At 34.6% G+C, this 144,179-nt stretch overlaps 2 protein-coding genes across 3 annotated transcripts; one reads left to right on the top strand and one right to left on the bottom strand.

The window, feature by feature from the left end:
- The first annotated feature begins 12,771 nt into the window (after positions 1 to 12,771).
- Positions 12,772 to 48,591, top strand: LOC149798932 (uncharacterized). Its single transcript, XM_089957006.1, has 4 exons — positions 12,772 to 12,976; positions 36,259 to 36,350; positions 38,550 to 38,599; positions 46,692 to 48,591. Exons 1-4 carry the CDS (start codon positions 12,885 to 12,887, stop codon positions 46,866 to 46,868), a joined length of 411 nt encoding a protein of 136 aa, XP_089813132.1. The 5' UTR covers positions 12,772 to 12,884; the 3' UTR covers positions 46,869 to 48,591.
- Positions 48,592 to 66,445: 17,854 nt separating this feature from the next.
- Positions 66,446 to 143,681, bottom strand: LOC149798931 (uncharacterized). 2 transcript variants are annotated; one of them, XM_089957846.1, is made up of 9 exons: positions 135,984 to 143,681; positions 127,861 to 127,904; positions 120,878 to 121,010; positions 117,026 to 117,325; positions 106,446 to 106,665; positions 98,294 to 98,436; positions 84,233 to 84,406; positions 77,665 to 77,796; positions 66,446 to 76,504 (listed from the first exon to the last, which is right to left on the bottom strand). In XM_089957846.1, exons 2-9 carry the CDS (start codon positions 127,891 to 127,893, stop codon positions 75,306 to 75,308), a joined length of 2,334 nt encoding a protein of 777 aa, XP_089813972.1. In that variant the 5' UTR covers positions 127,894 to 127,904; positions 135,984 to 143,681; the 3' UTR covers positions 66,446 to 75,305. The 2 variants fall into 2 exon arrangements, with proteins under 2 accessions (XP_089813972.1, XP_089813971.1); XM_089957845.1 differs by lacking the exon at positions 127,861 to 127,904.
- Between the last annotated feature and the right edge of the window lie 498 nt (positions 143,682 to 144,179).

Genomic DNA, 144,179 nt, shown 5'->3' with positions numbered 1-144,179 from the left:
TCTGGCCTATCCAATATTTAATCCACATCTATCCGACATCAAATCGACATATATCCAATATCAAATCGACATCTATCGTACATCAAAGCCACATCTATCTGATATCAAATCGACACCTACCTATCATACATCAAATCCATATCCATCCGACATAAAATATACATATATACAATATCAGATCGACATCTATCATACATCGAATCGACATATATCGGATATAAAAATCCACATTTATCTGACGTCAAATCCACATCTATCCGACATCAAATCCACATCTATCCGACATCAAATCCACATCTATCCGATATCAAATCCACATCTATCCGATATCAAATCCACATTTATCCGAAATCAAATCCACATCTATCCGATATCAAATCCACATTTATCCGACATCAAATCTACATCTATCCGATATCAAATCGACACCTATCATACATCAAATCCACATCTATCCGACATCAAATATACATATATCCAATATCAAATCGACATCTATCATACATCGAATCGACATCTATCGGATATAAAAATCCACATTTATCTGACGTCAAATCCACATCTATCCGATATTAAATCCACATCTATCATACATCAAATCCACATCTATCCGACATCAAATCCACATCTATCCGATATCAAAGCAACATCTGTCCGATATCAAAGCAACATCTGTCGGACATCAAATCAAAATCTATCCAGCTATTGCGACTCTATGGTCTTAAAATAAGTAATAGAAAAGAGTGAGAACCAACAGGGTTTGCTAAATTCAACAAATAATTGATTTCCGTAGAATACAAAGTGAAAAATGAAAAAAATCTTCCATTATTGCGAAATAAATGCTAGAATTTCGAACACGAGTCCTAATGATTAAAGCTTAGAATAAACTTTAGTGATATCCCAAAATAAATAATCCAATGTTGGAAAGTGTTGATGTGCATTTAGTGGACAATATCGAGATTCTGTGCCAACAGTTTTTTGTTGAATCATATTATTACAATCCAAGAATATATCCTTATTTGAAATTTCACTATAAGTCTTTATTTCCAAGAATGTTATTTTTAGCATTTTCTATTTCGAGAGAAGAATAACTTAAATGTAATGATTTGAATAAATAAATTCCAGCCCATAATAAATACAACAGAACAACTGGTTCTGCTCAGATCTTACAGTACGAATGCACAATCTGCAGAAAAACAAAATAATCGGGTCATAATACATATTTTCTGAAAGAACTGTTACCTAATCGAAAATTTAATTCGGGGAGGTTCCAAATGTTTTCAAGATAAAATCTTATAATTATAAGTCAGTTACTGAAATGATAATAAAGGACATGATAAATACAATGTCGTTTGCACAGCCAAAGATAATAATCCTGATAGTTATCCCATACTCACAGAAAAGACTGTAACTATTTAAAGAATTTAAAAAAGTCAATGATTCAGGTCAGCTAGAAAATGAATTTGATCATGGACAAGATGAAGAAAAAATAGAATTATCCATAGCATATAATGAAATAAAAAATAAAATCCTACCAAGCGATGCAGTTAAATATACATAACACTACATCAAAATCAACATATATGCAACATCAAATCAACAATTCTCCTACATCAAATCAACATCTCTCCGATATCATATAAACATATATACTATATTTAAATCAACATCTATCTGACATCAAACCAAACTTCTATCTTACATCAAATCAACACCTATCTTACAACAAATTAAATGGCTCCAATATCAATTGAACATTTCTCCTACATCTAAACAACAGCTCTCCAACATGAAATTAAGATCTATTCTGCATCAAATTAAAATCTATCCTGCATCAAATCAACATTTATCTTATATAAAATCCACATCTGACCCACGTCAAATTCACATCTATCCCACATCAAATCCACATCTATCCGACATCAAATCAGCATCGATTGTACATCAAATCAATATCTATCCCACATCCAATCAACTTCTGTCCCGCGTAAAATTTACATCTATTCTACACCAAATCCACATCTATCCGACATCAAATCCACATAAATCCCAAACCAAATCAACTCATATCATACATCAAATCAACAGATGCATACATAAAATAAACATCTATCCCACATCAAATTAATATATATTCGATATCCAATCAAAATCTATCTTATGTCAAATCAACATCTCTCCGAGATCGAATCAGAATCTCTGCCACATTAAATCAGCATCTCCCCTACACCAAAAAGCACCTATCCGATATAAAATCAATGTCTATCTTCACCAAATCAACATCCATCATATATCGAATCAACATCTCTCCGACATCAAATTAAAATCCACTTTACATCAAATCGACATCTATCCTACATCAAATCCATATATATCCCACGTCCAATCCACCCCTATCTCACATCAAATCAACATCTATCTCTCATCATAACAACATCTATCCTATATACCATTCCACATCTATCCCACATCTTCCTGATGAAAGTAAGTGGATTGTGATCACAAAACACAATACTCGGAGTAGAAGCTGAATTAATATAGACTTCTAGTGCGCAAATTCTAACATCACCTGCATCAAGAGACATTTTAAATGATTGACTGAAATTTGGAGCTGAAAGAACTGGTGCACTCTTAAGTATGGCATTTAACTTATCAAAAGCCTCCTGACATTTTTTAGACCAATGAAACTTAGTTTTCTTACTCAATCAATTTGTAAGGGTTTCGGGAATTATGGAAAAATGGGGGGGGGGGGTTCCGATGGTATCCAGCCATACCCCAAAATCGCATTTTACTGTTAGGTACAAGGAATGGAGGAGATAGCCTTGACCTAAGCATCTAATAGGTTAAACTTCTTCATGTTCCACGATATGTCCTATAGATTTAACACTAGTATGCTAAACTTCACTCTTGGATAAATGAATTGTCAAAGTCGCATCAGTGAGTCAAAAAATTATCGAAATGTCTCTAAGTGATTTTTCTCGTCGTTGTAAATGATGTACGCATCACAATTATCTAGAGCAGATGTAATCATGTTCATTGATGTTCCTTGGCTCTCCACGCTACATTGTGCTCTAGACTAAACGAACTGGGACTACATTCATCATTACCTAAATGTAAACAGAAGCGAAAAAAGAAACGTTGTTTCAAAGCTGGCCGGCGTAGAACAGGAAGAAGAATCCCAGTTACCTCCCTTATTTCAGCTCAACAATTTAAAAAAATTTCGACCGTTAATTTAGATAACCTAATTAAATCCCTATTAATTCGTCAACCTTTGTGTCAACTATCCAAGAAATACCTCTACGCATTGCATTATTCAATGCCCAGTCAGTAGGATCACCGGAAAAGCGCACAGAAATCGTTAATCTTATCAACGACCAAAATGTTGACATATTTTTCCTGACAGAAACATGGCTAAAAACATCAGGCGATGAACCCAAGTGTGCAGATCTAACACCATCTGGTTACTCCATCAAGTCGTTCCCCCGTAATTCTCGCGAAGGTGGAATTGCTGTCATCACAAAGAACTCCAAGATAAAACGTCTTAACTACACCACAACATTCAATTTCGACCACACATCGTTTGACCTAGTCCAAACCACACTCACACTGGAGCAAAGGTCAGTCCATTTTTTCTGCCTATACCGCCCTCCTCTTAGTAGAAAAAACAAGCTGGATGACTCTCTCTTTTTGCAGCAGTTTCCGAATCTCCTGGACTATGGAAATTCGATAGGTGGCAACCTGATTATTCTTGGAGATTTCAACTTTCACTTTGACTGTCCCGGAAATTCAAATACATCAAAACTCATAGATTCCATTAATGTTTTCAACCTCAAACAGTCAGTTAACCAATCCATCCACAAACATGCTCATATTTTAGACTGGATTCTTCATAGACCTGATGATAACATTCTACGGTCCTCCCTGGTATTCCATGACCTTGCATCAGATCACCTCTGCATTATATGCCCTCTTGACGTATCAATCCCTAACCCTCTACCTTTATCTGCTACTAAGAGAAACCTCCGTATGATAAATATAACCAAACTAATGCAAGACATCCAAGCTTACCTAACAACTTGCTTACCTCCTACCGCAGAACTCGATAACTGTCTGCCTTCATTGCTTGACAAACATGCCCCAGCTACCAAGTGCAGAGTATCAATTCAAAAGTGTTCTCTATGGTATAACAGTGTTAGGGACCAGCTTCGCACTGCTAAAAGAGACCGCCGTAAAGCTGAGAGGCTCTGGCTTTCCACCAGACTCACTATTCATAAGCAAATCTAAGATGTCGCTAAGAAGAATGTCACAAATATAGTCCATGCAGCGAAATCAGTTCACTACACTACTAAGATCATTGAAAGTTCCAGCTGCAAAGAGCTCTTCGAGATTACTAACAAGCTAATGTCAAGGAACAAACCAACACCACTTCCAAATACTTTCTCTCCAATCGTCCTTCCGGACATGTTTGCAAATTTCTTCCGTGACAAAGTACAAACCATTAGAAATAAGTTTGACACCACAATTTCAATTGACTCGTCGTCACCATACAGTTGGGATACAGAATTTGAGCGGCAACCATTAGCAGCATTTGAACCTGTCTCTATGGATTTTGTACGTACATTCCTGATGATGAGTGCACCAAAGTCATGTGAACTTGATCCAATTCCAACATCACTGCTGCTTGAGTGCTTAGATCCAGTATTGCCTTCACTAACTGATGTTATTAATACCTCTCTCTCATCCGGGGAATTCCCATCATTTTTCAAAACTGCCATTATAAAGCCTCTGCTGAAGAAACCAACATACCAGGGCCCATCAATGTCGAATGAATGACCCACTGAACTTAGACACACAAAGACACAGTGATCGCGTTCAAGAGGGCTCTCAGAACTCACTAATTTCGACTGCAAGAACAAACTTAAAGATCTATTAATGTTTCCTACCTGAAATATTCTCAGCATGTTTTTTATGTTTTCTAATTTCATGGTGTTTGTTTTTGTAATCATATCATTATATATGTTTTTTATCTCATAGGTGTTGTCTAATGTTGTAAACCGCTTAGAGCTTCTAAAGATTAGGCGCTATACAAAGTCCTCATTATTATTATTATTATTATTATTATTATTATTATTATTATTATTAAATGTTGAAAAGTGCAAGGCGAACTTTTCATCCCAAATGTCATCACTTTATATTGAGAAAATCAATCTGGATTCGCGAATGCCGAAATTTCCTTTTCCTTTTCCGTGAGTGGAATTGCCAGAATCCCGTTAGAAAGTCTGATTTGGTGACATTTGTTGGCATTTTCAATTTTATCAATACCGTAATCGATTCTTTTCAATGGAAATGAATCTGTTTTAGTCACACTGTTAACCTTTCTATAGTCAGAGCACATGCGGAAAGCATTATCTGGTTTCGGTACAAGTATAAATGGTGAACTCCAGTCACTTTTATTCGGTTCTGTGAAGTCATTCCCATGCAAATATTAAATTTCTTTTCTTTCAAACATTCCTGTTTAAAAGGGTTCGTCCTGCACGGATGCTGTTTTGCAGGTGTGTAATCTGGAATTCCAACATCATGGTAGATATTCTTGTTCTTGAAGGAACAGCTGGAAGCTAGTGGTCATATTAAAGTAACATATATTTATTCATTCTTTTCTTGTTGTTGCAAATGTGAAAGTTTCTGGTCCAGATTATTCATATTTTTTTTATTCCGAAACTTTCTTTCTCCAAAGTCACAAGATTAGATCCTCCAAAGTGATTACAGTCCGATTGCATTCCATCGTTATATGGGACAGGTACAACTAAACTGAGTGAATAATTTACCTGGCTATCTCTAGCAACATGCTACTTTAACATAGTTATATGGCAGAGCTATGCTTTCTCCTCACATAAATATTGATGCAGTAATTTAAATTATTTGCTTTAAATTCAACTATAGCACTTAGCTTGAAGAGGACTGTGTGGTATAGGCAATTGAGCCAGAGTTCTATCACCAGGCTGAAAATCCTTTGCTTTGTATTTTTATCATACCTTAATTTCATTTTCAGCTGAGAAGAGTGCAGATTAATTCTTTTAACCTCACAATCATTTGACAACTTATATTTAAAATAGTAAACATAACCGAGATGATTAATTTCTGTATCTTCATTTGAAAGAAGTTTCTCTTCAACAACTTTAATGGTCCTCGGACAGTGTGTCTAAAAACGAACTCAAAGGCACTAAATCTTGAAGATTCCGTAACTGATTCCCTAACAGCAAACAACAGAAAATGAACACCTTCATCCCAGTGATATATAGTAATGGTGGTTCTGGCTCACTTTAATCACTGCGTGATAAAGTGATCGACAGAGCCCCCCATGGGTCTATATACTGCTTGGGTATTGGGATTCTGGATCACTTTTTTCTTAGGAGGTGCGTGGTGACTCCAGCTCAGAAAAATAGGGGTATTCATTTGTCAGAGCCACAGCGAGATCAGTTGTATTACTGGTTGAATAAGGTGAGTTCAGTTGGTAGGTCGTGTGAAATTTATAAAAATTTGAGTATGTGTTCAAGCGTATATTTGAGAAGATGGATATTCACGAGCATGCGGCGAAATGTTAGACGGTCTCCTGAAAGAGTTTGCGTGAGGAGTACGATAAGATTATTTCTAAGTGCTGTCGTAGAAAATGGTGTGTGTTTTTATAGTCATATACTCTCGAGTCAATGGCGTCAGCGATGCTGTGGGAATCCACGAGTTGAATTGTTCAGGATAACAGGACCATTCTTTGCCTTTGGTGGAGATGACTTTTCGACTCTGAAGAGGCTTTGGTTTTTTTTTTGTGGTTTTTTTGGTTTTTTAAAAATAAATGCTCGTAAAAAAAAACTGTATGGGCTCTCCCGAGGAATCGTTGAGAGTTTACGTAACCGGAATAGTTTTTGAAGGGTATCTACAACGAAAACATCTTCGGTCCAGTTAGGGGTACCCTGTTAGAAGATAGATTTTTGTCTGTTTATTCTGACGTGGTCTCATTCTTTTAATTTTGATTTAACAAATAAGGCGTCTGTGATCTGTTGTTTTTTGTCACCCGAAAAAGTTTCCGTATGTATCTTTTTGATGATTCGATTCCATGTGTGATTGTACTGGTCGACCATGTCTGGCAAAACATCTAAGTCTCGGTTGGTGTTATCGCTGATAAATCTCTTCCACGTGCGATTTTGGACAGTTCTGTTAAACCACTTTTCGATGGCCTCTTTGATTTGATTGTGTTTGTTGTACAACACAATATTATTTTTTAATCCAATAAGAGACTGTTTTGTAATAAAATTCACTACCTTGATCTGCCCATAATTTATGTGACTTTCCTGTTACCTACCATGTTATAAAATGCCTCAACGCTAGAATTTACGTTTTTGTTTTTCAAAGGCATTACCTATGCGCACTTTCTGAATACATCTATGACCGTCATGAGATATTTGAAATGATCGCTGTACGCGATGTAATCTCTCATTGCGACTAGATCTGCGACCGTATATCGTCTTCTGCGACCGATATGACTCTACGTCGAGGAAAATGTTTTTCGTGCTGCTTTATGCAGTTCTTCTGCGAGCCTCGAAAGTCTTCTATCACAGCTGACTTTTTCATTTTACCCGAAATCCCGCTGCCAAGCTTATGTTTGATGTCAAAGATCCCACGCACAAAAGCTGGATCTACACGTTATTTGACATTTTGGCTTGAGTGTTTTCAAGTTCCTAAGCATGATTCAATCGCATCCCGCTTTGTCGTCGAGATGATCTTTGTAACATATATCGTGTTGCATCACGATGGCATCGACGTCATTGTAAGCCTCTTGTCTGCGTAGCGGCTGATAGTTTTCATTGAGTTACTGTTCTAAGGGATTCCACGGTCAGGTATATATATGTCCAGGCAGCGTCCATCCGCCACGGGGTCTTGGAATTTTTCCAATCAGCGCATGGACGACCACGGTGCAACTGACAATGTGTCTGTCTCCGCAGCATTTGCAGTCTCCCACGTACAGATTACTTTCCACGTGAAGGTATTCGCAGCTCATGTCGATGACACTGTGCCTTCAATGGTACATTTTTATACAGAAACATGCCACTAAGTCGCACACAACTCTGTTGTCGGTATCATAGTTGCACATAGTCTATATTTAAGTGGTCTCCGCTGGTGACAATGATGCTGTCCGCGTCGCTTTACCAGTGTCGATGTGTGATGTAGAATAGACTTGCAAAGACTAAATTGTCGTTGAATGCAGGAGAAATGACAGGGAAAACGCACATCAAATTATTAAAGGAGAACTTTCCATAGCTTGAACTGAGTTTAGTCGACTCAGTTGTATAAGCATATAAATGAAGCCCATCATGGACTTAAACCACATCGACGAGAATTTGTCTGCGGAAGAGCGTCACAAGTTATGATCGTATTATCGCCAATACCATCAAAAAGCACCACTCAGGTGGCCAAGTGGCAAGAGAGTCCGCCTCGGATGCGGGAAGTCGTGGGTTGGATCCCCGGCCGAGGCATACCAAAGACTTACAAAAATGGCACTAACAGCTGCCTCGCTTGGCGCTCAGCATTAAGAGGTTAGTATTAGGAATGGTCGGCTTGGTGTCATGATAATGTGACTGGGTGGGACATCATGCTGCTGATTTTTTTTTTTTTTAAAAAACTACGTTAAAATCCAAATCACACACCTTCTATGATATATTTAAGCAATCAGTGAGGGTCCATCAAGAAATGCCTAAAAACAAACTCCAAGTAGTAAAATGTAGACTCAATATATTAACTTTTATAATTAGTTTTCTACAATAATCACGTAAACTCTCCATGACTGAATATGACCTGTTGATATATTTCACTCATGCATGTAATAGTCTACAAAAAGCGGTACACGTTTTTTTTTAAAAAAGAAACAAAAGCTTCTGATTAAATATAGTAATACCATTTTCAAGTTGTAATTTTAACTCTCATCACATGGATAAAGTGTACGTTGATTAATGATAGTTGCAAAGCGATATTAAGTCCAACTCGAAGATTGGATAGAGCGTCTGCTACCGCACTAGACTGCGTGCTAATATGGCCACACATATTTTGTACGTATTAATGTAGAATAAGAATAAATATAAGAACGAGGATCATTACAAATAAATTCACAATCACGAAAATAATTTGTTAAATATGTTACGTTCAGAAGTCTTTCAGGTACAATCCCTCTACTATTATCTAGTTGCTCCACCCAAACATCAATCAGGTACAATCCCTCTACTATTATCCAGTTGCTCCACCCAAACATCAATCAGGTACAGTCCCTCTACTATTATCTAGTTGCTCCACCCAAACATCAATCAGGTACAATCCCTCTACTGTTTTCTAGTTGCTCCACCCAAACATCAATCAGGTACAATCCCTCTACTATTTTCTAGTTGCTCCACCCAAACATCAATCAGGTACAATCCCTCTACTATTATCTAGTTGCTCCACCCAAACATCAATCAGGTACAATCCCTCTACTATTATCTAGTTGCTCCACCCAAACATCAATCAGGTACAATCCCTCTGCTATTATCTAGTTGCTCCACCCAAACATCAATCAGTGCCAAAAATATAATTGCCTTCATTTGTGTTAGAATGAAGTCATTATTTTGACAAAATACACAATTTGAATCAAAATATGTACAAACTAAATTTGCATGATATTGCTGTTAAACAATTAGAGTAAAATTTATGAACTTCAATGTATTAATGCTGCTGTTAGCACATTATGGAATGTTGTTGTTATTGTTTTTGTATGGTTTAACGCCATTTTTCAGCACACGATGGGCTATACATGGCAGCCAGTATTAATGGTGGAGGAAGAACCCTGGAAATCCCCGGAAAGAACCACCGACCCTCAAGAAGCTAATGGCAAGCTTTCTCACATACCCACATTGGCCGAGACCCTATCCTACGCAGACAGAGGTGAGATGGCAGTGATCCATAACGGAGAGCCCTTTAGACCACTAGGCCACTCGGGGCCCCTATTATGGAATGGAAAAAACCGATACAAATTGACTAATTTTTCCTTTAAAAGTATACTCTTCTGGCTTTGCCACTTTTGACACTACAATGGTTTCATGAGTTTGGAAAACGGGTCAGTGCTACACGTTGAATGAAACCGACAAATCTTAAGAAATTAAATCAAATATATTGATGTGTATTCGTTATGTATCCTTGGGTGTGTAAATGTGCAGCGTTTTTAAATGGCCAATCCGAAATTGTGACAGAACATATCAACATAGAACACATTCGCCGTTACGAAGGTTTGATCAAATGTCAAGTTCTTTCACCGACGAACTTTGTACCACCTGGTTTTGCCTCATTGTTGTCACGGAAACTGATTCGTCCGTGATATCGAATGTGCACAGAAACGTGTAATCAACAGCAACGTTGTCGTCACAATGCGAATAAAACTAGTTCCAAAAGTGCTTTTATTACGGACACTAGTCCTTTGATATAACACCGATAGTTGCATGGGCAACAATCGACCTGGAGGCTATTATACCCATTTCGAAGACCAACTTTTGCCGTCGTGGATCGACGAACAACGAACATCCTGAAGAGACTATTATGAGTTTTGCCAGTGGCGTATATAATAATTACGGCTACCAGTAACGAGACAAGAAAGGATATCTTCATATCAAACGTAAAGTGAAAGCACATACTCAAAACTATCGTTCGAGTCAAATTGTAGTCAAGGTTTTAAGGTCAGCCTAATTAATATCAAAACTTTGGCGTCCAAACGGTCGACCTTAACGAAATAGTACGTTTGTCACAGCGTTTAATCGTCAGCCAATCCTTGTAAAATGTGGATCAGATCGTCTTCCAGAAACAAATTCAGTTTCACGATCACAACATATACTAACAAACCAATCTATGAAGAGTACAGGTTTCCTGTAGTTTTTCCTGGCTATTGTCATTATGGCAGTCGATTTCTGACGTGAAAACTGAAATGACATAGATTTTGTATAGACCGTCACCTAAAGCTTTAGCAAGGGTAGAATTTGTCTTCCTGGGACAAGGAGATCCTGTACAGAGTTTCCTTTGTGATTTGTGTTATTCACATTTAATTTATAGTAAGTGCTTGACCTTTTTCCATGATTTGAAGATAGTCGTTTGTGTAACTGACTTTTGTTGTATTTATAAGTTACAAAGAAGTTGTTAACTTATATTTGAGTTCAAAGTCTAACCTTATTTACAAACTTGTTCTGGATGCGAACGTTTGATCCACATTCCAGTCACATTATTGTGTCTTAGGTTTGTATATTAGTTGTATTAGACAATAGTTTTCATTCCTATCTTAAGATCAGTCTGTGGAATTATTTTAAATTTTATTCAGATCTAATTTGAGAGGGATCTTTTATTTTTAAAAACTGGAATAATGAAGTACTCATTGAAATTTTGGACTAAACATTTTGGGATTATTGTTTATTCAGTCAAAGTCATTCTGGAGTATATCATTGTAATACATCATTACTGTCGGTACATAAACATTTTCGAGACTATTGTAACATCAGCATATTCAAAATTTGAATTCATTCGGAACACTATTGTTAGCGTTATTTTGGATTCAATTCACAATAATGTAATTTCCTCTTAAATTTTCACTGTAATTAAGATAAATAAATGTGTGTGCTGATTTTACTAAACTGGTTGGTTTTACCTCTTTCTGTTACTTAGTTTAAGATCACAGAGTCACAAGAGTTTGCTTATATAATTAATGATTCAATGAAAAGCATACGATGTGTTTCTTATAGGAAAGTCATCAAATGTTGATATGTCTCGAAAGGACGTCTGGCTCATACTTTTCGAATACTTGAAGATATCAGAGAGAAACAAAATATATATCTTCATCCGTGTTATTCTAAAGCCCTCTAGTAACATTCCAGTGTTTTCATGCAATAAAAAAGGATATTGTATTTGGACTCATTAATATAAAGGTCTACACAACATCTGGTTGGGTTAAGCTGTTGTATGAAGCAACTAAATGTAATTGAAATTGATTCACTAATATATGAAAATATACGTAAGTTGCAATATAAATAAGGGTTGGTGTCGCATTTTATGTGTTGTAATTTGGAATATCCATGTCGGTACTTTCGCTATAAAGCAAAAGATTTGTAAAAAATAATGTCAAAATTATTATATGCACCATTCTTTGAAATATACCTGGCTCCAAACAAACAGCTATACCGTTGATACGTTATTGAGTACATCAACTAACGTATCTGGTCAAATTAAAATGATATTATTAAGACACTTCAGCTTAAACGGCACTAACAACAACAATAACAGGCCGAGCGATTTCGGGAAGACGAAAGTAAAAAAAAATAGCTTGAATTATCATCTAAACCTGCAAATAACGCAACAAATAATACATGAATGAAACTACAGCCACCGTACGTAAATATTTTCAACAATCTGTAAACTGTATTTGACTACACCAAACATTACTTTTGTTATACCAATCTGCTACAGTATTTGCCTTTCATACTGCGATCAATGAAATAAAATTAAACATGAAATATAAATACGCTACTTCAATCAGAGAAAATGTGTGTTCAAATCAGATTCGCACCAAATATCCCATGCACTGATTCAGCCTCTGTGGCATATTTTGGTCACACAATGGTTGCCAATCTCGTTGCCTCCGGTACATAAATGGTTTTATCGATTCTCATCCCTGTAGAAACATTATGCTTTCATAGGCTAATATATCAGTCAGGTAGAAAGTAAGGTGCTATTGGAAAGCGTCGCATTGCTATTTATTGGAGAATCGTGCCAGCATTTACATTATCATCTTCAGACTTAGATCACAGACGGAAGAAACGGTATCATTGAACAATATGTCAGTTATGTTTGGCGCTACATCCAGAATGACAAAGAAAAGCTCGGATATAGCGAAACGAGACATGTCCATGAAGACAAAAGTAATAAGGTGTGTACTTAAACTAGATTTTTTGTTGTTTTCGGGATCTGTCTCCCTTACTACCTAACCAGTCGGGTACGCATGAATATTTTTATTCTTTTGATAATCTCTGAAAACAAAATGTTTTGTTTTTTTCTCTTCAAATTTGCAATTATGTCTGAAATAATAAGTTCGCATTCAAAAATTACATTACTTATCACTCATTTATATTCATTTATAATTATAAAAAAGTAAAGAATGCAAAGATTGGTCATAGTTGTTTATTTTTAATATTGGAAATCGTTCTTATAACAAGATGTAAAGAATAGCTGTTACATAATGACTTTAAGGTTTAATAACCATTCCCTGTAATAAATGTAGATCAACACAGTAAAATATTTTCAGCATCTTTTAGAAGGACCGTTGAAGACCGTTAGATTCATGAACAAGTTAGGTTGGACATCAGCAAGTTTTGCAAAATTGATGTACATCTCATGAAAGCTTCAATTATATTCAGTGTAACCTGCAGGAAAACGGCCACCTTCCTGGAACATAAATAGTAAAAATGAATCATAAGCCACCATAATGTAAATTATTTTCCCCACAAAACGTCGAAGACCACAGCATATGTTTTGCCTTCGAGATGGATCCATGGATCACCTGGAAATTTGATTTCTTGATATGGGAATATTTTGCAATTCCCACTATTTAAAAAACATTCTTGTGGGATTGACTCCGAGCCACGTAACTTATTAAACATCACTTGTTATTGAAGTGTTTGTACAGCATTTATAACGGCTTTTGACGCTGTATAAAGACAATACGGAACGCAGACGGTAGCGTGCGTCCTGCAAATAATTGGAACAGTACGAAGACGAGGCGATATGGTGATTAAGACCGTTTCGAGCGGTAGAAAATCTGTTTTGTGTCATCATTAACCTAGTGCTGGCTAAACATTAAAATATGAAGAATCAATTGTAACCCTCTCCACTTAATATAATTAAAAATATCAAATATGCATTGACAAGGATAGATGGTCATGATATGAAACGCTAATGAGTTCCACCATTTCACTCGTCTTCGCTCAGTTGCTAATCGGGTTCACAGTGGCTATATTTCACTAGGGGAAAATCAGGTAAAGTTATCTCGTATAGGTCTTTTAAGAAAAGTAATGAGGAATTACGTACTTCAATCAAAATATAACACTATCATCTCATCTTTTGGATATGAACATAATCAAAAACACGAAGCACCAGTGTTAATCTGAAATTAGGACTATATAAAAGCATTATGGCAAAAAGGATGCTTCCAAGAGATCATAGTAATTGTCATAAATCAATGAAGAATCAAGCGAGCTGTCACGTGAAGATGCGTCCCGCCATATCCACACTCTGCTGGTATATTTTGGTGAGTAGTACATTTGTCGTCACAAATGTGCATGATTTTGCTCCCTAATGACAAATAATACAGTAAAGAATCAAAGTAGACGAAAGATGCAAAACAAAAATAATAATTAAAGAAAAACCATGTCTTGAAAAAGGTCTTTTATCCGTAGGTTTTGATTCGCGTGCGAGGATGTCAAATATTTTCTTTAATGTGCATGATAACGTAGTAGTATATTCTGTCTTGATGGTTGTTGGTTTCAGTTTCTATAACCTTGTTTTAAGACTGGGATTACCTGGGCTAATTTCAGCTTAGTTGGTAAAACTTGTATTTATCATGCTGGCATTTGAAAGGGGTAACAACTTGAGTCAATAGTATTAGTATTTTTTATCGCGATTCCATCTAATCACAAGTATGGTATATACAAGCAATATATGACTGGTACGGAAATGGTATATTATCTGGCATTACGCATTTTCAAGGCCATCAATGATTTACCAAAACTTAAAATATATTCAGGAGCTGATCCAGAAATAATGTTTAGGGCAGGCGGAAACAAGTCGACGAGGTGTCTGTGGAGCGGAATCCCGTGAGGGGATTAGAGGGACAAGGAGCGAAGTTCCTGTAATTTAAGCATTTCTATGGCATATTTTTTTTAACCATCTCACTGTTTTAAAAAAAAAATTATTCTCGGAAAATGTCTGGCTGTTTTGCGTTCATTTGCTTGTTGTTGTTTTTGTTGTGTTTATTTTGTGGGGTTGGGGGATGGATTTTTTAGGCGGGAGGAGGTGGAGGTTGGGCGCGGGAGCGCCAACAGCATGACCCCGATCCGGTCCTGAAATTAGTACTAAATTTTTCACTTGCCTGCCAGCATCAACCCGCTAAACCACTGAACGAAGGTTCGCGTCCGTAAAAAAAATATGAAATTGTTGTCCGTAATAGACGCATTCATGCATGTACAGGTACACTCCAATGAGATTTTTATCGTGGACGATTTATTACTTGCTAAAGCAATTTCGTAACATGTTTTCTGGTTGTAAATCTGGTTCATAATATCGATTAGCTTTATAAATGCCTACTTAGCCACCTACACTTACCATATTTGGTACGACGTTCCTGCTGGTAGTCAGACACACACAGACATACAGATAGTATGTTTCTGCATTTGTTGAGTGCTAATTTCAGTTTTGATAGAGGCTAGATTCCCGCGTACCTTGAGCCCTTTCCTTCGACTTTGTTCCATCCTTATTTAGGGATGAGAACATGACCAAGTGGATTACAGGATTTGTGCACGAGAGCTAGTCTAATCGGTCCAATTACTGCATGACATTGGACAAATAATTAGTCTCTTAATTATTTCTTGATATGTGTGTGTGTGTGTGTGTATTACTTTTCTCACGGATGTAAAATCTACTACCTGCAGATTTATTTGTTATCTATGTACAGTTTAGCATTCTATAACATAAGTTGAGGCACGGGGGGGGGGGGGGGGGGCGGGTGCGGGAGGGTTGAGGTGCTCGACAGCCTAGTTAACATACTGAGGAAATATAGTACCACAGTCTTCCAGTGATACTCACAGTGCAAATTAGATTCCTTATCATGACTGCAATAATTTTAGAAGAAAAATTCAACGAAATTCATATCATATAAGACTCGTAACAACCGAAATTGAGATTGAATTAATATTATTCTACCGCGTCGGTTGGATTTAGACGTGTTAACAAAATGTTCTGACAAAATGATAAATGCAACGTCAATCAAACAGTAAAGTCCTTATATTCTGATTTTAAATAATTGTTCAAAATGTGTATACCTTTTCAACATGATGTGTTCTATCACCCCAGGTATTAATTTCAAATCTTATTTCGTTCATATAGAAAAATGATTTGCTCACTGGTTTTTCTTATATGATTAATACAATTCTGAAAAGGCTGCTGCTTGTATTAAAGTCTCATAACAAAGAATATTTATTACTTAATAATACTTTTCTATGCTTTGATTAAATAATTATTCGTTTCAATGGAGGTTGTTTTCTTTTAAAACAGAACTTTGGTAACAGTTTAAGTAGACTCAATGTTGTCATCTTACGAAAACCGGTCCCCATCTCGCATGTTAAAATAATAGATAAGGACCAAACAGTAACTATCATAAACACATCCAAGACACAAAAGAAATTAAAACCTCAGTAATTGATAAGTCAGCCTACAATCGCTAGTGTCAAGCATAAAAAATATTGAACATATACAAAAAATTAATTTCCATCAATTACGCTATAGAATCAAAGTTTGGAATTTTAGATCCGTATCTATCCTGAATATTTATCGTTATTTTTCCTACACGCAAAGCATAGTATCTGCATAATAGATAAACTCGTCATAATTTGCATAAATCAATGTATGGAGTAATTTCTTTCTAATGCATTTGCATTATTGTACTTGCAGTAGATGGCCTAATAACGTGACCCTAAGGTATAATTAATACAGGTTGTCTAATGTAGGAGGCCCTAGGTGGAACGCAATTCAGTATAAAGTATATTTTTTTAATGTCTGGCAGAGAGAGAGAGAGAGAGAGAGAGAGAGAGAGTACGTCTTAATAATGCCACATATAAAAAGTCCCATTATCTTGGTGTTCCCAGACATTTTACGAGACAAGAACCTTACATTATACTTTTAGCTTATTCTGATATCCAAGTGCTGGTACATGCTAGATTGGGTACATTATTTCTTTTTAGCTTATTCTGATATCCAAGTGCTGGTACGTGCTAGATAGGGTACATTATTTGTTTAGCTTATTCTGATATCCAAATGCTGGTATGTGCTAGAATTGGTACATTGGATCTTGGGCATCCTTTTAACATATTCTTATATCCAAGTGCTGGTACATGCTTGATTGGGTACATTATTTTTTTATTACCTTATTCTGATATCCAAATACTGGTACATGCTAGATTAGGTACATCATTTGTTTAGCTTATTCTGATATCCAAATGATGGTACATGCTAGATTGGGTACATTAAATATTGGGCATTCTTTTAGCTTATACATATAGCCTAATGCTGGTATATACTAGACTGGGTACATTGTTTGTTTTAGCTGATTATGATAGCCTACTGCTAGACGGGGTGAATTGGCATCTTGAGCTTTTCCTTTGTATATTTTGTATTCTTGTTTTTCGCACAATATTATCGAGCCACGTTTTTTAATTAAACAAGCAAAACATTATATACGATAAATCTCTAACAAGGCAAATGGTATATTGTTTAGAAAACACTAGGGTATGATAGCATCAAGCACGTTATTATATATTAATACATTAATTAAAAGTGTCACACCTCGGATGTCAAATAATGTATCAAGGCTTTTCAATTGATCATTTTTCAAGTTGCATTCTTTTGCATTCAATTTTTCTCGTGGAGAGGAAAACATTTTCAGTTGAACCAAATTCACTTCCTATTTGTAACATTTGCAAAAAAAGTATATAAACATCTCGACGAAGTACAGAACGGGGTTAACTAAATATTTTGTTTCCAATGGGCATGATTTGGGAACACGGTTTCTCAATCGAAAACATCGTAAATACAAATAGGTTTGTTCGTGCGTGGTCCGTCATCATATCGTTTCTCTGATATGCGTGAACCAATGTGCATGTGAAGTAAAGGCATATTCCACTGATGATACTTTTTTATATTCTTTGGTCTGTCCCTTCTTAAATAGGAAATACATTCACGGCAGCCATTGAATATCTTGACGAAAAATGCGATTTAATTTTTTTTTCATTCTTGATCCCTGCTGTAATTATGTCCTTGATCAGTTTCGTGACGCAGTGTCTTCAAACTTGTCAACTTAATGCTTTAAAAAAAATTGTATTGGTCATTCCTTGAATAGACTTCAAGCAGTAGACGGATAGAAACCCTCACTATTTTACTTTGCAAGTTTACACGAATCAATTAACTGTGCACTACCTGAAAATAATACTCTTATCTATCTTTGCATAAATATCTCCATCATTCTTGCATCCGTCAATCCTTCTGTTGGATCAAACCAGATTAGATCACTCTAAAATAAATTTGCGAAAGTCTGCTTTGGGCATGTATTTTCTGTTTTATTTGTTTGTCTTGTCCATGTTTTGTATTTGCCTTTGAAAAAGACCCATTAAAGACTCGAAATCGCTCCGGATAGCTAGATAACTAGTTTCGCATTGTTCGTTGTCAGTTTATAACAATAATTACATTATATATATATATATATATATATATATATATATATATATATATATATATATATATATATATATATATATATATATATATATATATAAAGGAACCCAAATCATGGGGCGAATAACAGACCTTTCAAGTGCACTGAATCCAGCAAGGGACCACGTGTGTTAGGGATTGATTAAGTTAATACAACACACTGACAATAACCAGTGCAAAACTAGTCTCTAAATAGCCTGAGAGCTCAAAACTCTTAAGAAGTCTTTTTCAAAGTCAAATACAAAACACAGACAAGGCAAACAATAAAGCAGAAAAACTGTTACGTTTGCAAAACTGTACGTGATTATTTCTACAGGAATTAAACCTTTAAATTTATTGTGTTTCGAAAAGCTTATTTCAACTTGTTGCGGATGCTGAAAAATATTGTATAACTTTATTCATTATATTTTATTATACATACATATATATATATATATATATATATATATATATATATATATATATATATATATATATATATATATATATATAGCACACACTGGTTCATGGATGTTTTAGTTTCCAAAATGAACATGCGTTCATGCCAACAGCATCCTTACTTGGCCCTTGGACCAGAATGAGTCACAAGGTAAGTATTGCGAAGGTGTAATGCTCGTATTATCCTCCAAGAATTTCCATACGAAGGATTTCTTATGTGCAGGAGCAATTACATTATTTTGGTACAACGGAAATATGTGTGTGATTGGCGTACGTTGTAGTTTACAATCATGTCATGTAAGACATGTAAGGCCGTGTGAGTGTAAACGGTTCATGAGACAGTGGTCTTTTGCTGTTTAGAAATCTGGCACATATAACATATCGTGCGGAAAGCCTTCCTAACAGTTTTCTTACTTTTTCGCAAGGTTTAATCCGCCTTTTGATGAACAGACTTAATTCTAGAGTTTAGACTTTGTTGCCAACTCAAGCAATGAGAGGCAAGATTTCATCGCCTGTTTATATGTTCCTTTTTCCGTTTTACTAAAATGTCCATGCTGTTTTGAAAGTTCTTAGAATTTTACATCCTAGTCCGTTTGCGTAACAGTCAAACTTCGAGACACCCGTCTGATACAAATATCTCTGCACCTTAGATATTTAACCAGTACACTAAAGACAAGCGATAACCACAACTTTAGACTTAAATCTAATGTATACAGTTATATTATGCAACATTTTGAAATTGGTCCAAATTATAAAAAATGAACACATAAAGGACGAGAAACGATTTAAGACAAACACGGAAATTTACAATTTACAACCAAAGGAAGGAACGAAAGACGGAAATCAATGATTGGCGGACTGAAAAAGTCTTGGGGTGAGAGATAAATACAATGTCCAGTCAATAATAGTCATTTTCAAGTACATGTTGTAAAAAAACTAAATGAAGACAGTAATCATTTATCAATGTATGCCAACCTGATGTTTCCACATTAAAACAGAATTTTTATGTTATACTATCACCAACGATGAAGACTTAAAAAAAATTAAAATACGTCATCTGTATATCCGATACTTAATACAAATTTTGTTTTGAAATAACTAAACCACCCTAGATTTCCTTCCGTTTACTAAAGACAGCATGCTTTACATACTAAATAACTTTAAAGATTATTACACGTATTAACTGCAGATACTATGTATTAATAAGTAGTTACAACTTTTAACCTTTACCTTAAAAAATAGTTTTTGTGGAGACATCTAATTTTAATTAATATAAAGGACTAATATTTTTTCAAAATCTTCCCTTATTCTTGTGTATGTACATTAATCCAGTTCTTAGACTAATAACAGTGATTCGTGTGAGAATAGCAAACATTATTGTGTTTAAAACCGGTTTATCATCCTGCAACAAAGACGCATAAATCAATCATGCGTGCAAATCACAAAGTTTCCTAATAATCGTCAATTATTCGACAGCAGGATCAAATTTTAAATAAGGGACATTCGCTGGCTCGAGGAAATGTATATTAAAAAAAATTAAATTAAATTATCGTATTGTAAGTTTCCAAGCAAAAGAATATTGATAAAACTACTGATGTTTTTCCCCTTTCTATTGATATGATAATATGTGTAAGACTGATTAATGCAAGTGTTGTTTATTAATAATGAACGGAATATTTAAAACAAGAAGGTAAGAGACATGTCATCGAACTACATGAAGTTTTTTCTCCAGAACACACAATATACAGATATGTTATCGCAGTATCGTTCTAAGATATGGATTGAAATCGACAAGCAGTTCAAAGGGGAAACTTAAGGTTAAATACTTGGTTAAATACGTAGTAATAATGACTTGAATTATAGTGATGACAGCGGTTTTATATTTCTGATTACTGAAGAGGCCACAGCCCTTACCCCACATGCAGTGGCGTCACTCGGGTTGGTGTCACCCAGTGCGGTAGCTCATGGTGTCACCCTCATGGTCCTCCTTCCGTAACAGACCATACAGAATCCTTAGTAATGTCATTTTGGTGTCACCCCCTCTGATGGTGTCACCCGGTGCAGGCCGCACCACCCCCCCCCCCCTCCGCATCCCCCTAGCCACGCCACTGCTGTGCCTGCTAGTCATGTATTTAACTATGATCGGTTATCCGCTTATGAAATCCGACTAGACCGAGCAGTGTGTGCTCTGTAAAATTTGAAATTTTTTATTTTGGTGTCACCCCTCTGAGATGGTGTCACCCGGTGTGGTCCGCACCCCCCGCACCCCCCTAGCGACGCCACTGCCCACATGCCTTTGTCCCCATAGAAGGCATACAGTATGAAATCACACGCGTATGCACGCAAACTTGTGGATTATAATGGGTGACAGTTACCAGCATACGCCCTTGCAAAAGAATAGTCATGTGACGTAAGAGACTATGACATATATCATTAACCAGCAAAAAGGTAATATTTTCACTCTACTTGTATATACATTTTTGAGACTGTAAATTGAAAAATATAATGCACGGTGCATGTTTCGGGTATTCGTAAACTGTTTTGTTTTAATAGGAAATTATAGACTTTTACTGTCCATAAATCCATTCCCCATCGGTACTCGCGGTTACCTGTAGTTTTCCCTTTCCAGCAACACAATCTGGAACTCGGCTATGCTAATTATCATCAATAGCCATCGAGTAGAGTTGATCTGATATATTTCATCGTAACCTTCGTGCGATTTAAGAAACACTTCAATCGTGTTTGGGCCGCTAGTGTCCTGGGCGCGATACAATATTGGTGGATCAGGTTGCCCATCACATCTAACAACAGTGTAACAAAATCTGAAATTTTACGTTTTCTTCAATTTGGACTGTGTGTGGTTGTTGGAGTCTTCCATTGGAACCTTTAAACGTTCAGTGTCCGCATGGATGATAGATGCTACTTTTCATTTTTCTTTTAACCCGCTTTAAAATTTAAACTGTTTTACCAGGATCTGGTATAATGGTACACTGCAGCTTTTTAATGATTCCACAGTAAAATTATTGATCGTTAAGCAACTGGTTTGTGCTTAAGATAGAATAATGTGCTGGTATGTGCTAGATTGGGTACATTGAATCTTGGGCATTATTTAAGTTTATACTTATAGCCTGGTGCTGATATATGCTAGACTGGGTACATTGAACCTTGGGCATTCTTTAAGTTTATACTTATAGCCTAGTGCTGGTATATGCTAGACTGGGTACATTGAATCTTGGGCATTCTTTAAATTTATACTTATAGCCTAGTGCTGGTACATGCTAGATTGGGTACACTGAATCTTGGGCATTCTTTAAGTTTATACTTATAGCCTAGTGCTGGTATATGCTAGACTGGTTACATTGAATCTTGAGCATTCTTTAAGTTTATACTTATAGCCTAGTGCTGGTATATACTAGACTGGTTACATTGTTTGTTTTAGCTGATTATGATAACCTAATGCTAGTACAAACTAGACGGGGAGAATTGGCATCTTAAGCTTTTCTTTTATATATTTTGTATTCTTGTTTTTCGCACAATATTATCCAGCCACGTTTTTTTTAAAACAAGCAAAACATTATATACGATAAAGCTCTAACAAGGCAAATGGTATATTGTTTAGAAAACACTAGGGTACGATAGCATCAAGCACGTTATTATATATTAATACATTAATTAAAAGTGTCACACCTCGGATGTCAAATAATTCATCAAGGCTTTTCAATTCATCATTCTTCAAGTTGCATTCTTTTGCATTCAATTTTTCTCGTGGAGAGGAAAACATTTTCAGTTGAACCAAATTCACTTCCTATTTGTAACATTTGCAAAAAACTGTATATAAACATCTCAACGAAGTACAGAACGAGGTGCACTAAAAAATTTGTTTGTAATGGGCATGATTTGGGAACACGGTTTCTCAATCGGAAACACTGTAAATACAAATAGGTTTGTTCGTGCGTGGTCCGTCATCATATAGTTTCTCTGATATGCGTGAACCAATGTGCATGTGAAGTAAAGGCATATTCCGTTGATGATACTTTTTTATATTCTTTGGTCTGTCCCTTCTTAAATAGGAAATACATTCACGGCAGCCATTGAGTATCTTGATGAAAAATGCGGTTTCATTATTTTTTCATTCTTTATCCTTGCTGTAATTATGTCCTTGAGCAGTTTCGTGACGTCAGTGTTTTCAAACTTGTCAACTTATTCTTTATTTTAAAAAAACTTAAATTGGTCATGCCTTGAATAGACTTCAAGCAGTAGACGGATAGAAACCTTCACTGTTTTGCTTTGCAAGGTTAGACGAATCAATTACCTGTGCACTACCTGACATCTGACACTCGTGAAATAATAACTAGCAAGGTAAGATACACTGGTTAAATATAAATACAATATTTATGACATTTGCTTTGGGTTTTTGTTCTGCCACTTGCTTAATTTTGATTTCAAAATCAATAAAATTTGCATAGTTTTGCATAAACTATATTGTGCTTCTGATACATAAAATGTACAAATATTTCTTCTCAATTATATAACGATACAAAATATTTCTTTTCGCACTTTTCAGAGAAACGGCTTCAAAGTTGAAACCAAGAAGACAGCCTTCACCAATGATTAAAGTCGATTAATATTGAATGTTCTTGATTGGTTCATTTCATTGGTGAAAGTAGAGTTTAACGCTTACGTATAAGATACCGACCCCGTCTTTATCGTACGGATGTACCAGCAATAATGGTCTTACTCGTACGGAGTACCTGGCCATACCGGCTTACTTACAATCGAGGTGTCTTGATAATTGAGAAAAAAAGGGTTATAAAATGTTTAAGTTGCAAAATTGTAAACACGGAGTCCCTATGGTAGTGTTGGTAGATTACAATCAGAAGCACGATATATTGGTTCTGTTGGTTTTAAATGGTGTTATCTGAATTAACATTTATTTACCAGAGTTGGATCGAGTATGCAAACATCCCAATTAGAATACGTTACGAATATTCGAATAGAAAATTGGCATTCGAATAATTCCTTACCATGTGAGTTTGGCAGCAAATGATTTTAAAAAGAAATAATCAAGTCAAACATGTAAACTATGTAGCGTTCAATCCATTAGTTTGTAAGGGAACAACCTACACCTGCTGAATCACCTGAAATTAAAATTGCGACTCGCTATGGTAATATTGACGTCCACAATTGTGAATATTTACGTCGCTCATTGCATCGCTATTTCTATTAATTATACTCTTGGAAAAAACGACGCATAAATACAACATGTTGAAAAGAACGTGCAGAATAGGACTCATACAAATGTCAACATGGTACAGAATAGGGGTCTTATCAATGTCAACATGGGATAGAATAGGGGTCTAATCAATGTCAACTTCGGAGAGAATAGGGGTCTCATAAATGTCGATATGGGTCGTATCAATAAGGGTCGTATCAATGTCAACATTGTACAGAATAGGCGTCTTATCAATGTCAACATAGTACAGAATAGTGGTCTTATCAATGTCACATAGCATAGAATTGGGGTCATATCAATGTCGACATGGTATAGAATAGGGGTCTTATCAAAACCGCCATCGTACAGAATAGAGGTTATATCAATGTCAACATTGTACAGGATAAGGGTCTTATCAATATCTACATAGCATAGAATAGGGATCTTATCAATGTCGACATGGTACATAATAGGGGTCTTATAAATGTCGACATGGTATAGAATAAGGGTCTTATCAATGTCAACATAGTAGGGAATAGGAGTCTTATCAACGTCGACATGGCATAGAATCGGGGTCTTATCAATGTCAACATAGTATAGAATCGGGGTCTTATCAATGTCGACATGGTACAGAATAGGGGTCTTATCAATGTCAACATGGTATATAATCGGGGTCTTATCAATGTCAACATAGTACAGAATCGGGGTCTTATCAATGTCAACATAGTATAGAATAGGGGTCTTATCAATGTCAACATAGTATAGAATAGGGGTCATATCAATGTCAACATAGTAAAGAATAGGGGTCTTATCAATGTCGACATGGTAAAGAAAAGAAGTCTTATCAATGTCGACATGGTATAATATAGGGGCCATATCAATGTCAATATTTTATAGAATAGGTGTCATATCAAGTCGACATGGTATAGAATAGGTGTCATATCAAGTCGACATGGTATAGAATAGGTGTCACATCAAGTCGACATGGTATAGAATAGGTGTCATATCAAAAGCAACAAAGTCAACCAGAACTAAAAAATAAATAATTGAATTGCCTTAGGACATTCGTTTTCAGAACTAACTTTTGTGACTCAAGCAAACCATTACCACCATCTCAGTCCCGATCATGTTATTATAAAAATGTTAACTCCAGTATAGCTCTGAAATGTACACGCACGGGAAATCCTCGTATCATGTGTCTATCAGATATATTGTGTATTCCCAATCAGTGTGGGTAGAGATTTTCCAGGCGCAACACTAATACAAAATCCTTATTTTATCTCACGCGTGACTTTTATCCCGACTAGGAGACAATGTTGACTTTTTACTGTCATCATAGTAAACAAATACATACCCATTTTCGTTATCACCTGAGTATTCATAATAACTTGAGCATTCTTTCGTAATAAACAAGATAAACATTTATTAAAACATTTACTTACTGAGACGACCAGCGGTTGAAGTCGTGTCCATTAAACATGTCCTCTCGCGCCGATTGACGTAGCTATATCTACAGTTTCATTTATAAAGCCTTTGTTTTAAATGTTTTATATTTTTATTTGTAAATTCGTTGTTACTTATTACGTTAGATCGAAGCTGAATCCAGGACTATATGAATTGTTTTGTCTGTCTCGATTGATATTACGGAAAAGAGTGATTTTAATACTTTTACCTCATGAAAGTTGTATCACTGCACAGGCTATCTGCAGTACACATTTCGGGAACTGTGATTTGACATTATCATATTCGTCTCAGGTATTGTTCATTGAATGATAAAACGCGTTTAAACGCCATTTAACGTTGACACGAATTTTTTTCCATTGTAAAACGAAGGGTTATGCTCTGTTAAGGGCTAATGAGAGTAATCTTGACAGTGTGTGTGTGTGTGTGTGTGTGTGTGTGTGTGGTCAGATATCACGTATAGTAACAAGCGAAAAGTTATAAATTATTACTCGTTAAAATGTTCAGGGACAATCAAGTTTGCTGATAATTTATTTATATGAACTGAAAAGGCAATTTTATTTTGCAATATTTGCGCAGCAGATCCCAGCATTGAAATAGGATTGACGCATTGCATTGTAATTAGTTTGTTGCATGAAAACTAAGCATGACACAACAAGCGTTAGATTTTTCATATACACTGGGCCTTGCGTACAATGCATGTGGCAAACATGACGATGCCTTGTAACTAGGGGCTATCATATTGGTCTTCTTTCAGTCAACTCGATCCCAAGACTGACAGTTGTATTACGCGACTACCTGTAAATCAATTACTATCAAAGTACAGTTGTGGTCGGTACTGATAAAAGCGAAGAGAACTTCAAAATATTCTTGAAATACATATTATAAAATGATTGATTTGCTTATTTAATGTTCCTTTCTTGAAATACATATTATAAAATGATTTATTTGTTCCTTTACATTTTCCTTTCCACACCTATTTCACTTCATGCAGTTCTGTAAATATTAATCCGTCCAAATTTATATCTTCGGGTATCTTTAGTCCTTCCTTCCTTAATACCCGTCAAAAGAAAAGGAAAAATAATTGCCATTAATTACTTGTCCTAAATGCATCTGATATGTATGCATAAATGGTAAGTATATTGAATTATAAGAAGTATTGTAGCTGTGGTACATGTTTCCACCAGTGCGAGAAGGCACTTCCTGGTAAGCGAGAACGTGGTTCAAAATAACATATTTTTTTAGAAACGTACAAACTAATCCGGTACGATATATGAACAGTTGCATACTTTAGAATAAGGCACTTCGTTCAATTCAATCAATTATGTTGATGCTTAGATTTGTTTGTTAAATTAAATATAGTGCAACATGCATAGCGACGGCAAATATGACATGTTTACATGTATATCCAAATGCATTCTCGACAGTGATTTCTACCGGGTCTCTAATGGACCACGTATATGGGAAGAGAAAACACTTTCTTGCATAATTAGGTGTGTACATGAAAATTTAATGGTGATTTAGTGACAAGGACATGTGAGCAAAGAATATGAAAATATTCCAGACTGTTCATTTTGGGGATCATCATAATGTGTGGGACTAAAAGTTGTATCATTATTATTATTGCCAAAATACATGTAGAATTGTGTCATTGTCTTCAGCATAGAATGCGGCTATGGCCAGTACAGGCCTCCCTCCCTTTTCTTAGGAATTACCTTTAGGCTTTTTCACGACTGACAATCATCAATTTTATTTTGCAAAATTATGTGGAGTAAATATCCAGCATGTTCAATTTATCCAAGTTTTATGAAAAATCTACTTATCTTTGCCACTGAATTGATTAATCATAAATGACATTGATACTTTTCACTAATGCAGACTTCATATGGCTGTACATTAAATCAAAGTCTGTGGACAAAAATATATTTATTGGTTAGTACAATTATTCTTCCACACAGTCATGTTGAAGGATACTTAACTGGAAGAAACGGGAAACCACTAATACAATAATGTTTAGACATTTCTTCAGAGTACCATCCACTATAATGAATTTTACACTACAAATAACTTTAACCTAATGAAATCTTTAATGATCGTTTTGCGTTTAAGGTATATCAGTATTTACAAAGAAGCTGTTGTGACCGAGACCCTAATTTTTCGTTCAGGTATATGAGAAAAATAATCTCTAAATAACCTGAGAGCTCAAAACTCTTAATGAGTCTTTTTCAAAGGTAAATGCAAAACATAGACAAGGCAAACAAATAAAGCAGAAAAACTGTTGCGTTTGCAACACTTAACGTGATTATTTCTACAGGAAGTAAACCTTTAAATGTATTTCAACTTGTTGCGGATGCTGGAAAATATTATATATTTTCCAGTAACCTTATTCATTATATTTTATAATAATATTAATAATATAAAATTATCTGTCTATATGTAGCACAGACTGGTTCATGGATGTTTTAGTTTCCAAAATGAACATGCGTTCATGCCAACAGCATCCTTACTTGGCCCTTGGACCAGAATGAGTCACAAGGTAAGTATTGCGAAGGTGTAATGCTCGTATTATCCTCCAAGAATTTCCATACGAAGGATTTCTTATGTGCAGGAGCGATTACATTATTTTGGTACAACGGAAATATGTGTGTGATCGGCGTACGTTGTAGTTTACAGTCATGTCCTGTAAGACCGTGTGTGTGTAAAAGGTTCATGAAACAGTGATCTTTTGATGTTTAGAAACCTGGCACATAGAACATATCGTGCGGAAAGCCTTCCTCGCAGTTTTATTACTTTTTCGCAAGGTTTAATCCGCCTTTTGATGAATTGACCTAACCCTAGAGTTCAGATTTTGTTGCCAACTCAAGCAATGAGAGGCAAGATTTCATCGCCTGTTTATATGTTCCTTTTTCCGTTTGACTAAAATGTCCATGCTGTTTTGAAAGTTCTTAGAATTTTACATCCTAGTCCGTTTGCGTAACAGTCAAACTTCGAGACACCCGTCTGATACAAATATCTCTGCACCTTAGATATTTAACCAGTACACTAAAGACAAGCGATACCCACCACTTTAGACTTAAATCTAATGTATACAGTTATATTATGCAACATTTTGAAATTATAATTTTTAACCTTTACCTTAAAAAATAGTTCTTGTGGAGACATCTAATTTTAATTAATATAAAGGACTAATATTTTTTTCAGAATCTTCCCTTATTCTTGTGTATGTACATTAATCCAGTTCTTAGACTAATAACAGTGATTCGTGTGAGAATAGCAAACATTATTGTGTTTAAAACCGGTTTATCATACTGCAACAAAGACGCATAAATCAATCATGCGTGCAAATCACAAAGTTTCCTGATAATCGTCAATTATTCGACAGCAGGATCAAATTTTAAATTAAGGACATTCGCTGGCTCGAGGAAATGTATAACAAAATAAATTAAATTATCGTATTGTAATTTTCCAAGCAAAAGAATATTGATAAAACTACTGATGTTTTTTCCCCTTTCTATTGATATGATAATATGTGTAAGACTGATTAATTCAAGTGTTGTTTATTAATAATGAACGGAATATTTAAAACAAGAAGGTAAGAGACATGTCATCGAACTACATGAAGCTTTTTCTCCAGAACACACAATATACAGATATGTTACCCCAGTATGGCTCTCTAAACGTTCTAAGATATGAATTGAAATCGACAAGCAATTCAAAGGGGGAACTTAAGGTTAAATACTTGGTTAAATACGTAGTAATAATGACTTGAATTATAGTGATGACAGCGGTTTTATATTTCTGATTACTGAAGAGGCCACAGCCCTTACCCCACATGCCTTTGTCCCCATAGAAGGCATACAGTATGAAATCACACGCGTATGCACGCAAACCCGAGGATTATAATCGGTGACAGTTATCAACATACGCCCTTGCAAAAGAATAGCCATGTGATGTAAGAGACTATGATCTATATCATTAACCAGCAAAAAAGTAATATTTTCACTCTACTTGTATATACATTTTTGAGATTGTAAATTGAAAAATATAATGCACGGTGCATGTTTCGGGTATTCGTAAACTGTTTTGTTTTAATAGGAAATGTATAGACTTTTACTGTCCATAAATCCACTCCCCATTTGTGTGCCTATAATAGTTGCTGAGATTGCTACTCCCACCACACCCAGATCAACGATTGTTGCCGCGGTGATTCCACAACTTGTATAGGCCGACCTAGGTCAGGTGAAATACGCACACCACAAGCTGGTGCTGATAAATCAGGGTGGTGCGAACGAATGGTTTCTATTTGGTAATTAACATGAATCTATTTGAGTGTATACATTTTGTAGCAGATATATGTCGACACGTTGATATCAACGTTGACATGATTGGACAGCTGATCAAACATCCGTTTCGGAAAATGCCACAACTTCATCACCGTGTTCATAATCCATCACTTATATGTAATGATACATCTAATATTAAATACAAACGCCAAACATGTTTAAAAGCTCGACTGGAAAGATGTTGATTCCGTTGAACTGAAAATCATCGACGAACAACAACACCGAAACAATGTATGTAAACGTTTTAGACCTTGCCGTTTGGGGGTTTACGTATCATTAATTCACCAGATTGGAGATTAATTTGTATTATTGCTATGCCACTCCACCCACCAGAAGAACGGGGATAGGATATATAAATATACGACCCAAACACGCACTCCTTTAGGATAAGACATTTATGTTCATCAAAACCATCTACGTGAGGTATGATAAGGCGACCGCTTGTTACGGTGGTGACAGCTATTTCCTCCTTTGTTTCGCTGGTTAAAATACCTGTGTCTCTTTCAAGTAAAGATACAACACGTGGTGGTGCGAACACGTCTGTGATCTATTCATCCACATATTATTTGGTTGTAGCATCAACATGATCAACATAGCATTTAATAAACTTATAAACATAATCGGTGTACCAGTCAGAGTCTCTGATTGCCCCGTTTTAATTTATGCCAGGTTATTTGTACAAGCACATCGTAACATTGTAATAATATATTCAATGTCCACATTAGATGTTTCTAATTTACCAACCCGATCTTCAAAAATCATAAGCTCACTTTGGTCAACGTCAGTGACAATCTGGTTGGTAAATTCGATGAAATCAGCTTTGGTGGTAAACCTGCTAAATTAAACATCAGCGCCGCATCTGGTTGTGTAGCGTTCGTAACGTTCAGTGTACTTTAATGTGAAATTATTGAACGTATATGGTATTGGTGAGCGCTCACGTGCACATAAAGCTTCAACAACAAGATGGCCGGATATTGGCCATTCCAACCGCTTTTGGAATGCTAGAGTCGGATAAAATAGTGGTCACGGGTTCAATAATGAACAACTTCAAGTGGTGGTACAAACCCGAACTAATCAAAATACAAGACATATTGAGGTGGTTTTATGTATGCAACCCAATGCGTAGCAGGTCCTGGTCTCAACTCCAAAGTGATGATGCCAGTTTTACTTGTGTGGGAGTCGTCAAACTACGCTAGTCTTGCATAAAGACACCTCGAAAATGCTTCACTCATTTTACCATCGCGAATAAATCAAAAGTGGATATCTGCGAAGACTTTTGCGAGTTGCTCCTGGGAATCAAAAACTTTTTCGTTTTGTTCTTTGTTTACAACAGGAGAAATCGTAGATGTTTCTACCAAGAGCCTTTTTCTAAAGCCATTCTGGATGCAATTCCGGCTGACGCTTTTGTAACTTCGGGAATCGCCTCAAGGGATGGAAATATTCAGCCCGTTTTTTGCAGTTGTATCGCCTCAGACCTGGATGATTTTAATGTCACGGAGGTGTTCTCTCTTTTGTCTGCATTAAGCTGAATAAGCTGTGTATGGATTAACGTTTTGGAATAATCCTCAATATGAGCCGGCAATCATTTCTAATTACGTCTTTTATTTACGTAAGCTAGTTTACATTAAAGCTAACTTTAAATTTGTGATAGGACGTTATTATTTGCAATCTTACTAGATCTATTTAGTCTGTCACATTTCCACAGGCGCGTCGAAGATCCTCTTTCGACCACCTACGCCCTCCGACAACAGACAACATTCTTGTCAGAGGATCCAAACATAACATTTGGCATTTTAAACAACTGCAAGTCCATTAACTTGTAAACTTGTTATAAGCATGGCAAAGAGTTAAGGAGATATCATAGCCAACTACACTGAATATGGCAAAGAGTTAAGGAGATATCATAGCCAACTACAATGAATATGGCAAAGAGTTAAGGAGATATCACAGCCAACTACACTGAATACGTTAATATACCATCTTAGTCATTAATATAATTTAGTTTTCCAATTTGCCCACCCGACATGCCGAAAGAATTGTTAGATTCACGTTTTTTATACAGCTTGTCAGTGAATTTTCGTTTATAATATATTCATATTGTATTTTTCCTTGATTCATGTAATTTGATATCTTTCTGGACAAAGCGTTTTCTGTAAACCTTTAGCAACTTCGTCTTTCCTCAGATTCTTCTTTGGCTTTCGCTTCTGTGAATTTATTCCTTTTCCCTTCATACCACAGGTGTTTCAATATGCTTCATAAACTCGCTCATCTATTCTTTATGAATTCATTCAAACAATGCCGAACTTTTGCACGTTACACTTTTTCTCCATGTTCCAACAATAGACAAAAATACAATATCCACTCTTATGAAGTGTACTTAATATGTTCAATTTTGTTTGCGTTCTATCCCATGCACTGATATTTCGTTTTCAGACAAGAACAATTACCTTTTAACCTTAATACGGTCACACTCTACAGTTTCGTATTTGGCAGAGGGTAAAATTTTCAAAGAGAGAGAATTTCCCTGAATTTCCTCACTGGTTATACTGGATACATAAATATTGTTCAAGGAACTATTAATTCCCTTTATTTTAGTGTTTGATTGGTGGGCGTTTGATTGACAGGTGTATTTTGAGTTATCGAGTATATGGCATGGTCTTGCTTCTTATGTGCACCTATCAAAACCTGCTTGCTCCAATTGGACATTTTTACTGCCTGGCCGACAGAGGTGAATTGTAAAAAAAAAGAGTAGATAACTTTTGTACATTTTATGTTTGGTAATTCATTCATTGCACTTTCAAAAACTGGTATTGTCTTGTATGGCATAATTAATTTTCCATAGTTTAATAAATACTGAACACAGAGTATTTTAGACCAATTCAGGCTGTTTATTTTTTTTTTAAATTTTAATACATGGAAACAGTCATTTTGGTCAGCTGTGTGCTTAGATCATATACTATTTCCATAAGTACAATATCGAATGAAATTTTAGCCACCGTATATGAAATTAACATGGAAGATAACATTCTCTCCATTGTGCATGTTACAAGTGCAAACAACATCACTTTACACCTGTCACTCTCTGAGAACTTCATAATAACTGTTGAGCGCTTCCCAAAATGACGTCACAACTGTTTTCAGTAATGTACACCGTCTAACCTATAATAACAATAATAATAATGAGGACTTTGTAAAGCTCCTAATCTTTAGAAGCTCTAAGCGCTTTATAACATTAGACAACACCTATAAGATAAAAAACATATAATAATATTATGACAAAAACAAACACCATGAAATTAGAAAAACATTGAAAAATAAATATTACAAAAAACAACATGCTGAGAATATTTCAGGTAGGAAACATTATTAGGTCTTTAAGTTTCTTCTTGCAGTAGAAATAAGTGAGTTTTGAGAGCCCTCTTGAATGTGATCACTGTGTCTTTGTGTCTAAGTTCAGTGGGCAATTCATTCCACGTTGCTGGGCCCTGGTATGAAAAAGAACGCTGTCCATATGACTTTGTTTTCATAGTGGGAATAATGAGTATACGATTGTCAGAAGAGGAGCGTAAGTATCTTGCTGGTGTGTACACATGGGTGAGGTCGGATAGGTATGTTGGACTAGAGTCCGACAGTGAAACGTAACACAGAGAACAAATTTTGTGTTTGATTCTGGATCGAATGGATAGCCAGTGCAGGGTACAGAGCAGCGGGGAGGTGTGCTCTGATCGTGGTACTCTAAGTATGATCCGAGCAGCTGTGTTTTCAACTTTTTGAAGTTTCTGGAGTAGATGTTGAGATGAACTAGACATAACTGAGTTACAATAGTCCAGTCTTGATAGTACTAAAGAACACACAAGTGTTTTAGTGGCATCAACTGAAAGATATTTGTGAACTGAGCTGATGCGTCTCAGCTCAAGATATGCAGCCTTGCATATGTTCATGACATGTTGGTGCAGTGTGAGAGTACTGTCCAGAGTAACACCTAGGTCTCGTACTGATTGTGTGAATTTAATGTTGGCGTTGCTGATATGCATTGTTTGAGGTAAAGGATGTGAATGAGAAAGTCTTTATATTGTGATCAGAATGGCCTCAGTTTTATCATCATTCATCTGCAACTTGTTACATGTCATTACATGATTTCACATCAGAAATGCACCTCTCTACACCTTGAATGGTAGCATCAACTTCAGTTCGGTGGCTAGATTTGTATATTTGGGTGTCATCAGCGTACAATTGGTGAGACACTGGATGATGATCTGTGACACTTGAGAGCGACTGAGTGTACAGAATGAAGAGAACAGGTCCAAAAACAGACCCCTATGAAACACCACAACATAGATCAACTGGGCTGGCGTGTATTCCATTTGCAGATGCAATTTGTGTCCAGTTGACCAAGTAGGACTTGATCCACAGTAAGGCTGTATCATGAATGCCAAATACATGCTGGAGACGGTGAAGTAATATATCATGGTCTATTGTGTCAAATGCTGCAGACAAATCAAGGAGGGTGAGGACTGTAGTCTTTCCGCTATCCAACAAAGAGAGAATGTCATTAACTACTTTTAGAAAAGTAATTTCAGTACTGTGACAAGGGCGATATGCAGATTGTTCATTGCTAAAAAGACTGTTTGAATTTAGATGAGATACAAGCTATACGGTGGAATCCTTTTGTTGCGACAATTTAATAATCTTATAATATATGCGGTACAGCGGTTCTCACTACTGCAATCTTGTAATATATATATATATATATATATATATATATATATATATATATATATATATATATATATATATATAATATCCACGAAAATCTTCTTTGACTAGTCATGCTTATTATTGCTTGCCGTTAGATGTCAGCACTGTTTCTTTCTACTCAACGATAATAAATCCACGATGTTGCTTAATCGAGTCTCTTAGTTTAGGCTTGTAGTCTTTACAATACTCAACATCAGAAATAATCTTCATGTTTTGTACCTCCAAATGTGATATCAAATTCCTGTATAATAGTTATATTCTATCTAAGCTGTATCCGTATTGGACTCATAAACTATCGCTTTCCTATCAACCCGGAAGTATGTGCGTTATGTTATGATATCATTGGCTAACGTGTCTGTTCCTATAATAGCCATTTAATGAACTAACCTAAATGTCTTATGGATATCTATATTTTGTGTTTCATTTTGTCCCTGATTGAAGTCTGTGGATGAACTTTTTGCATACCTGAATTTTATCATGATTGTTAGAAGTAAACAGGATGTTTACGATACAATGAGTTGAAGGCCTAACCATGTTATCAGTTAGTAGTGAAATTTTCCCGTCTGAAAACATTAGTTTACCAGAACATTCTTTTTCGTCATTGGTCAAGTGAAAACTGTATATATAGGGTTTGATAAACAAATAATTGATTCCTCTCTTAAGATTAGTCTGTAGAATCCATTTTTTATATCAGAATTTATACTTGTGTTAGAAAGAATTCTAAAACAAATATTTATTTAAATTATTCTTTGGAATTACTAAGTGCTCATTAACTGGATTAACACAATATTTTGGGATTTTTGTGAATTAATTCAAAGACATTCTAGATTGCATCATTGGTATATCAGGACATTCAAATCTATTGATACATCAGGACATTCAAGACTACTGGAATTCCTTCAGAACTTTTTATACTTTTGGACCTGTGATATGACATTTAGAATTATTTGGAATTTAATTCACAATACTATTTTTAAAAATAATTTTCACTTTATTTACAAGGGAAACAAATTGTTTGCCGATTTTACTAAACTTGTTGGTTTGGTTTCGCTTCGGTTTGTTACATAGTTTAAGACATAGAGTCGTAATAGCTATTTGGATTTCATCTTTAATGTACAAAATTTAATACAGGTGACTACGTGGCTCACCACTTCGTGGAGGCTTGGTCCATTTTTTTAGATAAAGTATACTGGCGTAAATGATGTAGACCTGGGGCCCTGTTTAAGCAAAAATCTCTACTCATAGATGCCTTTCCAAGAATCAAACCAAAACGGCTGAAGGCAGCAATATCTGTCGATCTCTTAATAGATCTTTAGTCTGCATTTTGAATAGTGTAATTGTCATTCTTGATGCAATTTCCGGTAATATGATTTTCATTCAATCTTGTTATAACTGAACCGTCCTACATACACCGGTAATGAAGCCAGTAGAATAATCAAAACATTCTTTTTTCTTTTGCAGGAAGGTCTGTGAACTTGGGGATGATGGCATACCAAAGTTAACAGCCTCATGGGTGATTGAGCTGAATGGAAAGGAAGTAAAAGTGACATTTTGTAAGCAATTGAAACTAATTCAGAATGCATAATTGATTCATATCACTAGGTTTTAAAGCTTCTTCATTGGACTAAGTGTGTACAGATGCTTCATACCACCAGGTGTTTCAAAATGCTTCATACCACCAGGTTTTCCAAATGCTTCATACCACCAGGTGTTTCAAAATGCTTCTTAGCACCAGGTGTTTCAAAATGCTTCATACTACAAGGTGTTTCAAAATGCTTCATACCACAGGTGTTTCAATATGCTTCATACCACCAGGTGTTTCAAAATGCTTCATACCACCAGGTGTTTCAAAATGCTTCATACCACCAGATGTTTCAAAATGCTTCATACCACCAGGTGTTTCAGAATGCTTCATACCACCAGGTGTTTCAAAATGCTTCATAACACCAGATGTTTCAAAATGCTTCATACCACCAGGTGTTTTAAAATGCTTCATACCACCAGGTGTTTCAAAATGCTTCTTACCACCAGGTCTTTCAAAATGCTTCATACCACCAGGTGTTTTAAAATGCTTCTTACCATCAGGTATTTCAAAATGCTTCTTAGCACCAGATGTTTCAAAATGCTTCTTACCACTAGGTCTTTCAAAATGCTTCATACCACCAGGTGTTTTAAAATGCTTCTTACCACCAGGAGTTTCAAAATGCTTCATACCACCAGATGTCTAAAGATGCACAAGACACAATATATATGATCCAGATCCTTTATTTGTTTTAGTATAATGCATGAGGAAAGGAAAAGGAAAAAATAAAGTATTTGTCTTTTGATTTGCAAGCAGTGTTCATGAAGCTCATAAGAACGTTGTTCTTTTATTTCAGATTTTAACTCTGTATCAGATTTGCTTTCATATTTTCGTACATTTATTTCATTATTAAAGCTTAAACACAGCTGGTTCTAATTTCTATCTTGCCTTAAGAAAACAAAAATATCTAAGACACACATTGTGGATGATATTTGTTAAATTAATTATTTGATAATGAAGGTTGGTTGTAATATTTTATTTCCTTCTTGTTATAATATGACACACATAATTTAACTATTTTTGTACATTTATTATATTATTAAATTTTAAAGCCCAATTTTCGTCATTCCTGAAGTCATTGTTGTTTTCTTTTTTAAAAATCGAAAAAAGACCTTAAACAGGATATTTGTCAAATTATTGCGTTCATGATGTTGTTTCAGCTATCATATTTCATTTCGATCATGATAACTGTGTAATTATAATTGTTCAAGCAATTTCGTTTTAATGTAGTATATATATATATATATATATATATATATATATATATATATATATATATATATATATATATATATATATATATATATATATATATATATATATATATATTCAAGTAAAGTGTTACCGAAAGTTTTCCAAAAAATGTTTACAAAATTTCTACCTGAAAATTTCTACCTTAAAATATCTCTTTCTAATATTAAAAAAAAGAGGCTGAAATAACATTCTGACAAATTTCATAAATGTATGGTCGGGTCTTATATTAAAAAACGGTACTCTTAAGAGAAAATTAGAAAATTGACGTATCCAGAAAGAGTAAATTTCATACTGAAATTTTCAAAGTTATTTTGAAATATTGTCCTGTCTTAATAGCATATATTATTTAACCAGATTTAATAAACATTAATAGCGAGATAGTCAAGTGGGTTGTTTCATAAAGTAAACATTAATACAGAGATGGTGACGTGGAGTGTTTATATACACTCGGTTTACATACCGTATATTACGACTAATATTTCACAATATTCCTCACTTGACAATCCTCACTCCTAAATTTCTTTGAAACCACCTAATCATATGACCTAACCCAACCAATGGGAAGTTATTGAATTCTTCTAAAAGCCGTTTAAACCCCATCGGCCAGTGAGAAATTAGTCCAAAGGCGACAGTAAGTCTTATTACTAAGATTATTATGAGTAATAACCAACACATACGTAACCATCCATTTATAGATCCTCTGTAATTTTACGTTCTTAACATACCCTTTGTCACGTATGCAACATCCAACTAAAAGATTATCTGTAGAATTTACAACCATGAATAGAATAAAATAATGTTCCTGGAGTTATATATATATATATATATATATATATATATATATATATATATATATATATATATATATATATATATATATATATATATATATATATATATATATTCTTTACTACAGCACGAGATAATCTTCATGTTTGGGTGAACGGCGTTGGTGTCAAAACAACGGTAAGTTGTTCTCAAATTTAAATTAAGCCAAGATTCAATATTTGATTAATTAAGATATACCAAAGGAACTCGAAATGTGTAAATTTTATGAAATATTCAGCTTTTAACGAAATACCTTCAGCAGTTATGATCAAGTGATTTTACAGCGTTTAACAAGAGTTGCACGTATCAAAAACGTTGAATGTGCTAGATATGCCACTTATCGTCAACTCCGTCCAGGAAACGGTGTTAAACAATCCGAAATAGCCCTGTTTTCACGAATTCACCTTACAGTCAGCTGGCTGAGACAAACTCGACACGGCGACGGATAGTAATAAAATTAGAATGATGAAATCTATTAGGATTTTATTTCGATCCATATGAATTATCGGCTATATAATTTTCCAATAGATTTTAAAACAAATTAGGGGTATGCACTAATGATCTTATTTATTAGTGTTTGTAGCACATACAGTTTGAACAGGAGTGTAGTCAACGATTACATAGCTGACCTCTATTTTTACAGGCTTCCAGCAGACATAGTTTATATTATCATACATAGAAAAAAATTCTGACTAAAGTAATTTTCCCCCTTCTGTAACTACATATATTTTTTTGCATTCAACTGTCTTCACAGTTAGGCTTTTAATTATATTTTCAATGTAATATGTAAGCATTACTATATGGCCAGTATTGTGCCGACATGCAGTGATACCACCTACCGAAGTATTTACCTATCATGCAACTGTGTCAGAGTATACAACACATAAAAGAGTCAAAGATAACTCATTTGATCTGTATAATGAGTTACTAAAAACCAGACGTTAATCTTGTTTTTCTATTATTAACTTTAAAAAGCATTCTTGTAAACGTCTGCTTGACAAGTTGTCATTCTCCAACCATTAAGGACATATTGAACTTGGTGAAATTCAGAGGCTTTGATTAACACTAACGTTACAGCCAAATATAGTCCATGCATCAATAATTCCATTGTCGAGGCACTGTTGATGAAAGCTCACATGGAACGCATTCAAATGCAGTGGACACTACTAATTCTTTTATTCGTCCATATAGTAGTATAAAAGTGGGGCTTTAGCTTTTGACGCCCTTTGTGGTCCTTCCACCCGTCCTTGCCTCTACCCTATGACATATATAGTCCATAAGTGACCGTTGCTTATTGATCTCTTTTAATTTTGCCCACGAGACCATCACCCATCACTGAAAATATTTTATTTACGGATGATGACCCAGTCACTGGTACCAACACTGACCAGCATTCGCAGATTATTATCACTTGCATTGTTCACTTGACCCAGTCATGGACCCAGTTCCATGAATGTTGTTAAATGGACTCAACTTAACTTTACTTGATCCAACAAAACACCTTTTGAGGATTCACCTGTTCACTGACCAGCTTTGACTTGACTTGACAAGAACAATTTTTTTTTTGTGGTGTGTTGTCCACTTTTCATTGTTCAAGTGACCCATTCACAGATCATTGTTGACTTCACCCATACACAGATCATTCATGAGGTCACTCCACTTTTGTTTGACATGGAACACCCATGGGATAGTTTTGTTTTGTCACTGACTGATTGAGTGATCATTTACGGATCATTCCAAATTTTTCTGACACAGACCGTTCATAAGCTCATTTAGCGAATGGATAAGTGCACAATCGTCCTTGGACACATTCATACGGGACAATTCCAGATTCATTGTTCACTTGATCCATCCACGGATCATTCAAATTTTGTTGGTCTACTTGACTCATTCACAGATCAATCCAATTTTGTTTGTTCACGTGACCAATTCACGAAATCATTGAACTTTTGTTGACACTGGCCCAGTCACGGAGTCATTAAGCTTTTTTGGTTTAATTGATTCATTCACGAATCATTCCACTTTTGCTTTTTATTTGAGCTATTCACAGGCCGATCCAGATGATCCACTTGACACATTCACGAATCATTTTACGGACCCATTTATTTTTGTTGATTCACTTGAATCATTTCACTTGACACAGTCACGAACCATTCACGGACCAATCTTTTTTTGCCGGTGGACTTGACCAAGCCACGGACCAATCCAATTTGTCAGTTCACTTGACCTAGTCATGGGCCCATCCACTTTTGCTGGTTCACTTGGTCCATTTACGGATAGTTTACTGACCAATCCAAGTTTTGTTGAGTTAGTTGACAGTCACGAATCACGGATCGTTTACATACCAATCCATTTTTGTTGGTTCACTTGGCCCAATCATTGGTCATTCAACTTTTGTTGGTTTTCTTGACCCATTCATAGATCATTCCGCTTTTGTTGGTTCATTTGACCCATTCGCTGATCAATCTATTTTTGTTGGTTCACTTGTCCCATTCGCTGATCAATCTATTTTTGTTGGTTCATTTGACCCATTCGCTGATCAATCTATTTTTGTTGGTTCATTTGACCCATTCGCTGATCAATCTATTTTTGTTGGTTCACTTGTCCCATTCGCTGATCAATCTATTTTTGTTGGTTCACTTGTCCCAGGAAGAAATCATTCACGAATCATTGCTCATTTGTTAGCCCACTTGATCCATTCACAGACCAATCCAATTTTGTTGGGTCACTTGACCCAGTCACGAACCATTCACGGATCATTTCAGTTTTGTTGCTTCACTTGACCCAGTCACTGACCAATCCACTTTTGACCCATTGTTTTTATTTTGTTTATTAACTCATGTTGATGAGTGACTGATCCGCAAATAATTATTTTGTATGATATTTTTAATCGCATCTTGTATTATTGTGCTGAAATGTAATCTCCAGAGATTATCTTGTAAATACAGTTCCTGATATTTCATCTCAACCCAGTAATACAAGATGCGATTAGAAAATGTCAAGAAAATAATTATTCATGGATCAGTCACACATCAACATGAGTTAATAAACAAAATAAAAACAAAAATTGGAATGGTCCGTTATATAAGCGGGAAATTTTTTTTTAGCACTCCCAGTTTCGGCACATCTATCTAGATTGCACCTAAGTTGTCCAACATAGTTTCTACAAACCAAGCACAAAATTAGGAAACACCGCCAGAAAATCCAACCACAACACCTTTAGATATCTTGTACTTTTTCCGATTTTCTAAGGATCCGAAATAATTTTTTCCATTTTGTGACTTTTTTTCCCCCTTAAATATACAAACGAAATAGTTTCCGCACACAAACACACACAAAAGCAAACCGAGAAAATGACTTCAATGTAGTTGCGGACATTGCCATTTGTAACGTCCCGAGCTATACTTCAGCACAAGGTCAGCTTTGAATAGATGTCAGCTTGGAATTTTAATTACAGGACAGAAAAATTATTTAAGTTTCAACAATTTAATAACCGCTAGTCAGAAACAAACTGAATTATAAAACACATGAAAAATGATACCACTCGAATGTGTTTCCCAATGCGTATAGTATGGGTCCAGAATGCGCTACTTCTCTGAAATAGAAATTTAGAATTGTTTTTCTTCTTTATAGCTAACTAAATTTCACGTCAATATAATATGCAGATAATGAATACTCCCTGTAGGAATATTACAACGAATGATCACTTTTATATATGTTGAGTTATTTAACGTAGTGATATTTGAATGCATATATCTATTTGAATTTCCGTACGCAATAGTATTCAACAGTAGAATAGACTATTGTTTTGTTATTTGCGTCAATATAGATATATGCAATCGGTTAAATAATGCTACTGTAGTATAGCAAGGTTAGTTATACGGGACACAGTCTCTTGATTCCGAGGTAAATGGAATGGTCGCCTGTGTGTGTGGAAGACGCGAAGCAACGGATAATTTTTCGCAAAATCGGCCCTTCAGATTCAGTAAGGATGCTTAAATGGTAATGGATGAAAGGTGTGGAGTGTCTTCTTTACAGTGGTGTACGTTATGAGTGACTGAATGCGCAGATAGTATCGGAAAACTAGATCGGAGTCATCGAGGGGTCAGATTATAACCGCCGAGAGTTAGTTACCTTTTGTTTATTGGAGAGTGTACACATGGCTAGTTTACCCGGGAATCAAGTGCCTGTGATACGGGAGCATCGATCTTCAACACTGAAGAATATATTGTAGGTTTATTTAATATCATTTGGAATATTAATATCGTATGTAATGCTTTATTTTGTTATATCATAATGCGATTTATATTCTTATGTTACGTGTTTAGGCTCGAACTAACAGTAACAAAAGAAAGAGTGAAAACAACAAGCTTTGAAAAATGTAGCAAATAATTTATTTTCCTGGAAAAATACTGTCAAAATAAAATAAATAATAAGAACTTACGGTTTTAAGAATCAAATCCAAAAATTAAAATGATGCAAGAATAATCCACGAATTAAATTTTAGAAGTTATATTTATGAAATGTTCTAATGAATTCAAGTTCTAGTCCCTACGAAGAATCCAAGATGAAAGACGATGACGTATACTGTATCCTTTGTAGTGTTGTAAGATCTACAGTTCTGTTTCATTCACAAACAACAATCCGGGGTTTGAATTTAAATAAAATTTAATGAAATATCTTTGTCCAAGAATTCTGTATGGTCACTTAAATATTTCCAGGAAAAAGAATTAATCCTTTTGAATCCATCTAATTCGAATAAACATTAAAATAACTCCAAACTGACACAACAAAAGAAACACCTTTACGTCACAGTGTTTAGAACCCGACTGAGAATATTTCTCAAAAACAATGGTTATACAGTAATTTTGATACGCAGAATAGGTACCCGTATGAGGGTCACGTGATCATGTTTACGTCACGTACTCTGAACATGGTCCTGACAAAAACCAATCATTTTACTTCAATAATAAAATAAAAAACGTTGTTTACTTCACTAACACTATTTACAAGTTTAGGGTCACGTATCCAATACAGCCTCGATATCACCGTTATTATTCCCACAATCAAAATAAATAAATAAAAGTTTGTTCACGTGGTTGTTACTAATTTTGAATTAAGGTCGGGAACTAGGTCAGCTTTAAGTGTTTAGAAATGAACAGTGAAGGTCAAACTATATTCTGGAAAAAAAATTCCAAATCATTTAAACAAGATCATAGCATGTAATAGAAGAAATTCTTTTTAAAAGCTGACAAACAAACAAGAAAATTACAATGAATTTAAATTAAATCAGATATACGTAACACTATTGCAAGCATCCCGCTGTCGTACTGGCTTTCTTATTTCACGTATACGGGGCCCCGAGTGGCCGAGTGGTCTAAAGCGCTCTTCGTTACGGATCACTGCCATCTCACCTCTGTCTGCGGCGGTTCGAGTCTAAGATTCAGCCAATGTGGGTATGTGAGAAAGCTTGCCAGTAGCTTCTCGTGGGTCGGTGGTTCTTTCCTGGGTTTTCCCAGGTTCTTCCTCCACCATTAATACTGGCCGCCATGTATAGCCAATCAAGTGCTGAAAAATGGCGTTAAACCCCACAACAACAACAACAATTTCACGTATACACTGTTCTACTAGTTCTCCTACTGCACATATATTGTCTCTGTCGGTCAGAATGAGTCAGCCAGTACACGGCACACAACTGTAGTTTATACGCTTGAGACCTATTGGTCTTGCGCAGAGATTGATGGGAAAAACCTTGGTCGTAAGGGCGTGAGGGAAACACACGAGTAGTTTGAATGATAACTTTACAACACTTTAGAAACGCTCCACGGTATGATGGGTGAATTGCGATTCGCACTTAGACAAGTAAATTGGCAGTGGAATTATTCAATATCTGGACGCTTGATGTGAAGATATTCACATAGAACTTATCTCTTTATCTCACAAAACGACTATACTACGCTAAATAGTGTAAGAGGACTTAAAGGAGGCCAAAACATAAGAAGTAAAAAGACCAAATTGGACTGACATTTACGATGGGAGACAAACCCGTACAAAGTAAGTGCTAATCACAATCCCCCAAATTAACAACATATTAATAATCTAAACTGACCAAACGTGATATTACAATTTTGTTTACAGTTATTTATTGTGCCTAGCAACCCAACAGGTCATTTAAATCTTCATGTATGTATTAAAATATATTCCATTTTGTTGACCACTTGCTACCATTACCAGTCCCTCTGTTTCTAGTTTGAATCGTCTCCAGGTGTCAACATCGGATTTGTGTTCTGTTTGCATTAAGATCTATCATGCACAACCTTTTCCTTCGATTCTTTTCTCCATTGCCTTGTGATATTCTCTATTCCTTCACATAAGCTTGTAATTCATAACCTTGCTTTACATATTTTCCTAACTCCTCTTTTCTGCCTAAACACAGGTTTCAACGCTTATCAGGCCTCTTTTTCGATTTTCCCGAGAGATTATAATAATATCTCACCTCTTGGATTCAGTTTACCATGCATAAATATCAGAACATTAGATTCCTACTCTTCCTATTCAAATCTTCAAACCTTTTGATCCTCCATGTTGGTTGGGTACCTGATGATGGAGACTGTATTCATTTAGTTATCATCCTACTACAATCCCGACCCTTTTGAAATAAACTATTCTTTCTGAATGTACCTTTCATTGTATCATTTTCTTTTTGAATGTACCTTTCATTGTATCATTTAATAATGTCTGCATCAGGAACTTGTATTCGTATTCTTCATTCTACTCTAGTTACTTTCTTCTCTACCGCTCCGGTGGCCTAGTGGTTAAAGCGTCCGCCTCGGATGCGGCAGGTTGTGGGTCCGATCCCTGGGCGAGTCATACCAAAGACTTATAAAAATGGTACTAACAGCTTCCTCGCTTGGCGCTCAGCATTAAGAGGTTAGTGTTAGGACTGGTCGGCCTGGTGTCTGGATAATGTGACTGGGTGTGACATGATGTTACGTGTCTGCGGCATGATGCCCTAGTGCTTGACATCACTATAAACTGCCACACTGCAGACATCGTAGCGATATGACTGAAAAATTGTTAAAGCTACGCTTAAAATCCAAATCACACACACACACACACACACACACACACACACGCACGCATACACACTTCGTTCTGTGGTTATCTGGAGGCTTAATTATTTTTCTCGTTTGCCAAACGTTATGCTTAGAGCCACGCACTTGTCAGCTGTAAAATTCATTTTGATGACAGTGGACACCATCATTATTGTATGGCACAAGGGTCTATTTCAAACTCACTTTGCCCATACATTTCATATCATCCATGAACAGTGGATGATCATTGCGGAGTTTTTCTTTTATTGGTCTCCTACTTTAAGCTCTCTAAGCGCTCTTTTGAGCTCAATTAGTTCAATCACGAACAACAGTTTTGATAGCGAGTGAAAAATACACATTTAGTATTTGATAGTCTTATGTATAACACCCCGAATTGTGAGTTGCATCTTGCTATTTACAATAACTCTTTGTATATTTCTGGCTATACCAACTAGCCCTTGACACTCCAGAATCCATGCAATGTGGTAATGGTATGTGTTCTTGCAATTCTTCTATGTCGTGTACCGGTTCTTTCTCCGCCCTCTGCAGTCCCAGAGCACCATCTTAGTGATTAGCATCTGTCCCATTGTGCCTATCGACTTTTATGTACAACCTTTATACTCTTCGTGAAGCAGTTCTTTATTATTTAGGTGGTCACATAACATATATGCAATTGTTCAGCCGAGTAACCTATGTATATATGTGTGTAAATTCATTTCGCAAGAATACTAGCACCTCATCTGAACGAGATTATGTATTGATAGGCTGTTTAGTTCCTACTTAGCAGAAATTATTTTAGTATGGAGTCTTCATTTTGTTCGTCGAAATTACCCAGTGTATCGCTAACATTTATCCCTAGAATGCGTGGTTTTCTTTTTATTGGTAATAGCTTTTACTTTTTTCTTACTTCCCCTTTCAGCTTTCGGTATATCCATTGTTGTTTGGACTTTAATTACTTTGTTTTGTTTGTACTTTTAGACTCTCTAACTAGGTCACTCTTGATCATTCCTGATATTGCCCTTCATTCTAATATATTTCTTTGTTAGTTGAACTGTGCTTTATTTCTTTCCCCCTTTTCGTTGGTTTTCATCCTGTTATTATTATTATTATTATTATTATTATTATTATTCTTTCAGGCTTTCATAACAGATAAAGGTTACGATGTGGATTTGTTTTTCGAATTTGACGACTATCGAGGTCAAATTTATAGTGACGTGGAGGGCAAAGAAATGATGAATTACCTTCTTCTCAACGATGAAATCGTGGCTCAGGAATATCAAAAGGATGGCAAGACCTATCCGGACATAAACTGAATACCGCGCAGGTTAAGAACAACATTTTTGAGTATTTGGGACACTTTTGCCCTCTTCCGTGAAAATTAGATGGAAATAGGAATGTTCCCATTGAGTTTGCGTGAGCTTCATGGCGAAGTTAGAAAACAAATCACGCGGAGAAGTGCTGCATAGTGTGTAGTTTAAACGTGTTTAAACTGTATACAGTTATTTAGAGTGCAATCAATAACTTTTCATGTTCTTCTTTTCTTGGTTTTGAACCTGCATTTTTAAATGGATTTCCTTACTTATATATGGCTGAAATTTATTCTTAATCACATAAGGCTGGATGATGTGTTACGTAATAGAACTAAAAAGGGATGGGGTAAAATACTCATTTTCGACTGCATTGCCTATAAAGCTATGTGTAAAACTTGCAACCCAATAAACAGTAATTTTCAGTGACTAACGTAAATGCAAAATATCTGCCAGAAAATATACTTTGTTGAAGTTTTAACTAACACTGGCTAGATGATATGCATTGTTGAAGTTCTAATTCACACTGGTACACACGATTTGTTTTCTCGAAGTCTTAATTCACACTGATACAGAAGATATGCTTTGTCGAAGTCTTAATTCAAATTGGTACAGAAGATATGCTTTGCTGATAACTTAATTCACACTGGTGATTGTTATACAATATCAGAGACTAATTAATGAGTTCGCACATCAAAACATAAAACAAACTCAAGTTTTTCCATCTCTTCTTTTACTGTGTAACGGAATTTATTCTAACAAAGTCCTAGATATGAAAAAAGTCTTCAAGTCAGATGAGATGTGCAATATAAATTCTCGGCTTTCATTGTGAAAGCAAACTGGAATTAGCTACTGCAAATGATGTGGCATATACAAAATTAAAATCTGTTACAATTATTGTATAGTGTGGATCGTGACGAATGATAGTAATACGAGCAGATATACAAGTCCAGACAACAAATTTCATAGTATTTTCAACATGAAAATTCAATGATAATGTTAAAACTCTATGGTCTTTAACTATGTAAAAAAATTAAAAAAGGCGAAACCAGCAAGCTTAATAAAGTCAACAATTTTTTGTCAAAGTTACAAAGTGAAATTTTAAGAGACACAGCATTGTTAAATAAATTCCCCAAAATCCTGAATGTTCTATCACAAATCCAAAAGTATAGAAAATTCCAAATGAATCAAATAGTCTTGAATGTCATGATGTGCCGCAATGATGCAATCCAGAATGGCTTTAAATGAGTTCTCAATAGTACCATATTAGTGTCTTAGTTCAAAAAGTCAATGAGCACTTCATAAGTACAATGAATATTTTACATAAATAAATCTTCTATAATTATATTTGAGCACAACTCCAAAATGTGCTCTAAGATTCCCAAAGACTGATATCAAACAGAAACTAATTGTTTACCAAGTCCCGTTTATATACATCCCCACTAAACCTACATCACAAAAGAATATTCTGGAAAACTGAATCATTTCTGTGGAAAATTCCAGTAACAGTTGAACTTAACATCTGGTGTATATCTTGTTTTTCCCACTAATAAACACAAGAAGTCAGGTATGCAAAACCTCTATCCACAACCCTCAATTACAATCATGAGGAAAGTCAGGTACACAGTAAAAATTAATTAACAATAATGCTTACCATGTTTAAACTTATTAGATTTTTTTTCTCTTTGTATTGTACACTTACTTGAAGCATTAAATTAGTATTCCCATATTATGTTCTTTAATCATCTTACCCACCCCCTTTTATAATACTGTTACTAAGGTCCAGATCAACGAAGTGACTTTTGCTCGTCTATATTCGCCTGTCAGCAATTCGGTTCCTGCTAGATAACCACTTGCAAATTCCAGTTTATAACGAAATTAGTTATACTTTTATATTGTCGAGACCTCGAATGAATTAAATTTCCAGCCTTCTTTGCTAGCTGTCCTCTTTCTTTCATTTCCACATCTTAACATTTTGTTGGAGCGTGGATTACTATCATACTTGTTGTGCAGCTCTGTAATGGATAGTCCTTGAGTTAGTTTGATATCCAGAGTTCCACAACATTAATTAGTAGAGAACAAATCCCTGATTTGCTACTCTCCTGACTTTGACTTGACCAAGATTGATTGAATTTCAACAATGTGGCATGCAACTTTATATCGAGGAGACCTTAAATTGCTTTGATGTTCACCGTTCGACGGCATTCTATACAGGAGGTATGCCCTCCACCCCCACCCCCCGACTGCACATTCTCATGACCTTGTTTTCGCCTTTATATTGATGAGATGGGGTCACGGAATTTGATTTCCATTCCATGACAAATGCTGGAGTTATTTATCTTGGTTACCCGCTATGCTCACGTTCGTTTCCTTAGCATAATTTTACCAAATACTATTTCATTTCAACCAAGTATGGTACATTACTTTCTTGAATATAAACTAACAAATTCAATTTTTAAAATTCCAAGACATTTAAAGATTACAGACTTACCCCCCCTCCTCCATATTGCCCATCATCCTAATCTTGTTCTCCACATCACTGCTTTACCATAAACTGTTGAATTTCAACCTAAATTGGCAACTCACTCAATAATGATGAGATCTTTAATTGGCTTCACTTCAGCATTCCATAACATGATTGAGATGTGTTATCAGCCCGACTTTCCATCCTCTATATTTTTGGTTTCTTTAGAGAATATATATATATATATATATATATATATATATATATATATATATATATATATATATATATATATATATATATATATATATATATATATATATATATATATATATATATATGTGTGTGTGTGTGTGTGTGTGTGTGTGTGTGTGTGTGCAATAAATTGGCAACGAACAGTACGAAACTCGTATCTAGCTAGCCTGGGCGCTTTCGAATCTTTCCTTAATGAGTCTTTTTCAAAGGCAAATACAAAACATAATAAAGTTGAAAGGCTGAATTCCTGTAGAAACAGCCATGTAAAGTTTCGCAAACATAACCGTTTTTCTGTTTTATTTGTTTGTCTTGTCTATGTTTTGTATTTGCCTTTGAAAAAAACTCATTAAAGAGTCGAAAGCGCTCAGGCTAGCTAGATAACTAGTTTCGCACTGTTCGTTGTCAGTTTATTGCATTTATCATTTATCTTAATCAATCCCTGACACACGTGATCCCTTGCTTGATCCAGTGCTCTTGAAAGGATTGCTATTCACCATATGTTTATATATATATATATATATATATATATATATATATATATATATATATATATATATATATATATATATATATATATATATATATATATGTGTGTGTGTGTGTGTGTGTGTGTGTGTGTGTGTGTGTGTTCTCCTTTATGTACAATATTGGAAAGACCTGGTAATAGTTTTGGTTTTACTTTATCTTTGCGAGATTTCATTCATATAAGTTATAGTCCTCTCTCTCTCTCTGTCCTTTAGATATTGGTTTCCAGAGATTCACCAAGGATTGGCGGATTTTAATAAAAATGTGCATACAGCTTTATACTGATGCAGGTTTCGAAATTGATGATAGTCCGCTATCCCGCGGTTAGTGATTTTGCAGACAGACCACTAAAACCCAGCCGTCACATATATGTTTGAGCATGAGAAGTACAGCTGGTTGCAATCATAATCGTTAACATGACTAACATATCTGCTCATTGTGTTAAATGAGGACCTAGCAACATCTTGCTCTGGAAGAGGTACTGTAAATGCCGACGCCGCAAATGGACAAGTATTAAACCACTTATCCACTCAAGTAAATTAGAGTTATTGTTACACATGACACTAGTCTGGTGTACTGCCCTCAAGCACTGATTTCATCTCTGATAATAACAGAAAGTATAGGGTTTCGGGCTAGTGTTGGCCAGTAGGTCAAGGTCATTTTCGCCGACTCAGTGAATGATCACGAATTATATCAAAAATGTTTTAATATTTACTTTGTTGTTGATAAACCTTAAATACATTGGCTTTGCGGTGACAATTGTACACATGTGGAAGTATTTGCAGTGTGTAGGTACCACCGAAACATCAGAAATTAGATGATGAAAAAAGAGTGCACAATCGCAAATAAGGTCGAGAGAAGAGACTTAGACAGTGCATAAAATGCTGTGAAAGTTGACACAAATAGCTCAAGTATGGCTCTGGGGAGGCTCTGATGCTATCAACTTTCTGCGCAGAGATTCGGAGAAATACGAAAGAGCGCGGGTTACTTCGTTCGCGAGTCTTGTTTGTGAAATATATTTGTTATTATTTTGAGTTAATAAATACAAAATGCTGACTTAGAAACTAAATTGACATTTGTATGATATTAGCAGGATCTGTAATGCAGGATCAGTACAAATTGTATTTTGCTGATCCCTCTTGGTTAGGGAATTTTTTAAAATAATTTTGAGCCGTGTTGACGAGTCTCAAAATATAATTTCTTGCGCACCGCACTATCATTTAGAAGAGTTATCATCCCTTATTGCCTGTCCTCCGACGTAAGAATAAATGATGGACATCTTTGTAGTAGAACACTCGACGTAAATTTACGTAGGATTCAACGGGACTATGACCTAGTTAACAGACTGTTCAGACTTATTTTTTGTTACTGTTACTAACTTTTGTCCATTTGAGCCATCCTGATTTTAAAATAATCTGCAAGGATATTTTAAATAACTGGTTTTCAAAACCAAACAAAACCCATGGATAGCCTAAAATAAACCTACTCCAACTTGTCTCCAGAGACACGGATGAAAGTATATTTAATGTAACTGACCTAACAAGACACAGATCGGATTATTTTGTTAACGTTTCGTTGCATTTCGAAAATGAATCAGTTACGCAAACAAATTAACAATTTATTTTAATCTAATTGCTTAGCAACATACCTTTAATGTCAAACAGGCACGTACGATTGAATGCAACACTCTTTTTAAACCAGTATGCAACTTTCTAATGCACTTAAAATCACTTTTAAGAGTGGCAAATATAACACACAAGCATTCTGTATTTGTTTCTGCAAGTTATTAGTTCTTTCTATTTATTTAAGGCAACAAAAAAGTTGTTACTTTTTACTGATGTCGTAAAACGTACAACAAATGGGTGATCTATTTCTAAGTGCACTTCCACTTTAATGTAAATCATGCAACAAAACGGTTATCTATTTCTGAGCACAATTCCACATTAATTTCAAAACTGCAAAAAAAGGTGATCTATTTCTGAGAACATTTCCACTTTAATTTAAAGCCTGCAAGAAAGGGGTGATCTATTTCAGAGTACACTTCCCTTTCATGTCGGCTTTCAACAAAGGGGTGAGCTATTTCTGAGTACACTTCCACTGTAAGTCTTATTAATGTAAAACTTCAAACTAAATTTGCTTTCAATCAATGCAGTCCTCCAACAGTGTTTGAGCCAAAGCAAAATTCCTGGCGGAAACGATATGGGATGGACAGATATGGGTAACACTATATGATCTCCATACAAGAAAACATCAAATAAGATGGGGATTTTTGTTTGTTATGTTTTTCTTTAGATGTTGTTTTCATTTGTTTATATTCGTTTCTTTTGTTATTATTATTATTATTATTATTGATTTGTTTCTTTTTATGAAATTTAATGGCATTTCAAACACATTACTTGCTGTATCACACCAAGGAAATGGGAGCTAAGTGCCTTACCCAGGGACAAAAGGAGACAGCTGACCTAGGTAGGCCTGAATGGAAATTTAATGGTTCCCAGCGGTTTGTTTTAACACTGGAGAAAATTTAGCGACGTAGTAGTCTTAGACCGAGGTTACAAAACAATCGTAACAAAAGTATTATCAGCTAATATAAATGCAGAAAAGTACTCTACTTTGTTTATGACCCAGAATGCTTTGTTAGTCAACATTCGTAGAATGTAAGGTAAAATTACAACATAAACTACAGATTGTTCGAAATAAATCTTTCCTCATTCTTGGCAGAACTCAAGTCTTGACAATGGTTCATAAACTGAACAACAAATAAATCGAAGTCATAGATACGTATAATAGAGTTCTAGAGACTCTTGTAACCTATCAAATTATATGGACAATATGAAAGACTATTCACGGCATGCTCCTCGACCTGTCATTTAGTAGTAACCAATCATACCCAACTATAGAGAGGGCCGGGATTTTTTTTATTTTCTTAGAATAAAGTCGACACAAGTGTATTATTATCATTTATGTTTCTTTAAATGGAACATAAATTATATGGTCTGACTGGTTGATTTGCTCCTCGTCATTTCTCGTTTGATGAGGGTTAAAAAAGACATTTGACCAGTGGTTCATATTGTTATTTAGTGGAGATTAATTTAGCATATTCTAGATTTAAAAAAAATATTGCTAGGAGTAGAAAATAAGGCTCTTTGTCTCTTTTAAAATAATCGCAAAATTGTCATGTCTGAAAAAAAACGAAAAAAAAAACGTAATATATTGTACATATAGACAAAAGAAAAGAATCCCTTATCAATCACACAAAACGGTAAAGATCCTGCAGAGCAGTTTGATATATCTATAAGATAATAAGATGGTATTTATACACACACTAAATTCAAAACAGGATGTACAATAAATACTTCATTCAGTTCCATTCTGATAAATCTAGGAGGTACAAAAGTTCAACTGTGAACCTGCAAAGAAAAAAGCAGAAGGGTCCCTCAAAGGGACTGACGTTCTTCTGTCTGAAAAGAATTTCTTTAAAGTGAAGACCATTTTTTTTCTTCTTCATTGTAAATGCCGTACGTTGAAACTATCTCTATTTTTGAGTGATATTACTGTCAAATTAGCCACTTTGGCAAATATATTGGATATAAGATATGCACCATTTTCATCTAGTACAAATGAGACACCATTTTCATCTAGTAAAAATGAGACAGAATTTTCATCTAGTACAATTGAGACACCATTTTTATCTAGTACAAATGAGACAGCATTTTCATCTAGTACAAATGAGGCACCATTTTCATGTAGCACAAATGAGACACCATTTTCATCTAGTACAAATGAGACACCATTTTCATCTAGTACAAATGAGACACCATTAAGGGGGCTCCGAGTGACCGAGTGGTCTAAAGCGCGCTCCGTTACGGATCACTGCCATCTCACCTCTGTCTGCGTGGGTTCGAGTCTCGGATTCGGCCAATCTGGGTATGCGAGAAAGCTTGCCAGTAGCTTCTCGAGGGTCGGTGGTTCTTTCTGGGGATTTCCCGGGTTCTTCCTCCACCATTAATACTGGCCGCCATGCATAGCCTATCGTGTGCTGAAAAATGGCGTTAAACCCTACAACAACAACAACAACAACAACAAAAAAGACACCATTAAGCGATTTTGTTTGGTTAAGGAAACTACTCGAGAATAAAAGTTGTTTTGCATAATCCATTTTTCTCTGAGCCGCAATCACTCTGACTTTTGACCTCCAAATAAATTGCATTTCCATAATTTAAATACAAACCCTCTACACACTTTGGTCAAAGTATGTAGTTTGAACTAACGTTACTGTGCAAGACATTTTTCTTCCGTCAGTCAATGACCATGAGGTATTGCCTTTTGACACACAACCCCCAAAAAAGAGCAATAAATTTTTCTTACCAAATTTACAAATTATTCATAAATTCTGGTGAAGGTACATGGTGGTAAACTTAAAATAATGTGCAGAAACAATCTTTTCTTCTTTTGGTTACAGTTTGTTCCAGATCTTTCATGTAAAACTAATGTTATTGTGCAGATGCCCTTTCTCTTCTTTCAGTTAGAGTGACCTTCACCTGTAACCTTTTGACTCTAAAATACTGCAGGTGCAATCTATGCGACACGTTTAATCCACATAGGTAATGCAGAACTAATGTTATTATGTCATCTTTCAGTCAGTGATCTTGACCTCTAACTTTTCAATCTAAAATCAATAGGCAACGTCTTTAACCAACTCCACAAAATTTGGTATTGGTCTGTGATCCTGAAATAATATTATTATCTGCAAACTATGTCCTTCTTGACCTTGACTTTAAAATTGTCAGGTTTCTTTCTTAAACCAAGTGCAAACTGTCCACAAGGTTTGGTTGATGCATATGATCTGAAACTTATATTATTGTGGGTGAACATTTTTCTTAATTCGCAGCGACCTTGAGCTTTGACCTTTTGATGCCATTATCGCTAGATTTTCTATTACCCATGTGCATGCTATCCACAAAGTCTGGCAAAGGTACATCTGTGTAGAAAATGTAATGGTAATTGACCAATCAACTGACATCAATTATAGCATAACCATGGCAAATGTATAAAAATTAGAAGTAGTCAAATTATGTCAAAAATAGAATTTGTATCCACAGACTTGATCTCAAATATATAAATATCTCACATAAACCCAATTATTTTTGAACACCCTGAAATTTAGCAGAACATCTAGTATGATTAAACTTGCAATTAACATTTATAAATTCAAGTTGAAACTTCATGACGAAATGTCACAAAAGAAACTTCTCTTTCAAATGAGAAAATGCAAGACCCTTGTTATATTTTTATGCACAAAAGATTCAAATGTTGCCTAGTTATTATGTAGCTACTGATAACATTAATATCAATTAATATAAAAGCTTAAAAAAAGTAAATTTTAAAACAAAAGAATGTACCAAGTATAATTTGAAAGTAAAGACTTGTTTAAATATTAAAATGCATCTAAATTCTAAATAAATGAAAACAATATAAAAAAATATTTTAAAAGATAAGGCATTTCTAACAATGAAAATAATTTCACAGAATGACAAAGATTGTAATGCTAGTCTTCTATAATGTAACAACTTGATAAAAATAATATACATGTCAATATCAATTCATTATGATTATCCACATGTATGAAAACAATTAATCTCATGAAAGTTTATATTTTAGGAAATTTAAATTTGATATACGATGTAAAATAAATACACTAAATACTGATGATACATCTAACTCAACTAATAAATGTTTTGCATTCTGTAACTGATATTTTTCTTCATAATTTAGCTGGTGGGTAGATAAATTGAAGACCTATCAAAAATGAAAATTACGAAACAAGTTTTATACCTTGAGCTGCTCACAGCTTGTCGTATAAAATATTATGGATTCATTCATTTTTGAAGATTTAAATTTGTGTACTTTTTAAATGACGTTTTTGTGGTTACTTTAATTTGTTGATGAACCCGGAGGTATCAGTTAACTTTGAAGATGGAATCAAACGACTCCACAAGAAGAAAACCAGTTCCTGCTAGCCCAGCCTGTGATTAAAGCATTGCTTAAAACCGTGAACAGAAGCCATAGCAAACTGTTGATGAAGATTTTGCCACTGTCACAGGCAGAAAAGTAACTGCTATGTTTTGCATTACACTAATATGACATGGGGTCAGAAATATTGGTACATTGTGAATAAATGTGATTTCATAGTATTGCATCAGTTTAATAAATTTCATAGTACATGAACATGAGCTTGAGATTTATTTATCACATCCTGTTGTGGTCTTCACTCTATGACAGTGGTTCTTAACCCATGGTCGTGATCCAATACTGGGTCACCATGCTTTTTTACGTGGGTTGCCTAAAGATCAACCATAATTTTAAACTTCTTACCCAAGATTTTTTAGCATATGACTGGTGTCGAGGCTAACACTTCAAAAACCTAATCTGGGTTGCCATAAAAAAAGGTTAAGAACTGCTGCTCCATGATGTTGCTTTGTGGCATTGTTGAATGTTATGTTACAGTATGGCAAATGATTTATTTTGACGTTATGGTGTTAATGATGGTGCTCTATATGTAACGAAAAGCTGCATTTTTTTTCACTGCCACTAATATGAAAAATATTAAATGAAATCTACAGATACAAATCAATTATGTGTTATCAGTATAAATGCTTTTAAAATCTGATAACAAATCTATTGTCAACACATCCAATCATCAATATCGGTAAAGTCTACAATAATTTTCACATTTTTTAATAATTACACAAAATGTGGCATACATGTAAAATATATCAAAGTTGCTGCACATGTTAAAATTTGTTGGGTTTTTTTCTCAATGTCACTGGGCTGGACTATGTTTTCATAATTTATCAAAAAGGTTCTCTCTCACACTAGTAGGAATACCACACCCACCTAAGTACAACAGACAGTACAAGGCATGTAATAATAAAAAATACCGCACAAAGACGAAGAAAAGATCAAAATACTCAAACAGTAGTTTAGAAACAATATGAAGAAAGAAAAGGGGGAAAAAGCTAGAATAAACTAAAGCACTCGCTAAATAAAAATATAAAAGACCAATCAAATCAAAGAGTTTCCTGAATGTAAATTTTGGTTTGTTTCATGACAAATCAATTGTGAGTAGAAGAATATCAAAGCTGCCATTGAAAAGTTCTAACATAGCTGATAGGAAGAACGAATCAAATAAATTAAAAAAATCTATATTGGTATTCGAGCAGTCAAAGAAAAAGTGAAGTTTCAAAGTGGTATCCACATGAATGAGAAGGGTTCTGTGTTAGGCTAACATGATAATTACTTGATTTTAGTGTATGTACAATTTGGTGATCTCAATTTATTGTAATTACATGATCCCAGTTGTATAATGGGCTTTGTTATGATAATGACAATTAAGGGAGGTATTGGTGGTGTGGCAGGCTAATGTGATGCAGAAATATAATTGTCTAGTAGTAAGCTAACACTTATTATAGGGTTATTGAAGATGTACCTTGAAATTGGGAGGTGGACGGGGTCTCATGCAAGATGGTATTGTTAGCTCTTTAACTTTCTGTCTTCGTGGGTTTGTTTGTGGATCACATGTGGTGGGCATGATTATAACCTTTCCTATTGGTTAGCATTGGCAACTGAATTCAAAAGAGCCAACCAAAGTAGATGGTGTATATTTAGTATCACATGATCATGGACAGTAGCATGTGATCAGTGGCATCTGGCTTTTCGAAGGTGCAGACACTGGGTTTTGGAGTCTCGTAATCCAACTATATCTTATGAATTTGTGATGGATTGGAGATTTATGGTTTTTCACATCGTTTAGACAACAACAATCTTATGCTTAACACGTTTTTAATCTCTTTAGTTTTCACTTGGCATTCCGGCCGTGACATTTTACCATCAGTGTTTCACATTTCGATGACATAAACAACATGGCTGACTGGATTTGGAGACCCTCTTGTTCGCTGAAAATCTACATCTACAGCCAGTTTCCATAAGTGTTTTACCTTTCACCGACGTAAAAAAAAAAAATGGCTGACCGAATTAGGTGTGGTCGCTATTAGCAATAATGTCGAATTGACACTCGTTCGCCTAGATTCACCATCTACACCCAGCTTATCTTTACTGGAGAATTGGTCTCATTCTAAAAAAGGCCTTGATTTCACCTTGGTTTTAATACACTTCATGATCAGGGATCTTCCCCACTGTTGATCCTCTGGGATCAGCTCATAACTAGAGTAAAGGGATTATCCTGGGATCACACAAGTCCAGATCTCAGGACCACGCCAGGTTATTTGAACATTAGAATAAGAGTTGTTGTAAGATTGGAATCGGCACATACCTTGGGATCATCTTACATCATTACAATGGAAGCAGCTCAGCTCTTTAAGTCGGGATTACACTGGGATCACCCCAGTATAGACCTTGGGATTAATCCAGGTCATTTCAGCTCTTAAGTAGAGATCATACTGGGATGACCCCAGTAAAGACCTCAGGATCACCCTCAGTCATTTCAGCTCATAAGTGGCGATTGTACTGGGATCACACCTGGTCAGTAGAATTTTATAATAAGGTGTATAGTAAAACTGGGATCAATCTGCCATGGGCCACTATTTGTTTTCTTCATGTGAGTAGCAATTCTGCATCAATGGTTCTGAGCTGTATCCAAGTGTAGTCGCAGCTGTGTTATTGGGGAATCAGTGAACAAAGAAATAATTTTGGTTAACTGACAATTCTGCAACAGTGGTCAAGAAACCGTGAATGACTGGCTACCATGTATATTTCATAGGTTAAAAAAGAATAACATTTAGAGTATTAAAGCCAGAGTTCCTATTACAAGATGCTGGCGTAGTTATGTTCCATGTGACAAGGGGGAGTGTAGTATTTGAGTCGGCGACAGCCGGGTGCTTTGGCAGGAGGTCATGATGCCAATGCTTCTTTCTTCATGGATTATAAAGTGTTTGTTTTTTAGTAAGGAGAGTTTTCTGTCTGACTTGAAGTTCCAATATTGCACTAATGGATTATGATGAACAAAACTTTGCTGGTGATTCTTTCTGCAAATAAGCTGCCACAACTGTACTGCAATTGGTATAGAGGGCTATTTGATTCAGCCCTTAGGACAATGGTTATCACTGTGTTACATGTGCTTGACCCTAATCAGTTCATTTGACTTAGGGACAGTTGTGGTCATACATTTAGCGCTATGTGCTTCTTTGGACACCATGCCTTCCAAATAGACTTTCACATCAAATCTGGTGTCCTCTTGGGACTTTTCATTTGATAAAATTTAATATCTTATTCCTTTTGGTTTTTCCCCAATACTCATTGCTATGCTAATAACATAAAAGGTCATGCATATGTAATACATTTCTCGTGCAGTTTTAAATAGGAAAAAAATCAACCCTTTTCTTCATGCTGGTATCAGCCTAACTCTATTCCATTAATCTGTAATCAACCCAAATTTCACTCTTGATTGGGGATATGTCTAGCATAAATTTACTTAGGATAGGATCATCCGAGAATACACTATTTATGTTGGGATCAGACTAGAATACACTCAAATGCTGGGATCAGCCTAGCATGGATTTTACTTAGCTGGGATCAGCCTTAGAATAAACTTTAATGCTGGGATCAGCCTAGCAGTCTCCTTAAGATGAGATCAGTCCAGAATACACCATAATGTTAGGATCAGCCTAGCAAGATTGGAAATCATCTGTCTTGTGTAGTGTTCCATTCTGATTCTAGTCAATGAGTAGCCCCAAATGACATCCAAATATTTGTTTTAAGGGTTTATGTTTTAAATTTATACATTCTAACTTGGTTGAATATTAGTAAACACTAGAGACTTGTTGAATGGAGAGAGAGTGCAACATACTCCTGTAACCTTTATTTTCTTATAATGCTTATATTAAACCTTTCCTCATAAAAAAAAAAAATTATGTGCACAAATTGATACCTTTACAGTACTACAATTGCATCTAAATTTGTTTTATATGATATGAAATTTTCTATGACCTAGAGGAAAATATTCAAGTGCATTTTCAATATCAAGTCAAATGGTTTTTAAAGACACAAAAAGATGGCGATTGCAGCATTCAAAAGCGATGGAATTCCAACATATAATTTGTCTTTCATATAAAGGACGTGAAGAGCTTCTGCCTCTATGGCAGAGATGTCATGTATGTCTATGACAAAAACAGTAATTTAATACTTCTCAAGGAAACGATGAAGAAATGATAACATTTTTGGCATTCAGGATTTTATAGAATGTACAATTCAGAACAATTCTTGATTTTAAAGTTTCCAATCCTGTGTAAAGTAGAAACCACTTTTATCAATATAGATGAGCAAGCATGTAACAATTATGAACACTTCCAGATTTTGAACCTTTCCAAATCTACAGTAGTCAAATCCAGATTATCCAATAATCTGCAAGCAACTTAAGACACCCATATTATGAATAACAAATACATGTTTCTTAGAGTTGGTTTTAATAAGGTATACATAACTTTCAAACATGGCTAATTGCGTGTTTTAGTACTGGTAAGATTTTTTATTTCAATCTATATGTACTGTACATTTACAATCACACGTTAGAGATATGACTGGTTGTAATCAACCAAATTTAGACATATGCCTTATTGGTTGTGGCAATCAATCACATTTACACTTATCCCAAATTGGTTGTGGCAATCAATCACATTAACACTTTATCTCTAATTGGTTGTGGCAATCAATCACATTTACACTTATCCCTAATTGGTTGTGGCAATCAATCACATTAACACTTATCCCTAATTGGTTGTGGCAATCAATCACATTTACTCTTATCCCTAATTAATTGTGGCAGTCAATCACATTTACACTCATCCCTAATTAGTTGTGGCAATAAATAAAGTTGACACTTATCCCTTATTGGCTGTGACAATCAATCACATTGACACTTATCCCTAATTGGTTTTGGCAATCACATTAACACTTATCCCTAATTGGTTGTGGCAATCAATCACATTTACACTTATCTCTAATTGGCCGAGACAATCAATCACATTTACACTAATCCCAAATTGGTTGTGGCAGTCCACCAAATTTACACTTGTGACTAATTGGTTCTGGCAAAACAATCAGCCAAAGTTAGACTTATGCCAAATTGATTTTGGTAGTCAACCAAATGTATACTGATGTAATTCATCATCAAGTTAAAAGATAAGTCATTATTACCAGATAATTCACTAGGAGAAGCTTGAATTCGACATTTTCCCAGGTGGGAACCAAATGTTTTGATATATGTAAAGTTACGTAATGCTTAATACGAGTTCTGTTACACATGCTTCACATACAGTACTGTATGTGGGAAGATAATTACCGTATATATTCACGTATAAGCCGAATAATTTAGGAAAATATAAAGGCCTGGAAGAAGGCGGTCGGCTTATCCACGGGCCAATGTCTAAACTTGACAGTTTTTAGGTTGTTTTTTTTTTTTATACTATTAGGCTGTAAATTTTTGGAAACGAAACACCAATTTTGTCCGTATCCTAAGACATACATATAAAAAAAAATAACTTTCGGTTACACGACAATTCTTATACTGTTATACAGTACTATTATTGATTTTTTTAAAAGTATTTTGCATGTGCATATTTTCTGATTTCTCCAACACGAAATTAAATAAAGGTAAATACAGACGGGCCGGTTGAGTTTACCCGGGAGACCAGGCTGAACTATAATGTACACAGTGCAAAGCATGCATAGCGTAACTTAAATCCTTAAACCGCTCCGGTGGCCTAGTGGTTAGAGCGTCCGCCTCGGATGCGGGAGGTCGTGGGTTCGATCCCCGGCCGAGTCATACCAGCGACTTAAAAAATGGTACTAACAGCTGCCTCGCTTGGCGTTCAGCATTAAGAGGTTAGTGTTAGGACTGGTTGACCTGGTGTCAGGATAATGTGACTGGGTGGGACATCATGCTACATGTCTGCGGCATGATGCCCCAGTGCTAGACATGACTATAAACTGCTACACTGCAAACAGCGTAGCGATAAGACTGAAAAATTGTTAAAGCTACGTTAAAAATCAAAATCACATTACTTAAATCCTTATTTATTTCTAAAAATATTAGATGCAGATTCTGCTTTATTCATTGTTTAGACCAAATTGCATTCTTGCAGATAACATTTCAGTTAGTCCTTAATAGCTGTTTCATTTACGTTGAATCACCCACTCACGAGTGATTCATTTTCAATGATATAAACGATCCTACAAATGGAGGTAATATTTTTAAAAAGGTACGCAGGTTTAATTGTATAAGGCATATAACAAGCATAATTTACATGTTCACGAAGAGTGGTAATGATAAAGGCTGAAATTCTCATATAGATCAACTAAGAGCAAGATCAATGAATTTTAGTTTTGAGTTTTGGCTGAACAAACATCATAACTCTCCACACAATGTAAAGCTTGATGTTTTGGTCTCCTATGTTGATAGTCGGCAAATTCGTCTTTCGTTCTGCGACAGCAGTACATGCCAGTTAATCATTAAAACCTTGAAACTGGCTTGTGTTAAGAGGGAATTCTGACCGGCAACTATATCAGTTCATTGATGTGTAATTGCCTTTTATTCCATAAAATTAACACGATTACCGTAGTTTTGTAAAACGGGGTGTAAGGAATACCTATGAACTTTTCAAAAGTCAAGTAGGGAGACAATAAAAAAAAAAGAGATTGGAACCTAAAATCGGGAGGTTTTTCGTGGCATTTTTAAAGCCTTGTTTTCACTAAATATTGATCGATCTTCCTGGTCCAATATGCTTGAAATTCGCAAAAGACTCGCCGTTTTTCCCTGTGACGTGCCCTATTTTCATATTCTGGTCAGTTGTGGTCAAACTGCACAATAGCTAAAGATTAGTCTTAGACAGACAAGCAAGAAAGCCAATCGCGACTAATTAAAAGTTAATCCTTATCGATGCAAATATTTTGTGAAAACGACTGGCCCTCCGTCGTAATTTAAAGAAACCACGTTCTACACTATTGTGTGCTATGCAAGCACCTGCAACTGATTGGCAAATACAGGATTCCCAATTTTGTTGAACTAAAGGTACCTAAGTAGGCAGTCTCATGGTATTTCCCCTCGTTGTATATCCGATCTTATCCCCTTATGGTCAACTCGTAAAGCATTTTAGTATTGTTTACTGTAAAACATGTATTCTCAATTAGTAATTTGAGGACACATTTGCTGCGTGGTATGTATTTTCATCCCTTCTTTTAATTTAACGATTGTAATTAACATTGGTATATACGGCATAAAAATGTCAGGTGTTCACTCGTGTAAATTTCTTTCGTGGGAATGGCGGTATAGCATATGGAGTTACAGCATTCTTAGTGATCATTCTAGGGATTGAAATTAATTGTGGATGATTTTATTGTTGTGGTTTATTTATTTTTGTTCTGGTTTATTTTTTTATTTTGTTTTGTGGTAGAGGTTTAAAAAAAAAATCATTAATTTACGTGAATAATGTTTAAACCTAATATTCTATTTAGTGAAGAAGCGAATTCTTTCTAGCAAAGTAATTATTTCGTCACAACAATAATTCACAGGTGTAGAACAGAACATGTAGAACTTTTCTTGTTTAGAAGAAATGAAAGTCGAAGACATAATGTAATAATAGGTAGTTCTCTGCAAAAATAGGAAGATATGAAATCAGGAGGTAAGCATAGAGCGCCCCCAAAATCCTCGGGAGTTCTTTTTTCTTATCCTGGCGTGAAAATTGACAGGTATAGTGTAAGGTCGCTTACATCAAAGCAAACTACAAATCAGCTTTCACGGTATTAACACAATTTTCGAAATATTATTTCTGAAACTTCATTATTGTATTTTGGTGATATCATTAAAGTTTAGCGCAATGGTGCCCATGATTCGACTCCAAGGAATGTACTTAATTCAGCGCGTAATCAAACCTACAAATGTACATACGGTGGCACCATTATGTAAATACGTTCAGTGGCCTAATTGCGAGCATTGAATCAAACTGCATTGTTGTTCGTTGTGCTGTCATACTGGGATCACATTTTAATGAGTTAGCTATTTACAATTTCAAAGCAAAGTAAAAACGTAATTACCGATACACTGATATAAAATGTCCATTGCAATAATGCATAACAAACAATCGAGTCAAAAGGAAGAGATAGTGTTACAGCAACTCGCGATTGCTAAATTCCTGTCATCCTTCGATCAAATTTTACAAAATTAGGCAGAAACGATAAGAAAACAGAAAATTAAATTACTTTTCAAACGCGTTTATACCATTTCTTTTTAATAATCAGGAAAGCCAAACTCTAAGATAAGTATACATGTATTTTATAAGCTTGTATAGATAATGTTTTTCATGGGTATGTCACACATACTCTACATACAGTATGTCAGAATATTTATATATAATATTTTTATGTAAAGTTAACATTTAAATGTAAAGTACAATTCATATCACATATTTCTTAGCTTTTGAAAATCCAAATTTGTACATATCCAAGAACTATGCCAGTCTGTGTATGTATCTCACTTCCTCTTGAACTCTATTTATTTATCTGTGCAGTATCCACTAAGAAATTTATGAATCTATTAGTAGAGAGCTTTGCCATTACAACTAAAGCTGTTCAATGCTTGTAGTTTACAGCTTTGCCATTACAACTAAAGCTGTCCAATGCTTGTAGTTTACAGCTTTGCCATTACTACTAAAGCTGTTCAATGCTTGTAGTTTACAGCTTTGCCATTACAACTAAAACTGTCCAATGCTTGTAGCTTACAGCTTTGCCATTACAACTAAAGCTGTTCAATGCTTGTAGTTTACAGCTTTGCCATTACAACTAAAGCTGTCCAATGCTTGTAGTTTACAGCTTTGCCATTACAACTAAAGCTAATGCTTGTAGTTTACAGCTTTGCCATTACAACTAAAGCTGTCCAATGCTTGTAGTTTACAGCTTTGCCATTACAACTAAATCTGTCCAATGCTTGTAGTTTACAGCTTTGCCATTACAACTAAAGCTGTCCAATGCTTGTAGTTTACAGCTTTGCCATTACAACTAAAGCTATCCAATGCTTGTAGTGTAGAGCTTTTCCATTACAACTAAAGCTATCCAATGCTTGTAGTGTATAGCTTTTCCATTACAACTAAAGCTATCCAATGCTTGTAGTGTATAGCTTTTCCATTACAACTAAAGCTATCCAATGCTTGTAGTGCATAGCTTTTCCATTACAACTAAAGCTGTCCAATGCTTGTAGTGCATAGATTTTCCATTACAACTAAAGCTGTAAAGGACAAGCATTGGATAGCTTTAGTTGTAATAGCAAAGCTTTAATTGTAATGGCAAAGCTTTAGTTGTGATGGCAAAGCTATACATGTATATGCATTTCTCAATCATGCAACAGAGAAATCGAGCTGTTTTGCTAACCTTATTTTTCTTATCTCAGTCTAGTCATTTCAGTCAAGGTGTCCATGTGTTCAGAACTACTTTTAGAAAAAGAAAACCTTGTTGTCTTCTGCTGTGCCTGATGTAGTTGTTCTAAAAGCAAACAAACAACAACAACAAATATATAACAAAATACATAGTAACTTAAGATCAATCCATCTTTGAGAACACACCATACAAAACATTTTGACACACACACACACACTATCGAGCAATTTGGTATTTTGCTAGTTAGTTTCACAAAGCATGGTCAATTTTATCTTATATGCAGGCCTAACTCAGTATATTTTCAGGTCATTGTCATTAAATATAGCCAATGCTACCTAACTAGTTTTAAATACTTCATGTGAAACAAATAATATACTGTTAGCTACATTTAATGATGCTGACCTGAAATCTGACTGTGATACAGATAGGATAATATTATCAATGCTGTGTGAAATGAACTATGAAAGAAAACACTGATCTGTGCACACAGACTATAGACCTATACACTTTATAGCCTCCCAACTCTCTTAACAACTACAGAAAACTTAGTAACAGCCAGAAATGTGTTACGTCAAACCTGCCTTATTCTAATTTTGTTAAGCATCTCTACTGTTTAATCAAGCCTCATGGGGATACAAATATGCAACCCCTTGACTGGGATTTCCTTGTCTTGGTCCAAACTACAACATAGATTCTATATAACTTTACGCAAGGACATATATTATACTCTGTAAGATTCATGTTGGGATAATTACAGAGATATTCACAATAATAAATACTGTAAATTCACTACGATATGTGGAGTTCAGTGTTACTTATTGTAGATTTCTTAGTTCCTACAAATTAAAGACATAAGTACCAAACAAACAATGATCCATCAATGAAGATAACAAGTACATGTATGTGTAGGGTTTAATAGTATATTACCAATATCATGGCCATAAAGTACTGAACAAAAGCTTGCTGGCAAAAATGTCAAAGTCAAACACCATCAAAAAATTACCAGGAAGACAAAGTCTTCCAACCAAAAAGTACACCATGAGATAACTGATAAAAAATATATATGTTAAAACTCTACAAAAAAGGTTAACACAAAAATTTGGCAAAAGCTCTACAAGAAAGGTATATACACATTTTTTGCAAAACTCTACAAGGTATATAAAATAAAGATCATGGCTAAACAGAGTACTGAGAAGAGCAGATTATTTTAATGTTTAATATAACTAGTAGAGCATATCTGACTCTGGAGATCATTGATCAATGACCTTGGCCTTTGGATAAAATATACAGTAGTCATCTAAAGTTACAATACAGAAACTATTATTTTCTGATAAGATATACCATGACTGTGCCAAATGACTCTAGATTCGGAAATCTAATGGCCACTTCATTACCCTAAGTGAAAGCTGCCATCCACAAAGTTGGGTCAAGGACCTTACTGTAAAATAACACTTACACTGAATGCAAGCTCTTCACAATCTCTGGTCAATTTATGTGGTATAAAACTAAAGTCATGCTAAAAACATTTTTCTTCTTCCAGTCAGTAACCTTGACCCCAAAATCAACAGGATTGTCTTCCTCTTCCAAGTTCAAGACCTCCACAAAGTTTATGGTAGGTCTGTCACACAGAAGTAATGTTGTTAGGCAGAACCATGTTTTGTCCTGAATTTAAAGTGATCTTAATCTTTTGAACCCAAAAAATAGGCATCTTTCAAAACATGAAACTCATTTAAAAACCTTGGCAAAGATGTATGGTCAGCAGCTAAATCTGTTGTTCAAAAACCTTTTCTTCTTTCAGTCACAATGACATGGACTTTTGACTTATTGACACTCAAATCAATAGGCTTCCTCCCAATCCCAAGTGCAAGCTACCCTCAATGTTTATCCAGGTCTTTGATGTAAAACTAATGTTTTTGAAAAAGACAATTCTGGCTTCTTTCAGTCAAAGTAACTTCGATTATGGACCTTTTGACCCTGAAATTAATCAGCTTTATCTCTTACCCCAACGTAAAAGCTATCTACAAGTTCATTACAAGTCTTCCTTCAATCAGTGGCCTTGACCTTTGACTCCAAAATAATAAACTTCTTCCTTAACCAAAGTGCAACATATCCACAAAGCGTAGTATAGGTATGTGATATAAAACTAATGTTATTGTGAGAAATTATTCTTTTTGCAGTCAGAGATTTTGACTTTGATTTTTGACCCCAAAATCAATAGGCTTCTTCCTTACCCCAACTGCAAGCTATCCACAGAGTTTGGTGAAGGTCCCTCTACTTGGTCTTAAGTTATCATGCAGAACATGGAGGATTTAAAAAAAGTGAAATATCTAAAATACAAACTCAACATTTATTTTTCTGTAAAAACTGGATCTTTTCAAATATATAAGACCTTATCAGTTGGAATTCAACCACAGCATGCTGCCCACAGCAAACAGGTTACCTCTTTTAGCTGTCTCTTAAGACATGCAAGAGGAATGCATCCAGTCTGTTTTACATCCCATAAGCCACAGCAGGGAGGATCTGCTTCTAATCAAAGACATGTCAAAATATTTAAGACTATAAAAGACATAATTCTATGCATAATTCTGTGCAACAAAGAAACTCATTTCTACATATAAGAGACACTCATAGAGACCAAAGCTCTTCCAGCTGAAAAGAATTTCCCAGAAATCTAAGATAAGACCTTTTGCATATTTGTGATGCAGAGTGTTGAAATCATCTCCAATATTCTTTATACCAAAATGGCAACTATATTAGATATAAGATTTGGAACTCTCTTCATTTAGGATCAACTAGAATCATAATTAGCCTTTTTCTTGAAATGACTTTCCATTCAGAAGGATATGTGAATAAGATTTTCAAGATGGCCATTATGGCAGCCATATTGAGTACAAGATTGGCACCATTTTCATTTATGATCAACTAGACATCATAAGAAGTCTTTCGGTGAAACTACCATGTTAATATGACTATCCAAACAGGAGTAGCAATAACAAGATTTTCAAGCTGGCCACCATGGTGGCCATACTTGATGTTAGATTGGCATTATTTTTATTTAGAACCAACTAAACAGAATACGAAGTATTCTGATGAAAATATCATGCTTATATAACTTTCCAATAAAGAGCAATAATTACAATACTATTTTAATGCTGGTTGTCATGGTAGTCATACTGGATGTCAGATTGGCAGCTTTCCATTCAGGACCTACTTACTATACGTCATAAGAAGTCTTTAAGTGAAGACTGTGTAGTGAACAGAAATAACAAGATTTTCAAACTGTTTGAGTGGTGCCATCTTCATTTAAGACCAACTAAACCCTGGGATGAATGTGCAAAGTTTTATGACAATCTTCAGTGAAATTTAAGAGGAGTAGCAACAACAAACTTGTGCAAATAAATGGATAAAAGACAAGAAGCCATCTAATAAGTTCTTCTAGTCCATGACCAAACAGAGCCAAAAATGAACTCAAACTATTCACAGAGGTGTTATGCTATGCAATAAATGACAAGCATGGCATTGCATATAGATGCACAAAATGATGTATATTTACAAAGATGCATGTCCTATCAAGAAATAATTAACAAAAACAACAGCTGTGGATACAGAAGGACACAAGTAACAATAATGCCAATATAATAAAATGGCTATAAAAAGAAAATATATATTATATTCACTACAGATATACCTAAAATGTAATGTATGTATATCTATTATTGAGCAATTAATTCATAAGCAAAGGACTGATTGATTGATTGATTATATTTTCATAGCTCACCAGCATTGTTAGGCTACACAAGCAAAGGAAAATAATTGCATACTTCACATTGTGAGAAAATAAATGTACACTTGATAGTAATTATGAAAAAATGCCAACTGCAATTAGGCCATGATTAGAAAGATTTTTAAAGATTCCACAATAGGCCCAAGAGGGCATGAAACAGATCACTGCTTGCCTGTGCAAAATCTAATAAATGGCCAATTGCAAGAGTGGTTTGTAAATAACAGTCAGTCTGGCTTCGAGTTAGCAGGATGCTTTGTCAATCTACCATAAAGTCTGTTTAGAGTTTATCAGAAAAGTTATTAATAAATTTCTCAATTTGTGATGACCATGAAGAACATACATGTTATTTATCCTATATATACAGGAATGTCATGGATTTTCAGTCTCCCTCCTTCACTGGAGACAATATCTTGCACACTGTTAAACACTGAAAACTAAAAGAAACTTTCATAGCCAAATACTACATCAATAAATGAAATCTAAAAGGAACTTTCATAGCCAAATACTACATTAATAAATGAAAACTAAAAGGAACTTTCATAGCCAAATACTAAATTAATAAATGAAAACTAAAGGAAACTTTCATAGCCAAATACTAAATTAATAAATGAAAACTAAAAGAAACTTTCATAGCCAAATACTAAATTAATAAATGAAAACTAAAGGAAACTTTCATAGCCAAATACTAAATTAATAAATGAAAACTAAAAGGAACTTTCATAGCCAAATACTAAATTAATAAATGAAAACTAAAGGAAACTTTCATAGCCAAATACTAAATTAATAAATGAAAACTAAAAGGAACTTTCATAGCCAAATACTACATTAATAAATGAAATCTAAAAGGAACTTTCATAGCCAAATACTACGTTAATAAATGAAAACTAAAAGGAACTTTCATAGCCAATTACTACATTAATAAATGAAAACTAAAAGAAACTTTCATAGCCAAATACTAAATTAATAAATGAAAACTAAAAGAAACTTTCATAGCCAAATACTACAATAATAAATCAAAAGAATCATGAAAAATATGAGTATAAACATACAAATTTATAAACCAGTCTTTAATTTTGTGTGGCACAAATAATGCAGATTGCTAATGAGTATAAATATACAGGAAGACAAAGTTATAACCAGTCTTTAACTTAGTGTGATACTGCTTGTAATAACTACAAAACTGATTCATAACAAAAATAATAATGCCTACATCTGAAAACAAAATACTTAAAATATTATCTAAATCTGGAATATTACACTGTGATCAAGATGTTTTATAAGTCAGAAAATTATTGGCAGATGATTGCAGAAAGTGCAACATTTTATTATATTATTATGAGATTTTGCTTCATATTGATTATCTTTTAATTATTAAATATGTCTAAAATGTACTGCTCTACTTTCTTTGCTATTTCTCTTCTAAAAAATAGTAACTTACAAAATATGGAACAAAATCAGATGCAAGAAAAATCTTCAGCATTCTGATGGGAGGACTCATAACATGTGTTGTGGAATATTTGATAACAGAATGGCATCATTTGTAAAAATTTCAATGAGTTTATGCCAGAATGCATTGTGTCAAATTTTGTCAACTTCAGTAAAGTGGTTGGGAGAAAAAGTCATTTAAAGCTTTTACTAGTGTTCGCAATAGAAGATGCTAGATAGACATCCTTTGTACAACTTAAAAAGACTTCATATCAGAAACCCATTGCTTTTAGTTTTGGTGCAATCCTGTTCATACAATTATAAGAAAAATTAAATTACAAGTTCTTATATTTCATGTAATTGTAGCCAAATTAAATGATATAGTCTTTTCCTTTAAGTAACATTGAAAATCCTTGATAACTTGATGCTTTGAATTAAATTGGGTTGTATTCTGTACATCATTTTTGAGAAGTTTTAATCTGTTCTTGTCTTTGAAGTAAAGGGCACAATATCTGACAATAAAGTCACATCATACGTAGAAACTTTAAGGAAAGCATCCTGACTTCAAGGAATTCCCTAAAAGTATAAACTGAATCTGGTCCACTGGCTTTTCTGAGATGTCAACAAGAGCAATTTTTGATGAAAAGAGCAAAGTTCTATGAAAATGCGAAGTACAATGAATGTCACACAATACTATAAGATCACATGGTCTAATATTCAGGTGTGCCAGAAATCATCAAAATATTAAAATCTCAAACAGTATTTGCCATCTTGGCCTATGATGAACTTGCTAATCTTTATAAAATGACCTGGAACAATCCGAGCCATTAACTCATTAACCCCTGGATACTTTTGTCACTTATGCCTGAGATGGGAGTAGGAAACATATTTGGGGGCTACTTCTGAATACATCCAAATAAATCTGCTTCCAAAACATTATTATTTATTCATTTTTGGTTATTGGATCCATCATTTTCAATAGGCATTTAACATCTTTATAAACAATTTATTTAATGAGTGAACCTGCACTGGAGTTGTGTAAAAATCAGAGCTGCACGACACAATCAAGGATATATACATATATACTCACAAAAATGTAATGGAGACAATAGAAGTCAAAATTTTTGTCTGACAGATGTATTACCAAGTACAATATTGTACATGAAAAAATCTAAAAGTCACAAAATAAGTCTTTCCAGCTGAGCACAGTACAACCCTTATTATTTGCATAACCTCAAGTTTACAGAAGAGATTAGCATAAATATTTAAGTTGTCAGAAATCCTTTCTTTCAATGATACTGCCAGTCATGCAAGATAATTGAAAGGCAAACATATTATAGTAATGGAATTTCTGTATAGTACCCATGCTAGACAACTAAAAGGTAAACAGATTACAATAATGGTAATACTGTATATTAGCCATGCTAGACAACTAAAAGGTAAACAGATTACAGTTATGGCAATATTGTATATTACCAATGCTAGACAACTAAAAGGCAAACATAGTACAGTAATGGCAATACAGTATAGTACCAATGCTAGACAATTAAAAGGCAAACATATTATAGTAATGGAATTCCTGTATAGTACCCATGCTAGACAACTAAAAGGCAAACAGATTACAATAATGGTAATACTGTATATTAGCCATGCTAGACAACTAAAAGGCAAACAGATTACATTTATGGCAATATTGTATATTACCAATGCTAGACAACTAAAAGGCAAACATAGTACAGTAATAGCAATACAGTATATTACCAATGCTAGACAACTAAAAGGCAAAGATATTACAGTAATGGCAACACTGTATATTACCCATGCTAGACAACTAAAAGGCAAAGATATTACAGTAATGGCAACACTGTATATTACCAACGCTAGACAACTAAAAGGCAAACAGATTACAGTAACGGCAATACTGTATATTACCAATGCTAGACATCTAAAAGGCAAACATAGTACAGTAATGGCAATACTGTATATTACCCATGCTAGACAACTAAAAGGCAAACAGATTACAGTAATGGCAATCATGTATATTAACCATGCTAGTCAACTAACAGGCAAACAGAGTACAGTTATGGCAATATTATATACTACCAATGCTAGGCAACTAAACAACAAACATATTACAGAAATGGCAATACTGTATATTACCCATGCTAGACAACTAAAAGGCAAACATATTACAGTAATGGCAATATTGTATATTACCAATGCTAGACAACTAAAAGGCAAACAGATTACAGTTATGGCAATATTGTATATTACCCATGCTAGACAACTAAACAGCAAACAGATTACAGTTTTGGCAATATTGTATATTACCAATGCTTGATAACTAAAAGGCAAACATATTACAGTAATGGCAATATTGTATATTACCAATGCTAGACAACTAAAATGCAAAGATATTACAGTAATGGCAATACAGTATATTACCAATGCTAGACAGCTAAAAGGCAAACAGATTACAGTAATGGCAATATTGTATTTTACCCATTCTAGACAACTAAAAGGCAAACAGATTACTGTAATGGCAATCCTGTATATTACCCATGCTAGACAACTAAAAGGCAAACAGATTACAGTTATGGCAATATTGTATATTACCAATGCTAGATAACTAAAAGGCAAACATATTACAGTAATGGCAATATTGAATTTTACCCATTCTAGACAACTAAAAGGCAAAGATATTACAGTAATGGCAATACAGTATATTACCAATGCTAGACATCTAAAAGGCAAACAGATTACAGTTATGGCAATATTGTATATTACCCATGCTAGACAACTAAAAGGCAAACAGATTACTGTAATGGCAATCCTGTATATTACCCATGCTAGACAACTAAAAGGCAAACAGATTACAGTTATGGCAATATTGTATATTACCAATGCTAGATAACTAAAAGGCAAACATATTACAGTAATGGCAATATTGAATTTTACCCATTCTAGACAACTAAAAGGCAAAGATATTACAGTAATGGCAATACAGTATATTACCAATGCTAGACATCTAAAAGGCAAACAGATTACAGTTATGGCAATATTGTATATTACCCATGCTAGACAACTAAAAGGCAAACAGATTACTGTAATGGCAATCCTGTATATTACCCATTCTAAAGAAATGAAGGGCAGATAGATCAAAGTAATGGCAATCCTGTATTTTTTTGGCTTGCTTCTCACCTCATTATCAGCAATGCACATGTTATTTCATTACACACATAATGAGTAACATAAATGGCCTTCTAAATTTCACAGTTAACTGAAACAAGTAAAAATTTACATTGCAACTAACATAAAATTTGACTGATTGCTAAATTATTAAACAATTTCCTTCCTTGCTGAACTTGCACCACCTCTTTTCATGCATACAAATCATTAAATTGCAACGTTGGAAGGCACAGGCCGAGAGTGCAAAAAAATGAATAGATGGTATGACCACATTGCCAATTAAAAACTGCAGAAATATTTCTCTGAATATCTGAAGAAAAGTAAGAGATTTCAAGAAACTGTCCTGTAAATTCTATAAATTGGATTTGGTAATTTCACATTAAAAGCACACAAGTTAACATTTGCTCCTTCAACATGATGTCACACTTTTTCATTAAAATTTCTTAAATAATAGTGTCTGCACCATTAGAAACCTGACTTGCTACATCTGTAATTGGTTAGAAACCTGACTTGCTACATTTGTAATTGGTTACAAACCTAACTTGCTACATCTTAACTGATTATAAACCTGATGTGCTACATCTGTAATTGGTTAGAAACCCGATGTGGTGGTGCTCTACAGTTTTGTATTTTGCATAGGGTTAGCATTTTAAAGAAAAAGAAAAAGAATTTCCCTGGCTTTCCTTACTGGTTATACTGGCTATTTAAAAAAGACCTTGTGTATCTTAGGTATAATTCAAAGAACCTTTAATTCCCTTTATTTTCGTGTATGATTGATGGGTGCAGTATGGGTTATAAAGTATACAGCTTGGCCTTACTCCAGATTTTATATATCTGGTAATTCATTCACTGCACTTTCAGAAGCTGGTATTGTCTAGTCTGGCAAAATTCATTTTCCCTATTTTAATAGCTGCTATAGATATTGTACTTTAAACTAATTCAGGCTGATTTTTTAGCACAAGGGAGCAGTCATTTTAGTTAGCAGTGTGTTTAAATCATGTACAATTTCCAAAAGTACAATATCCAAAGAAATATCATCCACATTACATTAACGTAGCATAGAGGTATGCCAATATTCTCTCCACTGTGCATGTTTTAAATGCAAACAACTTCACCTTACAAACATCACTCTCTCAAAAGTACATAATAACTGGTGAGCTCCCCCTGTGCTACACCTGTAATTGGTTAGAAATCCGATGTGCTACATCTGTAAATGGTTAGAAACCCGATGCGCTACATCTGTAATTGGTTAGAAACCCAATGAGCTACATCTGTAAATGGTTAGAAACCTGATGCGCTACATCTGTAATTGGTTAGAAACCTGATGCGCTACATAAATAATGTGTATTTCCTTCACATACTATGCCTCAAGCTCTTCAGATTGATGCACACTGGAAATACCTTTATTTATGCTGTCATACTCTGCATTATGAGGATTACTAGATAGGCTGCTTGCATATCCACTCTCATGTGAAGACTGTGACAAAAGATATTTGCTCCCTCGTGATGAATTTTCATCTGATGATTGTGATAAAGGTAGTCTGCTCTCTCTTGATGACTGCTCAGTCTGCTGCCTATTACTGCTCAACTGCTTACCCAAATCTTCCTTGTAATTTTCCTGCTCAACTGAATTTTCCAATGACTTTGAACCTGATGCTTCCATTGAGCCATATCCACTAGTTGCTGGTGACTCACCATATGCCCCTGCTCTGTACTCTGCTCTAGCAGTAGGATTTTGTCCAGGTTGTTGATCCTCCACAGAATTCTGAGAGTCATGTAAATTGGGATTGGCAAGGTCATCTTCATGATGAGCGATGTGAGAAACATCATCAGTGTCTGCTGCAGTTGGTATCTTTGGATGACCATCAACATGAACCTCAGCCAATAAATCTTCATTCACTCTGTCTCGACCAGCATATTTAGTAAGATTCTCTGGATTTTGATCAGGATTGTTTACCTCCTCCTCCTCACCAAAGAACACACGGTCAGACCCTGGACTCCTGACAGAAGGTGGGGAGATTTCCACAGTAGCAGAGCTGCCTCTATTTTGAGAAAGAAGTGGTTTCTGTGATCCAACTGACAAATTACGTGCTGATTTCCTTCCTGGTTTCATTCTTTTCTCCATCTGAACCTGGAATTTAAGTTTTGGAAGCTTGTTCTGAATTTGACACAAAATTTTATTCTCATGCTTCTTGTTCCATTTAATAGTTGAAACACCTTTCCAAAAGTCAGTCTGGAGGAGTCCCAAATTCTCTTCTGGTTGAACTCTGTTTTCTTCTTCCTCACCTTCAACTTCAATTTCTACACCATGGGCTCCATTTTTGACCTCATTATTCTGCCCTTGAACTTTCTTTCTGTCTTTGGCAGATTTGAACCATTCTGTGAAAGTCTTTTTTATTTTATTATTGATCTCAATCACCAGTATCTTTTTGTTCTTCTTGACTTCAATGATGACCTCAAAAATGACATTGGCCATTCGATCATTACGAAGATTATCTGTGTATAGGAACATCACCAATGCTGACTTTTCACAGTACTTTAAACTTTCCATCAAGATTCCTGGAAAGAGAGAAACAGCAGAAAGATACAGTGTCACTGTAACTTTAATCAACATATTTGTTTTCCACATTTATAGTACACTAGGGATGTGTATTGTTACTGATGTCTTGACAAATAAATATCATCAAAATTCAAAGAATCTAAAATATTTATAATATTTAGCAGACACTAGAACTAAGACTTTCCCAGACCTACCAACCCAAACTAGACCAGTCCTTCACTGTAAGCAATTTTTCTGAAAGACCATTTTTCTATAAGACTTAATGAAATATCATGTGCTGCTGTTGTTGACATGGAAAACATGCATTTGAAAAGTTCAGAAGTGTGATCTGATGCAGCAAAGGCAACATTATGTTCATCTAAAAGTTTTAAGATAAATTAGGACCAAAATATCTCCAGTACAATTTCAGAAACTGCAGATCTCTCAACTTTACCTAATTATTTTCTTTTTAATTTTACATGGCAACAGCAATTATCTCTCCCACAATGAGACAAACTCAAATCAACATGACATGAAATCCAAGAAATTTGATTGTTGCCTTTTCTTCTTCTTTTCCCCAAAAATCCAAATATTCCCTTTGATGCTACTGAGTTGCTTGAACTTTTCAAGAGACCAGTTGTTTCCTTTTACCCTGAATTGTTTTCATGTGTTGTACATTTCAAGAAAATGCAATAAGCAATAGCTTCACGCAGGTGTTTGGCATGAAAAACATGGGCAGATTAAAGTGGTTGATGTATACCTGTAAAGCTAGCATGGTTCCCTAAATAACTCCACTGAATCTATTATGAAACATGGATTCAGATTAAACTTGGACAAGTCAATATAAGCACTGGACCACAATTATATTTTTGGCTATTCTTCCTTCAGTCTATAATTTACAGGTCATTTCAGTGAGACTTAATGGTAAAATTGGCAGATTTGCTATACTGTCAATAAGAACACTTTTCTGATGTCCCTGAATGTTCCTATTAATTACGTTTATTAATTATGTTTTACTATTAATTACATTTTACTATTAATTATGTTTTGCTATAGATGAAAAGGGTTTACAAACCATTACTTGAACAAACTTGGAATGAAGCATACGACTTTTCTTTGCTTAAGGTCAATGGTAACACTTCTGGAAAAAGTATATAATTTGTATAATTTGCATGCTTACTTTTTGATCCCAATATATCTGCCGAAATCTTTATTTTCCATCCATGTTTCTCCAGCTCTTCTTTGATTTTTTCTGCTTTCTCTGTGTCTTCTTCTGCATGATACAAAACGGCATTGTACTTATACTTTTCATCTGAAAGAAAGAAAAATTGAAAGAACTTTAAAACAATGATTGGGCAGTGGACACCTGAGTGTGGATTCATAGTTGACACTCCACATATGGGACACCTGAATTGCTAGTGAAAGCTACCATAGTGGACACTCTGCATACAATACACATAACTGGTCAATAAAAGCTATGACAGTGGACACTCCACATATAGGATACCTGATCATTAAAAATTAATGACCCCATTTCTTGTTTTATTCCTACGATTTGTATCCTCATGATGCACATTAAAAAGCATCAGGATATTATCAAACACTTTGTCATTATGTGTCCATTTAATTATCTGTTCATTACAACTCCTAATAAACCACTGGGTGGAATTTCACAAAGCTGTGTAGTTATGTTGCCACTGCGGTAAACATCTACAAGATGTGTCATCCTTGGCTCCCACCCCTGAAGCCACTGTGGAGTTCAGCGGTCACATATACAAAAATTAAAATTACATTTTCAAATATTTTATAACCAAATTTTATACATGCAATTGTATCAAGAAAATACATGATATAGCTGACAGATTTTGCACTATGACTCCTGGATTACAACTGGAGAATGTGTTTGGGGATGAACAGTGGGGAGATGGGCTAGATGGTGTTTTAGAATATGCCATGGAAAGCATGGGGATTTATGGTGGCAATTACTCTAGTTGTTCCTATGTAAAACAGTGACATTGAAAGGACAACATTTAGAAATCCTTTATGTGTCTTTTACAGGCTTGTTTTATAGAATATCTAATATTGTGCATCCTTTATTGGCTTGTTCCAGATTGTCTAATATTGTGCATCCTTTATTGACTTGTTCCAGATTGTCTAATATTGTGCGTCCTTTATTGACTTGTTCCAGATTGTCTAATATTGTGCATCCTTTATTGACTTGTTCCAGATTGTCTAAAATTGTGCATCCTTTATTGACTTGTTCCAGATTGTCTAATATTGTGCATCCTTTATTGACTTGTTCCAGATTGTCTAATATTGTGCATCCTTTATTGACTTGTTCCAGATTGTCTAATATTGTACATCCTTTATTGACTTGTTCCAGATTGTTTAATATTGTGCATCCTTTATTGACTTGTTCCAGATTGTCTAATATTGTGCGTCCTTTATTGACTTGTTCCAGATTGTCTAATATTGTGCGTCCTTAAGTATTGACTTGTTCCAGATTGTCTAATATTGTGTGTCCTTTATTGATTTGTTCCAGATTGTCTAATATTGTGTCCTTTATTGACTTGTTCCAGATTGTCTAATATTGTGTCCTTTATTGACTTGTTCCAGATTGTCTAATATTGCGCGTCCTTTATCGACTTGTTCCAGACTGTCTAATATTGTGCGTCCTTTATTGACTTGTTCCAGATTGTCTAATATTGTGCGTCCTTTATTGACTTGTTCCAGATTGTCTAATATTGTGCATCCTTTATTGACTTGTTCCAGATTGTCTAATATTGTGCGTCCTTTATTGACTTGTTCCAGATTGTCTAATATTGTGCGTCCTTTATTGACTTGTTCCAGATTGTCTAATATTGTGTCCTTTATTGACTTGTTCCAGATTGTCTAATATTGTGCATCTTTTATTGACTTGTTCCAGATTGTCTAATATTGTGTGTCCTTTATTGACTTGTTCCAGATTGTCTAATATTGTGTGTCCTTTACTGACTTGTTCCAGATTGTCTAATATTGTGTGTCCTTTATTGACTTGTTCCAGATTGTCTAATATTGTGCGTCCTTTATTGACTTGTTCTAGATTGTCTAATATTGTGCATCCTTTATTGACTTGTTCCAGATTGTCTAATATTGTGCATCCTTTATTGACTTGTTCCAGATTGTCTAATTTTGTGCATCCTTTACTGACTTGTTCCAGATTGTCTAATATTGTGTGTCCTTTATAGTCTGGTTTCACATTATGCATAATTTTATGTAGTGTTTACAAACTTATCAGGGCCCCAAGTGGCCGAGTGGTCTAAAGCACTCTCCGTTACGGATCACTGCCATCTCACCTCTGTCTGCGTGGGTTTGAGTCTCGGATTCGGCCAATGTGGGTATGTGAGAAAGCTTGCCAGTAGCTTCTCGTGGGTTGGTGGTCCTTTCCGGGGTTTTCCCGGGTTCTTCCTCCACCATTAATACTGGCCGCCATGTATGGACTATCATGTGCTGAAAAATGGCGTTAAAACCCTGCAACAACAACAACAACAACAAACTTATCACTTAATGTCTAATTTTTTGTATCATTTACAAAGTTAAAACTTAATGTCTAATTTTATGTATCATTTTCAAAGTTATCACTTAATGTCAAATTTTATGTATCATTTATAAAGTTATCACTTAATGTCTAATTGTATGTATTGTTTACAAAGTTATCACTTAATGTTTAATTTTATGCATCGTTTCCAAACTTATCACTTAATGTTTAATTTTATGTATCATTTACAAAGTTATCACTTAATGTCATAATTTATGTATCATTTACAAAATTATTACTTAATGTCTAATTTTATGTATCATTTACAAAGTTATCACTTAATGTCTAATTTTATGTATCATTTACAAAGATATCACTTAATGTCTAATTTTATGTATCATTTACAAACTTATCACTTAATGTCTACTTTTATGTAAATTTACAAACTTATCACTTAATATCTAATTGTATGTATCATTTACAAACTTATCACTTAATATCTAATTTCATGTATCATTTACAAACTTATCACTTAATATCTAATTTCATGTATCATTTACAAACTTATCACTTAATGTCTAATTTTATGTATTTGATTGTCTAATTACACAGTATACTTAATTTTGTGTATCCTTTATAGACTTGTTACAGGATGTCTCAATTTATCTGTCCTTCATAGCCTAGTTGTACAGTATGTCTAATTTAGTTTGTCCATTATAGTCGAGTTGTACAGTATGTCTAATTTAGTTTGTCTATTATTGTTTAGTTGTAAAGTATGCTTAATTGTGTTTGTGTTCATTATAGTCTAGTTGTACAGTATTTTTAACTGTGTGTGTCCCTTTATAATTCAGTTAAATAGTATGTATAATTTTGTGTCCTACAGTATGTCTAATTTAGTGCGTCCATTGCAGTCTAGTTCCACATTATGTCCAACTGTGTTCCTTAAAGACTTGTTTCACATTATGTCTAATTAGCAGAAAGCAGTGTCAATTTCAACTCTATGTATCCTAAAATAGACCCTGATTAAGACAGGTTATGCTTTGTGTATCCTAGAATACACCCTGATTAAGACAGTGTATGCTTTGTTTATCCTAGAAAAGTCCCTGATTTATAGACCTGCCAACCCTGACAAGTCTGTCTCAGTAAGGCAGTTGATTTTTTTCCAAAAGATTGACCAGTTATCAATAAGGTGTAACAAAATATCAATAACTGCTATTGTAAAGCTGGAAAATGTAATTAAAAGTTTGACACATCAACAATAAACATTATGTTCAACTGATAAGTTTGTAAAGTACACGCAGACTTTATTTACCACAAGTATAGTTGCACAAACTCTAGTTCCAAACCGTATGCAGCTCAATGGCTTGTTGCTATCTCACAACTTGAAATAATTCTTGGAAATTCTTTTCCATTTCACACAATGAAGGCAGTCATATCTCCCGCCATGAGACATACTCAAATTGGCACATGATGTCCTATAAACGTACTTGTGTCCTTTCCAGCTTTTATTCACAAGAATCTGAATACTCCTTTATATTCTTCTGTGTCAATTATTAGTACTTTTCAAGAGACTTACTTTTCCTTTCGTCTTAAACATGCATCTCTTTCTGGATGCCATTTTAAAAAATTCTATAATCAACAGTTTGATCATGCAGACACTTCACATGAACAAATAGGTGCAGTTTAAAGCGTCTTGAGTGCTACTGTACAGTCAGTCTGGTTCTCTGGCTAATTTCACTAATTCTCATATGAAACACGGATCCAAATAAAACAAGGATGAACCAATTATCCAGATTTTCTGACAACGATCATTTTTCTGTAGTTTTTCCTAGTATGCCGTTAAGTTTATATTTTAAGGGCAATTTTCGTAAGACTTACGACAAAATCGTAAGAGTTGGCAGGTCTGCGATTAAGATAGTGTATGCTTGTGAATCCTAGAATAGACCCTGATTAAGATAGTGTATGCTTTGTATATCTTAGAATAGACCCAGATTAAGATGGTGTTGCTTTGTGTATCCTAGAACAGACCCAGATTAAGATAGTGTATGCTTTGTGTATCCTAGAACAGACCCCAATTAAGATAGTGTATGCTTTGTGTATCCTAGAACAGAGCCTGATTAAGGCAGTGCATGTTTTGTGTAGCGGACTGAAAAGGCATCAACAACTCTCTCCAGGTTGTCGCAGAGAGAGTGGAACAACATCATGCTGACAATGAACACTAAGATCTCCATGTACCATGCCTGCGTGCTAAGCACTCTCTTGAATGCCCATGAAACCTGGACTCTGTATGCCTCACAAGAGAAAAGACTGATCACCTTTCACATGTGATGCCTTCAACGCATATTCAGGATCACCTGGATTGATCGAGTAACTTACAAAGAGGTGCTTGAACATGCCAAGATTCCCAGCATGATCACACTCCTCTACCAATGTTGCATCAGATGGCTGGGCCAAGTATGTCAGATGGATGATGGACAGATCCCCAAAGACATTCTTTATTCAAAACTTGCCTCTGGCAAAAGGTCAATTTGATGACCACATCTCTGTTTCAAGGATGTCTGCAAGTGCGACATGAAAGCCCTTGACATCGATGTCAACACCTGGGAAGAGCTTACTCTAGACAGGTCCAGCTGGCAACATGCTCTGATCACTGGTCTGAAAACCGGCAAGGACAAGTTACGCTTGCTAGATGATGAAAAGCGATCGCAGAGGAAGAAGCAGCAGCTTCAACCCACACCAGACTCAACCTTTAAGGGCAGCAAGGACTGCCACTTCCAGGTTGGGCTACATAGCCACAGTAGATGTTGCACAACCACCAACTGGAATATCTTTCATGGGGCACTTCCATCATCTCTCAAGACCAATGGATGCCAACCTGATCTAATGCTTTGTGTACCCTAGAACAGACCCTGATTACGACAGTGTATGCTTTGTGTATCCTAGAATAGACCCTGCTTAAGATAGTGTATGCTTTGTGTATCCTAGAACAGACCCTCATTAAGATAGTGTATGCTTTGTGTGTCCTAGAATAGACCCTGCTTAAGATAGTGTATGCTTTGTATACCCTAGAACAGACCCTGCTTAAGACAGTGTATGCTTTGTGTATCCTAGAACAGACCCTCATTAAGATAGTGTATGCTTTGTGTATCCAAGAACAGACCCCAATTAAGATAGTGTATGCTTTGTGTACCCTAGAACAGACCCTGCATAAGACAGTGTATGCTTTGTGTATCCTAGAACAGACCCTCATTAAGATAGTGTATGCTTTGTGTATCCTAGAACAGACCCTCTTTAAGATAGTGTATGCTTTGTGTATCCTAGAACAGACCTTTATTAAAATAGTGTATGCTTTGTGTATCCTAGAATAGACCCTGCTTAAGACAGTGTATGCTTTGTGTATCCGAGAACAGACCCCAATTAAGATAGTGTATGCTTTGTGTACCCTAGAACAGACCCTGATTAAGACAGTGTATGCTTTGTGTATCCTAGAACAGACCCTCATTAAGATAGTGTATGCTTTGTGTATCCTAGAACAGACCCTGCTTAAGACAGTGTATGCTTTGTGTACCCTAGAACAGACCCTCATTAAGACTGTGTATGCTTTGTGTATCCGAGAACAGACCCCAATTAAGATAGTGTATGCTTTGTGTATCCTAGAATACACCCTGATTAAGACAGTGTGTGCTTTGTGTATCATAGAATAGACCCTGATTAAGACAGTGTATGCTTTGTGTATCATAGAATAGACCCTGATTAAGACAGTGTGTGCTTTGTGTATCATAGAATAGACCCTGATTAAGACAGTGTATGCTTTGTGCATCATAGAATAGACCCTGATTAAGACAGTGTATGCTTTGTGTATCCTAGAATACACCCTGATTAAGACAGTGTATGCTTTGTGTATCCTAGAATACACCCTGATTAAGACAGTGTGTGCTTTGTGTATCCTAGAATACACCCTGATTAAGACAGTGTATGCTTTGTGGATAATCACATTACATTAAGTAGTTATAACCAGCTAAGAATGAAAATAAACAAAATGTCATGGCAATTTCAAAAACAAAATAATCTGATAAATAAACTTTACTCTTGATATGGAAATTCTGTGAGTCAGATAAAAACACAGCCATCTGATCAGCAGGAGTAATTTTGAGTACGAATCCAAGTAAAGATGAGTTTAACTCCAGTGGCCGTATACAGTATGCATAGAAAATCACACAAAAAATCTTACCATCTAAACTTTTTGGGCCAATGAATCCATCTGGAAGTGCTTGTCGAATGCGTAACTTGATTTGTGGTCCACAATAATACCAGACTATCCATATGATAAGACCAATAAGTATGACACTCCCTAAAGCAGCACCTACACAAATCCCAATCAACGTCCACTTATCCATTGGGGGATCTGAAATAATAATAATAATAATAATAATAATAATAACAATAATAATAATAGTAATGGCAGCAGTAGGAGTAGCTGTAATAGAAGTAGTATTAGTAGTACACATTGTAATAACAATACTGTGACCTGGCCAGACAACTTAGAAATGTCTTGAAAATACAGAGATCATACCAATTGTGGTGGAACACAAAGAGCAGTACCACAAACAAGGAGACAGCCTAAAGAAGCAAACTTGGAACAGCACTAAAGGCAGGCCTACTACATAAAACAGTATTAACTCAGGACAGCAAGGATATTGTGGAAAGGCCTCGAAACTGAAGGACACAGGAAGTGTCCGACTCTCAAGTGAAACAGACCATCAAAAACAAAATTGTGAGAGGAAGAGATGAAAGTACATGCTGACCTCAGACAACTCCTGGTGTTCCAATGAAATGTAATAAATTGTGTACAACAGTTTTAAAGTAAACACCTGTCAACTGTGAAAGCCACCAGAAAACAATAACCATCCATACTTCACATTTTGACTCCAATTTGCTGCCATACATCTGATTGCTTGGTTCTTGACAACTACGGTAATCATGTGATCTGACTCAGCATGACATTACTGGCCGTTATCAGATGACAAACTGGTTAGCTGATTTGTTACAGTGCTAGCAATTTTAAGAACATATTGATTCTGTTGAAGAACATGGGGTATGGTGATTATTAGGAAACAGTGATATTCAAGTGTGAACTTTTTAAATAGACTGTACTCATCAGCAATCCTGACATTTTCCCCAAACTCAACTGGTGATTCAGAACTGGTAACGTATGGTCATGTAGTGTATATAAGATAAGTAGACAATAGGTGGCCCTATGCAGAAAAAGCCAAATACCATAATACTATAGAACCCACAATATCATATGAACCTACCATACATCCAATTATGGCCTAACATCATAAAATTAAAGAGTTCCAAGGATGATTTATGATCGATTTTTATATGAATAAGAAATATACCTGGGAGTCATACCAACCATCATTTGGTATTGGATAACTGTAGGTATTAATGAATAAATTAGTATTGGCTGTACATGTTGACAATACTGACCCACCTAGCTATGATGTTGTGGCCTCGTCTAAAAAGTAGGGATACAGATATCAGTATTACCACCCACCCCACCTTACCACTGACAGTGACAGCTTTATGATTAATGAACTTAATATGAAACTATACAAAAATCAGACTAGATTTCCTGCCCATCAATACATACATACACACACACACACACACATACATATATATATATATATATATATATATATATATATATATATATATATATATATATATATATATATATATATATATATATATATATATATATATATATATATTGTCATGTTTAGGGGCTTAAACTATATTATAAGACAAGGTAAAACTCAACAAGCATTAAAATTGCCAAAATATAAAATTATTTTCCTAAAATATAAAATCAAACAGTAAAAGAATTAAAACTAACTTACAATGTATGAATTCCTGGAACATCCTAAAATTGTACAATCAATTTCACATAAATTCGGAAATTTTCCAAAGGTATTCCAAATTAAAGTTCTAAAGTGTTTATGTGCGAAAGTGCTCACTGGCAATTCACATTTTTAAATCCACGTTTTTAGTTTAAGGTAATCCTCTGAAAGTAGAATATCCCTGAAATCCTTGAAAGTATCACAATATCCAGTACAATTACTGAAATTTTCAAGTGCTTGAATAAATTCACATAGTCCAATAGGTACTGACTGTTTAAATTAAATGTTCTCAACTCTGCTATTCCAATGAATAATTATAAATAAATCATGATTTCCTCTCTTAAACAGTTAGCATAAACTGTATAAAAATATACATGGTGCTTGTATTCTCTTATATTCTCTTATACACTCTCTATATGCACACCAAATCAACAACATCTTGTTGTTGGAGGGTTTAATGCCATTTTTCAGCACATGATAGGCTATACATGGCAGCCAGTATTAATGGTGGAGGATGAACCCTGGAAAACCCCGGAAAGAACCACCGACCCACGAGAAGCTACTGGCAAGCTTTCTCACATACCTGCATTGGCTGAATCTGAGACTCAAATCCACACAGAGGTGAGATGGCAGTGATCCGTAACGGAGTGCGCTTTAGACCACTCGGCCACTCGGGGCCCCTGACCAAAATCTGAATCACCAAAAGGACTCTTGAGCATATAAATCATTAGATTGTGAAATAATTTAACAGTCATGTTCTTACCTTTTCAAATTATTAAACCAATCAACAATTAGGGCATGCATGATACTTCTACAGGACAAATGCACTCCTAGTATCATGTGAGGTTTTCATAAACTCCATTCCAACTTTATGGTACTTGACCCAAATAGTCCTTGACTTTACCTAGGCAATCAGCCTTGATTTATAAGAAAGAATCATACACATACATGTACTTTTACTATAATACAACTGAATTATAGAATTAAAATACAGTGTGACCCCACTATAGCGCGCTCCGTTATAACACAAATTCTAATATAATAACATGGTTGTGGTGTGGCTCCCGAAATTTCATATACATGTATTTTTCTTGTACACAAAAAAAAATAATTCTTTCTTAAAAGTATGGGGGAAAAAACGTAAAAAGTTTAATATCATTTTGGGGATGAGATCGCGTATGAATAATACAAGACGATTGTGGCATGGCTCCTGAAACTTTATATGTATTTTTCTCGTACACGAAAAAGTAGTTTCTCTTCTAACAAGTACGAAAAATAACACAAAAAGTTTATTCTGGGATTGCATATGTCTTCGACAATGTTGCAAATTTGGATTGTTTTTCCTTATTGGCTGCAAAACATACCATGTGGCGATTTTTTTTATTGGCGACATTGTTGGCTGTTTGAACTTTTATATACAACCATTGGTTTGGAGTGCAGAAATTCAGAGGCCCCATGAAAGGAAGCCGCAAACTGGATATAAAATACACTGAAATTTATCTATTGTTAAATAAACAAATTCTTTGTCCATATTGACAAACCATCTAAACAGTGCATTGTTATACCATAATCCGCTTATCTTGACATCTAGCACGAGTACTGTATGTTGTGAAATATCCGCTTTTTTGTTGTTGACATTTCTGGTAACGGAGATCAACCGGACCGGGCATTATCTCGTAATCTATCTTTCATCGGATTTTCAGCCGCTCGCTAGTATAATATATTTGCAAAGACTGACATTTGCATGTGGATGGTAAGTAAAATTCCTCTTCTTTTCACTCAGAATTAAATCCTTCAGAACACTCACATTTTCTGTAATAATCCCTGTCATCAGACTAGAACACCTTTGTCTCTATCGTCTGTTGACCCTTTGTTAATTTTCAGATGCATGTGTGGAAGGCAGCATCAAGCTGCTACCACAAATGTAAAACAATATTTTAAAAAATCATAAAAAAATTACATCTTACTTATTGGTTTATTAATAGGCATGGAGGGACAGTACCTAGAATAGTCCAAACAACAGCCAATTCTTTTTTTAAAATGTACCCATATAAAACTGTTTGCTGACATTTCAGAGGAAACAGAATACCTTTGAAGCACTGATTGTTATGAAAACGTACTCAGCATATGGAGAAAAAGATCAGTCTCAATCATGCAATACAATTATTTGATGTCGCCGCCACAATAAGAAATGGGCATTTGTTTGGTTCTCCAAAGCTGTCCTTTAGCGGTGACTTCAATAATGCATGCACCCTTTATCAAAGAAAGCTGACTACAATCTTTCAATAAAAACAATAACTTTTCTTCAAAGGAAGTCAGTACCAAACTTAAATAAAAGTGATGGAAACTGATGGATTTTTGCATTTTCCAGCGTGACTGGAACATGTTAACTCTGCTGTGAAAGTTTCCTTTTTGTAGGGAAATGTTTTTGCTTATGAATGCTACCAACGGCGGTTTAAAACGCAAACTAACTTTTCCCAACTTGGGACGTACTGAAAACTAAATGTGCTTTGTCATTCATTATGTGGTTGTGCTATGTTTCTCCACTGAATTCAGATCAATATGACCTGTGACAAAATTATTGAATATTTTAAAGCTGTGTATGCATATTTTCGCTGGAATCACTTGTATTGTGGATTCAATGTATATGATGAGGTTCACGGTTGAGTACACGTTGTTGATACTCTATTCATGCTATACATTAGTCATGTATATATATATAAACAGTATTCACGTATATGTACCAATTTGTGGTTCTCTAAATAAAGTAAACTATTATATATGTCTTCTCTGTTTTCACTAAAGATGTATTTCTCGTTTAATATGCATCAATTTAAGATGATAAATGTGCCGATGAAGCACGTATTTTAGCGCCCACATTTATTAACTACACATACCCCTCTCAATTTTTTTGGAGTACATGCACCATTTTCTTCAGCTAACTGACCTGGTTGCTTATAACACGGCTCGTTCTATAACGTGGTCAGGTTCTATGGCTCCCAACTACCATGTTATGGGGGGGGTCACAGTACAAACCCGCTATAACGTGCCCCATGCGAATTCGGATTTAACGCAGTCGTGGCGTGGCTCCCGAAATTTCACACATGAAAAAATATTTTTTGTTCAAAGTACATGAAATAGTGTATAAAAAATGTATTATCATTATGGGGATAAGATTAAAATGATTGTGGCGTGGTTCCTGAACTTTTAAATACATGTATGTGTATAGTTCTTGTACTGGGAATTTTTTTTTTTTTAAGTACAAGAAATAGTGTGTAAAACGTTTATTATCATTTTGGGGAAGAGTTCACATATGAATTTTAATATCATACGATCATAGCGTAGCTTCTGAAATTTAACAATATCACCAGGTTCTTGAAGTGTTACGCCAAAATAAACATTTATCAGAAATGTTACTTATTACTGGTCCTTGAGTAAAGTCAGTAAGTTGTCTTTGTGATTGTCTTCAATTAATTCTGTATAAAATCGTTGCTCAAGCAATAGCCAACATGTGTTTCTTCTTTAACTGCATACACAACCAAGCATCAGTCAATGCGGTGGTTGATAAAAGATTCTCACAATTTAATAAACATCAAAAAACAAAAGCCGCCAACATGTTTGCTGTGTTTGGCGGTGTTATTAGATGCAATCAGTTGACCAGTAAATAATGTCTGCTTTATTAACTGGAAATTGAAATGGTATGAAATGGTACATGCGTTCAGCTTGAAATTTTTTTTTTTATAAAAGTGATTCATGACCATTGCAGGCCTACTGTGCTTAGTTCTCAGGTTTTACATGTGTATGGGGTTTACTTATGAACTCGTTATTAATTTCCTATTTTTTAAAAAAATATTTTACCATTATGGAAAAGCAAGTTCACAAACACAAGTCATTCTCTGCACTTTGCGCAATGATTAGTACAGTAGTGTTCACATGTTTCTTTCGATATTCACAAAATCTGAAGTAAAAGTTATATGCATGCTGAAAGCATGTGTTGATTGGTAATTATTCTTGTTGTAGTCGTTCAAACAAATAGGCATACAAGCGTTAATTATTTGGAAATTTGCAATGGATAAATGTACACGGAAACGCATATGAGAAAATTTTAGCAGTATGACATTTTTACAAACACCATTCATAGACCCTGGAACATAATGAACTGTACACGTGCTTCGTCTTTCTTAACCTAATTTTGCTGTTAATTTTTCCCACTGAATTCAGACACATAATGATGTGTGACAAAATTATTGAATAGTTTAAATATGTATGCAATTTTTGCAATGGAATTACATATTATATGGATTAATTTCAAGCCCCGACGGTATGATATCAGACGAGAAGTAAACAGTGTTGATACTCTTGTCCATGCTATATATTAGACATTGAATTCAGACACAATGATCTGGGGAAAAAATATTGAATATTGTAAATCTGTGTGCAAGTTTTCAATGGAATTACATGCATTATAGATAAACTGAATGCCACGATGGCACAGTAGTAAATGGTGTTGATACCCTATTCATCATATACATTAGACATGAATACACATATATGTGCCAAAGAGTTGTTCTCTGAAAAAAGTAAAATACTGTAAAAACCCCGCATTAACGCGACCCCGATATTAATGCGATCCAATGTTTGGACCCCAATTATCGCGTTGTAGTGGGGTTCCACTGTATATATATGTGGACATAATAAAAAATTTAAAACTTAATGTTAGCCAGTTAAATGTGAAATGTGGGTCACAGATACTTGCTTTGTTTGTTTTAAGTGTATGTTACTCATCAAGAGGCATACAAACTTCAAGTTTCATAACTCTGGCATGAAAAATGTGACACACTGAATCCAAAACAGAAAAAAGTCATGAAATATCTGTCACAGTGGTCTACTTTAGTTATGAAGAAGTAGTACCCATTAAGATGCATACCTTCACCAAGTTACATAAATACAGGTTACATAATAATATGTATTTAGGATGCAAAGGTCTATCTAGTCATGAACTAAAAACATAGCCTAAGCTAGCAGAATGTGAAATGTGGGTAACTGACCTTCTTCTATTGTAAGGGTGTGGTACTAACATAACCTAAGCCAGCAGAATGTGAAATGCGGGTAACTGACCTTCTTCTATTGTAAGGGTGTGGTACTAACATAACCTAAGCCAGCAGAATGTGAAATGCAGGTAACTGACCTTCTTCTATTGTAAGGGTGTGGTACTAACATAACCTAAGCCAGCAGAATGTGAAATGTGGGTAACTGACCTTCTTCTATTGCAAGGGTGTGGTACTAACATAACCTAAGCCAGCAGAATGTGAAATGCGGGTAACTGACCTTCTTCTATTGTAAGGGTGTGGTACTAACATAACCTAAGCCAGCAGAATGTGAAATGCAGGTAACTGACCTTCTTCTATTGTAAGGGTGTGGTACTAACATAACCTAAGCCAGCAGAATGTGAAATGTGGGTAACTGACCTTCTTCTATTGTAAGGGTGTGGTACTAACATAACCTAAGCCAGCAGAATGTGAAATGCGGGTGACTGACCTTCTTCTATTGTAAGGGTGTGGTACTAACAGAGAGGCATACAAACATCTAGTATGATGATTCTGGTATTAGGAGTGTTTGAGTACAAACCCAAGTCGGTGAAACAATAAGGGTGTAGTACTGATCAGGATGCATCCCCTCACCAAATTTCATCATTGATAATTATAGTAGTACTAGATTAACTGCCCATCCTAGGATGGGGAAAATAGTACCTAATAAATAATAATAACTGGATGAACATGTTTAAAAGAAAGTTTAAACATAAAAATAAAAACATAAAACTGAAACAATTTAGGATACCGCCATGAGTTTCAAACTCGTGACTGCCTGTTTGGTAGCTGGGACACACAGAAAAAATTCAAATGTGGGTGTTTATATATAAGAATAGTTTAACTGCCTATCCTAAGATGGGTATAAAAAAGTAAAAACATATATATATAAAAACTAGAATGAGTAAGTTAATATAAAAATACAAAAATAGTATTTAAAAAAATGTGGGATGCTGCTGCGATTTTCAAACTCGTGACCTCTTTTTTGGCAAGTGGGACACAGACAAATGTGGGTGATATATATATATATATATATATATATATATATATATATATATATATATATATATATATATATATATATATATATATATATAATGTGTACCTGGTGCAAGATACATATTTGGTCAGAAGTTAAACACAAATTTAAAAAAAAAACCAAGTCAGTCCAATGTGAAAAGTAAGCCGCAGTGACCTTCTTTATAGTATGGATGTGTTTTTAATGGAGATGCTTACAATCATGTAGTATTTTGATTCTAATATGAAAATGTTCTCATAAAATATAATTTTCAAACACAAAATTTAATGGAGCTGAAGCTCAAAATATGGGTCACACTGACCTATATTTGTGATAAGGTCATTGTACTCATCATGATGCTTTTACTCACTAATAGTGTATATGCTGAGTGCATCAAACCCATTTGGTCATATTTTTAGACCATTCAAAAGCAACATATTCCAGGAAAATGTGACCTTGAATTGTAAGGGCGTGGTGCTAATGCACAATGGATAGTTTAATTTGACATTACAACCCAAGCTGCTCACAAAACTACACATTAATCCATCCATTTTGTAATAAGACATCATGGTGATCCATGATAACAGTCACATGAGTAGATGTTCATTACCCGACAGTCACATGACATATCCAAAGCTTCTCCAGTAACAAGGACAAGGACTAAAAAAGCTGCAACAGTTACATGAAAAAAATAACAAAGTAAATGTTCTATCACAAATCCAAAATTTTACAAATGAATTGCAATAATCTTGAATGTGTTGATGTTCCAATATTCTTTTGAGAACTGATGTACCAAGTCTTTACATATCACAATGATGTAATCCAGAATGCATTGGAATGAATTCACATTAATCCCAAAGTGTTAACATGATAACAATATACCTTTCCCTAACATGAACTTGACATCTTTTGATGCTAACTCTTGCCAATATTTATAATAGTCACTGCCTTGATTTTTGTCGAATGTCAGCTGAAGTCAAGTATTTATTAGGAACAGAACATTTAATTTTCAAAGGGGGGGGGGAGGGAAGTTAAATGCTTGGAAGCAAATGCCTTGCCCTGATCTGTAGTATAAAAAAAGACATAACTCCATTCCTTATTTTACCTGAAATAAATATATAACTTGTGATGAAAAAAAATTATGCTCCAGTTGGAAAGTATATTCTAAACCCAAAACTTAAATTGTCAGTCCCATACAATTAAAGATGTCAAACTTTTAGCAAAAGTCAACCGGGTACCCATCATTTCTAATGATCGGTTAACCAGGTACCCAAACAAAGGGAAATTATATCAAAAGCAAACTTGAAATGGCTTGTTGTAAGTTCATACATGTCATCCCCACAAGGGGTATGATCATAATTAATACTCGTATGAGTGGCAACAATATGCAATCTAAAGTCAAGAAACCCTTCTGTTTTCTTGAAAACATGTTAAGTACAGTTACTATAAAAAGATAAGGAATCTGTTCAACATACATAGCCAAATGGTTGCACACGTTGTAAATATAAGATTGGTAGATGGAGGCTTATGATCGATACATGCACAGCAGCCAATAGTCACTTGACACAACCATTGAACTGTACTCATTATTCTGTGTCTCACTCACTTCTAATGTCGTTAGATATAATCTTCGATCTGAACTTGGAAACATGTTTTGTTTTGATTTTTACATTAACTAAACAGATACCCTATAGCTAATTTTATTACACAGGTAATTATGAACAGGCGGGTATCCAAGTATGTGGGTATTGATTGACACTTTTACTTAAAATACACTAGTTTAAAGTTGTGTACATTCAGTCTTGTGACCGCCATTACTGCTTAAGGACTAAGCATGAGGTGTACATTTCAGGGTAAATTCAGTGTTTGGCTTTGTTTGGTTTTGTTTTTAAACAAAAATAGTTGTCACTTGGAATTAATTGCATGTATTACAGAGGATTACTTTTCCATTGTAACTGTAAGAAAAATTTATGCTGTTTAAGAGAAGCTCAAGAAGAGATGCCTCTTGTAAAGTTATGCACAAGTTTGTTCTGCTTTCTTTAAACAATGTAAAACTAAAATTATTGTAAAAGAAACCGATCAACTAGTTCTAAATATACATGTACTGAATATACAAACCCTCTGAAAATTATTCTTTTACTGTCCAACTATATGATTGAAATGAAGATGACAGATTCTTCAAATGGTGGAGATTTATAGGTATTTATCACTCCACCATGGAGCAAAAGTGGAGTGAATTAAATCCCCCACCAAAGAGTGTGGGAAATCCAAAAATGATTTGAACTGTACTGTATTTAAAGTCTTCTTGTGAAAACCCCATTGTAGTTATTTTCTTTTGGTTCAAGAGGTGTAGCAATAATGTGATTCTGAATGTGGCCACTATTGTGGTCAATTACATGTAACAGATCAGCATTGGACATCACAAGAAGTCTTTTAGTGAAAACCCTATAGTAGCATTAACAAGATTTTCAAGACAGCCACTGCAGCAGCCATACTGGACATCACAATGGCATTATTTTCATCACTTATGACCAAGTAGACATCAGAAAAAGTCATTTAGTAAAGAACCCATGTTGAAAGGAGGAGTAGCAATAACAAGATACTGAAGATGGCCACCATGGCAGCCATACTGGACATCAAATTGGCACTATCTTCACTAAGAACCAACAAGACATCATAAGAAGTCTTTTAATGAAAACCCCATGATGTGATCATCCATTCAGGAAGACTAGTGACAACAAGATTTTCATGATGGGCATATTGGGCATTGGATATGCTACATTTCATTAAAAAGTCCTCTCGTGAAAACCCTATATCAATATGACTTTCCATTTAGAAGGAGTAAAAATAACAAGATTTGCATGATGGTTGCTATGGTTGCACACCAAATAAAGATCATAAGAAGACTTTTAATAAAAACCTCATGTTGATACAACTATCCATTATGACAAGATTGTCAGGATAGCCACTGTGGCAACCATTCTTGATGTTTGATTGGCACAGTTTTAATATAGGACCAACATGAAGATGGAATAAAAGTGCGTGTCAAGTGTCCAAGTAGTTAACGAATTGCAATAACAAATTTGTGTTATAGACATAGGAACCATGGACAAAACAACAACAGGTCATCCCATAAACATAAAAAACATCAAGAAAAATGTAGTCTTTTTGGAGTGACTCATAGTTGCCTGTTCAAACTATATTATTCCCTCATCCAAATAATACTGGGTGGCCAGATTTGAAAAGAACAAGATCCCTGTCAGATTCCTGCATCAAAACCAACATACACAATGCTGTCCTTTTCTGACTTGGACCTAGAGTACAGGACATCAGGACATAGTGGCAGATGGGAATTTTAAGCAATACATAAATAAAAATTACTTAAGCCCACCAAAACATACACACAACCTTTTAATAGCAGTAATATAGTACCTGCTAATGTTGCGTTGCTGAATTTACCAGTTTGGAGTGAAACTGATGACTTGGTATAATTACCTATAATATGCACAGTGATGGTATTTGCTGCTATAGACTGGTAGATGGCTGGGACACTTGTTGTACCATCACTTTTAGGCCAAATGATAAGTTTCATTCACTCTGAAGTACCAAAATCAAAAGTAAAAGAAGGTAGTGTGAAACTGCTAGAAGATGATTCTTATAACATCATCCAAAGATGAGTGATTTAAATTTGCCAAAGATTAAGCAACGGCCCTATCTTCATGGACTTTAATGATGGTCCCTCTCAGGGACTGATAGCATAGTAAAGGATAATCCACTCAGAAATAGTGGATGCTGAAATGTTAAGAAACATTATTAGGTAACAAAAGATGCATTTCAGGTTTGGTTTTTCCTTCAGAAGAAGCCAAACAGAACTTTAAAGGCCTAACTGGGTCAAGGAGCATATCCTTCAGAAGAAGCCAAACAGAACCTTAAAGGTCTAATTGGTAACTGGGCCAAGGAGCATATCCTTCAGAAGAAGCCAAACAGAACCTTAAAGGCCTAACTGGGCCAAGGAGCATATCCTGATGAACCTCAGCAAAGATGCAACTGCGGCTGGTGATCTCAGTAGGGAGTAAAGTTAATGAAGGTAGCTGATTCTTAGCCAGAAACCCAGGCTGGTAAAGAAGACCACCAAATGGTAATTATCATTACAAAATAAACAACTATTTTATACTGTGACAAAGCTTGCTCCTTTTCTTTACTGTGGCTAAGGTAAATCATCTTAAGGGCAAGGTTTTTGAAGGCAGCTTATCTCAACAGCTCATATATTAAGGGTTTTGACAATGCCCAAAGGGCACATGAAACATTCCATCTAGGCAGATTTTGAATGTATGTTTTAAAACTTTTTAATTTAATTAAAATAAATTACAATCTTTCTCATGCAGTAAAGTTATAATCCCTTCACCAAACATTAATTTTAAGATGTCAGCTCTTTATTAAACAAAGTTATTTTCAAATGGATATTTGTAAAACATAATAACTTGTTTGCTCAATAATACACAAAAATGAGAAACTATTCAGCATCATCTTTCTCAAATCTGCATAATTTAACACAATATTTTGCAGAAGCAGGAGCTTTGCATAAAGAGGTCAGATCCACAAAATGCATAAAGGGGTCAGATACAAAAAACTGAGCTATAGATTCTAGCCAACAAAGGAAACCAGAACTGTGTCCCAACAGCAGTTTCCGTAGCTAATATGGTCATGGATTCTGATAACTGATGTATCAGTGTACTGCATGCCAGACTTCCAATCTAGGACAGTCAGAAGCCTACCAGTGGACAGCCAGAAGCCTACCAATCTAGGACAGCCAGAAGCCTACCAGTGGACAGCCAGAGGACTTATAAAATAAAATCCATTTTCAATGCTAATTATTTCAGCCATAGAGATAGTTAAATTGAGCCAATTAACTTACTTACAATAAAGAAAACAACTAATACATTATTCTCTGCCTAGTCACCATTACCACTTGAACCTTGTATGGGTAAGGATATTTCCAGGACTGGTCCAAGTCATTTAGGCATAAAGCTCAGAAAATTGTCGTCTGCAGAATTTGCTTTTACTTTCATCCCATCTCCAGGATACTTAACTCAAATTTCAAGGCAACAAGGTAAAAAAAAAAAAAAAAATCAAAGTTGAGTTAGTCTTTTTGATATTCAAGGCCTTCTAAATTATGATTTAATCCATAAAAATTAGTCAAAAGAAACTGAAGAAACTGAGTGGTAGTGATGGGAAAATGGTCAGAATTTCATAAGTGAAAATCAGTTCAACTTAACCAACCGATAATCGGTTACTAAGAGCAACTTTTGTTTGTCACAGTTTTATATTTGCTCAAGAGTTCAAAATGGTAATACATGTACAGGAGTTATATCTTTAAATCTCTTTTTACCTTAACTTCATAAAAATATTAATTTTTTTACTATTTTGTTGGGTTATTTTTGTTCTACAACTGTGTTAAATGAAAGCAACTTTTTATGGCTGATCAGTCTCATGTAACTGAAATACTGTTGCAATCCCCTAAAATCTTGTCTAATGTGACGTTTCTATCATGTAAAGTATAGAAGGACATGGTATTCTTCTTAGTCATTATTTACAAATAGTACAATGAATTTTACATAATTAAAACTATTTTAAAAAATCCAATCACACACACACACTTAAATTGAAAAAATCATCAAAATGTATTTAAATTTATTAACTCGATAATTTAAGGGCTTAATCATGTAATCATGACTATATGTTCCTAATTATTAAAGTCTGCACCTATAGAATATGGAATGGTTTTATATTTATAAGTTGTGAAGGGAATAAATAGTTCAGATCAACTTTAGTGGAATGGAGGCCCTATTTAGCTTACCATTTATGCAGGAGTTTTACTAACCTTTGGATTTTGCATGCAACTAAAGAAGTAGTCTCCCTTTACACACAATCGATTATGGAGTTTCACAATTGAATATCTTATTGGCTTGCTCAACCAACTGATGACTGATTATAATCAATAATCAGAACAACACTACTCAGTAGATACAAAATTTTACTGGGTATGTACTTACAAAAGAACAAACTTGAATAATACTTTAAGTCAAGTCCACAGAATATGATAGGGGAATAAAACTGAATTTTTACTTGAAACTGGTTCCATGTTCTATTTTAAGCAGACTATGGGATAATATTGTGGAATGCCACATGAAAATGAAAATTTTGAATTTTACTCAGCATTGTAAAGTTTTGATATCTCAGCATCCTGTAACTTTGGTCAGCAATTATTAGATTCCAACCTTTTTTATTGATCTGCACTATAAAACTGGTTGATGACTGATATATCTCTGGACTCGCCATTGTACAGCGATATTTACTGCCAAGGTCTTGTGGCTCCACACTATGAACTGTCAAGCTGACTCCCATAATGCTCTCACTATATCTGAATATTACAAGAAAGAATAATACAGTAATATTAATAATTTTAAATGCAATGTTTAATCTGCAAAAAGTGCTTGACATTAGTCATTTCAGCTGAATTGAAACATGAAATGTTCCTGGCAGGCTCACTGGCAGCCTGAAATGTTTAAATATATTCCTAGTATTAAACTAAAATAGGGCAATTTCACCTACTATTATTAAGTGGGCAATACACCCATTTACATTAAAATGGCACTACACTCATTTACATTAAGATGGCCATGCACTTATTTACATTAAGATAGTACTACACTCATTTACATTAAGATGGCCATGCACTTATTTACATTAAGATAGTACTACACTCATTTACATTAAGATGGCCATGCACTTATTTACATTAAGATGGCCATGCACTCATTTACATTAAGATGGTACTACACTCATTTACATTAAGATGGTACTACACTCATTTACATTAAGATGGCCATGCATTCATTTACATTAAGATGGTACTACACTCATTTACATTAAAAAGGCAGTACACTCATTTACATTAAGATGGCGGTATACATTAGGATGGCACTACATACATTTACATTAAGATGGCAGTATACATTACGATGGCAGTACACTCATTTACATTAAGATGGCAGTACACTCATTTACATTAAGATGGCAGTGCACTCATTAACATTATGATGGTACAACACTCATTTATGTTAAGAAGGCAGTACACTCATTTACATTATGATGGCAGTATACATTAAAATGGCAGTACACTCATTTATCTTAAAATGGCAGTACACATTAAGATGGTACTACACCCATTTATATTAAGATGGCAGTATAAATTAAGATGGCAGTACACTCATTTACATTGGCAGTGCACTCATTTACATTAAGATGTTACTACACTCATTTATGTTAAGATGGCAGTACACTCATTTACATTAAGTTGGCAGTATACATTAATATCGTACTACACTCATTTACATGATGATGGCAGTATACATTAAGATGGCAGTACACTCATTTACATTAAAATGGCAGTATACATTATGATGGTACTACACTTATTTACATTAAGATGGCTGTACACTCATTTACATTAAGATGGCAGTATACATTAAGATGGTATTACACTCGTTCACATTAAGATGGCAGTACACTCATTTACCTTAAAATGGCTGTATACATTAAGATTGTACTACACTTATTTACATTAAGATGGCAGTACACTCATTTACCTTAAAATGGCTGTATACATAATATGGTATTACACTCATTCACATTAAGATGGCAGTACACTCATTTACCTTAAAATGGCTGTATACATAATATGGTACTACACTTATTTACATTAAGATGGCAGTACACTCATTTACATTAAGATGGCAGTACACTCAATTACATTAAGATGGCAGTATACATTAAGATGGCAGTACACTCATTTACATTAAAATGGCAGTATACATTAAGATGGTACTACACTCGTTTACATTAAGATGGCAGTGCACTCATTTACATTAAGATGGTAATAAACTCATTTACATTAAGATGGTAATAAACTCTTTTACATTAAAATGGTAATAAACTCATCTGCATTAAGATGGTACTATACTCATTTACATTAAGATGGTAATAAACTCATTTGCATTAAGATGGTACTACACTCATTTGCATTAAGATGGTACTACACTCATTTACATTAATATGGTAATAAACTCATTTACATTAAGATGGTAATAAACTCATTTACATTAAAATGGTAATAAATTCATTTACATTAAAATGGCAGTATATATTAAGATGGTACTACACTCATTTACATTAAAATGACAGTACACTCTTTTACATTAAAATGGTAATAAACTCATCTGCATTAAGATGGTACTATACTCATTTGCATTAAGATGGTACTACACTCATTTACATTAATATGGTAATAAACTCATTTACATTAAGATGGTAGTACAGTCATTTGCTTTAAGATTCAGTATACTCATTTAAATTAAGATGGTAAGTTAAGATGGCAGTACACTTGCACTTGTTTATATTAGGATAGTAGTACACTCATTTACATTAATATGGTACTAAACTCATTCATGTTAACAATGTAGTACCAGGGTTTCAGGACCTGAGCTTATTTGTCAGATTCACACGAAATTCAACCCCATGCTGATTTTCCACTGTGTTACCCCTTTATATATTTTTTTTTCAGTCATGGCCAACCTGTGGAACAGGTAATGGATAGACTTAAACAGGCATGAAGTCAGTGTGAGTAACTAACAGTTAATCTTTGTCAGTTGTAATTAAAAAGAAACTGATGTTTGAGTCTGTATACAAAGCACAGGAGATTGGTTGGCAAATAAACAATGCCTTTTTTGTTTTAATAATAGTGTCTAATTTGATGCCAATGTATTTATAAATTCATGAATGTAATCAAAGGTTTCTCAGAGTTTTTCAAGAAACAGATGAGATGAAAGTGAGTAATGCTAATAAGGGTTAAAAAGAGAACACCAACTTGGAATGTATAATTAATGCTCACTACATCTCAACTAAGGTGGAGACTGACACAAATGGTGGTAGATCCAAAAACATGAGAACTTGAATGCCTGAGTGGGAGAAACAGTTCTCATGATTGAAGAGAATGGAATCAAGTCTTCTGGAACTAATCAGAATAATGGAGGAACATATTGTACCTGAAGACTTTAATATCCAGAATGCAATATTTACATCTGCCAAGTCAAAAAACAGGAGAAAGTAAAGAAACCAATTTTTTTCTGTTAAAACACGATTCTTGGATAATATTTATTTAATCATAATACTTAGGGAGGAGAACTACTACTCCCTCACAAAACCAACCCTCCCTTATTAAACCTTTTCAGATATAAAGCTAAAAGTTATCTGCCCACCTAGGTGGCAGTTAGATTGAGTGATCCCCCCCTTGATATTGGGATTGGGACTAAATCCCATGAATTCATCAGTTACTCCTGTGGCGGAAGGCATGATCTCTGTATGGAATGTAACTGCTGGGAGGGTGTACATGTATTATGATCAGTTAAGTATTATCAATGAAAACATATTGTACTCAAAAAAATTGGTTTCTCCTTCAAATATGTTGCCCAATCATAATACCTTAGGTGAATAGGTAAGAGGTGGAGGGAGATACATTCTCTTACCCCAGAAAGAACAACTCTGGTCCCATAAGGTATGTGAGACAGCTGAGACATAAACTGACTGGAAAATAGACTCCATGTCGGGGAGTGGCATTGAAAGGGTAAAGTTGTCCCTCCTGCAAATCCAGCAAAAGTTTTGAAGCCTCATACTTATGAGGCAGTCAAACGACCTGGAAATGTAACCTTCTGTGTCCTGGAAATAGGTCCTACCATATAAAGTTCAGTGTTTTAGGATAAAAGATCTCTGAAATAAAAACTCCGGAAAGGTGACAATATGTTGATTGTGAAAGATGGTCCAATAGTCAAAGGTTCACTCTCCATTTGGACCAAAGAATCACTGAAATGGGAGCCCAAGAAGGCAATCCAGGATTAAGACAACCACTGCCACATTGAGCAAACCCAAAAGGCAAATGAATCCTCTAGTTGGTGGATTTTTCCACATAGTCAAGGAATCCACCATTGTGCTAATCAATTCTTGTTCCTGGGGAGACATACTCTATGTACTTGAATGTTGAAGTTCCAGACATAGATGACCAAAATCTTGAAACAGTATGAGGTCAGACATGTCCTTGTTGCCAAGGAGACTAAGAATGAGATAGATGGTAACAAGTGATATCACATCTTGCTCCAAGATATAACTAGCCTGCTCTTTCGAAGCCTGTTGCTCTTGTAGGCAAATCAAAGGACTTCTGGAAGCCCATGTGAGTGGGGATGAAAAGTCACGCCTCTTGCATGTTCACACTAATTGCATAGTCTAACAAATGGACAGCATTTAGAAGAAATTCTTGCATTATGCCATGAACAAAGAACATAAAAGAGCTGACTGAATGCACTTAGGTCAATGATCAAGTGCAGAGTGCCACGCTTGCAGCTGAAGGAACTCTGGGTAAAGGAGATGTGCTGCATGTGATGCTGAGTCCACCAAAAACCACTTGTCAGAATGTCATCATCCAAATGAAAGCCCAGGCAAATGTACATCTTTCTTCCAAATGAAAACCCAGGCAAATGTACAAATTTGTTCCAAACAAAAACCCAGGCAAATGTAGATATTTCTTCCCAATGAAAGCCTATGCAAATGTACATCTTTCTTCCAAATGAAAGCCCAGGCAAATGTACATCTTTCATCCAAATGAAAGCCCAGGCAAATGTACAAATTTGTTCCAAACAAAAACCCAGGCAAATGTACATCTTTCTTCCCAATGAAAGGCTATGCAAATGTACATCTTTCTTCCAAATGAAAGCCCAGGCAAATGTACATCTTTCATCCAAATGAAAGCCCAGGCAAATGTATAAATTTGTTCCAAACAAAAACCCAGGCAAATGTAGATATTTCTTCCCAATGAAAGCCTATGCAAATGTACATCTTTCATCCAAATGAAAGCCCAGGCAAATGTACAAATTTGTTCCAAACAAAAACCCAGGCAAATGTAGATATTTCTTCCCAATGAAAGCCTATGCAAATGTACATCTATTTGCCAAATGAAAGCCAGGTAAATGTACATCTTTCATCCAAATGAAAGCCCAGGCAAATGTACATCTTTCATCCAAATGAAAGCCCAGGCAAATGTACATCTTTCATCCAAATGAAAGCCCAGGCAAATGTACAAATTTGTTCCAAACAAAAACCCAGGCAAATGTAGATATTTCTTCCCAATGAAAGCCTATGCAAATGTACATCTATTTTCCAAATGAAAGCCAGGCAAATGTACATCTTTCATCCAAATGAAAACCCAGGCAAATTTACATCTTTCTTCCAAATGAAAACCCAGGCAAATGTACATCTTTCATCCAAATGAAAGCCCAGGCAAATGTACATCTTTCATCCAATGAAAACCCAGGCAAATGTACATCTTTCATCCAAATGAAAGCCCAGGCAAATGTACATCTTTCATCCAAATGAAAGCCCAGGCAAATGTACATCTTTCTTCCAAATGAAAGCCCAGGCAAATGTACAAATTTCTTCCAAACAAAAACCCAGGCAAATGTAGATATTTCTTCCCAATGAAAGCCTATGCAAATGTACATCTATTTTCCAAATGAAAGCCAGGCAAATGTACATCTTTCATCCAAATGAAAGCCCAGGCAAATGTACATCTTTCTTCCAAATGAAAGCCCAGGCAAATGTACAAATTTCTTCCAAACAAAAACCCAGGCAAATGTAGATATTTCTTCCCAATGAAAGCCTATGCAAATGTACATCTATTTTCCAAATGAAAGCCAGGCAAATGTACATCTTTCATCCAAATGAAAACCCAGGCAAATTTACATCTTTCTTCCAAATGAAAACCCAGGCAAATGTACATTTTTCATCCAAATGAAAGCCCGAGCAAATGTACATCTTTCTTCCAAATGAAAACCCAGGCAAATGTACATCTTTCTTTTAATGAAAGTCCTGGCAAATGTACATCTTTCATCCAAATGAAAGCCCAGGCAAATGTACATCTTTCATCCAATGAAAACCCAGGCAAATGTACATCTTTCATCCAAATGAAAGCCCAGGCAAATGTACATCTTTCTTCCAAATGAAAGCCCAGGCAAATGTACATCTTTCTTCCAAATGAAAGCCCAGGCAAATGTACAAATTTCTTCCAAACAAAAACCCAGGCAAATGTAGATATTTCTTCCCAATGAAAGCCTATGCAAATGTACATCTATTTTCCAAATGAAAGCCAGGCAAATGTACATCTTTCATCCAAATGAAAACCCAGGCAAATTTACATCTTTCTTCCAAATGAAAACCCAGGCAAATGTACATTTTTCATCCAAATGAAAGCCCGAGCAAATGTACATCTTTCTTCCAAATGAAAACCCAGGCAAATGTACATCTTTCTTTTAATGAAAGTCCTGGCAAATGTACATCTTTCATCCAAATGAAAGCCCAGGCAAATGTACATCTTTCATCCAATGAAAACCCAGGCAAATGTACATCTTACATCCAAATGAAAGCCCAGGCAAATGTACATCTTTCATCCAAATGAAAGCCCAGGCAAATGTACATCTTTCTTCCAAATGAAAGCCCAGGCAAATGTACAAATTTCTTCCAAACAAAAACCCAGGCAAATGTAGATATTTCTTCCCAATGAAAGCCTATGCAAATGTACATCTATTTTCCAAATGAAAGCCAGGCAAATGTACATCTTTCATCCAAATGAAAACCCAGGCAAATTTACATCTTTCTTCCAAATGAAAACCCAGGCAAATGTACATTTTTCATCAAAATGAAAGCCCGAGCAAATGTACATCTTTCTTCCAAATGAAAACCCAGGAAAATGTACATCTATTTTCCAAATGAAAGCCAGGCAAATGTAAATCTTTCTTCCAAATGAAAACCCAGGCAAATGTACATCTTTCTTTTAATGAAAGTCCTGGCAAATGTACATCTTTCTTTTAATGAAAGTCCTGGCAAATGTACATCTTTCATCCAAATGAAAGCCCAGGCAAATGTACATCTTTCATCCAAATGAAAGCCCAGGCAAATGTACATCTTTCATCCAATGAAAACCCAGGCAAATGTACATCTTTCATCCAAATGAAAACCCAGGCAAATGTACATCTTTCATCCAAATGAAAGCCCAGGCTAATGTACATCTTTCTTCCAAATGAAAACCCAGGCAAATGTACATCCTTCTTCCAAATGAAAGCCCAGGCAAATGTACATCTTTCTTCCAAATGAAAGCCCAGGCAAATGTACATCTTTCTTCCAAATGAAAGCCCAGGCAAATGTACATCTTTCTTCCAAATGAAAGCCCAGGCAAATGTACATCTTTCTTCCAAATGAAAACCCAGGCAAATGTACATCCTTCTTCCAAATGAAAACCCAGGCAAATGTACATCTTTCATCCAAATGAAAGCCCAAGCAAATGTACATCTTTCTTCCAAATGAAAACCCAGGCAAATGTACATCTTTCATCCAAATGAAAGCCCAGGCAAATGTACATTTTTCATCCAAATGAAAGCCCGGGCAAATGTACATCTTTCTTCCAAATGAAAACCCAGGCAAATGTACATCTATTTTCCAATTGAAAGCCAGGCAAATGTACATCTTTCTTCCAAATGAAAACCCAGGCAAATGTACATCTTTCTTCCAAATGAAAGCCCAGGCAAATGTACATCTTTCATCCAAATGTAAGCCCAGGCAAATGAACATCTTTCTTCCAAATGAAAACCCAGGCAAATGTACATCTTTCATCCAAATGAAAGCCCAGGCAAATGTACATCTTTCATCCAAATGAAAACCCAGGCAAATGTAGCACTTTCTTACAAATGAAGGCATAGGCACTTGTAGATCTTATTTCCAAATGAATGCTTTGTTTACTTGACACATCAGCTTATATCTTTTTGCTTGAATCTAATAATGAGAGTTTCTCCTAATACAATCCAAAATGTCCTTGTCTCTCACACTGAAATACCTAACTGTTTTGGTTAGCATTCTGAAAGTAAACTAGTGACCTGTTATTTACTTCCTTGACTGTCTAGTTCATGAACTGGGCACTGTTGTTTCCTTTCATATTTAACAATACTAGTACTTTTCATATTTAACAATACTAGTACTTTCCATATTTAACAATACTAGTACTTTTCATATTTAACAATACTAGTACTTTGAATACCTAAACTGTACACAACTGTCTAAGGAGTTGTTAAAAAAATTCTCACCCATGTTGCAACAGCTCAGAAATATATCAAAAGTTCTTATTTGATTTGTACTGAGACATGACTTGCAACACAGATCTGTTGTATAGAAATATGTTGTAGTATCAATCTGATGTAAAGAAATATATTGTAGTATAAATCTAAACTACACAATACTAACATTACTAGCTGATGTTATATCATCATATGAACTTACCTGCTATATTCCTGTAGGATTAATTTTGTCCCATTAGACTGAATCTCGCTCCAGTTCCCAGAATTGGAATCCTGGATAAACCATCCTATATAGTACTCTTTAAAGATGTCACAACCAAAGTATCCTTCACAGTGAAAGGTAACATCCCCTCCAAAAGTGAAGATATCTTGATCAACAGGCTGCACTGTGGCAATAGGACCACGTGCCAATTCATCACATCCTGTGAAAATGTGGAAGAAATACTGGTGTACAATAATAATAATAATAATAATAATAATAATAACTCTCTATATTGCTGTTAATAAAAGCCATAACAATGGCCATGCTATAAGTAAAGGAAACCTAACAAAAAGGAATGTACTAATATGCCCTGATTATGCCATAAAACACAAAAACTGTTTGTGTTAAATTACATTATAATAAGAATAATAATAATGAGGACTTTATATAGCGCCTAATCTTTATAAGCTCTAAGCACTTTACAACATTAGACAACACCTATAAGATAAAAAACATATAATAATATTATTACAAAAACAAACACCATGAAATTAGAAAAACATTAAAAAGTAAAAATACATGCTGAGAATATTTCAGGTAGGAAACATTATTAGGTCTTTAAGTTTGTTCTTGCAGTCGAAATAAGTGAGTTTTGAGAGCCCTCTTGAATGTGATCACTGTGTCTTTGTGTCTAAGTTCAGTGGGCAATTCATTCCACGTTGCTGAGCCCTGGTATGCAAAAGAATGCTGTCCATATGACTTTGTTTTCATACTTGGAATAATGAGTATATGATTGTCAGAAGAGGAGCGTAAGTATCTTGCTGGTGTGTACATATGGGTGAGGTCGGATAGGTATGTTGGACTAGAGTCCGACAGTGAAACGCAGCACTGAGAACAAATTTTGTGTTTGATTTTGGATCGAATGGATAGCCAGGGTAGGGTACAGAGCAGTGGGGAGGTGTGCTCTGATCATTATACAGTACTCTCTCATCGTGATGCTGTCCATGGCAGCCAGAAAGCAGGGCTGGCCTTAGGCTGATTTGAATCGGGCCATAAGCTCACTGAGGCCATGCACGAAAGTAATTTTGAAAAATACATCTATAAAAAGAAAGTAATTTTAAAGTGATGGAAGAAAATTTTAAGTTCAATATCATATAAAACCTGTTTAAAAGTTTATTTCCAAATTCCGTGCTCACAGAGGGCCCTAAGTGTAAATCCTGGGGCCCAGCCAAAATGATCCAAATTGGGCCATGAATTTGCTAGGCCATTACTGCCTGAAAGTATGCCACCTTTAAGTGAATCTGCCTTGTATTTAAGTAGGCAATACATACAATTTTACTACCACTTAATGGAATGGGATCTATGACCATACTTTCCTTATAGCAGGAACATTTTAATGAAAGGCATTATAGTAAAAGAGTATTGTATTTGGCTTTCATGAACCAAGGAATAATATAAAGTTGAAGAAATGAACTAGCAATTCTGAACAAAATTTAATCAATTTGATGTTATCTATGACCATGTCCATGTTTTAAAAAGGGCCGCAGTAAGGGGCATTATAGCAAGGAACCAATTTAGTGTGATCCATGACAAATGCCTATGTTGCAAAAAGGACTGCAGTATTGTGAGGGGCTGTATAGTGAGGAGCCAATTTAGTGTGATCGATAACCAATGCCTATGTTGTAAAAAGAGCTGCAGTATTGTGAGGAATCAATTTAGTGTGATAGATGACCAATGCCTATGTTGCAAAAAGAGCTGCAGTATTGTGAGGGGTTGTATAGTGAGGAACCAATTTAGTGTGATCCATGACCAATGTCTATATTGTAAAAAAAGCTGAGTATTGTGAGGGGCCAATTTAGTATGATTCATGTGTTACAACTCTATGGTCCTAAACTAAATAACAAAAAAGGCAAAACCAACAAATTTTGTGAAATTCAACAATTCATTTATTTCAACAAATAACTTAATACTCTAAGTTAAAATGTAAAAATTTAAGAGGAACTTAGTTTCATTAATAAAATCCCAAATAATCCTAAAAAATTCTATAACAAATCCAAAAGTATAGTGTTCAAAATAATTATATAACAAATCCAAAAGTATAGTGTTCAAAATGATTCTGTAACAAATCCAAAAGTATAGTGTTCAAAATGAGTTCTAGTACTGAATGTGCTAATCAGTTGTTGTTGTGTGGTTTAATGCCATTTTTCAGCACACAATAGGCTGTACATGGCGGCCAGTATTAATCGTGGAGGAAGAACCCGGGAAATCCCCAGAAAGAACCACCGACCCTCAAGAAGCTACTGGCAAGCTTTCTCACATACCCAGATTGGCCGAATCCGGGACTTGAACCCACGCAGACAGAGGTGAGATGGCAGTGATCCATAACGGAGAGCGCTTTAGACCACTCGGCCACTCAGGGCTCCGTGCTAATCAGTAATGTGCCAACAGTTCTTGATGTATTACAATGATATAATCCACGATTGCCCATGAATGAATTCACAATAATCCCCAAATAGTGATTTAGAGAATAATGTCACTAAGTACACTGTAATTCCAATGAATAATTTTTAAACAAACAATTCCTCAAAAATTATATCTGAACACTACTAATATAAGTGATTCCACAAAGACTAATAACAAAATAGGAATGAAGAACTTTGCTCATTTCAGAACCGTATATAAAAACTTAAGACACAATAACATGACCAGAATGGGTCATTTTCCCAACAAATTCATAACAAGTTCATTTGTGGAACATTCTAAAGCTAGACAATGAACTCAAATCTCAGTAAAGAATTTATTTATAACTTATAAACAAGACTAAAGCACGTATACCTTCTAGCACCTTCTACATCATCTTAAAAGTAAAATCTACAACCATAGACAAAGTGAAACACAATACAGATATATAGAACATTGGACAAATGTTACACAAACAACACATACATACACAACACATGACTGTGAAAAGGGCCGCAGTCTATTGTGAGAAATCATAGTAAAGGTTCAATTGTGTATAGTCAGGGCCACATTCACATTACATATACTGCAGTAAAGTGACTGGCTTTATAATCAGACCAATTTACTGTGATCCATGTATTACAACTCTATCGTCTTAAAATAAGTAACAGAAAAGAGAGAAAACCAACAAAGTTTGTCAAATTCAACAAATAATTATTCCACTAGAAAATACAATGTGAAAATTAAAAAAAAAACTTACAGTATTGTGAATTAAATCCTATATAGTCCTAAAACTCAAGACCAAAAGTACAAAGCTCCAACTGAATTCCAGTGGTGTTCCAAATAATTTCCAATATTGAATGTGTTGATGTGCCTGTAGTCTCAAAGGTAATAATGTGCTAATGACCTGGAATGTGGTGATGTGTTAGGAGTCTTTTAATGTATCACAATAATATAATCCAAAATGTCCTTGTTTGAATTCACAAAAATTCCAAATTGATGTTTTAGCCAAAATATATTACTGAGCACTTTGTAATTCTGGTGAATAATAATTTGAATAAATAAATCCAACCAAATTAAAGCTGAACACAACAATAAGACGGATTCCACTTAAAATAACCATGGCAAGAATGAATAATCTTATTGCAAACAACTTTACATACCCCTCCACTGACCTAGGTTGCAATTACCATTTTCTGGAAATACTCTGTCAAAGTTGAGTTATATAATGGGAAATGTCCTTTCTGGAACTTCCTAAGGTTAGAATCAAGACTGTACCTTTAACTCATACTGATATAAACATATCCACAATTATTAATGATCTGAATATTTAATACATAATCATAGAGAAATATTAGCAAAGTATTATGTTGTTTAAAAAATAAATGTTGCTGGTCATGTACACCATTAACTTGCTTTTAGACAAAGGTCAAGTACAGAGTACAGATATACATAACATATAATCACTGAAAAAAGCAAACAAACAATAGATTCAAATTAAATATACATAATACATAACCATGTTATAAAAAGGGTTGCATTATAGTTAGGGATTTATGGTGACCAATCAACTGAGCATGACACATGATTTTTTTCATCTTATAAAATGGTCTACAATATAGTGATGGACTTACATCAAGGAACAAATTTTGTGTGATCCATGACAATGTTTTAAGGGCTACAATATGGGGGGGGGGGGGCTTTATAATGAGCAACAACTGTAATAATAAAGGCAAGGGAAATATAATATCTATCCCTTGCATGAATGAATATGCACGTGAACACATAAAATGCTAGATAGACACTTGAACTCGGGATCTCCCTAATACTAGACCAACTTTTATGCCACCTGAGCTATCTGAAACAAATTCTTGAGCTATCTGAAACAAAATGTGACACACAGTTAAAATGTCTGCTGCATGTCACAAAATGTGACACACAGTTAAAATGTCTGCTGCATGTCACAAAATGTGACACAGTTAAAACGTCTGCTGCATGTCACAAAATGTGACACACAATTAAAATGTCTGATGCATGTCACAAAATGGTACTCACAGCAGTTACAACATTGTCTATTATCAAATCCATCTGATCAGAAAGCACAAAAGTTTCTTTTAAGGAGCTACATCATAATCAGACTTGGCTCATCACTACAACTGGGTGAAAGAATCAAAGTTAGAAGTTAAAGACCAAAAAAATCAAAAGATAAAAGTCACAAGGGGTGATCATTTTCATTTCAAGCAGGAGGTCAATGGTGTGAGGTTTTGGATCTGCTGGTATCTATTGCTTACATGGATAATTTGTTGTCAGGCACTGAAAAGCTTTTAACCATGACATATAAAATATCTCTAACGATATGGAGATAAAAAAATGTCAAAGGTCAAGGTAACTGTGGTCAGTTGGTTCTAGTTCTTTTGAAGGAAAAAAAGAGGTCCAAGTGTGTCTGAGATTGTTCACCCAGCTGAAACCTCACATAAACCCAAATGCAGCAGCAGTTTTCTGAGAAATCTGGGTCAGTAATAGACCTGGTGTTATGATGCAATGGTCTTAAACTAAGTAACTGAAAAAGCAAAATAAAAACTAATTTTGTACAATTCAACAAATAGTTTAATTCTCTAAAATACAAAGTATAAAATAAAAAGAAACTTACAGTATTGCGAATTAAATCCCAAATAATCCTAAATGTTATATCACAAGTCCAAATGTATAGAATGTTTTGAACAAATTCCAATCTTTAATGCATTGATGTGCCAATAGCCTTGAATGTGTTGGTGTACCATTAGTCTTGCTGTATCACAATGACATCATCAGGAATGTTATTCAATGAATTCATAACAATCCCAAAATAATGTTTTAATCCAAAATTTCAATAAACACCATTCAATAATTTAAATAAAATAATTCCCCTAAAATTATGTCTAAATACAACTAAAAGTGATTCCTGACTGCTCCAGTGGCCTAACTGGTTAGTGCATTTGCCTCAGATACAGGAGATCATTGGTTTGAACCCTGGCCAAGTCATACCAAAGACTTATAAAACTGGTACTTGCAGCTGCCTCGCTTGGCACTCAGCACTAAGAGGTTAGTGTTAGGACTGGTCAGCCTGGTGCCCGGATAATGTGACTGGGTGGGTGTACGACAGTTTGAATTAAATCAATTTAGTGTGCTCCCTCATAATGTGACACTTCATTCTTGATCTTATGGAAATATGTATGACAATTTGAATTAAATAAATTTAGTGTGCTCCCTCATAATGTGACACTTCATTCTTGATCTTATGGAAATATGTATGACAATTTGAATTAAATAAATTTAGTGTGCTCCCTCATAATGTGACACTTCATTCTTGATCTTATGGAAATATGTATGACAATTTGAATTAAATAAATTTAATGTGCTCCCTCATAATGTGACACTTCATTCTTGGAAATATGTATGACAATTTGAATTAAATCAATTTAGTGTGCTCCCTCATAATGTGACACTTCATTCTTGGAAATATGTATGACAATTTGAATTAAATCATTTTAGTGTGCTCCCTCACAATGACACTTCACACGAATGCTATTCCCATATTTACACACCTGTACCCACCCAGAAGATCATCAAAAATAAATGATAATATGTACTACAGCTGAATGCCATGAAACATTCTGTACCGTGATATTTCTAAATATACCATGATATACCACAATTATATTAGGGACCAGCAATTTAATGTTCTGGGGCATGACATTTTGTTAAAAACAAATTTCCATCTGTCGATATATGAAAAAATATCTTGCTCTGAATTATAGCAAACTAACAACATCGTATGTCCATTACATTATCTGAAATAAACTAACAACATCATATGTCCATTACATTATCTGAAATAAACATCTTATGTCCATTACATTATCTGAAATAAACATCTTATGTCCATTACATTATCTGAAATAAACTAACAACCTCTTATGTCCATTACATTATCTGAAATAAACATCTTATGTCCATTACATTATCTGAAATAAACTAACAACATCTTATGTCCATTACATTATCTGAAATAAACTAACAACATCATATGTCCATTACATTATCTGAAATAAACATCTTATGTCCATTACATTATCTGAAATAAACATCTTATGTCCATTACATTATCTGAAATAAACTAACAACCTCTTATGTCCATTACATTATCTGAAATAAACATCTTATGTCCATTACATTATCTGAAATAAACTAACAACATCTTATGTCTATTACATTATCTGAAATAAACATCTTATGTCCATTACATTATCTGAAATAAACATCTTATGTCCATTACATTATCTGAAATAAACTAACAACATCTTATGTCCATTACATTATCTGAAATAAACATCTTATGTCCATTACATTATCTGAAATAAACTAACAACATCGTATGTCCATTACATTATCTGAAATAAACTAACAACATCTTATGTCCATTACATTATCTGAAATAAACTAACAACATCTTATGTCCATTACATTATCTGAAATAAACTAACAACATCGTATGTCCATTACATTATCTGAAATAAACATCTTATGTCCATTACATTATCTGAAATAAACTAACAACCTCTTATGTCCATTACATTATCTGAAATAAACTAACATCTTATATCCATCACATTATCTGAAATAAACTAACAACATCTTATGTCCATTATCTGAAATAAATTAATTATCTTAAGATAAAAAAAACGGAAAAATATCTCAGCTCAAAAGAAACATGCTGTCTTCCTCCCCAGAAAATTAAATGGTTGGTACCTTATAGTTCATGAACGCTCTGTGTCTATGTTAATTGCTGTGTAAGCTGCCATCTAAAAACTGTAACTAAAATGGGATGATTAAGCTTATGCTGTAATTGACACCCTGTAAAATACATTGTGATGAGAGTTTGTTGATAAAAAGCCTACAGTTTACTATCTACATTACTGATATGATAGGCAGAACAGAGTGGAACATCTTAGGATGATTCGCAGTTTGCAATGGAATGCATATGCATAACACATTAATATACTGTAACAAATAAAAAAAAGATGACACTTTCCCAAAAAACTTGGATCTGGCATGAATATCTTTGATAACATTCCATTTTACCACCATTCTGCCATATTTTACATGTTTCAAACATAAGATCAAAGGATCATAAAATAATTATATATGTAATATTTAAAATTAATTTGTGACAACATACTCTTTTGGTAGAAAATTAATAATTATTTAGTCATGTAAAATGAATGCATGCTTTTAATATCGTAACAAGATTACTAGGGAATTTCCTTATATTCCTTCCTCATGGAAACAACCATGGTACAGGTATAATGAAAAAGTACTGTGGTACATGTAGTAGGATCATATGATTTAGCATTTTTATATCAAATGTCCTTTTTTATACAGAATACATAAAAATATATGTATCAAACATATACTATATCATATAAATATATATACCTTATCATATCAAAGGTCATATTTTTCCTTGAAAAAAACTCATCTGAGAATTCAAAGAAATTAAAAATAAATTACCACAGATCAAGATACATTTGGTACTCTTGTATGTTACGGGCATGAATATTGAAAGTTATCAACTAAATAAAAAAGACACTGCATTTTCCCTTCTACAACTCTTGTATTATGCAAATACATGATAGATTTTAAAATTACCAAGCAAAAAAACACGTAAAATTGTAAAATATAGATATTTGCATTTTATCTTATTCCTTAAGTGAAATTTCTCAGTAAGTTACTACCCAGTAATTAACAATAACACCAAAACAATATCACGAGTAGCAATTTATACATTTCATCCCAAACAGCTCGCAGCTGAATTTAAAAAATAATCCAAGATGAGAAAATAATGTATCTGTTATAAAAAAACATTAACACTGACAGAATAAGAAATGTAAAAACAAAACTACTAACCTCAGTGCAATCCTACCATCAACACACTTCAGAAACAATTTATTGGACTGACTTAATTATCACTAACATGACTTATTTATCACTAGCATGACTAACATGAATTAGTTATCACTAACATGACTTATTTATCACTAGCATGAATTATTTATCACTAACATGACTTGTTTATCACTACCATGACTTGTGTATCACTGCCATGACTTATTGATCACTACCATGACTTATTTATCACTAACATGACTTATTTATCACTAACATGAATTAGTTATCACTAACATGACTTATTTATCACTAGCATGAATTATTTATCACTAACATGGCTTGTTTATCACTACCATGACTTGTGTATCACTGCCATGACTTATTGATCACTACCATGACTTATTTATCACTAACATGACTTATTTATCACTAACATGAATTAGTTATCACTAACATGACTTATTTATCACTAGCATGAATTATTTATCACTAACATGACTTATTGATCACTACCATGACTTATTTATCACTAACATGACTTATTTATCACTAACATGTTACTCATACAATATTGTTTAAACTAACTTTTTATAAAACTGACCAACAGCAAAGTTATTAATTACTCTCCGATAATTAGAAAAAAGCAGCATGAACAGCAATATGGGTAGCATAAATGCCCAGAGTGTATATAACGAAATAGGTAATTCAGAGTGTATATAACAAAATAGGTAATTCAGAGTGTTTAACAAAATAGGTAATTCAGAGTGCATATAACAAAATAGGTAATTCAGAGTGTATATAACAAAATAGGTAATTCAGAGTGTATATAACAAGATAAGTAATTCAGAGTGTAACAAAATAGGTAATTTAGAGTGTATATAACTAAATAGGTAATTCAGAGTTTATATAGCAAAACAGGTAATTCAGAGTGTAACAAAATAGGTAATTCAGGGTGTATATAACAAAATAAGTAATTCAGAGTGTAACAAAATAGGTAATTTAGAGTGTATATAACTAAATAGGTAATTCAGAGTTTATATAGCAAAACAGGTAATTCAGAGTGTATATAACAAAATAGGTACATGTAATTCAGAGTGTATATAACAAAATAAGTAATTCAGAGTGTAACAAAATAGGTAATTCAGGGTGTATATAACAAAATAAGTAATTCAGAGTGTAACAAAATAGGTAATTTAGAGTGTATATAACTAAATAGGTAATTCAGAGTTTATATAGCAAAACAGGTAATTCAGAGTGTATATAACAAAATAGGTACATGTAATTCAGCGTGTATATAACAAAATAAGTAATTCACAGTGTAACAAAATAGGTAATTCAGAGTGTAACAAAATAGGTAATACAGGCTCAAGGTTGAATAATTGACTAAAAAATGTGTGCAAAGCAAGAATAACACAATAATTGCAACTGGTGACATTATTTCAGCTAGCAATGAATATTTTATACAGTGATAAAATATCTAATTCTACTTAATTAAAACATAACTATTATAGGATATGCTAAATTATATAATCCTGCAACACACATACCACCAGAAAAAAATACAGTAGTAAGCTGGTATACTGGCAATACCATACATTTCTAATATGTACCCTGCACTTTCAATGGTACAGTGTAAGAACTGTTTCAAAACTAATTCAACTAGAATTTGGCAGCAAAGTACAAATGTCCCTGGTCTTCTGACAGTAAGTCATTCCCCTTACCCATGTTCTTTCACTGTCTCTCCTGCTTAACCCGTTTCCAACTAAACTCAAGTCTATAATGCCACTGTAAAAACTACTTTCATATTATCATATATATATATATATATATATATATATATATATATATATATATATACACATACACTCATGTATAAGCAGAATAATTTAGGAAAAAATAAAGTCCTGGAAGAAGGGAGGTTGGCTTATCCACAGGCCATGGTCTAAACTTGAAAGTGTTTAAGATATTTTTGTTGGCTACCATAATGGCTGTAAATATTGGGACATGAAAAACTAATTATTAGGTTTATATGTGAGTATATATGGTATATTTATTTCATGCAGATTGAATTTGACTTTTTTGAAACACAGAGATGTATGACACCACACTAAATCAGTATGATGAAGTCTTTGATGATAAAATATTTGTTCCTGAAAAATCCCAACATGTGACATAACGTCAACAATACTTACTGACAACAAAGATCTGGGTTGTACGATTCACACTGGGGTAACCTTTCTTATTCAAGACACACTGAAATGAAGTATTGCTGCTACTGTCTATGGATTTGATACGCAATACCTGTCCTCCTTCATAAGCTTCTGGTTCCTCAATAGAACAACTTTGTTTACAGGGAATATACTTTTCCCAATTGTTGTCTTTAAATTTGTACCAATTAATGGAGTCATAATTTATCCCACAGCACACTATATCTTGTTCGTGACCAAATCGCACATAGTCAAGATGTACTTCAGGTGATGTGAAATTTGGACCTGAAAAGAAAAGATATGTACATATGTCATGTTCTATTAATTTGCTTAAAACGATGGTCAAAGTTTCTGCTGAATCCAGGCAAAAGTGGTTGTACAGGTTCACCATGTACCACCGTTAATGCTATATCCTGATTTAAAATTGTATTCATTTTATGAAGTACACAGCAGTCATTCTTTCAACTTAAAACAAATTACGAATCAAACAAATAGACCAAAATTCTTACCAGGTGGCAAATCTTTGCAAATATTTAACTCAAAACCTGACTTCCTATTACAAAACATTCTCAGTGCCATCTTCATAATCCTGGTATAGATCATACATGGTGAGATTGTTATAAAGAAAGAAGATTATCATAATTACTGTCTATCTCCTTTATAATCCTGGTATAGATCATACATGGTGAGATTGTCATAAAGAAAGAAGATTATCATAATTACTGTGTATCTCCTTCAGACAGCAAAAGAATATAATCATTTTTTATCCTTGTTCCACAAACTAGAAGCTAAAACAAAAACAAAAACAAAAATTGTCCCAGATGAATACTGCTGTAGCTAGTATGTAGCAGAAGCATTTTTCCATCTTCAATTATGATGCCATAAATACCTTTATTCTTCTTTCTTTCGCATACCATTTCTCTTTCATTCTGTGTTTTAAAAAATCCAAAAACATAAGGAAACAAAAAAGACCTATGGCCCACAAACATACAGACATCACAGTAACTCAATTTGCCGTTACCTAGCTTTATAAATGATTACTTACAAGTGTTTATAAGATCACTCATTTTGTCAATTATAAATTTGCTAAGTGCTCAGTTTTCATGTTTATCACAGATACTTTCTGTAGTCAATTTTCATGTTGATGACAGCTTGGTCACTGTAGCCAATTATTATGTTGATGACAGCTTGGTCACTGTAGCCAATTTTCATGCTGATGACAGCTTGGTCACTTCAGTTCATTATCATGCTGATGACAGCTTGGTCACTGTAGTTAATTATCATGTTGATGACAGCTTGGTCACTGTAGTCAACTATCCTGTTGATGACAGCTTGGACACTAGTCAATTATCATGTTGATGACAGTTTGAACACCGTAGTCAATTATCATGTTGATGACAGCTTGGTCACTGTAGTCAATTATCATGTTGATGATAGCTTGGTCACTGTAGCCAATTTTCATGTTGATGACAGCTTGGTCACTGTAACCAATTTTCATGCTGATGACAGCTTGGTCACTAGCAAATTATCATACTGATGACAGCTTGGTCACTGCAGTCAATTATCATGTTGATGACAGCTTGGTCACTGTAGCCAATTATCATGCTGATGACAGCTTGGTCACTGTAGTCAATTATCATGTTTATGAGAGTTACTATTCTGCTGGCCATGGTAGTTAAAGTCAATGTCTGTGCAATTACTGAATAGCCAATTTCATTGATGTAAAGGACATTGTCTGTGTAAGAAATGCAAACAGGCAAGTAAATGATGAATACAATTACCATATAATCTGACCAAAATAGTTGGGTAGTGCTTTTAGTCGTTGTTGTTGTTGAAGGATTAACATCATTTTTCAGCATAGGATAGGACATACATGGTGGTCAGTATAGATGGTGGAGGAAGAACCCAGGAAAACACCGGAAAGAACCACCAACCAACAAGAAGCTACTGGCGCAAGCTTTCTCTTGCACCTACATTGGCAAAGACCAACACTCAAACCTAAGCAGACTTAGGTGAGATGTTAGTGATCTATAACAGTGACTGCTTTAGACCACACGGCCACTCGGGGCCATCCTTTTAGTAGTATGGTTATAGCTATCCAATTAGTGTCAGCGTGTCATATATTTAGTAAGAAAGCCTTTTCAGCCAAAACCTTGTAATATTCAGTCAACCTGATCGGTCAATAGGAGCCATATATGGGTTTATTAACTAATCATACTAGCTGAACAAAAAAAATCACTTTCATGGAAAATTTCACAGCTGAGTATATGTGTCCAGAAACTTTTATCTTCAAAACAAATTCGAGTACCACAAACAGCACATTATATACATGCCACATTTTTAATTGTACTCTATTTAGGCACTAGTAATGCATGATTGACTCTGGAGATTACTTATCAATGGGTCTCAATGACATTGATCTCTGGTCAATGTAATAGTCTGGAGATTACATATCAATAGGTCTCAATGACACTGATCTCTGGTCCATGTATATGGTCTGGTTTTTATTTATCAATGGGTCTCAGTGACATTGATCTCTGGTCTGCAATGTATATGGTCTTAATGTGCAGAAACCATTATGTTTCCTTCTCAGGCTTACCTTCACCATGATCTCTGACATTAATTTTCCTTCTCAGACTTACCCTGATCATGATTTCTGACATTAGATTTTAGAATCTGTAGATTTCTTTATTACACTAAATGTAAGACATCCACAATGTCTGATGAAGGAACTTAATCTAGAACAATAGTTATTCTGTAAAACCCATTTTTCTTGGAGCCACAATGACTCTGACCTTTTGACCCCAAAAATCAATAGGCTTCTTCTAGACCTTAAGTGCAAGCCCCACAAACTCAAAGTTATTATACAAACAAAACAGCTTTCTTGTTTCAGTCAGTGACCTTGACCTTCTTCACAAAATCAACATGCTTTTTTCTTGCCCAATGTGTAAGTCATTTAGAAACTCTGATATGTGATTGATAGCTGAAATTTTTTGTGCAGAAACCATTTTTCTTCTTTCAGTCAGTGACCTTGGCTTTTCACCTTTGGACCCCAAAATTACCCCAAGTGCAGCTATCCACATGTTTGGTGCAAATATGTGATGTAGAACAAATGTCAATGAGCAGAAACTATTTTTCTTCTCTCAAAATGACCATGACTTCTTGACCCTAAAATCGATAAGGTTATTCCTTATCCCAAACGCAAGCCATCAACAATGTGACTGTGAAATATGAGTTATAATATGGACCCCATTTTTCTTTTTTCAGTCATAGTGATCTTAACCTTCAACCCTGAAATCTACAGGTTTCTTCCTTACCTCACATGCCATCTACAATGGTTGGTAACTGCAGAAAGTGAACAGCCTGAGTCATTGTTCAGAAACAAATTTAGTAACAGAGAGACTGACAATTCTTTGCTCCACCATTTGGCAGGCTAACATAAAATACTGAACTGAAATGTCACAAAAACTTCCAGCATTATTTTAAAAATAATTAAAAGTGTGCAAACCTTACTGTCCCAACATCCATGATAAATACATGCACAGTGTACTCTAGTCACATCACATGAGTACCATCAACCTCTGAAAGGGGATCACCAGTACAAGAAAATCAAAGTTCTTGAGTGGTGTGCATTGTGTGCATTCCCACTAAATGGTTAAACTTTTCAATACTGATTTCAAATGGAGAAGAAATATAAGTAAATTTGCTACTAAAAAATGATCACTAATTCATCCTCACATAAGGAAAATGATGTGTGGCTCCATCTGCTTAATACATCTGGAAACCAAAAATCTACTTAAATCTTTTTCATGATGACAAAACTGCTAGTAGTAGTACCCTGATAACTGATGTTTGATGGAATACTTCTGCAGACTTCTGTGTATGAATGTTGCAGTAAGCTGAGAAATACTGCTATAAAAATGAGATGAACCAGTCCATCATGTCCCATTCTGCTTTCTTGATCTTGGTCCTGAAATAAATGATATTTACCAGGTTTAAATCCATTTGTATCTAAATTGTCATCTTGATCTGGATTTTGAACCAGACAGAAGAAAATAACACAAACTAAATGTAATTACAAAACTTTAAGGAACTCTTTTTACTGAGTGTTTTCTACAACTGTGACATATCGACAGTACTATGACACAAACTAAATGTAATTACAAAACTTTAAGGAACTCTTTTTACTGAGTGTTTTCTACAACTGTGACATTGACAGTACTATGACACAAACTAAATGTAATTACAAAACTTTAAGGAACTCTTTTTACTGAGTGTTTTCTACAACTGTGACATATCGACAGTACTATGACACAAACTAAATGTAATTACAAAACTTTAAGGAACTCTTTTTACTGAGTATTTTCTACAACTGTGACATATTGACAGTACTATGACACAAACTAAATGTAATTACAAAACTTTAAGGAACTCTTTTTACTGAGTGTTTTCTACAACTGTGACATATCGACAGTACTATGACACAAACTAAATGTAATTACAAAACTTTAAGGAACTCTTTTTACTGAGTGTTTTCTACAACTGTGACATATTGACAGTACTATGACACAAACTAAATGTAATTACAAAACTTTAAGGAACTCTTTTTACTGAGTGTTTTCTACAACTGTGACATATTGACAGTACTATGACACAAACTAAATGTAATTACAAAACTTTAAGGAACTCTTTTTACTGAGTATTTTCTACAACTGTGACATATTGACAGTACTATGACACAAACTAAATGTAATTACAAAACTTTAAGGAACTCTTTTTACTGAGTGTTTTCTACAACTGTGACATATTGACAGTACTATGACACAAACTAAATGTAATTACAAAACTTTAAGGAACTCTTTTTACTGAGTGTTTTCTACAACTGTGACATATTGACAGTACTATGACACAAACTAAATGTAATTACAAAACTTTAAGGAACTCTTTTTACTGAGTGTTTTCTACAACTGTGACATATTGACAGTACTATGACACAAACTAAATGTAATTACAAAACTTTAAGGAACTCTTTTTACTGAGTGTTTTCTACAACTGTGACATATTGACAGTACTATGACACAAACTAAATGTAATTACAAAACTTTAAGGAACTCTTTTTACTGAGTGTTTTCTATAACTGTGACATATTGACAGTACTATGACACAAACTAAATGTAATTACAAAACTTTAAGGAACTCTTTTTACTGAGTGTTTTCTACAACTGTGACATATTGACAGTACTATGACACAAACTAAATGTAATTACAAAACTTTAAGGAACTCTTTTTACTGAGTGTTTTCTACAACTGTGACATATTGACAGTACTATGACACAAACTAAATGTAATTACAAAACTTTAAGGAACTCTTTTTACTGAGTGTTTTCTATAACTGTGACATATTGACAGTACTATGACACAAACTAAATGTAATTACAAAACTTTAAGGAACTCTTTTTACTGAGTGTTTTCTACAACTGTGACATATTGACAGTACTATGACACAAACTAAATGTAATTACAAAACTTTAAGGAACTCTTTTTACTGAGTGTTTTCTACAACTGTGACATATCAACAGTACTATGACACAAACTAAATGTAATTACAAAACTTTAAGGAACTCTTTTTACTGATTGGTATGAGAAAAAAAAAATGTTTCCAATTTCATTTCTGTTTTGAACTTTTGAGAAGCATGTTGATTTTTGCAGCATTCCCAAATTTAAGCTACTCCAAGGCTCCCAAATCCATACAGATCATGATGCAAAAATTGTGTACACTGACCCGAAGGCAGAGCTGAAGGCATACAATGATCACAAAAGCAAAGTTGTACGCCACAATTATTCAGATATCCACACCTTAACATTCAGAAATTGTGAAACTGTTGGAATACTGTTGAATTTTGGGCTGTCTATGGAGTTGATTTTTGGCCTGTTTATGGAGCTGATTTTTGGCCTGTTTATTGAGTTGATTTTTGGACCATCTATGGAGTTGATTTTTGGACTGTCTATGGATGAATTTCACATTCAGGATTTAGTCTCATGAACAAAATCATAAATATAATGGACCAACCATTCCCTTATTTGGAGGGCAGGAGCAAATTAAAAGTACAAGAAAACAGATCATGAATCCAGACAAATGGTACCTTGAAAGCCACTTGCCCATGACATGTGTCTTAACAAAATGGCAGCGACTGCATATATTCTGAAAACATTTGTGTCAAGGCTTCCATTATTTACATCTCCACCCATCTGATAGCACATCAGCATTGTCTAATACTGAAAGCCTCCATGTCAGGAAGCTTTCTGTCAACTGAAAGCAGGATGTGTCAAGGTAGGTTTGATTCTGTTATACATCTTTTTTCAGATTAATGCATAAACGTTTTTACATTTTTAATAATGGCAGCAATATTTCATGGCAGACTGGCATCATTAGTAAATATGTGAAAGGCCTTCACTGAGCCAGAAAGCTTTTGTGTCAACTGTGGCAAAATTCTGTTTGGCATATTTTTAGATAAAGTTCCAGATTTTGATGGTAAATCAGTATCACCTGAATAAATGCAATAGCCCTACTTTATGCCAGAATATTATTTAGTCAGATTTAATAGCCCTACTTTATGCCAGAATATTATTTTGTCAAATTTGGTACAAACAGACTTTCTTCATGCTAAAGAGGTTTTATCCTCAAATTTGGTACAAACTGAATAGCCGTTTTACATACCCAAATGTTTTGGAGGTCAAATTTAGTCAAATTATGCTGAGTGGTTTTAAGAAGACGTTTTAACATGGTTCATACAAAAATCTCAGACCACACTTAAGCACTTCTTCAATGGCATCCATAGATTAAATAACCCACTTTTAAAGTCGAATTATGAAACTTCTTTAACCGTATTTGCATTTACTCCATCTTCCATGTTATACCATGCAGTATGAAAAGTTTAATTCCTAAAATATAAACATCAACACACATTGAATATACAATAATGGCAGTGTCAACAAAAGTAACCGTCATTATCAACTGTCGTATTGCATTTGAAGTTTGTCATATTATTATATTCAATCTTTCAAGGTTTGTCCAATCACTACATTTTACTTTTCAGTGATTCTACCATATCATTTATCTTCAAGGTTTGTCCAATCACTACATTTTACTTTTTCAGTTATTCTACCATATCATTTAATTTATCTTCAAGGTTTGTCCAATCACTACATTTTACTTTTTCAGTGATTCTACCATATCATTTAATTTATCTTCAAGGTTTGTCCAATCACTACATTTCACTTTTTCAGTGATTCTACCATATCATTTAATTTATCTTCAAGGTTTGTCCAATCACTACATTTTACTTTTTCAGTGATTTTACCATATCATTTAATTTATCTTCAAGGTTTGTCCAATCACTACATTTTACTTTTTCAGTGATTCTACCATATCATTTAATTTATCTTCAAGGTTTGTCCAATCACTACATTTCACTTTTTCAGTGATTCTACCATATCATTTAATTTATCTTCAAGGTTTGTCCAATCACTACATTTGACTTTTTCAGTAATTCTACCATATCTTTTAATTTATCTTCAAGGTTTGTCCAATCACTACATTTTACTTTTTCAGTTATTCTACCATATCATTTAATTTATCTTCAAGGTTTGTCCAATCACTACATTTTACTTTTTTCAGTAATTCTACCATATCATTTAATTGATCTTCAAGGTTTGTCCAATCACTACATTTTACTTTTCCAGTGATTCTACCATATCATTTAATTTATCTTCAAGGTTTGTCCAATCACTACATTTTACTTTTTCAGTGATTCTACCATATCATTTAATTTATCTTCAAGGTTTGTCCAATCACTACATTTTACCTTTTCAGTGATTCTACCATATCATTTAATTTATCTTCAAGGTTTGTCCAATCATTACATTTTACTTTTTTCAGTAATTCTACCATATCATTTAATTTATCTTCAAGGTTTGTCCAATCACTACATTTTACCTTTTCAGTGATTCTACCATATCATTTAATTTATCTTCAAGGTTTGTCCAATCACTACATTTCACCTTTTTCAGTGATTCTACCATATCATTTAATTTATCTTCAAGGTTTGTCCAATCACTACATTTTACTTTTTCAGTGATTCTACCATATCATTTAATTTATCTTCAAGGTTTGTCCAATCACTACATTTTACTTTTTTCAGTAATTCTACCATATCATTTAATTGATCTTCAAGGTTTGTCCAATCACTACATTTTACTTTTTTCAGTAATTCTACCATATCATTTAATTGATCTTCAAGGTTTGTCCAATCACTACATTTTACTTTTTCAGTGATTCTACCATATCATTTAATTTATCTTCAAGGTTTGTCCAATCACTACATTTTACTTTTTCAGTGATTCTACCATATCATTTAATTTATCTTCAAGGTTTGTCCAATCACTACATTTTACTTTTTCAGTTATTCTACCATATCATTTAATTTATCTTCAAGGTTTGTCCAATCACTACATTTTACTTTTTCAGTGATTTTACCATATTATTTAATTTATCTTCAAGGTTTGTCCAATCACTACATTTTACTTTTTCAGTGATTCTACCATATCATTTAATTTATCTTCAAGGTTTGTCCAATCACTACATTTTACTTTTTTCAGTAATTCTACCATATCATTTAATTTATCTTCAAGGTTTGTCCAATCACTACATTTTACTTTTTTCAGTAATTCTACCATATCATTTAATTTATCTTCAAGGTTTGCCCAATCACTATATTTTACTTTTTCAGTGATTCTACCATATCATTTAATTTATCTTCAAGGTTTGTCCAATCACTACATTTTACTTTTTCAGTGATTTTACCATATCATTTAATTTATCTTCAAGGTTTGTCCAATCACTACATTTTACTTTTTCAATGATTCTACCATATCATTTAATTTATCTTCAAGGTTTGTCCAATCACTACATTTTACTTTTTCAGTGATTCTACCATATCATTTAATTTATCTTCAAGGTTTGTCCAATCACTACATTTTACTTTTTCAGTGATTCTACCATATCATTTAATTTATCTTCAAGGTTTGTCCAATCACTACATTTTACTTTTTCAGTAATTCTACCATATCATTTATCTTCAAGGTTTGTCCAATCACTACATTTTACTTTTTCAGTAATTCTACCATATCATTTAATTTATCTTCAAGGTTTGTCCAATCACTACATTTCACTTTTTCAGTGATTCTACCATATCATTTAATTTAACTTCAAGGTTTCTCCAATCACTACATTTTACTTTTTCAGTGATTCTACCATATCATTTAATTTATCTTCAAGGTTTGTCCAATCACTACATTTTACTTTTTCAGTAATTCTACCATATCATTTAATTTATCTTCAAGGTTTGTCCAATTACTACATTTTACTTTTTCAGTGATTCTACCATATCATTTAATTTAACTTCAAGGTTTGTCCAATCACTACATTTTACTTTTTTCAGTAATTCTACCATATCATTTAATTTATCTTCAAGGTTTGTCCAATCACTACATTTTACCTTTTCAGTAATTCTACCATATCATTTAATTTATCTTCAAGGTTTGTCCAATCACTACATTTTACTTTTTCAGTGATTCTACCATATCATTTAATTTATCTTCAAGGTTTGTCCGATCACTACATTTTACTTTTTTCAGTAATTCTACCATATCATTTAATTTATCTTCAAGGTTTGTCCGATCACTACATTTTACTTTTTTCAGTAATTCTACCATATCATTTAATTTATCTTCAAGGTTTGTCCAATCACTACATTTTACTTTTTCAGTGATTCTACCACATCATTTAACTTCAAGATTTGTTAATGCCTAGGCTTTTTCTTAAGCTCATTTTCAAAGACAGTTTGAATGAAAGGTAAAAGTTAGCTGCCCTGTTATTACTGCCTTCTTGCTGAGGCTATCAGCTTTAACTAGTTTTTATACTTTCAATGGTTTTTCGAGACTTGTATGATATGAATAACAAGCTATGCAATACCAAAATGTAATTATTACTGATATCAAAATAAAGCATTTAAAGTGCTGTTAGTATCCAACAAGAATGATGTTAACAAACTTTTTGTGAAGTATTGATCATATTATATGATTTTCTTAAAATATTATTGATGGGTTTCTGTACATACAGCATTATGACATCAAAATAATGTGTCTGACATCAAATTAACAGTATGACATCAAATTAACATGTCTATGGAAGTATGACATAAAAATAACATGTCTATGGAAGTATGACATCAAAATAACATGTCTTGGGCAGTATGACATCAAAATAACATGTCTTGGGCAGTATGACATCAAAATAAGAAGTCTAGGGCAGTATGACATCAAAATAACATGTCTTGGGCAGTATGACATCAAAATAAGAAGTCTAGGGCAGTATGACATCAATATGTTGTAACTTTTTACCAAGTTTTACTGTAAATCAGTTGATAGGGTAGATGTCAAATGATGTGATTATCACATTATAAAAGCATCAAAATCTTGCCGATATTTTTGCCTAGGTGTACTGCATTCCTATAAACCCAAGTACTGACTGGATATAAAATAACACGGTTTCGTACTGAATCAAATGAAATATAAATTCTTACTTCTTACACAATTTCACTAGCCTTAATAAGAGTCAGGTGAAAGAAAATGACAAAGTCAACAAAATGTATACAACACCATTGAAAGTCTTTAGGAATTTACAAACTGCCATAAATTGGTAGTGCAGGCATTCTGTTGTAGAAATTCAATGTGATCTCATTCTGATAAAATTCACTCACCAACATCTTTATGTAGCTGGTAAGGGGAGCCATTGATCTTCAACCTGTGATAATTTAATAACACTTTAAATACTAATCCTGCTTTTACTTATTAATGCTAAATCCAATAACTTCCTATGTACCTGACTTACTCATTCTAAATCCAATAATTTTCTATGTATCTGACTTATTCATGCTAAATCCAATAACTTTCTATGTACCTGACTTATTCATACCAATACAATAACTTTCTATGTACCTGACTTATTCATGCTAAATCCAATAATTTTCTATGTACCAGACTTATTCACACCAATACAATAACTTTCTATGTACCTGACATATTTATGCTAAATCCAATAACTTTCTATGTATCTGACTTATTCATGCCAAATCCAATAACTTTCAATGAATCTGACTTATTCATGCCAAATCCAATACCTTTCTTTCTATCTGACTCATTAATGCTAAATCCAATAACTTTCTATGTACTTGACTTATTCATGCCAAATCCGATAACTTTCTATGTACCTGTCTTATTCATACCAATACAATAACTTTCTATGTACATGTACCTGACTTATTCATGCTAAATCCAATAATTTTCTATGTACCAGACTTATTCACACCAATACAATAACTTTCTATGTACCTGACATATTTATGCTAAATCCAATAACTTTCTATGTATCTGACTCATTAATGCTAAATCCAATAACTTTCTATGTATCTGACTTATTAATGCTAAATCCAATAACTTTCAATGAATCTGACTTATTCATTCCAAATCCAATAACTTTCAATGAATCTGACTTATTCATGCCAAATCCAATAACTTTCAATGAATCTGACTTATTCATGCCAAATCCAATAACTTTCAATGAATCTTATTCATGCTAAATCTAATAACTTTCAATGAATCTGACTTATTCATGCTAAATCCAATAACTTTCAATGAATCTGACTTATTCATGCTAAATCCAATAACTTTCTATGCACCTGACTTATTCATGCTAAATCCAATAACTTTCTTTCTATCTGACTCATTAATGCTAAATCCAATAACTTTCTATGTACCTGACTTATTCATGCTAAATCCAATAACTTTCTATGTATCTGACTTATTCATGCTAAATCCAATAACTTTCTATGCACCTGACTTATTCATGCTAAATCCAATAACTTTCTTTCTATCTGACTCATTAATGCTAAATCCAATAACTTTCTATGTACCTGACTTATTCATGCTAAATCCAATAACTTTCTATGTATCTGACTTATTATTAATGCTAAATCCAATAACTTTCTATGTATCTGACTTATTAATGCTAAATCCAATAACTTTCTATGAATATAACTTATTCATACTAAATCCAATAATTTTCTTTGTATTTGACTTATTCATGCTAAATCCAATAACTCTCTTTGCATCTGACTTATTCATGCTAAATCCAATAACTTTCTATGCATCTGACTTATTAATGCTAAATCCAATAACTTTCTGTTATGTATATGACTTATCAATGCTAAATCCAATAACTTTCTATGTATTTGGCCTTACATGGGATTGGTATATAAATAAGTACATACATTACTACTCAATATATGTGATTTTACCAATGACAACTCTCAATTTTAAAGATTCTAAATAATCCAGCATTTCGTAAGTAAACATCCTTAAATAATTCAATCATTCCTTTACATCATTTGTGTATGGTGACTTTCTTAAATTTATTTCAAAATTGTGGTGCAATCTTCCAAGTTTTTTAATAATGCTGACCCTCAAAAACTAGCCCTGGATCATTGTTTTTCTGAAACTCTGAGAAAAAAGTGAGATTTAAATGAAATAAAAAGAGTATTAATATAAGTTAATAAAGTTTACTATAGTATCAGTTTACTGATTACTCCTGAATTGATTTAATGCCAAAGAATACATACTCATGCCCCCACTCATCAGCTTAGCACATGAAATAAAAACATGTTCATATCTTTACCTAAATTAAATAAACATGATAGTGAGCTGAACAGATAGACTGCAGAGATCTCGGAAACGCTTAATTACGCGTATTTGGATGCCAATTTTTGATCTGGGATGCAGAAAGTCACTGAGGCGGGTGTCCGCCGTACGCATGTAATATGTGTGCGGCAAAATTCAAAGATTTGCCTGTCCTGCTTCAGCCACCTGCTTTGTGCGAAAATGTGTTGATCAATTAGCTGTGCTCATATTTACAATGACAGAATTCAGGGACTGAAAGACCCCTTGATGTACATACATGTTGCCATTTTATAAGAGTACATAAAAAAGAACATGATGAAATAGCTGGGCGGCAAGTTCAAAGGCTTTGACTGGCGACCTGGTAGAAAATGTATTGATATTTACAGTGATTGAATTCTGGGGCAGAAAGACCGAGAGATGCACATGTGGTCATTTATAAAAGTACATCAAATAAACAACTTTAGCTTTCGTTATTGTGTTCATTTCCGAATGTAGCGGAATAAGCAGTGCACGTGACCTCAGAACCAAGACGTTGAGACTTAGACAAAATGACATTCGTAAGTGGGTGACAAGTCGCCTAAAAATGTAAGCTTTCTTCTGTTAGAAAAGCGAAAACGACTTTGCCCTGCGATTATTTAAGAGGTACATTGACTGATCATACCATATTTCTTTTAAATGCCCCTCGCCTTAGCCCAGTTAGTTCTAGTGTTGTAGCGAAATGTATTCATCAAGGCATCAGTAGCTAGGCCTAGTTTTTATATCAATCACGTTGACAAACAAACTCTTGCCCATTCACAAGCATTATGTTTTGATAGCTGATTGACCATTAACCCTTTTCCGAGTAAGGTAGCAACTATCAATTTCCTGCATGCTATCCTTTGATCATAAAACATACAAACTTGTGTTTTTAAGATCAGAATCGGTGATCTGGATATATATTAACAGCCTCTTATAGACTATTTCATCATAAAATTAGTTTGAAACTGCAAGTGAACCAGTAGGCCTGACAGGAAATAATGGCGTACTTCGCTAAGTCTGGGATGTACCAATTTATTAGATTGTCTGTTTTCTTAAATCATCGAGCAAATATATTCAGAAAAAATATACAAATCATTGAAACCAAAGCATAGGTATTATTTTATTAAAGATTTAACTTTAAAATGCAAAAAAAAAAAAAAAAATTATGAAGGTCAGCAACGTATGGGACAATGCTATGTTGTGGAATTCCCGAGATGCGCTTTAAGGTCTAGCTGTTTTCTGACTTAACACATATTTGCGAAAATACAGAGAAAAAACACAGCAAATCTGATACTATTTATTTGCTTAAAAGTACTACAAGTATATATACAAATAAATAAACATTAAATTTGCGATCTTGTCAATGGACTGTTGTAATGAAGCTATATTATAGTGAGTGATTATATTACGAAAACCTCTCCATCTAAAAATAGATGCACTCACGTCTGTGTTGAATCTGTAATAAAAAGAAGGGACTGCAACTTTTGATGGTGGGACTCCTATTTTTGCCAAAATGGGAGTCCTGGACTCCTAGTTTTAAAATCCTAGTGAGACCTCTGGATAGAAAATAACAGGGTTTTTTTTGTTAGTTTGGAGTATAGTGAGAGAACTCTTGAATGGCAGAGCAAAATGCAGTGATGGCAAAGCATGGGGGAAGTGTCCCTCTATTTCAATCTCATATGACTCTCATGGATAGAAATGTAAGAGAAGATGAAATCTTCTGCAAACGCACATCTGCATTTTTTCCAAAGTAGCATACGGTGAGAAATAAATGTCTCAAATGTTCAAAATAAATTCAACAGGCTAACATGTGGAACTCAAATATGATAGCTGTGCAGCATCTTTAGCAAATTTCCCACAAGTTTTTGTCCTCCAAATCTGGACCATATGTCCCCCCGCCTCCACCATCAGGAACATTTTTTTAAAAAATATGCCTAAAATGTTTCACTAGTGGATGCCCATCCACTTCAATGCTAGCAATGGAAAAAAATGTTAACAGTAATAAAAAAAGCTGTAAGATGGCAATGAATATCCATTCTGAATTACAAACAAAATAGACTAAATTTAAGCAAATACATGATCTGTCATTTAATCAATTATTTATTCATCTTGCAAATAAAAGAGTAATTCATAAAACATGCACATTTTTTATAATAAAAATGATGATGGATATAGAGTAAATATAGAACAAAATTAAAAAGCAAGATCTGAAATGGAAAATTCCATGATGCTGCTCATTTTAGGGTAAAAAGGTATCCAAACATATTAATATTTTTTTTACAACAATGTAAGGTGGCAAAACTGTCCAAGAAAATAAGATTATCTCATTATTTGTACAATATTAGTGAATTATGTACATGTACTATTATTTTCCTTTGTCCCTCTGAAATATTTTGTGTCCCCCAAATTTTGATGGTTTGGGGCACAGTGGCAGCTGCCCTTTAGACCATAGGTATAATACTGGGACAAGAGGCTGATAATGATACATCTTTTAATTTTCTTTAATACACAAGAAAAAGGTAAAGATATTTACAATCTTCATTTATGTTTTTTGGTTGGGATTTTTAATGATCCCACTGTTTGACCTACTGGGTAGTCAGAGTTTCACCCAGCATAAATGTCAACAGCTGTAAAATCAAAGGAAAGGTTAGGGAAAACTATACTCCATGCTTTCTAATGAATTTACGCAATTAATGTACTCCCTCGTCTCACCTTGCCCAACATTTCCAAACAGGATCCCCGATTTCTGGCAGACGAATAGTCCTACAGTGTATTATATCTCCCCTGATATTCATGTTTTGGGTGTGATGTTTTACAGCCCAAATAATGGTGTTGTTTAGCACGTTCCTTTGTCGACTGACAGTGGAACGTGAGGCCAAATTTTCAGAAATATCTCACACTTGACAGCACATATCAATAATTTTCCACAAATTAAAGTCATGCTGCTTCAGTCAGAATGCCAAAATCAGTTAAAAGGATGATAACTATCTTGAACGAATGAAACTAATCAAACACTTTCTTCAAGATTAGTATATTTTTATTTGTTTCATTAAGGAAACCAGGGGTCAAGATAGACTTGAATTTTAGGGAGAAGTGACTTATTCTTATGGAGAGAGCAGGGAGAAGTGAGAGCTCAACAGGGACAAGTGGACACAAAGTATTCATATTTGTATTAAACTTTGGATTTAAGCAATACTTTATTTTCAGGTAGACAATTTTCTGAGTTATTTTGGCCATATGACTCTAAAAGAGAATAAAAGAAACTACATTGTAACAAATTTTAACTGAGTAACCAGATTATATTACTGTAATTTCAAGTTAGTAAAAATGTTTAATCAACTACCCTTAATCAATTTTTTAAAATTCTTTTATTTATTTATGCTTTCTAAAAGTTCACAATAATGGCACTTTCAAAGATTTCTAAACGTTTTTGAAGCAACCCCTGTACCATGTACATGAGGGCAAATGCACATGTGTCTTAAGAGGTAGTCACGTGATATCAATAATAACCAATTTCTTGTGTTGCTATAGGAAAACAAGTTGAATATATAAATGAAAGTCACGTAATTTTACAGAAATATGAAGAAGAAAAAAACTTCTCAAAATATTTATTCTGAAAACAACGACAATGTAAGATATTTACCCTGATATATATGTTGTTGGGTCCAATAAATATCAGGGTGTACATCCTACATGGTAGGACTACTCAAACCCAGATCCTAATATATGTTGCTAAGCCTGACAAAGCTACATAAAGCCTGACATAGTCGCACAAAGTCTGACAAAGCTACACAAAGCCTGACATAGTCACAGCAAGTCAAATTTGAAAAATGTATTTATATTGTATATGATATTGATGAATATATTAACTAAACTGAAAGACTAGTTTTCAACATACATGTAATTGTACCAAATGAAATGACCTAAAACTAGGCAACAAAGTTCAAATTTAAACAATGATACAGTAATAACAATGTCTAACAAAATCATAACCAAAATTTTATTATTTAATAAACTGTTAATTGGACTGATTACTGAAAGAAAATGCAATTTTTCACTGTATGTCATAATTATTTATTAATTTTTTTGTTGACAACCTTAGATAAAAATGATCTGTCTTCATTCAACAAAGCATAACAAAGACACACAATGCCAGACAGCCATATAACGTTTTATTAGAAAGGTGTACCTATGTTGTAATACGAGTTAGATGAATAAATCAACCAAAGCGAAAGTCCATGGTTAAACATATACCCAATTAACTGACCACAAACTGGGACATAAATTCCAAATTTGGATAATAACAAAGTTAGACAAAATCATATATGAAATAAGTTTTATTTTAAAATGTGTAAATTGGATAAACTATGGAAAGAAAATCAATATCACTAAGTAACAGGCAATGTGCCAATTTTGTTCAAATCATTGTTGCTCCATTTGGATGGTTGTCAACAGAACTATTTCTGGTTCTTTTCCCATCTCAGAGGTGTGCTAGGTATAGAAATTAAAAATGTAGAGATACTCATGGGGATGGACAATACAAAGGCAATGTTCAACACTACTGATCTGGCTTTCCCTGACTGCAAATGAAGGCTATGAATGAAATACATCAAAGACAATCTTATCCATCAAATGACAGAAATTAGTCCTGAAAACATTAAGGAGAGGACAGATATAGTTGAAATGATCCTTGGATCAAATGGTGTTGCCACAGCCAATGACTTAGCAACTTTTGATGAATGTAAAAGAATCTTAAAAAATAAATTGACTGAAAGTAAACACCAGGATTTTTTGTTACATTATGAAAAATACATTCAGGTGAAAATTGCAAAACTTGTATATGATGATGACCAGATGTAGACAAACAATAATATGGGAAGCTTTTCTTTGGATAAATTATGAAACAAACACACCCTACGACAATAGTATGCATTATTATTATCACTTTGTATGCCTTTGTTATGCTTTGGCAAACATTTATAGATTTGCTGAGTTTGTTGACATGTTTGGTAACTCGAAAAGACATACTTAAAGATATAGCATTTTCTTTCCATAGTTTATCCAATTAAAACATATTAAAATAATTTTAAAAAAGTTTCAAATGTATATCCCAATTCACAGTCATTAAAGGGGCATATGTTTAACCATAGTCTTTTGATTTTGGTTGATTTTGGATTCAATTTAGTTCAGTTTGGTTGATTTATTCATCAAACTCATATTGCAACATAAATGCACCTTTCTAATATGACTTTGTATTACTTTATTTGTGACTTTGTTATGCTTTCTCAAATACAGTCAGATCATATTATCTAGAGTTGTCAGCAAAAAATTGATAAATCTTTGGAAGATATATTGAAAAACTGCATTTTCTTTTAATAATCAGTCAAACTGAGTTTTTAAAATGATCACAATTCATATGATTTTGTCAGACATTGTTATTACTTTATCATTGCTCAAATTCGAACTCTGTTGTCCAATTTTCGGTCATTTAATTTGGCTTAATAATGCTGAAAAATAGTCTTTCGGTTTGGTTAACTTTTACAATATAAATACACTTTCTAATTTGACTTTGCATGACTGTCAGGCTATGCGATTTTGTGAGGCTGGTAGGACAGACCGCAGGGGCTAGTTACAAAGAAAATTACGAGTATCCGTCAATGAATCAGGGGCTGGGGATCTAACTTGTAGGCCTAATAGTGTTACAAGTTAGATCCCCAGCCCTCGATTCACTGACGGATACTACTAATTTTCTTTGAAACAAGCACCTGTGGGACCGAAACCATGCCACTCATTTTAACTATATATATTTAGCATAACCCAAAGTATGTTTAGTGACCAGGGCCGGCGCTACCATATAGGCAAACTAGGCAGCCGCCTAGGGCGCTGATTTCAGTGGGCGCATTTTTAATTTTTTTTAATATTGTTTATAAATTTTGAAATTGATATTTTCGGGGGGGGGGGAGGGGCGCCAGAATCTAATCTTGCCTAGGACGCCATATAGTCTGGCCGGGTCTGGCGCCGGCCCTGTTAGTGATCAATGGCAATTTAGGCTGGCTATTTTGAATTGTGACGAATTATGATGTCAGGATAATATTGGGTGATTTATGATCGAATAAAAAACTAACTGTACCTGAAAAAATTGAAGTCTGTAATGCGAAACACTCCTCATGCTAAAACCGAAAATAGCAGAGGGACTCCTTCCGGTATTTGTGAAATGACGTCATTTCCGTGTACTTAGCGGGACCTATCATTTGCTGGGAGGTGGGGGAGGCTCCACAAAAAGTTTCAAAATATAATCTTGTACCGATTTGAAGAAAGAATTAATTCTGTGTCTGTTTTCGGTTCTAGTTTGGATAAAATGTCGCCTCCAGCACCATGTTGTTATGCTCCATACATTTCTTCACCCCTTGAAACAATTCACCCATCTCTCTTTGGTTTTACGTTTATTTGGTAATACTTTTCATTAAAACAGATTGTTGGAGTTGAAAGAACATTTTAATACAGGAAAGACTGACAGCAATGGTAAGGACATGCAACAGTTAGAGTTAATCGTCATCAAACCATGTAGGCCAATGAGTTTGCGCGCGGAAAATATAAATTATAATATAATCCGCCTACACCATACAGGCTACAGAATTTGGTTTCTCTCAAGTCACTGAAGACTCCACAGCTAAATCCATATCAAACATTAGCATGAAGAAAGCAACTGGGATAGATCGTATTTCACCACAAATTTTAAAACTTGGAATTCACTGACTGGATCGATAACACTGGTCTACAACCAAAATGCTTCCGAAATGAATGTAGTCAAACTTGAGGGGGCAGGGGCCAGTTTTTATGTACAAATTTAATGCCGCAATCAGCGACCAAGTATTTTAAAATTAATCATAAAATAATTCATATACACAAGTGTGGTCAAAAAGGTCCACATTTGTGGATACCTATATTAAAACAAAGCAAATGACTATTATCCACTTGACCAGAGAAGTCAATGGCATTTAGCAGCAGAGAGGGTGAACAGAGACCTTTGCTGGAACGTCATTTTTGAAATATAAAGCTTCCTACGAAAATGAAAATGAAAGGTCAATAACGCCAAACCAAAGCCTCTAACTTACCGAGAGTTTCTCTAATTGGGTTAGTTTATTTTTGTTACTTTATCGCTGTCGTTCATGTTTTTCTAAATTTGTATGCGCTTTCATTTACCCGCCGGACGTTTTATTGAGGTCGCACCCTCTCTGCTGCTATAAATGTATGAGTAATTAAAGCATTAATATATCAATAATGAAATCTTACGCTAGTAGATTAGCTAGAGAAAGATTAGAGGCAATTAAAAAATATCTCCCTGTTCGTGACGCTCTCAAATAAAAACTGCAAGAACGTCAGGAATCAGAAGTTGAATATGCTGAAGGAAAAGAACGATTTTTAAAACCTGTTACAAAAGTTACTGAAAGAGTTGCAGAAGCTACTGAAGGTCTTCTTCCGGCATTAAAACAAACTGCTAAGCAAACCGAAAAGATAGCAAGAAGAACTAAACACAAAAAAAAGTTTTTAAGAGATCTTCCAGCTGAACTAGATACTGATCAACCACAACCTGCCCCTCAGCTACAACCAAAACTTGAAGATGAAGAAATACTTAAAGGTGCTATTGGTGAAGAACCAGAATCTAAATAAAAAAAGGATAAAACTGGTATAAATGAAAAATTTAACCATGGAATTATTTATGAAATAAAAATCATAATGACATTGATTTAGCTATATTTGGATTATATTCTTATAATTACAGAAAAAATACTTAAAACCTGGGCATGAAAATATGGAAAAATGGGTATATCGAGCATATAAAGGTACTAGCCAGGCTAGAGATAATGATCCTGAATTTGTGAAATATTTAACTAACATGGATAAACTTTAAAAAAGTATAGGAGGATTTTCAACGCAGAAACAAGGTCAGAGGGCGTCAGAGTTTTTGAGAAAATTTGATGGTCAACCAGGTCCTTTTAGGAAAATATTTAAACCTGAAATTATTAAAGAACTTAAAGACCCCACTAAATTAATTGATATAGCTGCATATGGAAATGATGAAAAAGAAAAATATATAATACCTCAGAATCTTCAAGAGCGAACACCAGACAAAAGGCCTCATGAGATATATGGAGCTGCAGATGATTTAGAAAAAATTAATTTGAACGACTCAGTTTTGATAAAATTTCACAAAATAGGAAGAGAATACAAAGAAAAGAAAGAAGAACAAGGACGACAACAAACGGAAGAGGAAGATGTTCCTACTGAACTGATTGGAAAAACTCCAAAAACGGGAAGTGGTCGTATTACTTGTCCTGACAGTGTTCTTGCCGATGTTGATCGCTTAGAAATTCTGATCGGAGGAAAACGCGCAGGAAATAATTCTCCAGAAATTATTAATTAATATTTTATATTTGCCGAAGATTGTTTACAGGTGGTATTATGGATCGTAACATTTACCATTCTCTCACCAATGAAATTGCTGATGATTATTACAGCGACTAAAAACAATTAATTAATCAGTATGTAATTAAAAAATGATCATTCATAATGTATAATGGTATATTTACGGAAGATCTTCTTCTTTCAAAGACAAGAAGAAAAAAAGATGATATCGATTTGTCGAATTACGCGACCAAAGATGAATCTGTCGATTTTATGAACCTCTCTGGAGTTGACGTAGATGAAGTTGTTATTTTTCAGGATAAATACGATGTTTTAAAGACGAGTAACATTAAATGGAATGATATAGTTCGTAGAGTATTCGGTGCTATTACGGATATTATTCCAATATTTACCAATGACGGAAAAATCAGAGATACAAATATATAAGTCGCAACTATTAGAAATGAAATTGCAAAAAGTGTTGCTAATCGTTTGCGATCCACCGGTGATTCAGCATGAATGGAAATAAAAAAAAAATGTTTTAAGAGATCCAACATCTGATGAAGATGCCGCAACAAAAAATATCTAGACAATAAAAACTATAATATAGTAGATACTAAATTAACTACCATGCGAGCTGAGTATGTATTCATGTAAATATGTGTTGTGTTATTGTGTTAAAACATAAGATGAGACGTCGTGTTCTAACTATCAATACTTTAATATATACAAGTGACTACCGTGAAGTCTTAATACAGAGTGCTATCAAAGAGGCAGACGCCTGTAGATAGTACCAGTAGAGCCATGACTCATGCACAGAGGGTTCTGATTGGTCAGTTATACATGTATAATGTTACATCTCTCTTCTTACAAAGAAAAGGTTTTATTAACTTTTAATAAACTGTCTAAATGAATCACGAGCCATTATAACTAATATATCAAAATCAAGTTCGTCTTTGATAGCAATGCTTACAATGATCAACGAATAAAAGTCTGTGACAGACTGAGAATGCATTGTTTATTTTTTTAAATATCCTGCTACTTGTTTGATTGCTATTTAATGTACACAGCTGGTCCTTATCTTGAATCACCGTCTGTGTTTATCAACAAACCATACACTGTGCTACACTAATGACTGTTCTGTTAGCTGAGTCTCTCTTATCTCTGAGTACAGGATTTCATAACTGTTTCTTATCCAGGATATGCACAGGTTTTAGGAACTGATATTACACTGACTCTATTATCTTTGGTTTTACTAGCCTAGCAGAACGTGTGTAGTATCCGCTTTGCTGACAATCTTGTGGGTTTCTTGCGGCAGGCTCAGGCGTACTTCGGCTGAAACATTGAGATTCCACTGATTGTGAAACTGGTTTACTGGCATTTGCGGGAAGTGTTACTGCTGTACACAGTGTGTTTTCAATCTGAGAGAAGGGCGCATTTATATTACATTGTACGGGGTGTGTTTCATTTGTTTTCATGAGCTGACGTCTATTGCGACGATAAATGGTACCATCTTTGGTGCGAACTGAGTATGACCTTTCGTCGAGTTTTCTTATTTTAACGGCAGGTTCCCAGTTTTGATCTTTGAATTGAACTCTGACTGATTCCCCTTCCTTAAGTGGTTTTAGTGGTTTTTCACTTTTATCATAATAATTCTTTGTTTTCTTCTTGCGAAGTGTAATTTTCTTTTTGACCTCAGCGGTGAAGGGTGTTTTGGGAATTAACTTTTCGCGGGTTGTTGGGAGAATTGATCCGAGTTGTCTCCCCATCAACAATTGTGCTGGTGAGAACCCGATATCAAGAGCAGTGGCTCGATATTCTAATATGCCTATAAGCGGTTCCCTGCCATCGGTTTTTGCTTTTGAGAGAATTCTCTTTACAGTTTGAACTGTTTTCTCCGCTAGGCCGTTCAACTGGGGGTATGTGGGACTCGATGTAACATGTTTAAAGTCCCATTCTTTCGCGAAGCTTGCGAACTCTCGGTAAGAATAGCATGTTTGATTGTCGCTGACAACGACTTCCGGTATTCCGAAGCGCGCGAATATGCTTTTCATGTGATTAATAACAGTGCAACTTTTTGAGCTTGCTAGTGCCTTAACTTCAAAGTAGCGACTGAAATAATCTACTACAACAATGTAATCTTTATTATCCCATGTAAATAGGTCTGTGGCGACTTTTTGCCATGGATATTCAGGGACGTCATGGGGGATGAGAGGTTCCTTTTGGTTAGAACTTCTGCGCTCCAAGCAGATAGAGCATTTTGACACTAAATCGGAAATGTCAGCTGAGATTCTTGTTCAGAACAAGACATATCTGGCTCTTTGCAGACACTTCTCAATACCTAAATGTCCCGAATGTACAGTTTCTAGCATTTTCTGCCTGAGGACTTGTGGTATGACTATTTTTTGACCTTTCAAAATTAACCCATCTACAACTGAAAGTGTATCTCTATAATTCCAATAGTCAATTATCTCTGACTGACAGCTTGATCTCTTTTCAGGCCAACCTTCAAGTATGACCTGTTTCAGTATGACCAGTTGGGGGTCTTGTTCAGTAAGAGACTGAATTTCTTCCTTCTTACGATCAGATACAGGTAATGCTGATAACACCATATGCACATGCATATCTATACCTTCAGATAAGGTGGGGTGTGTATCAGATAAGAACTTACGGGAGAGTGTGTCTGCTACGGGTATGTTCTTACCTTGGTAATGTTTTACCTCTAGGTCATAACGCTGCAGCTGCAAAAGCATGCGTTGTAGTCGCGGTGGGGCTGCGTAGAGGGGCTTTTCATTATAGCGACAAGTGGAAGGTGATCAGTTTGAACATGTACCTTTCTCGCGTATGCATATTGATGGAACCGTTTGCATCCAAACAGTATAGCGAACATTTCTTTCTCTATCTGAGCATAATTACTTTCAGTTGTAGTCAAGGATTTTGATGCATAAGCCACGGGCTTATCATCTTGTATTAGGGCGGCACCGAGCCCATATTTTGACGCATCAACTTGCAAAGTCAGTGGTTTCTTAGGGTCAAAATAGGACAGAACAGGTCCCGGGCTTATAGTAATTATGTCTTTGACCTTTTGAAATGCGTCTATTTGCGGAGAGTCCCATGAAAACTCTATGTCTTTCGCTAACAGTTGTCTTCACGGACTGGTGACCTGAGCCAAATTTGGGGCAAATTTGGACAAGTAGTTAACCATGCCAAGAATGGTTTCTAACTCCACGCGGTTACGAGGGGGTTCCATTTCTCTGACCGCTGATACTTTGGCAGGGTCGGGTTTGAGACCTTCTGCTGACAGAATGTGTCCGAAGTACTGTAGTTCTGTAACACCTACTTATAGTTTTTCCTCATTTAGCCGGATTCCTTTTTCGAGGGAACGTTTGAGAACATTTCTCAAATTTGTATCATGTTCGTCGCGTGTGCGTCCGAAAACTAGTATATCGTCGCAAATCGAAACGATACCAATTGAACCTTCAAAGCTCTCGTCGATCTGCCTTTGGAATTCATCCTGAGATGATTTCAAACCAAATGGGAGACGCAAGAAACGGTAACGGCCGTAAGGAGTGTTGAAAATTGTGAGGTATGATGAGTCGCGTGACAGTTTTATTGCCCAATATCCTGACCGTGCATCCAATTTGGTGAAGTATTTTGCACCTGATAATTGGGGTAGAATATCGTCTAATATGCGCATAGGGTAATGGGGACGCAAAATTGCTTTATTAAGATCTTGTGGCTCGAGACATACCCTTAGTTTACCCGATTGCTTTTCTACGACAACCATAGAATTTACCCATGCTGTAGGTGATGTAACCGGGGCAATGATATTTTCGTTTTCCATGCGATCAAGTTCAGTTTTGAGTCTGTCTTGAAGTGCGACAGGTATTCTCCGCGGAGGGTGCACTACAGGTGTAGCCTTGGGGTCGATGTGTATGGTACATTCCCCAGGGAAAAGACCTATGCCGTTGAAGACTTCGGCATATTCCTTGAGGTGCGTACTCTTGTTACATTGTAAATTTGACATCTGTGTCTGAACAGAGCATGTAAATTTAACTAAGCCTAATTCCATACAAGATTGTAAACCAAGAATAGGTGGTGCTTTCGTTTTAACAATGTAGAACTCGAGTTCATGTGTACGTTCAGTGCACTTACACGTGAGATTGACTGTACCCATTGTACTCAATAATTTGCCGTCATATGCGGATAATGTGCTTAATGTAGGTTGAAGTGGAGGTTTTATGCCTAGCTTTTTGAATATATGCGATGGTATGATGTTAACTTGAGAGCCAGTATCCAATTTAAAATCAATAGAAACTAAATTAGGTCCTACCTCTATCGCCGCATACGCCTGGCCATTGGCAATTATATCCCTTTTTACACTGTCAATATATAAATCATCGTTTTTATGTTCATTGTTAATCACACTGACCGTTTTTGATCTGCACACTTTCTCAAAAGTGATTGAGTTTATGACACTTATTGCAAGTCTTTCCTTTTGCAGGGCACTTGTCCTGGCTTGAATGTGACTTGTGTCCACAGGTCGCGTTGACGCTCCGTCTGGAAGATGTGGTCAATTTCTTCTTCGGCTGTAGTTCTTTTGTCTTGGCCTGTCGTTGAAGTGTCGCATGTACTTCCTGTCTGGCTGATGCAGACATGGTCTGGAGCTGCTCCTAGGCATATTCATGGCTTTGACTGATGTTAATAACCTTTTCCAAGGTCAACTTTTCACCTTTGTTGATAAGTTTTTCTCGTATCCTTGGTGACGATACCCCGAAGACAATTCTGTCACGAATCATGTTGTCTTCGTCTTTGAAGAGACAGTCCTTGCCAAGAGTTTCAATGAAGTCACATATTGGTCTATTGTCCTGGAGCCTTGAATTTCGTTGTTAAACTTGAATCTGGCAAAGACCGGATTTAATTTTGGTTGCGCGTGATGTTTGAATTTTGTAAAGAGCGTTGATGGGTCCTTTTTATCTTCATCCGTCAGAGTCCATGTGTTGAAAATATCTCTACCTTTGTCGCCTACCCAAAGTAGAATGTAATTGGCTTTGACCGCATCACTTCTTCTACTCATCGGTCCATTAAATATTAATTCACAGTGTTGTTGGAATTTAGCCCATGAGTTGGTAAGGTTGGAATTGTCCCAGTCCATGGTAGGGGTTGGTACGCCGGAAGGATCCATTTCGAAGGTATTAAGTTCGTATGCAGAAATTTCAACGTTTTTAAGGTTTTAAATTCGTGCAAAATCTTCCGTGGATTGTAAAGTTATTGTTTAGAAATCCATTTACGATCCATGTTCTATTCCAGTTATAATTAGTATCCCACTTCTGACACCATGTTGTGTTATTGTGTTAAAACATAAGATGAGACCTCGTGTTCTAACTATCAATACTTTAATATATACAAGTGACTACTGTGAGGTCTTAATACAGAGTGCTATCAAAGAGGCAGACGCCTGTAGATAGTACCAGTGGAGCCATGACTCATGCACATAGGGTTCTGATTGGTCAGTTACACATGTATAATGTTACAGAGCTGAGTATGTATTCATGTAAATATGTTCACAAATCTTCGTAGATTTTTTTAATAGAAAAAATAATGAAATCGCAGAGGAATTCTTTGGAAGTCCGTTGAGTGTGTTTGTGTGATTTGGATTTTTAACGTAGCCTTAACAATTTTTCAGTCATATCGCTACGATGTCTGCAGTGTGGCAGTTTATAGTGATGTCTTGCACTGGGGCATCATGCTGCAGACATGTAGCATGATGTCCTACCCACTCACATTATCCTGACACCAGGCCGACCAGTCCTAACACTAACCTCTTAATGATGAGCGCCACGCGAGACAGCTGTTAGTACCATTTTTGTAAGTCTTTGGTATGACTCGGCCAGGGATCAAACCCACGACCTCCCGCATC

This window comes from Sinohyriopsis cumingii, chromosome 5 (genome assembly GCF_028554795.1).
Source record: "Sinohyriopsis cumingii isolate HCF-2022 chromosome 5, ASM2855479v2, whole genome shotgun sequence".
In the NCBI taxonomy this organism is placed as follows: domain Eukaryota; kingdom Metazoa; phylum Mollusca; class Bivalvia; order Unionida; family Unionidae; genus Sinohyriopsis; species Sinohyriopsis cumingii.
This window is presented reverse-complemented; position numbering and strand designations above follow the sequence as displayed.

What these genes read in the sequence shown, in the direction of transcription:
- LOC149798932 (XM_089957006.1), top strand. Translation starts at nt 12,885, where the DNA reads ATGTCAGTTATGTTTGGCGCTACATCCAGAATGACAAAGAAAAGCTCG. An exon ending in ATGAAGACAAAAGTAATAAG is followed by an intron (nt 12,977 to 36,258) that starts GTGTGTACTTAA and finishes TTTCTTTTGCAG; the next exon opens with GAAGGTCTGTGAACTTGGGG. An exon ending in GCGTTGGTGTCAAAACAACG is followed by an intron (nt 38,600 to 46,691) that starts GTAAGTTGTTCT and finishes TTATTCTTTCAG; the next exon opens with GCTTTCATAACAGATAAAGG.
- LOC149798931 (XM_089957845.1), bottom strand. Translation starts at nt 136,022, where the DNA reads ATGAGGAGTGTTTCGCATTACAGACTTCAATTTTTTCAG. An exon ending in ACAGACTTCAATTTTTTCAG is followed by an intron (nt 121,011 to 135,983) that starts GTACAGTTAGTT and finishes CATTTATTTCAG; the next exon opens with GACCAAGATCAAGAAAGCAG. An exon ending in ATCAAACATCAGTTATCAGG is followed by an intron (nt 117,326 to 120,877) that starts GTACTACTACTA and finishes TTTTCTTTTCAG; the next exon opens with GTCCAAATTTCACATCACCT.